The following is a 121895-nucleotide window of genomic DNA, read 5'->3' on the forward strand; positions in this document are numbered from 1 at the left end:
ATAGAATACATTTTCACCTGAAATGATTTATTTTATAAATATATAATATCCCTTCGATCATCAACTAAACCAACCGCCACTGTTTTAATGGTCCAACTCACTTCTCGTAAACAAACAAAGTTATGCTGCCTTCAATGTGAGGATGGAAAAGGCCTCTCTATTGTCTTTTGTTACTCTGAGTTTGAAATCCACCTTTCCCTTAATTCCCTGCCAACCTTCTATATTTTACTGTCTGACTTGGGTTTCAACTACGCCAGCGCCATCTGTTAATGAAATATATGATAAAACAACGTTTGTCCCCCAGTTTGTATATCACAGACTACAGATACAATCAGTATTCTGTGATCAATATTTATCAAACAATTGTTAAGACTACAACAATGATAACCTGTTGTCTGATAGGCCTTTTTACAGATCACTGTTGTCTTCATAATTGTGAACTGTCGAAAGACAATGCGTTTTGATTCTCTTTGGAAGATGATGATACAACAGAGCATATTCTTACTGCCTGTCCTTCTGCGGACCGAGATTTGCAGAGTTCCACAGTTGCCATCTGACCTAAAACATCAAGTAACGGCGGAATCAATCGGAAAAATAGTAATCGGCTTCGTTGAGAAGCTGAATTCATTTCGTTGAGTTTCAATATGTGTAAGCCACAACAAACCCTTGCGGGTTGCAGTAGATAGTCAAATAGACCCACTTGATTTGGATCTACCTAACTACTTGTAACCATTGTTCTGCAAAATAGAATATGGAACTAGGTTTTTCTTATGTCGTTTACTTAAAATATTTACGGCTTCATGTATTCATAGCAATCTCCATGAAATAAAACTGATTTTATCTTTTTAAGTAACGTTCATAATACCGTACGAATAAAATATATTTACAGACATTTGATAAATGAAAACTCTCGACTTACAAGTTTAAAAAAAAAAACAAACAGTCACAATACAAATTCTTCAAACGCTATTTCAGTAGTTTTGGTTGGCAAGTTTTTTAAAAAAATGTTCTATTTGAAGCTTCTCCATAAAAATATGCAGAGTATTGAGTATTGAAAAACAATATATCGTACGGAAAATTTACAATTTTCTAAAAATTGATAGAAACTGAAATAGAACTCGAATAAAACAACCTTGTAATTGAGAATACCTTTCACTTCACTTGAACTTTTTTAAATAACCTTTTTATGGTTGACTTGAAGCCAACTGTATTCAATGTGATTATCGAGCATTAACTTTTGAAAATATTCAAATTTCAATTGGAAAACGAATGTGAAAGCTCAATTGTTACACAGTCGAAAGACCACATAAACATTAGTAATAAAAATCCTTCAACTCTATATCAACTTTCCTAAGAAACATTGGCTGCTTATGATTGGGAAATTCGAACTCAAAATGTGTAGGAGAAATATATAAATTGTCAAAAGTGAAAATACTATTCATCTAATGAAAATTTTTTCAAAAATACTTTGCAAAAATATTTATTTCAATATATCATATTATATGCGTTCCTTGTGTAATGTATTGAACTTCTCATATACGTCAGTTACCCCCAACACTACCGTACTATCGGAAGTATGCACATATCTTCCCGTCACAACTCAAGAATGAAAAACAATACCCATACCAATACAGGATATATTCTAAGGGGCAAAAAATAATTTCAACAATAACAATTTTGGTAATTTTAAAAGTATAGCGTGCTAACCTGGTCCTACCAAGTAATAAAAAAGCATTTTATTATACTCCTCCAGTGGAAAATGTAAAATATTTGAGAAATCGAAAAATTGCTGGGTGTTACGCAATCATAAACGATCTTGGTGTTTTTGAAAGAGTTCAGGAGTCGATATCCATATTGAGAAATATAACTGAGACAGAACTGAATGTTTTTTATCAACACCACTAAGAAATACTTCATCTTTTTTACAATACAATACTTTATTTTTCCTGAGACTTTTTTACAAGCATGGAAATCGTCACATACACAGTAAAGATTAGAGTTGAAAAATATCAAGTGAAAAAATATGGAATATACAATAAAAAAATTAAATCAATAGAAGAAGAAACGTTGTATAAACAGTAGAATAATAAACAAGCAAATAATCGTGATGTCAAGCAGCCATATCAGTTTGAAAATATTCATCAAGTGAATAAAAGACATTTTTAATGCTCTTTTTGAAATTCATGGGATTTAAAATTTTTTCAATGAATGTTGGAAGTTTATTAAATATTTTTATAGACATAACATGAGGTCCGTTTGATACAGATGTTAATTTGTGTACAGGAGCTATCAGATTATAATTTTGCCTGAGACTATAACCTGCAGCTATGCGTATAGTATCTCTTTGCTGAAACTCATGGTAATGATTCTTAATGTGACACAATTTAAAATATACATGGATATCACAGTTGAAACTTGTGACTCAGTAAATAACTGTTTACAAGAATCACCATATTTTTTAAAACACATGGTTTTTAGTATCTTTTTTTGAGGCATCAACAGTTACCGTAGCAGACTAAGCAATAATTTAGACTTGAGTGAACGTAGGCATAGTAGTAGCTTAATAAAATAAAAATGGGGACAGTATTTCTGAGATTCCAAATAACGAAACAATGCTTGGATAATTAATAGAAATATAGTCAATATGATCATTCCAGGATAATTGGGAGCCAATATTCGACCCTAAGAATTTGACTGATTTTTTCTGCACAATGGATTTAGTATTAGCTCTAACCAATAAACTGCAGACCATTTCTCTAAGCGTGAAAACAATGGTATTAGATTTATTGCTATTCAGTACTAGGCCGTTTCTGGCGCAGTAATTAAGCACATTAGCAACTGCAATATCAGCCTGGTCAGATAACCTTTCACAAGAAGGGTAGAATATTGTAGTGTGATTATGAATATGTGAAAAACTTCATTGAAATTAAGGTTAAGAATTGTCAATTTACCTTCTGACAGATTAACTTAAAAAATTTGTTATGAGTTTGTTATAACTCCACGGAAGATGAATGATTTATTTAGAAAAACATCAAATCAATAATGACAACAGTTCAATTTTCAAATCCGGTCCTGTCACTAGTGCAATCAACATAAGTGAATTCATTGAATTGTGTCATGTTGTCTGAAGTTCAAAAAAATTACGACAAAATTATTTATCTCATCGGTAAACCAATATCTTGATATGGTCTCCAATATTTTATTTTTAGATTTGTGAAAGTAGGGCGGGAAATGATTGTCTTACACAAAAGTTCAACATGAAAGAAATAACAGAATCAAATAGAATAGAATGTACATGGAAATATCATTATTTTGACTGGTAATAAACGCACTTCAGAAAATATTACATGAAAAACACTTATATTTTCTTTATGAGTAGAACGTATAGAAAATAATATTCAAACGTGCGTTAGTACTACCATGAGAATGGAATAGAGGGTGGTCAAAGTGATGGTGGTGTTTGATCTGTTGCCGATGTTACGAAGGATAATTTTAGTTGCTTGCTCTAACAATATTTGAAATAGCCACATTATCAAACGATATGTATTATTAGTGATCATTTCAATTTTAAATTTTTACTAGTAACTAGTGATGACAAAGAATTGTAATGACGATTTACTCCATTTTCAATTTTTATAACAACATTTTTCATAACTAACCCTCGGCCGGCTCACTCTTTCGCCTTTCTGCGAACATCTACGGTACTTAAGCGATCATTTTAATTGTTCACAATTATGTGTTTCTGCTAAAGTTGGGCTGGAAATTCGTAGATTGAGTGAAAAAAAATGTTTTTGATGAAATTTGATCTCATTGTTCAATATAGTTGCCTTCGAGAACGACACAACGATTGTAGCGGTCATACAATTTCTCAATACCATTTTTATAGTAGGATTCGTCTTTAGCCTCAAAAAAAACTTCAGTTCCGAAGATAAAAACTTCATCGGCGCAATTTTTTTTAGAAAGCATTCTCTTGAAGTCTGAGAAGTCGCTGGGGGCCAGATCTGGAAAACACGGTAGATATGAAAGCAATTCATGTAACGTGACATCTTTTTGTGAAACGGTGCCATCTTTGTGAAACGGTGCATTGTCTTGTTGAAACAGCACTTTTTTCTCAAATGAGGCCGTGGATCCGAAATTTCGTCCTTCAAACGCTCCAATGACCCTATGTAATAGTCAGTGATGATGATTCAATTCCATTTTCAAGATAGTCTGCGCATCCCAAAATACCATCATCCCTTGTCACATATCGATGCATACATCCGGATTCTTATAATGGAACAACCTCAGCTTTGAACAGATCTTTCGCATACCCAAACGTTATAATAATAATACTTTATTTCCGTGTAGACAATATACATTGTATAGGAATAGTCAATAAAAGAAATAAAAATAAAAACATAGTATAAGAAACATACAAGTTGAAACAACACCTTAAAACTAAAATAATACCCTACTTATCTAATCTAAAAAATTCATTCAAAGAATAAAAACATTGTTCAATTAGAAAACTCTTTAAATTTCTCTTAAACATCACATAATTATGTTCTTCCCTTAAATGATCGGGCAGTTTGTTGAATATTTTTATTCCAATGTATTCTGGTACAAATGAAGTTATTCTTAGTCTTGCATATGGCACATGAAATCTATTTTTTGTTCTAGTGTCATAGTGATGAACATTTTTATTCATTTTGAATTGTGTTTTGTTTTTGAATATGTAGCTGCATATTTCAAATATATAAACAGATGTGAGTGTTATGATGTGATAATTTTTGAAAATTTGTCTGCAAGATTCTCTCCTTGAGACATTCGCAATACACCGTATAATGCGTTTTTGAGCAGTGAATACGGTATGAGTCATGGATGACCCACCCCAGAAGCAGACACCATACCTTAGTCTTGAATCAACTTGAGCATAATAAATGCTCATTAGTTGAGTGGTAGTTAAAACTGTCCGCAGATTCATAAATAAAAATTTCATTGAATTAAGCTTAGAAATTAGATGCTGGCAATGAGCATTCCAGTTCAAGTTTTCATCAAGAAGAATACCCAGGAATTTAACACTTTTATTCGATTTTGAGTATGTCACATTATCAGCACTGAAACTGAAGTCTTCCCTCCTATTTTGTACATTATGAAAACGAATAATATTTGTTTTATCCGAATTAAAAAATAAATCATGATAATTGAAAAATTCTGATATATGTTCAACTGCAGAAGCACATTTGTCTTTCAATATTTCATCATCTGATGCCGAGATGATCATAGAAATGTCGTCGGCATAAGCTGTATAATGAACTTCAGAAACAACAGAGTCTATATTGTTTACATATAGAATAAAAAGGATTGGGCCCAGAATGGACCCTTGAGGTACTCCCATATCTACACTGAAAGGCTCAGAATTTATTCTCTGGATTTCATTTTTGACCGTACACTGGAGAGATACATATTGTCTTCTACCTTCAAGGAATGAGGATATCCAGTTAAGAGATGCACCTCTTAGTCCATATCTTTCCAATTTCAGTAAAAGTTTTTGATGATTGACGCAGTCGATATCTCCAACACTTCCGTTTGATATCTTCAGATATCGAGGAACTCCACTTTCTAGTCATCCAAAATTATTTTGTAATTTTTTTTTTATGTTTTCGTCGGTAACAGCCTCTTTGGGTCGTCCTCTGCGTGCATCGTTCTCGGTACTTATTTCACGTCGTTTAAACTAAGCAAACCACTTTACAACGGTTGTTTTTCCTTGTGCAAAGTCCTAATAATATTTATCAAGCCAAGACTCAGCTTCAACAGTATTTTTTTCGCCAAAAAGCAATGTTCCAACACACGAAATTCCTTTTCATCCATTCTCTTCTAACAAAAGCTGCTTCACTCAAATGTTCTGTCACACGAACTTATAGTCCGATAGCTGTGAAATTTTGTACACGTGTCTTTTGAAGGTTAGGATTAATTAAAAATCATTGAATTTACTACTATAGCGCCATCTTTGTGTCAGCCTACGAACTTCTCAGCCCATCTAATATGGATTAGTACGTCAGCATACATAAATTGTTGTTGATTTACTTGAGGAGATAATATTTTCTCTTCTAAACACTATAAAACAAAACAGTACGATATTTTTAAACTACCGCTCTTTGGACATGGCGACCCGCTTGCGTTTGTCACATGATGAAAAGGTTTTTCGAGGATCCATAGGCGTAACAGTGTCACAAAATAGAGGTTAGTCACTGGCCCACATTTCTGTGTTTTCCTGAGGCAACAAACATCTTGACAATGTGATACTCTGACGTTAGTTTAGCGACAATACAGTGAATCAGATTCACGGAAAATCTAATAAATATAATCAGTGCAGGGGGAATAACTTCTGCTAGTCGACTTGATTGATTTTCACTCGATCTACAATCGGTCATGATAAGATAGAAACGACAAAGGCGCCGAGTAAAGTATTTTTCTATCAGTTTGTGTTTTGTTCCTTAAAGCAGTGGGTCAAGAGACCGTCAACGCATTGTCAATATGGAAAAAGGTATACAAAAATATAATTTAAATCTTTTTAGTATGAGTTCCGCATGAGGTTCACAATCTAAAATTTGGGCATGTTGAAAATAATACGATCATATGCATTATGTGACGAAAATGTCATCCAAGGAAGGGTGGGAGAATAATTATTTTCATACAGCTTTTCTACTTTCTTTTCCTCGCTACCAAAGCTGAAAAAGAATAAGATTCAGGTTTATTTTCCGAAAATTGGTGGATAATGATGCAATCAACTGATAAACATGTAGGTATATGTCAAAAACATTATGTCAAGAGAGTAATTTAGTTTCCAGAAAAAACCTTCAAATTTTTAAAAATTCTTCATTTACTTATATAAGAGAGACGATTCCATCAAACAATTTGAAACAGGTTTAGAGTAGATGAGGTGATGAACAATATTTCAATTTTCTAGCAATAATTCTCGTTGCATTTTTTCTGTAGGAACAGAATCAAAACAGTACCTCTTCAAAAATCCTTGCATACGCTGCCTGTCCCCTTCGATGTAGTCCCCTCAGATAAAATACACTTGTGCTAGCGTTTTTCCCAATCCTCGAAGCAGATCTGATATACACTTTCTGGAATGTCCTTGAGGTTTCTCAGCGAATTGATGTTTATCCCCTCAATATTCGCAAAACGCCGTTCCTTCCTGAGTCTCTTCAATCTTGGGAACAGAAAAAGTCGCTGGGGGAAATCTGGTAAATACAGTGGGTGAGGCATGATTACGGTATTGTTTTTGGTCAAAAAAATTACGAAAAGCAATGACGAATGAGCAGGTGCATTATAGTGATGCAGGAGCCATGAATTATTTTTCCTTAATAACATACGTTTTCTTCGTACTGCTTGTTGCAAGCGGCGCATAACTTCAAAACAATACTCCTTATTGTCTGTACGACCATGTGGCAAGAACCATATTTCCACAACTTGACCTCTATCTATTATATTCAAGAGTATATCTCAAATATATCAGCAATATATAACCGATTAAACTGAAAATCGTCGCAATAAGTCCTCAAGTGTAATAATAATTTTTTCAATTGTATGAGACAATAATATAATGATGATAAAAGTGCAAATTTATGAAATCGTAAAATGATTTACAACTGAGATTAGAAAAAAGAGGAGTATCTTTGATAATTTACTCATGATACGAATATTTGAAACACAACTGAGGATTTTGGAATAAAGATAAGAGAGCTCATATTCTCCTGTAGATGATTTGATGGTCCAACTGATTATAGGTACAAAGTTTTAGATAAGTTTCATATGCCTGTCCTGAATTCAGAAAGTAATAATAACACAACACAACAAAGTTTTTGTTTCGGGGTTGAAATTAGATGATTTTAATGTATTTCCACGTGTTAAAACCGAAAGTGACCATAAAAATTATATATTAGCTCTTGTTTTCAAGATATAGTATCATTATATTATATATATATATATATATATATATATATATATATATATATATATATATATATATATATATATATGTATATTGAGTTTTCAACAAATGAAATATTTCATCACCAACAGTTGGTACACATGTTTGTTTACATAACACCCCTCTCATCAGCTGTTCTTAAGTAGTAAACATAACCTATGTGAGTTTGTCAATTGTACGCACGTGGTTGCTATTGAAATTATCGTGTGGAGTTGATTTTTAAATTAATTCAAGTGCTGATCTGAAATGCCTCGAAAGTGTGTGAATTCTGTCGATAGCTTCTGCTATATATGTGGTGAAATAACATTTAAGGCTCAGAAACGTAAAATGACACCTATCGTTAAGACAGCCTATGAACATTATTTTGGTGTGAAAGTTGGGGACCAAGATAAATCATGGGCTCCTCATATATGTTGTAATTCTTGTTCCGTCATATTGCGAGAGTGGCTGAAAAATAAAAACCGGGCAATGGCTTTTCCAGTACCTATGGTTTGGCGTGAGCCTACCAATCATACAGACGATTGTTATTTCTGCTTAACTCCTCCCATTAAGCAAGGTTTATCTATGAAGAAAAAGGAACGGTTACATACCCTAATCTCCCATCTGCTCTTCGGCCTGTACCACACTCAGACAATTTGCCAGTCCCTTCTCCACCCCAAAACTATGAAATTTTAGAGGAAGGTGATGAAGACTGTTTAGAAAGAGCAACCCATCCTTCTACATCCTATGACCCTGATTTTGAGGTAAGCGATAGGTCTAGTGATCCGCACAGAATTAGTCAAGCAGAGTTGAGTGACCTTATAAGAGATCTTCGCTTGTCTAAGGAAAAGGCTGAGCTGTTAGGGTCAAGACTACAACAGTGGAATCCTCTAAAACATGATGTGAAAATATCTCGGTACAGACAGCGTCAAAAAGATTTGCTTCCTTAATTGAAATTTGGTGGTACAAACTTCTTTTATTTGTCAAAACACTAAGAATAATGTTTTTTTTTATTAATTTTGTACTTAAAATATTCTAAAAGAAACATAACAATATTGTTTTATGTATTTTCACTTTTCACGTATAGTATAACTACTCTTTAAGATTAAGTAGGTACTCTGTATCTCAAAAACCAGAGCTAATAAAAATTTTTCATTGTTATTTTCGTTTTTATCACCCCAAAATTAGTAGAAATTGACTAATTTAGTGTAGGAAACATTAAAAATTTTTTTTGTTGTGTTGTGTAATCTTATCTAATTTCCATGTAACAAACCTGCACCAAGAACGGTACATATACGCGACGAACTGACACTGCTCACCGTTTTGAGATTCATCTTAGTACACCTTGAACTCCACTTATTAACATGTTCGATTACTACTTTTGGTGAGTGGTCTTGCAAATCAGCTGACAAGAATGGAATTGAAACTGTATTTTAGTAGTGCATGCTGATTTTGCCAATATCTAATGAATCTCTCGTTCATTCCAAACCTCATATTATTTGTTGATGTTTTTACACATTCCGCCCCAAAACTCGCCTCTTTGGCTGAATTATCTCAGCGTTTGTCTCATTCACTCTCATTAATCTTCTGTGTCTTTTACCCAAGTGAAGATTTGTATACGTTATAGAAACACTACCTACTTCTGTATAGTACTATCAGAATTGAATGTAATTCTTATTTAGGCAACTGCAATGATTTTATTCCGTAGTTATCCCAACGTTATTCCTTCTATATTTGGATTATAAGCCTTTTCTCCATAAGTATGGAATATTTCAGAATAACATGATTATAAATCACTCATTCATCTCTGTTTCTTCGTACTGGTGAGTTCTAGGAAGCTAATGGAAAATATATGGGTGCTTTTTAGGTTCTAGATACGCCCTGATGAAGTATTTTCAAATATTCCATCTGGGACGTGGGTGTAAAAGAGGCACGGTTACATATGAAAATAACATTTTCATCACTATACGTACCGCTATATTTTCAGAAGCTGAACTTTTCTATGTAGGTTTATTTTTCTGTTGTAGATGTGCAATGAGAAACAATAATCTGTTGTGTTCTGTTTTGTTTTTTCCGTTAATCAGCTGTCGCCCCCATACGATCGACAACTCTCAGAAGTTGAGAAACTTGTGCGAGCTAAGGACTAACGAGGTCTTACCTTTTAACGTGTGATTCCTAATAATAACGTTTATTCACACTGGAAAAATATATATATGCATATTACGAAAGTTACATGAAATGTTGATGTAGAATGAACAAGTTACCCACAAAAATCATAGATTGCGCGTGGTTTCCAAATATAACAACTGGGGATAAAAGGAGCGCTTTACATATTATGGAACGCCGTTTTACTTTTCATTGTCAAAAATATTCATTCCTCAATTTATTCACCTAACAGTTTATTTGTTTGAATTCAATTGATTAATGCATTTGTTAGACACATTAAAAACGATTGTTCGCAAAATTTGTTCTATTTTAAATTACACTTGATTTAAAATATAACATGGATAAAATTGTTATTTGAATAAAAAAGACTAATGAAATAACTTGAATCTTTTATTGATTCCAAAGAAAAATATTGTTTCAAAGTATTGGAAAATGGAATGCCAATTTACTATATATTATGCTGGAAAATAATCTATTTACATATAGTTCAACTCAGCAATGAACAAACATTTTTATTCAACAGTCAATGGAATGTATTATTCGAGTAAATTCAACAAACGTTTCAATTCCGCATATATTTTTGACCTTTAAATAAAATGTTAGTTATTTATATGACGTTTGAATTATAATGAAACTTTAAATTCACTTTCTAAAAGTAAGTTTGAGAATAAAATTTCAATGAATATATTTGAATGACTGTCAAAGTTTTCCCATGAAACATTGTTGGTTATAAAAATATACTTTCGTTTGTCTGAAAATATAGCAAATTAACTTTCCATACTAAATATTTTTTTATGAATAATAAACATTGTTATATTTCAATTTCATTGAAAGTGTTGAATATTTCCAACATTCACTTTAACGCATTCAATTTAAAATTTGGTCACAACTTTTGTGCAAAACATTCTCAAGCAAGTATCATTTTATTTCATGAATCTTTTTAAAAAGCTAATTTCTGACATAGAATTTTCGATGATTCAAAAAGTTTGTTGTATTTGAAAGATACATTCAAAACGATTGTTGATAATTTTAATTCGGCACTGGTATCAAGCGGATTTATCAAGAACTTCAAGTGTTACATATGGCAACATGCTAGTTCATTTATAGTACGACAAAACGCCTTTCAACCGTGGCGCCGAATAAAAATGATCAACAATCAATTTAATTCATGTATCACTGAAATTCAACAAACAAAATAATTCAGCTCGTTTCAAAGGAATACTAATAATTCGTATTTTGTAAAAATGAATTGTTTTGACTGTTGCATTTAGGTGATACATGAATTAAATTGATTGTTGATAATTTTTATTCGACGCTGCGGTCGAACGGATTATTACCGTACTATGACCAACGCCATACATATATGCAGTTCCACAAAAATACGCCCGACGTCAGTGCCGAATAAAAATTATCAACAATCCATTTAATTCATGTATCACTGAAATTCAACAAATAAAATAATTCAATTCTTTTCAAAGGAATAATAATAAAAAGTAAAACGACATGGCACGCCGTTTTACTTTCTATTGGTATTTTATAAAAATGAATTGTTTTGATCGTTGATTTTAGGTGATACATGAATCAAATTGATTGTTGATAATTTTTATTCAGCCCTGCGGTCAGATGGAATATTGTGTTACTATCACTAGACTATCATGTTGCCAGATTTAAAAATTCAGCTTCTGCAATCCGCTCGACGCTAGCGCCGAATTAAAATTATCAACAATCGTTTTAATTCATGAAACTATAATTATGAACAAACAATTTTATTCATGTTTCACAGAAATTGTAGTGAATTATTCGATAGTTACAAAAAAAGTATATATGACAAACATTTACTTCCAAAAATTTCAAACAATAATGAATCTTATTATAACTGTTGGCAACTTATCATTGAACAAATTAATTCATGTAACATTTTAAATCAAGTGTCATCTAAAATAGAACAAATTTTGCGAACAATTGTTTCAAATGTGTCGAACAAATGCATGAATCAATTAAATTCAAACAAATAAATTGTTAGTTGAATAAATTGAGGAATTAATATTTGTGACGATAAAAAGTAAAACGGCGTTCCATACATATGAAATTTACCTTTTCATCACTGTTTCTCCGTACCGCTATATTTTCGTAGGCTGAAATTTTGTATGTAGGTTCGTTTCATGTTGTAGTTGTGCAATAAGAAAGGGTTTTCAAATATTCTAACTGGGGCTCGTGGGTGTGAAAGGGGAGCGTATACATATAAGAATCAAATAAATTGATGGATGTGGCCGTTACTACGTGGTAGGAAATCATAATGAAGAAAAGAGAATTGAAACATTTTATGTTTGATGTATAAGTTTAAAAATATCCTTATAGGACGAAACTGCAGTAACGTTAGTTATAAATAAAAGTGATAAAAAACATAGAAAGTTTCAATTCTCTTTTCTTCAATATGAACATTACATTTTCATCACTGTACCACTATATTATCGGAGACTGAAATTTTGTAAGTAGATTCGTTTTATGTTGTGCAATGAGAAATGATTTACAAATATTCCAACTGAGGCTTCCCGTGGGTATAAAAGGGGCACGTTTACATATGAATATTACCGTTTCATCACTATTTCTCTATACGGTATTTTCGGAAGCTGAAATTTTGTATGTGGGTTCGTTTTGTATTGTATATGTGCAATCAGAAGGGATTTTCAAATATTCCAACTAAGGGGCTAGCCTCGGGAGAAAAATTATCTTTTCATTATTAGGGTGAGTGAATTTATATTTAGTCACATTATCTTTGTATATTTTTATTAAAATGTGTTAAAACAACGATAAAAATAAAATAAATACAACAATAAAAATTAATTGGCGCTCCGGGGCGACTTCATTTATTCCAGTGGCGCATTTGCTTTTTCAGCTGCAGGAAAACCCTGAAAAACCTGCAGCACCACATCATCTGAAGATCTTGATCTAACAATGTTCTCTCTCTCATAAAACAAAATGTAGGGTGTCTCCAGAGGCTCCAATAAATTCAATGCATCGCCAGAACACTTCGTGACACGACTATCGTCAAACTTAAACCAGTCCGTTTCTTCTTTGACCAAGGCGTAATAATGACCGCATTCAATGCCAGAACCACAGTGAACAATGACTGCATGAATATTATAACAGTGGTCTGCTAGGTTGAAATGTTCATCTATTTCGAACCTTCCAAAGAGTTTCTTGCTTCCGTTAGAGGTTGAGTCTTGTTTGAAGATCATCAGTGTTATTATTAGATTGACTGGTGCCTCAGCTATACTTGTTTCCTTATAACAGTCAGTTAGTTTGGCGCATGTTTGACAATACAGTCGATCATCACCTGTTAAACATTCCATTATATTTAGTATCAGCATTGGAAAGTCAGACATGATGATATACCTTCAATCGTTTTGTTGAGTCTAGTTCGATCTGGATATCTGGATATTCATTCAATTCAATTGAAATAAGTAAAAGTAAACCTTTACACTGACTCAGTTTTCAAGATTTCGATTTAAAACTTCACATTAAGTTTTCTGTGTACTTAAGCTTAATAACTGCGTTGATATAAAAAGTAGTATTGATTACAAATTTATAGGACAGCTTATAATCTATTAAAAATAACCTACTTTTTTCTGGTGCTAATTTACTAGTTGAAAAATTTAAAAATCGAAGTTTTATTTCGACGGTTATAACATTTAGTTTTCGATAAAAAAATCACTGATATAAACCTACCCGCGATGCATTCAGGTCGTCAGTTTCAACTATACATTTTGTTCGTTGATTGAGAACATTCGTTATATCTCGCAAAATGTTTTTTGCTTTAAACTTTTTTCCAGAAAAGAGCTCGAAAACGAAACAAATTTCAGATCCATAGGTATGATTTTGGAAAATTCAAAATATTTTATATTTACGACATTTTAAATTTGTAATTGTTTATATCGAGCCCACTTCGCGAAATGACCGTTTGAAAAAGTTCTATAAAACCCTAACTTCTGCTAAGAGTAGGGTAGACTAGGGACAATTGAATCATTTTTGCTTCTTGAATTTTTTTCTCTGCGGTTATCGCAAATTTCTTAATCATGACATGGGTAAAAGGGAGCATATTCAATCGGGTTTCTATTTACATCATTTCGTTCGCCTAGAATGATAGATAAATAAGATATAAAACAAAAACTGTAGTTCATCAAACTGTTTCAATTGTCCCCTTGCCGGGAACGAATGAAATATATACATGAGACAATTGAAACAGCATTCAGATTAGAGAAATATTTATTCTAATACAAAATAAATTACATCAATAATTAAAAATATTCATTCTGACAAGCAATTGTGAAACATGTAAAGATCTTCTTGTCGAGTACATTCTTCGTGGGACCAGTGACGACATTCAATGCACCGCACCCATTTCTCTCCAGGGCGACTACTGCCATACGGTTCCAGGCAAACTAGACAGTAAGTTTCTTCCTCGTCGCTTTCACTCTGTTCCTGATTGTTTTGGCGTTGTTTGGTTTTCTTGAGCTGGCGAACTGCCTTCGGCATGTTTTTGAACTCCGTAACTTTTCTCTTAACCTTCCTTTTCTTTTTTGCGTCATACTCCTCTTGAATTGCATTTTTTTCAGGAGTGTCCGTATAGATAGCAAATTTTCTAGTTTTTCGTTTGTAACATGTTCTCCTAGGCGGAGCTTTCGGCAACGGTCTAACGATTTCTGGCAAGAATTCGGCCTTTGAAGTGCTTAGTTCTGCATCAGCACGTGAAAATACAGATTTTGAGGTGCTTGGTTCTGCGTCAGCTTGCGAAAATATTAGTTTTGAGATGCTTGGTGATGCTGGCGGAGTGCGATGAGTGCTTGGAGATGTTGATGGAGTGCAATGAGTACTTGGCGATGCTGGAGAAGTGTGATGAGTGCCTGGTGATGCTGGTCTATCCGTGACATACGAGGGAGCAAAATCTACTTCCGTGAATATATCTCTATCAAAGGGACATATGCCAGTGCTAATGAATCTAGCTACGATATTTGACTGTGTGAGGGCTAACGGCAGAGCTAGTTTGACTATGCTTGGGATATCGTAAATTGTCATTGTTTTGCCTGGGTTATTTCTCATCCAGGCATCGCAAATTGAATTTACGGCCTTTTTAAAAGGACCGTAGACAGATTGATCTAGCGGTTGCAATTTGTGGGAACAATGTGGGGGGAAAGACAAGATGACAATACCATTTTCTTTACAGAAGTCCAAGCATCGTATACCTATGTGTGACTGATGATTATCAAGTGAAAGCAATACTTTATTTTTAATTGAAGCATTGGTGTGGTTTTGAACATGGTTGAGGTATTTCAAGAACTCATCTTCTTGCATCCAGCCAATACACCCCACTGGACCGTCACGGACGAAGTGATCCTTTTATATCAACCGTGGGAATATAAAAATGGGGGGTACACTTTTACCGATAGCATTTACAGCTAAAGCTACGATTACCAGCGTTCCTCTTTCTCCTGATGTCAGTGCGCCTACCTGTTTGGTTCCCTTTTCGGCTACTACTTCAACAGGTTTTTGGACCGTCGTGACCCCTGTCTCGTCGACATTATATATATATATATATATATATATATATATATATATATATATATATATATATATATATCTTTCGGTTCAAATTTGTACCTGTCCATAACATTAGCTAGGTTGTCATAAAAAAGTTTTACGTTCGTAACGTTGAAACTAGTTGCTCTGGAATATTGTCCCCTGTTTCAATTGTCTCCGGTTTACCCTATCTACAAAGAAGCCAAAACAAACTGAAGAAATGTTTTTTTTTATAGTACCAAAAATGTTATCAATGTTTCATCAATGTTCTCAGTGTTTAAAATGGAAAGTATATGAACATTTGTTAGGATTTTACATACCGAACCCCATGGGTTGAATCCTGTTAGTGATTCATTTTTTGGATATCACACTTGAATTAGCAGTATCAAATAGTGTTATATTTTTCAACAGCTAACCTGGAAACTTTTCTCATTATCGTTGAAACGTTTTTTTGAAAAATAAAGTTCTTTGATACTTTCTTTTAAAATTTCTGTCACATAGCTATTTCTTTCGTTCTTGTTATTTGTTATCATCCGAATTCAAAATGACACAAGACTGGGTCAATAGATGATTACTCCTTAATTTTCCAAGAAACTTTTTCCAGAGTGACTGACCTACTTACTGATCCCAAATTGATTTCATAGCACTAATTCAAGATCAATGTCGCAAAACATCAAAACCGAATACACATACATACGAATGAAATTTGTTGTTATTGCATTAACATTACTGGTTCAAGATTTTGAACGCCGTAATTGAAATTCATTAAATTTTTATTTAACGATTTGTCCTCGTACTGTTTATTTAGGTCACTTGCTTGTTTATTCTTTAATCGAAATGGACACCTTCCGTCACTTGATTTTTAGCGGGACCTGCAATCCAAAAAATCATGTTTTGACATTGAAACAGCACTTGCAGTGTGCTGAGTTGAAAAAATATGTTTCTAAATGAAGACCTTAGGTGAGTTGTCGAACATGGAGAATCTGTTTAAAAATCTGTTTCTGTTTTTCCGTTAATCAGCTGTCGCCCCCATTCGAATGACAACTCTCAGAAGTTGAGAACTTGTGCGAGCGAAGGACTAACGAGGTCTTATCTTTTAACGTGTGATTCCTAACACGAATAATAACATACACATTTCGAATAAAGGTCAGTCAAAAATTCATTGGTATTCATAAATCCATCTTTTACAGGGACTCAATGAATATACAATGTTGACTATTGAATTCCTTTTTTTATTAGGTTCAGTACTAGGGATTACATGAAGATACATAGAATCCCTGGTGATTTACTCGATTCGCTTTCGTTTTGTCAAAAATTCTTTTTCAATGAAAATGACTTTATTGTTTTTCGAAATATTCCCCTTGATGATCAATACACTTACGCATTCGGTGAAATCATTTGTCGAAGCAGTTTTTCCATTCCTTTTGAGACACCTCCAAAACATGGTTTCGTAACGCTTCAACTGCTTCTTCCGCGCTCGTAAATCGTGGACCACGCAGTTTACCTTTGATATTCGGAAACAAGAAGAAGTCATTATGTGCCAAATCAGGACTGTCTGGAGGATGAGTCATCAATTCAATGTTTTGACTGCTCAAAAATGCACCAGATGTATGAGAATTCGCATTGTCATGACGGCGGTTAGTTTTATGAATTTCTCCGAAGAATTCCAGCCAACACATGGTCGTGTACCAATCAGAATTGACAGTTTTACGTTGCTCAAGCAGAATAGTGGCCACATGACTCATTCCGCTGAAGAAACAGGCGACCATTTGCTTCGCTGTGCTTTTTCCACGAACAACTTTTGTTGGATTTAGCTCCTCTGGGAATACCATGATATCCATGATCCCTCATCTGTCACAATTTTATATACGTCACTTGAATCACTACTTGACGCGAACCTTTTTTTTTTGAGCGATTGATAAATTATGGGGTATCCAACGAGAATAATTTTTCAACATGCAAAATCGAATGTATTGAATGTGAAAGACTTCAAAATTGAAGTGTCAACTTGACATGGTAGAGCTCTCAAGTGCAGCTTGTAATCAGCATCTGTATGACTGAAATGCTGAAATTGTTTTGGACACCTGGAAAATTTTTGACAAAATATTTCATATTGAAGAGAGATCTAAGTGATCAGATAATAATGTTTGTGCTACTTGGGATACGTTTGACTCGTCTGTTTCTTTCAAATATTCGAAAAACACTGCAGTATTGGGTATTTATCGGTGGTTATGGTCCATTATTAGATATTGGTCATACTCTTTGGAAAATAGATGGATTGTCCATAGATTGCTTGCAGTTTTTAATAATCTATTTCATCAAAGTGTGTTATACATACACGGTGTTCAGGTTCAGTAATTAGCACATTAGTTCTTCTTTCAGACGGTTCCTACATAAATGAAATCTTTATCAGATATTGGATGAGGAATTCATTATGAGCAAAGGTTTTTTAGGAGTTGACTACTGTGTTCTTTTGTCAGTAGTACCATAATGTTCACGCCGTTACCTATCCTATAAAAAAACTGAATTGGAAAATGAAAACAATGGAAACAACATTATCGTGATGCAGAAGCCATTAATGGTTTTTCCACAATACCAGACGTTTTATCAGAATTCAACAATTTCAAAATGAACTTCGCTGTCACACGCTTCATGCCCAAAATTTACGAAAAAATTGAATGGCATGAGTTAACTGCTATATAATCGACCATAACTGGCTGGATCTATACCATGCTGGTAAACAGAACTGCAACTACGACTCTTCAGGGTGAGACTATTAGATTCAGTAGTAGATCTACAAGCCTATGCAGATGACCTTGTCATCTCGGCAAAGTCCACGTCAAGAAGGTCAGCTTGTAATATTCTCCAAAGCACGATGGACCTTGTTCACAGTTGGTGCCTGAGAGAACAGATGTCTGTCAACCCCAGCAAAACTGTAATAATCCCCTCCACCAGGAGAAGAAAACTGGACGATCTAACACCACTGTCCCTCAATGGTGAGGTTATTCCATCTGCAACGGGTGTGAAATATATTGGCATTGTCCTTGATATGAAACTCACCTGGAACGGTCACCTGGAAAAAGTTTTACACAAAGCCAGACTGTCCCTATGAACATGTCGAACTATTTGTGGTAGAACTTGGGGTTTAGGTCCCAAACAAATCCATTGGATTTGTGTGATGATTGTCAGATCGATGATCACTTATGGTGTGATTACCTGGTGGCCGAAAGCTTCACAGAAAACGGCCCAAGCGATGCTCTCTATCTTACAAAGACAGGCTTGTCTGGCTATCGGTGGTGCCATCAGAACCACACCATCAGCGGCCATGGAGATCCTTCTAGATCTACCTCCTCTCCACATTTTTCTGGAGATTAAGGCTAGATAGACTGCATATAGACTTGTGCACATTGCCAATTGCACGAATCAATTCAATGCAGAGTACAACAGACTGTTGGTTGACACTGGAAGTCACAGCATTCTGTAAATTACCTCTGACTTTATGTCTCCAACTGTCAAATACGAACTGCCTTATAAAGTACTGTTCCCGAGTAGAGACAACTGGATTCTCCGGGAGAAGGAAATATCAAGAGCAGATAGTTGTTGGTTCACAGATGGATCAAAAACACCTTTCGGTTCCGGTGCACGTGTTTTCAGTCGCAGACCCAGGACAGAGATATCAACCTGCCTAGGAGCCTTTGCGACTATTTTTCAAGAGGAAATTCTCGCTATTGAATTGTGTGCGGAGAAATTAGAAGAATCCAACCTTATACACAAGTCAATGAAAATATTCTCGGACAGTCAAGTGGCGTTGGAAGCTCTTAGCTCCTATCGAGCAACGTCTGAAATGGTAGCAAATAGCCAAACACGACTCTCCTCGATAGGAAAACTTGACAGATTGTCTATGGTATGGATTCCTGGCCATACTGGCCTGGCAATGGAGCTGCTGACTCCTTTGTCAAGAAAGGTGCTGCAAGCAGCTTCATCGGACCAGAACCTGTCATTGGCATCACTTTAGGCTTTGCTAAACAAAGAATTGAACACCTGGATGACAAAAAGATTTATGGACTTCTGGCAGAATCTTCCAGGATTGGCTTACTCGAATGTAACTAAGTTCACCTCCTTCAGTTCAAATCTCCTCGTGAACCTAGGCATATTTTTTGTTTATTTGAGAATTCGTTTTTTCCGACTGTCAAGGCAGGAATCACATGAAACAACACTGTAGACTATTCAAGGTTTCATATAAGGTTTCTCAAATATTTTTTCATTTTTGAAATATGATTTGAATAGTAGTAACTGTTTTACACTTTGTAAAATCAACTACAAAATAAAAGAGCCCTAGGAAATATCGTTCATGATGAATATATCACATCTACCACATCCTGTACTTTCATGAGTAATTGAAATAAACAAACCACTGATCATCTTTCCAGATACGTGTTCTATTGTTTTGATGCGTTCATAACTCAGTGAAAATATGATTTGACAATGCAAAAATTTTCACTGGCAATTTTCTTTTGGAATTCTTTGGAGGTGGTGTCACTGATAGTGACGATGCTTCATTTGCTATGTGGAATTTAAGGGTTGATTTCTGTTTATTGAATCGTTCCTTCATTTTCAAAAGTTGTTAAAAATTAAATTTTCTACAATTTTAGTTACCATCAATTTTTTCGTAGGAACGATATTTTTCGATTTATACCCGAAAAGAGGGAGTGAATTTCATTTCAATGAACAACTCGTTTATTCAGTGTTACTATCTTCATTCGGGATTGAAGGCCGTCGTAGTTTGGAACTGCATTCTAACGTTTCGCCAGCACGAGTGGCTGGCTCCTTCAGAGATTTAATCATATTGATGATTCACCGGTGAATCTGAATGTTTACAATCTTGGTAGCCATACTATTTTATAGGATAGTTACTTTCCGATTTATATCCGAGAAAAGGAGGAGGTAAATTTTTATCACTGTATTATCACGTTTACTTTCAATTTTACGAGAAAAATTGTGAGGAACAAAGTTGCTTGAAATTCAATTTTCTACAATTGTTTACCAACAATTTTTTCTTAGGGTCGTTATTGTTCCATTTTTACCTGAGAAGAAGTGGGGGTAAACTCAAGTTTTCTATTATCCCATATATAATTGTTTTCGTTTTATTTTTTCTATTTGTTTTTTTTTCTTTGGAAATTAGATGTGTTGATGAAGTGAATAATCTCGAACAGTGTGACTTTTGAAATCGAAAATGAACGTGATACTACAATGATAATATTTTACCCTCGGGTATAAATCGAAAAATAACGATCCTACGAAACATTTGATAGGGACCAAAAATGTATGAAATTTAAATTTCTACAACTTTGTTCATAACAATTTTTCTCGTTAATTTAAAAGTAAACGTGATGATACGATGAAGTGTAAATCCGGTGTAAATCGAAAAATATTGATCCTACGAAAAAGTTGATGAGAACCAAAATTGTAGGAAAATTAGGTTTGATCAATCCTAGATAAGAACTCAATTTTAAATACCTTTTGTAATCAATTATTCTTGTGTGAAATGGAAAATAAACGAGTTATTCAATAAACCAAAATCAACCCTTGAACTCAAGATGGAGAATAACGCAATGGCTCTGGTACCTCGGGAACTTAAATTTAGACTGCCAGTGACCAACCCCAAAGATTTTCGAAAGAAAATTGCCAGTAAAAACTTTTGCATTGCTTGCCCCCTTTTGGCTAATTGGACTGGGTTATTATGACAGTCAAACGGGGATGACCCTGTCTATCACGCATTCATTGTCATGCCACATGTGGTGGTATTTAAAACAAAATGAGAACAAAACACAGGCACTGAAGGAAAATCCTTGAGGCGCTCAAAAGCGGTGCCTGTGCGAAAGTAATGATTCACGTTGAATTTAAATCACTGGAGATCAAAATCATTTGAAAAAACGTTCTCAGGAAGTTTATTCCACATGAACGCAGTTATGAAAGAGTTCTCAAACAGTGAAGTTCAAAGTGTACTGAATTGAACCTCAAAACGATGAAAAGCCACGATCTGTCGCGTATTTCTGATATATACTACTCCCGACGCATACCCACTTGAACACCTTCCGTGAATGTATCTATAAAAGAGAGACAAATCTCTAACCTTTCTTCGATGTTCCAGACTATTTAGGTTGCAAGTGATGTTTGCGTCTCCAATCAGGTGGATGGCTCTTTTCTGGATGGAATCCAGCAGCTTTAGGGTATGCTTAGGGGCAGAGCTCCGTGCAACAATACTCCAAAGAAGGTCCAATTTGAGCATCATATAGCGTTGAATGTTGCTGAGGTGTGTAAATTTTTCTGGTTCGGCACAGTGTTCCAAGCTATTGAGAAGCAGCCTTTGCAATTCCAGCGACATAATTGTGCCAAGACATGTCGGTATCCATTTTAACCCCCAACAAACTTATCGAAGCAGAAAGCGAAATTGTATGTCCTGACATCATTATATCCAGTTTTGGAGCTTTTTTTTTCAGGAAACCGATGCCTGGGTTTTCGAGGCATTGAATTGAGCCTGGTCAGTTTCACCTCAATTCGAAACCACCTCTAGATCCTCGTTAAAATATGCAACCTTCTGCTGCCGGTGAAGATGTGCCTCCGTAGCCGATGTCCTGGAATCCAAATGAAATGACAAGACAAGTGTGCTGTCGTCTGCAAAGCAATATATTGGATCCTTGGTTTTTTCCAATGAGTAGTTGATATACAATGAAAAGAGTGTTGGAGACAATATGGATCCCTGGGAAACACCAGCGTTGATGGTGAAAGTATTCGAGAGATATCCATCGACGGCCACTTGCAGGGAACGTTCTCTCAGGGAGCTGGAGAGCCATACACAGAAATGATCTGACAAGCCATAGTATTGAAGTTTGGCCAGCAAACCCTCGTGGTGAAAGGCCTTAGAAATATCAAGCGCAACATCTCTTGACTCTCCATGGTTCTGAATTGCTTTATTCTGAATATGGGTGACATACGATAGAAGGTCGACTGTTGATCTTTGTTTCCGAAAGCCATATTGATGATCGCTCAAGATGTTAAAGCCCTGCAAATACTCAAGGATATAGATGATACTATGAGTAATATTCCAGTTACGGTTCGAGACTACTGCGGGTCATTTATTTACTGGAAGCAGCGTTCACACTAGTACAACTTTTATCCAGTGCAGAAGATTAAAATACTTATTTCGAGTTTGAGAGGAGTTAAACGTATCATACCAATTGTAAAAATGATGCTCGAAATAATGCTAAGAATAACCTCATAGAAGATTGACTGTATTGTTTCCAATTCATCGCATGCGGTACCAACTCCAATCAGTCCCATCTGAGTTTTTATCTAGATACTTGAAACAATATTAATTATATTTCTCTATCATTTAGTATGATACTCCAATTTTTCTTATCGCATATAATTAAAGATATGATCATTTTCCAAACCTACATCATTATAATGTTAATGACGATGTTCACATGATCAATAATATTGGAGAAGTCGCACATTAGTAACGGTCGATACTTGCGTATTAAGCTTATCACAGTTTAAAAAAAACGCCACACGTTTTTCGCTATACAATAGCTTCTTGAAGCCTGTCTTTACTTTCAAAAAGGGAAAACAATACTACAATGAAAACTCTCTATAGAGTTATGTAGATCATGCATATAAGTTTCTTTGTGGAAGGAAACGTTTTTTTGACGCAACTATTTTCACACGAACATTTAATTACACGAAAGGAAAAGCTCATTCTACTTCGATATGAACATTGAATCAATTGTAATGCCGTAACGGAAATGAGGACATCGTATCATGATGTTATCAAAAATGGTGCTAATGAGGTGATGAATACCTTGTTCCGAAACTTCGAAGTTCACCATTAGTGAAAACAGTGTCCCATGTGAGTGGAATTTTTTACCAATACCCTACTTACTTCAACGCGAACAACTTGTATCTCATAACGGCTAGGCTTCTTTTTATTGCAATCCTTCATCTGGAGTCCCTTAGGGGTCGAATCTCGGACCACTTCTGTTCTTATTATTTATTAACGACCTCAGTAATGATGTCGATTGTAATTTGCCATTTTTTGCAGATGATTTGAAAATATATTCACCTGTCGAATCTGTAGACTGTAATATATTGCAACAACAGTTAGAAAATATAAGATTTGGTGTGAAGATAACAAGCTATATCTCAATGCATCCAAATGTTAAGTAGTGTCTTATAGTAGGAAAATGTCAATCATCAAGTAGATACAATTGACACTGTCACGAAGTAAGTCAATTAAAAGTGTATATTTTGATCAAAATTTGTCTTTTCCCAACCACATTAGATCTAAAGTAAGTGAAGCATTTAGAGTTTAAGGCTTCATAATTCACAACTGTAGATCTTTTTCAAACATATTTGCTCTATTTACAGTTTATGTAGCCTACGCAAGGTCAAAATTAGAATATGGCTCTGTTCTATAGTCTCCATTCTACAATTGCTATAATATATTAATTGAAAAAGTTCAACGTCGTTTCCTAAAGTTTATTTACTTCGAATCTTATGGTATCTATCTTGATAGAGGTGTCCCATAGGAATCTCGTACCATAACATTCAATATTGAAAGTCTTGAGTTACGCAGAAAACTTGCTGGAATAATTTTTCTGTATGAATTACTGCACAACAATGTGTATGCTATGGAGGTGTTGTCTTTTATAAATTTCTGTGTGCCTCATTTTAGAACTAGAAGTACAAAAACTTTTTGCAGCCTACTAGCCAGAACCAATTTGAATCTCGAGTCACCTATTTTTAGCATTTGCAATAATTTCAATTTAATTTCAAATTTGTGTGATATCAATTCTGATTCCCTAGAATATATTGTTGACACCGCATCTCAGTATTCCATGAAGAGTTTTTAATTTTCTGCTATAGTTTTTTTTTTCTATTTTTATTATATTATGATTCTGTTATTCATTTTCTCAAATAGTTATTTTGTAATTATAAGGATCTATATTACTTCTTTGACATACTCAGCCCTGTAAATAGTTTATAACTGTTGGGTAATGAAGGCTAATTATTATTATATATTATGTTGTGTTTGTTGCGTTTCTATGGACGATATCTTTTTCAATTCCATAACGGATGTTCAAAGTAGAAACTGAATGAGAAAAAGAGATTTTTAGGTGATTTGATGTTCATCTAAAAATATTTGTTTTGAAGGGAACTTTTTCTTTAGTGTAATTCAATTGTCAGGTGAAAGTAGTTATTTCATCTGTCCATCAGACCGATTTTTTTATACAAAAGAAATACTTGAACACTGTCTCAACTTGGACTGAACTATTTTTCTAGATGGAAATATGTTTCGATTGTGAATGAAATTTTCCAATAAAAAATACTTTCTCTACTTTCTTTGAATTCTAGCATCTACTTGAATTATTTTGTCGACCATCAAATCTCATAGGGTGATGATATCACCTGATCTCGTTAATGAAACTTCTCATAAAGGATATCTGTCAATTTTAATGAATATTCGCAACATTTCGAGATAACTTATCACATCTGTTTGAAGGTGGTTGTCACATCGATATACACAATCTCAAGATCCGAACATGGAGGTCTACTTAGCTGTAATCAAGTTCAAAACTAGATGATGCAATGTTCAGAGGATTTTTCAATAATGAAACGTTCCTTTAAAAAACTCGTTGAGAAGTTGAACAATTATTCGTCTGTCTTCTTGATTGTCATAGGTAGTCTAATCAACAAGTTCAAAAACATGAAAAATAGAGATAAAGGTCCTGAAAATATGAGCGATAGCTCATTCGATTCGGAACCTCTAGAAAAATGTTTTTGAAGGATTTTGGTGCAGGTAAAAAATTGCAATTGTTATTAACAAAATTAGATTTAAAAAAATGGTATTTACTTTTTCGTTAATAACTCAAAAAATATTAATATTTTAGCAATAATGAAAAAAGCTCGTTGAAGAGGAGGAAGTTTCCGATAAAAAAGGCACGACTTCCGAAACTCTATCTCCATTATTTATAATTTTAATTTGACGTTGAAAATAAGGTTCCGCGCGGCTGTTACGGCATGCGCCTCTAAAGAGAGTTTATCAAAAGAAATAATTTTTTATAACATAAATGTCATTTTAAAAATTTGAAAAAAAATCTTGTACCTTCTAAACACTTGAATGAATCGAGTCCCGTAGAAAAAAAAAGTTTTATCGCCATTTTTCAAAAAGTTATTCAATTGTTAACTAACAAATTTTTTCCCAATCTCCGTTGGCTTGAATAATGGGATAAAAGGTATAAATAATTGGCCTATAAATTTCAAACTTCGTGGAGCCGTTTTGATATACCGGGTGTCCCACATTTTATGTGACAGGCAATATCTGGTTTGTTGAAGGAGATACACAAAAATGTTCCATACAAAAGTTTTAGGAGTTCATGAGACCTATATTTTGATATAATTTTTAAATATACAAGGTGTTTGGTGTAGGTGCTACAGACCAAAATTCCATTTTTTAAAATAGAACGCCCTGTATATCATTACATATTCAGATGCTACGTTAAATTCTGATATCATTTCATGTTTGGTTTTTGAAATTCGGTTACGGCGTTGTTGAGTTATTGCACTTTTCCTTAAACATAAAGTTTCAAAAAAACTTCCAGTCTATATCTTTTATTAAATTGAACTAGACTACTACTGAATACAAACCATTATTCTCACCTCTACGATACGATATCGATATCAGTTGAATATAATATTGAAATTCTTGAGAATGTGACTAACTTGAGGGTGAATTACTTTATATTGCACAATTTCATCAAGTAGCTTATGCTTGTTGATGCCATAGTAACAAATGTTGTTGAATTGTATCTACTTGTCAGTTCGATTCAGTGACTCTTTGCAAAACAGTAACTGTGTTATTTGTGCGAAAACTCCAGTATGCCTTTCGCGTTTAGTCCAAGTGATTGCATTGATATGTTATTAATTTTTGGGGAATGTCAGAAAAACTGCCGTCAAGCACAACGTCTATACCAAGAACGTTTTCCAGACAGACCCATTCCGTCACGAATGCCTTTTTCGAGAGTTGTAGAAAAATTGCGAACTGGGTCATTTCCTTCTACTATAAAGCATCGTCATCATACGAGATCTGTTAGAACTGAAGATTTAGAGATCAATGTGTTGGCTTATATTATTATTCATTCACATGTTTCTATCCGTACTCTTGCAGAAGAAGTCGGTGTGAGTAAATCTAATGTACTGAGAATTCTGAAAGAAAATAAATACCACCCATTCAAAATTCAGTTGGTACAAGATTTGAAACCCAGGGACTTTGAACGACGACTTGAATTCATTGCTTGTATTCAGGTAATATTACATGAAAGTCCTAACATATTCAGTCAAATTTTGTGGAGCGATGAATCGCGATTCCACAATAATGGAGTTTCAAACTACTTGGGGTATTAATGTATGGTGTGGATTGTTCAATGGCCGCATCATAGGACCTTACTTTTTCGATGAAAATCTCAATGGATTGCGATATTTACATTTTCTAGAAAATGATTTGATCCAGTTGATGGAAGATATTCCCATAGCAGAACGACAAGGAATTTGGTGGCAACAAGATGGTGCTCCTCCTCACAATTCACAGGTTGTTACTGAATATCTGGATAGAACGTACCCACATAGATGGATTGGTAATAAGGGTCCAATTCGGTGGCCGGCTCGTTCCCCAGATTTGTCACCGCTTGATTTTTTCCTATGGGGTTATTCAAAAGATATTGTTTTCACTACTCCCCCTTTGAATGTGGATGATCTGAAAATGAAAATTCGACTAGCGTGCAGTGATATTACGCCTGATATTATAAGAGCGACTTGTACGAGAGAAGTGATTCGACGTTTCTAAGCCTGTATAATATCTAATGGGCATCACTTCGAACAATTTTTATGACTTATTTCTAGGTACCTACCATTCTTATGAAATGATTTATCAAGTTATATTATTTACATTGTTATCAATTAAAGATTTGTTTTCGAATACACCTCTTTCAATTTCGCAATTGTTTCATATTCAAAATGATTCCTGACTGAATTCCACAACTCAAAATTGAAACCATTACTTCAAACACCCAAAATTTTGACTAATTTTCATGTGATCTGATGCCGAGAGAATAATTGTATGATATATTTTAAAAAATGTCGTTCTACAGACTTTATTACATTTTAAGCAATAACTCAACAACGCCGTAACCGAATTTCAAAAACCAAACATGAAATGATATCAGAATTTAACGTATCATCTGAATATGTAATGATATACAGGGCGTTCTATTTTTAAAAATGGAATTTTGGTCTGTAGCACCTACACCAAACAACCTGTATATTTAAAAATTATATCAAAATATAGCTCTCATGAACTCCTAAAACTTTTGTATGAAACATTTTTGTGTATCTCCTTCAACGAACCAGATATTGCCTGTCACATAAAATGTGGGACACCTGGTATATACTTCATACGATCCTGCGATGAAAGTTCATAAAAATTTATTAATTTGTTAATTATGATTTTTTACTATTATATTAATGGAAAACTAAAAACCATTTTTTTAAATCTTATTCTGTTAATAGCAACGTCTCTCCAGCATCCAGACGTTGCAGGATGTTTTCATCAATAAGCTGTACATCTTCTCCTTGTCTTCTTTTGGGATGCACCATCATACATTTCTCTATTCCAAATTTCATATCAAAATGTACTCTTTCATCATCCTCAAGGACTAATGAAGATTCTCCTTTCCAGAGGCATAATGTTCAAGGTCACCCGTATGAATCAAATAGGTGACCTAATGCCTTTGGTTTTCGGTGGTGCCACAGGTATATCCTCAAGTATTCATTAGAGCAACGGATAATGGCAACACTGCGATGGAAAAAAATCACTGAAGGATTCGCCCTGAAAGTGATTCGCTTCGTTCGGACTCAAGCTTGTTCAGATGGTGGAGCGAGTTCGCCAGATTGGTATCAATTCTTCAAGTCATCTCACCATTTTGTAATATGATTAGCATTATTATTATTTTTCCCGAAGGCTGAGCTGGTCAAACCCTGTCCCCAAAGCCTCGACACATTCGAAAGAGCACACCAGCATCACCAACCAATGGCCACTCCCCACACTGTAGGGTAAGTGATCATTGAGTTCGGGAATCATGTGCCTTAAGCACCAAGGACTCCAATGACCATAACAACCATTTCAATAGAGTGTTCTGGATAGAATCCGCGGAGTTCAAAGAGATATTCCCTCATTTTTTCTCCTCTTTTCGAAAGATATTCATCTTTTTCGAAGCTGAAAACTCCACCACGAATATATATTTGCTCTGATGACCGAGAAGAACTACATCAGGCTTAAGAGCTCGTATGAGCCTGAGGGTGGGGAATTAATTAGACACTTCTCATTCCCCGCAACGAGGAAGGGTTTATGAATTTTGGATAGAGAGAATTTGAAATGCAAATTATTTCACAAAGCCAACAGCATAAGTTATAACAAATGTACTGGTAAAAATAAATGTGTTATGTATATTCTACGACTTCATTATAAGATGTTATCTATTATTGATCCAAACAATAAATAAAATGAATATCATTGTTTATAGTACAATAACATGTACCTACATTGGAGATTTTACTCGGTGGTCATCTGATAAAAGTTACAGATCTATTATATGGAAATATTCGAAAACGAATAGTCGAGCGTAAAACTTTGCAAACCCTGCGGAATAAAGGTCTTGACACGGTCGTGTCCGACAGCGAAACTTCACATAATTTGATCAAAATAATATACGCCGTCTGTTCAAAAAATGAGGTGAATTTTTATTTTTCTCGGAAAATATTCATTCATTCATCAATTTCTATTCTGTCCCCTCCAAATTAGTCCCCCTCAGATATGATACACTTGTGTGGGCTCTTTCATTGGAACGATTGGGGATTGGTTTCGAAGTCGTCATAACCATATACCCATGATTGCATGACATAAGTCAACCGATGTGCTGATATCCTCAGTTACTTGTCTAATAGTGTTTTTTCGCTTTCTCAATATTTTCATCGGTTTTTGATGTGTTGGATCGTACAGAGCGAGTGTTGCCATTCACATATACTCGACCTTCTGTGAAAAGCGTGGGCCACTTTCAAACATTTTTCTGACCCAGAGTATAATCATCGTATGCAACTGTCAACTGCCCTTAATTTTTTACACATAATTTGATGCAAATTCTTTGATCCACTGCTCTCGATAGCTAAAATCCAGAACACGCAAAACACTAGTAACTTTTATGCCTCTCACCAACAAACTAATCATGCTAAACAACTGAAACTATGAAGATATCTCCGAGACGAGTGTACCACTTTATTTTTCGAACAGTCCACGTATATTCACTGAAATGCATTCAAACCAGAAATTGAGGAAACAACAAAAATGAAGGAAAGACATTAATGGCTTGACAATGTCTAATCAAGTGGTATAGAAATGTTAAACACTATCTACCATTTCCTGATGATTGAAAGAAATTCTCAGCAAATACATTCTTCAAAACCACGATTATTCTCAGTTGTATCAAAATAATCTCGTGTGTTTTTCAACCTCTACTGAGACAACTCAATTGAATTGCAACACTTTACTGCGTTACATAACCTCGAGAGAACAAGACAATAATCCTTCCACTGAATTTTTTTCTTGGATTTGTATAATATGATATCCAGAAATCCCAAGATCATAATCGAAACTTATTCAATGAGACATGTTGAATTCGAATGGAAACGTATCTCCTCATATCGTATTAATTTCATTAGCTCTGACTTCCATTGTCTGATATATAAAATGATTTGAAATACCTTCATGATATGGAACCATGGGAATACTGAATTAGATGCCTTCTTGAAGTCCACAACGAAGTGCCATTCATAGACATATTGGTGAAGAGGTCCGACACTAAGAGAGAAACATCTGTATACCGAAAAACTACTCACACGGGACAGTATCTGAACCACGAATCCAACCATCACCAGTCGACTAGACGAGGAATCATCAAGACTCTAATAGACCGTGTTTTCGGGCTCTGTAATACGAAAAAAGGTCTCGAGAAGGAAGTAGACATCATCAAAAATAATCTTCACCAAAATGGCTACTCCCAAGCGATAATGGAAAAGACTTTGGCTAAAAGACAGCAGGAGCCTCGCAAGGAAAAAAAACCGTCACAACCAGTTCTTGCACTTTCCTACATCAGAGGATTATCGGAAAGGATAAGAAGAATTGGATCCAAGTACATCAGAACCTGCTTCAGATCCTAAAAAACTATCCGTAGCAGTCTCACGAAAACTAGGCCACCAAACGCGGTTTGCTATTCCAATAATTGCATTTACCGGATACCCTGCGAGTACGGAAAGTCCTATATCGGTGTAACTAAGAATTCTTTGAATGTTCGCATTGCCGATCACAAGAAACACACACAGCGAGGAAAAACCAGCAAATCTAGAACAGCAGAGCATGTTGGGACCCATCAACATACCATCGAATGGTCTCAAGCTGAGATCATACACAGAGAGGAACATTGGTTTAGGAGGAAATTCAAAGAAGTGGCATACATGTTGTCCAACAATGTATTCTGTCAAGCTAGCGTAGATATACGCAACATATAGAAATCCATAATCAAGCGAATAATGGCCAACTCCCGCCAAACAGTCATCTCACACTAAACCGTTGAAGCGGAAAAAGAAAAGCGAATATAAGTGACAGTACTCGAATAACCCATAAATAGTAATTTCTCTGAGGAATTAGTTCAGTCATCATCCGAAGGCGATAATGGATACTAACAATCGAAACGTAGTGAAGTAACTTGGCTTGGACTCTTTTAACTTTTTATTTTCACTTTATTCTTCAATTGTTTTATTTTCACTTGTATTTTATTTCCCTATTATTTCATTTCAGGTTTTTTGCTTAGTATAATAATTATTGTCAGCTATGCATTTTTGATTTTTTTATTAATTATTTCAGGGATTTCAAATCATTTTATATAATATCATACAATGGATGTCCAAACTAATTAAATTAATCATGAACCATTGTCCATCGCCTCCAAACTCACATCGTATTGCTAGGTAACAAAGTTTTAATCAAAAAATGGAAGGTAACCATGAAATTTTGAGGTCTTGCGATGTTACGTGCTATTAAATTTCACTTATTGTTACTGCTTCTTCTTCAGTTGAAGAAACAACTGTCTATGAAGTATGAGAGAATGGAAAACATAGAAACTTTTCAATAAACAACATGTGAATACCTAATATAAACTATCAATAGCTATTTATGATATGAGTGTTAAAAGTAAGGTTTTATTTTGTGAGTGAAAACGTTTTCACGAACACAAATATCACACTTTCACACTTTTAACACAAATATCATACAACTCTTTTTGTACAACTGTCCTGTTTTTATAATAAAATAGATTAATATAATATAAAAAATACTATAAAAATACCTTTTCACATCTCTTGTCGGTTAACTATTTTCATTTTATGGCATTTGCAGTGAAGTGGCCATTTCAAGTGAGGCCAAATCACCTGGTTAACAACAAACAATATTGTTTACAGCTCACGCGTTTATTTAAAGTCATATTTAAAGTTCTTGCAGGTGTTTAATTTCTTGCATAATGAAGAACAATAGTGAGGAATTGTGTGTTCCTGACGAAATTGAAGAGGCTGCAAAAAGAGCTTCAATTGAAATGTTACCAAAAAAATCGGCTCAGCCATACGACATCGCGGAAAATCAAAAACTCGTACGTTTGAACAAGTCCAGAGGCTTATAAATGAGGCGCCAGATGAAAAATATTTGATGATAAAAGTTGCTACTATTTTTGGAATATATGAACCCTGCCGGCGTGAAGAGCTGTGCCATTTATTGATAGAAGACATTGAATAATGGATAAATCATTGATTGTTCAAATTTCAAATACAAAAATGGAAATAGGTCGTTCTTTTTACATTGTTGAAAAAAACATTGACTATTTTAATAAATACGTTGCATTACGCCTTTCTGTTATCAATCATCAACGTTTTCTTCTGAAATACTCAAATTATAAATGCAGTGCCAACCCAGTTGGTATAAACACGTTTGGGAAAATGCCCTCTATCATTCTTGAGTTTCTGAACCTCCCGGAACCAAAGGAATATACAAGTCACTGTTTCAGAAGGTCTTCTGCTTCTTTGCTAGCAGAATCAGGAGCAAATATAACGGATATCAAGAAGCAAGAAGGATGGAATTCTACAACAGTACCTGAGGGTTACATCGATCAATCTATTTGTTATAAATAGGCTATTGTTGAAAGAATAATCCCAACAGCTAGCTCCACCGTTACAGCTTGTCCTCTTCACATCAAGAATCAAATGTTAATGCCCATGAAATTGTCAAATTGTCATGAAATTGTCAAATATATTACAAGGATCTTCAACATCGCAAGGTATTAATATCAGCAGTTGTTCTAATTGTACTTTCCATATTAATGTTCATGAATGATAATAATAATGTAATTAATGTATATAAAACATTTGTAACAGAATTTAATTGTTCATAATTATCTATTGTTCATAATGAAACTTCCTTGAACACTGAATAATTTTGTTCTGTTCATTGCTATTTGGTCGAAAAAATTCGTTCTAAAAATACTTTTAACACTAGTGTTAAAAATATTTTTAACACGCTACTTCGTAAACATCATCTTTTAATACTCTTAACAACCATTAAAAATGTCAATTTTAATGACATTAAATTGAACAAAAAAGTTATGTCAATCAATCTCAAAATTTAAAAAATTGTTGATGAATTACGAGTATGTTTGTGTACCTTAGCTATCTATCTTCAATCTACTTGGCTATAATCCAAACAAGAGCTGTCTTTGATCGGACGCAAAGTTAACCGTTTTGTTTTTCCTTTCCACCTGTGGAAGAAAATGATGCTACAAGAAAGTTTGTGTTTTATCGCTTATTTTATTGATGACGCATGTATATTCTTTCATCGTCGTGAGTTCCTTCACTGTTCGGCATTCTCGGTTATTACTTCTCATTCGCATATCAAATGACTCCAAAAAAACCCACTAACAACATCCACACGAAAAGAGGACTTCACCAACCTAATATTCTCACCCGGTAATTCTTCCGAGAAAAATGACTGGAGTTATAAAACATTGCAGTCCATTATCGCGATTTGATAGAATTTTTCGTCGGAAAATAAATATTGGATTCAATTGTTACCAAACACGATAGGTAGTAGCATGCGGACTGTGTCAGTGGGATCACGACTGTGTTGTGATGTCTCATTTGTCGCAGAAAAATAGTGAAAATCCAAACACGACGTTTAAATTGGTTTCCGTTGAAGGTAGGCAAGTTTTCATTAATGAAACTGATAAGCTGACGGGGCTGTGCAATAACTCACGATGATGCAATAGTAATTAATCACGACGTATTCGAAATTACATTTTCGCAGTGTGCTAATTAGTCCGATTAATTTAGACATTCGAAGCTACCTAAATTCCAACCAAGATGAAAATCAGTAAGATTGTTTAAAGTATGATTGAAAATAAAATTTGAAAGTTCCTCATCTTTCCCCTGTATGGAAAAATTTTATTCAAGGTCAAAGGTCAAAAAATGAGTTTTTAGCGATTTTCAGCACAACGGTAAGTTTTATCATAAAAATATTTCAGACAAAAATTGTAGATCATAATACCATCTACAAGAAATGTATTTTTCCTTTTTTTTTTTCTACGAGCCACCGTTTTTGAGACATAACGATTCAAAAAGTTGTGAAAGTTGTAATCGTCATAATATGCACACGTTTCCACACCACCTACAAGGTAGTGTACTCAGCGTGTTTTTTAACGTGTTTTTTTAACGTGGTTTTCCCAGTAGGCCTATTCCACGGGTTAGTTGTGATCCTGTTCAATTTGAAACTATTGCAAAATAATGGATATTAGCAGAGATTGAAAAGATAAAAGCAATTTAAGTTAATAAAAAAGTAGTGGAATTTAATCGTCCGAGTCGTAACTTTCAAATTTTTCTTCTTGTTCTTGTTCGTCTTGTGTTCTTCTTCTTCTTCTTGTTCTTTTTAATCTTCATCCTGAGTACATGTAAACTGCGTTAATAGTGATGTATCGCATGTCGCCTTGTTGGAATCAACCGGGTCCTCCACTGTTGGTGATTCAATAATAGAGCACGACCGGCCTTGACAATGTGTCCTTACTAGAGAACAAAACAGTCTGGATTTTTTGCAACCACATTTAGGACTACACCCCTTTTAGCAGTTGCAAAAAATGTTGTTCAGCAGTTTTTCCGGCGCGTAAAGTTTGGACTAGTTCTAATGAATTGTTGACTAACTTCCATCCCCAGTCTATAGGGTCTAGCTGATAACCAAGCCGGTAGTATACCCGAAAAAGATGTTGATGAGCAGAAACTGGGGTTGGAGGAAGACGAGGTAATTACCCTTGTTTTTTACTTTTGGCGTTTTTAACGGAACATGCATATCTATACCTATCTAAGCAGGTAGTTTCTTTAGGAGCTCCGTACATAGAAAGAAGAAAGCGAATGCCGTTAGTAATAATTCCTTGTCGAGTTGAATTACTATTTTTCAAAACTTCAGCAGATTGAACTGAATTTTGTTTTTCAAAAATTTTGAAAACTATTATTTTACCCCTCCTGTAAAATGCAGATGTCGTATCACAGCCAGTTATTGCGTGTAAAACTAGTACATGATTTTGACCCTTTGCAAAAGTAGATAAACTTTTTGATGAATTATTTCCGATTGATGTTGAGCTTTTCCTGGTTTTGAGAAGTAAATAATTTTTTCAGTTAGAGTTAGAGCAGTGAGTAATATTTCATTCGTTATAGCAGGTATAAGACCCTAGCCACTCACAGGGGACAGATGCATCAAGGTTACAATGGCGTATAAATTAAGGGACTGGGTTTCATTTTACCTAATATTCTTATATGTATAACTTATGTATATTTTATATTATAAGTGTAACATATATTACGACTACAGCCACCTCAAAAACGGTGGCTCGTAGGAAAAAAAGTAATGATACATTTTTTGTAGATAATTCTATAGTCTACAATTTTTGTCTGAAGTATTTTTGTAATAAATCTTAGCGTTTTGCTGAAAATCGCGAAAAACTCTTTTTGTTTTACTTTTGAAAGATGTGTAACCTTCAAATTTTATTTTTAATCACATTTTGAACAATCTTACCGATTTTCAGCTTGGTGGAAAGTTAGGTAGCTTTACTTTTATTTTTAGTCTAATTTGACAGGACTAAATGGTTTTGGTGAGGCTGAGTTGTCTGTCGCAATGAGAGTTTCCACATCATAGAAATGAGTATTTTAATAAAAATTTAATGGAAAAATCATCTGATTTTTAGTAAACACTGAGGTGCTCTTATGGTCCATGAATGCTAAGTACTACATATTATATAATATGTAGGTTATCATAGAAAAAAATTAATACAATTTGATTTTATTATCCTTCGCCTTCGAAGGCGTCACAATGATTATAGCAAACAAACAATTTTTCGATATAATTTTTGTAGTGTGATTTGTCTTAAGCCTCAAAATAGGCCTACAATCACCTATTCATCGGCGCTCAATTTCTCTCCTGTGAGCATTCCCTTGAGATCTGAGAAGGGGAATGTGTATTTGGGGGCTAGATCTGGAAAATACGGTGGATGCGGAAACAGTTCAAAGCCCAATTCGAGTAATTTTTCCCTCGTTTTCATTGATTTATGATACGGTTCATTACCTTGATGAAACAGCACTTTCTTTTTCTTCAAATGGGGACGTTTTCTCACGATTTCGTGCTTCAAACGCTCCGATAACGCTATGTAATAGTCGCTATTGATAGTTTTTCCTGTTCAAGATAGTCGATGAATATTATACCATGCGCATACCGTAATACTGATACCATAACATTGCCAGCATCTTTGCACGCTTTGGAGTCGGTTCACCACTTGTAGACCACTCTGATGGCGTTCGTTTCAATTCTGGTATGAAAAGATGGAGGCATGTTTCATCAACTGTCACATATTGACGAATAAATTTAGATTTTTCATGGTGGAACAGCTTCAAACACTGCTCAGATTCATCAATTCGTTGTTGCTTTTAGTCGATCGTGAGCTTGCGTGGCATTCACGTTGAACAGAGCTTCCACATACCCAAATATTCATCCAAGATATGTCCAACACATTCATTCGATATCTTTAGAGCTTCAACTGCCTCGATCATCCTCACTTAGCGGCCATCAAAAATTATACGTGGATTTTTTGACGTTTTTGTCGGTAACAGCCTCTTTGAGACGTGCATCGTCCTCGATGATCATTTCATCTCATTTAAACTCAGAAAACCACTTATCAACAGTTGATTTTCCTGTGACAAAGTCCGAATAATGTTTATCAAGCCAAGCCTTGACTTCAACAGTATTTTTTCGCCAAAGAGAAATGCTTCATTAGCACAGGAAGTTTCTTTTTATCCAATTTTTTCATAGCTGTGAAATTTATACACATATCTTTTGAAGGTTAGGGTTGACTGAAACTTTTCACGAACTTTTCATCCCATCTAAAGAAAATACTCGATTTATAGGCTTCATATCAGATCAATCAGTGTGCAATATCTCAGACGAATGAGTGATGTGAGTTGTACAGGTATCTACATTTGTATCTTCATTTGCATTATTAAAACACGGTATGTGGTCCTCCAGCGAATCGGAAATATCACTATCTATTCTAACTTCATTATTTTCCCAATGCCTCATACAATCACCCCTATATTTTTCTGAAAGTCTAATTTTTTTATCTGTCAGAATTACAGCACGAACAAATAGTGGATGAGAAGCCTATACATTGTTTTTGATGATCCAATTTAATATTCTACGATCAGATCTCCTCAGAGAATAATGCTCATTTTTGCTTGTCCACCCATAATTTTATCCCGTGCTTATCTGGATGAAATAAAAATTCCTGTTGTATCTGTTTGAAAAATCTGTTTTGCCACTTACCAGCTGGCACACCCCTATGAACTTTCAAAAGTAGAAACTTATTGACTAATGAGGTCTTACCTTTCAATGTGCGATTCCTAGCACTATGAAAACTAACAACTATGCCCCTCCACAAAGTTAAAAAAAACTAGTAATTTTTACTGAAGACTGATCAGTGTTTTGGGATGTCACAAATATCCTCAATATAGTTATTTTTGTGGTTTTCGAAATACTGTAATTTCATAACTTGATTTGGTAATATATAGGAAGGTAAATATTTTCTAATTCAAGTGAAATTGAATTTTACGAATTTAATCACATTTTTACTATGACAATATTATTACAGAGCACTTTCAAACAATGATGAGAGATTTTGTAAGATTCCAGGATAACCACTAATAAAATTTCTAAAATTCTTAGAAGGCGATGATTATTTTCAATGTCATTTACCGCAGGAGCAATTTTGTTTTGGTAGAAAAAAAGGTTTTCTTTCAACTCTAATGAATATCATCTTTTTTCTATATAAACTTGAAACATTTATTAATGGAAAGATGTGTAATGATACTAATACTTCGATGAGATTAATAAAGTTAGGGCAGCAATTCTGGGGTTGAGCAGAAGAACAAATGAAATGGAAATGAAATGAACTTCGCCCCTTTCTTCTGTTTCTTAGCTCATGGTCACAAATGTGAAGTGTACAAATTATGTGGGAAATACAGGCGATTATTATTATTGTTTTTTTTTTTCACCGTAGTGTGCGCTGGTCAGGCCCTATCCCCCGAAGCCCCGATACATTCGGGAGGGCGCACCAGCATAATCAACCAATGACCACTCCCCACACCATGGGGTAAGTGATCATTGGATCCGAGAATCATGTGCCCTGAGCAAACGCAGTGAGCCAAGAATGACAGCCTTCTGCATCTGTGCGGCTAAGATTTCTGCCTCAGTGCGGCAAGCCGGTATGATTTTGAGATTCGAGAGTAGAGAAGACATCATTCCACCAAGGACTCCAATAATCAGAACGACCATCTTGACAGAGTGATCTGGATAGAGAGATTGTTATCATTATCATTATTATTATTATCATATTTAAAAATCTATAGGATTCAATGTCGACCATTGAATGATTTCTCCTCGCTCTAATCATTGTTTAGACTGAAAAAAAGGTTTGATTCATGACTATTAGAAAATTATTTTTGTCATTTCACTTACAAACATTCATTCAAAATGATAACAATTTTATTATAACTTTTTTTTTCACCGTAGTATGCGCTGGTCAGGCCCTATCCCCTGAAGCCCCGATACATTCGGGAGGGCGCGCCAGCATTATCAACCAATGACCACTCCCCACACCGTGGGGTAAGTGATCATTGGATCCGAGAATCATGTGCCCTTAGCAAGCGCAGTGAGCCAAGAATGACAGCCTTTTGCATCTGTGCGGCTAAGATTTCTGACTTAGTGCGGCAAGCCGGTATGATTTTAAGATTCGAGAGTAGAGAGGACATCATTCCACCAAGGACTCCAATAATCAGAACAACTATCTTGACAGAGTGATCTGGATAGAGTCTGCGGAGTTCGAAGAGAAAATCTCGATATTTTATCCGTTTTTCCTCCTCTTTTCTGACGATATTCGTCTCGCCAGGAGCTGAAAACTCCACGACAAATATCGTTTTGCTCAGGTGGTCGAGAAGGACTACATCAGGCTTTCACTAGTTCGGACTTCCATTGTCTACTATATAAAATTATTTGAAATCCCTGAAACAAGTGAAAAAGAATAATGAAAAAAGAATAGTTGAAAATAACAATTATATTAAGCAACAGTAAACCTGAAATGAAATGATAGTGAAATAACCTACAAGTAAAAATATAATAATTGAATAAATAAAAATCAAAGGAATGAAAAAAGAAAATAAAAAAATAAAAAAATAATAAAAAAAACAAAAAAATAAAAAGTGTAGAGATTCCAAGTCACGTTAGTTCACGACGTTTCGATTGTTGGTATCTACAATCGTCTTCGGGTGATGACTGGACTGATTCCTCCGAGAGATGACTATTTTATAGGCCGTTGAAATACTTTCACTTTCTCTACTTTCCATTTTCCGCTTCAGTGATTCCGTGAGAGATGACCGTTTTGGCGGGAGTTGGTCATTTTTCGTTTGATGATGGGTTTCCATATGTTTCGTATATCTACGCTGGCCTGGCTGAATACGTTGTTGGACAACATGTATGCGGCTTCCTTAAATTTTCTCCTGAACCAATGTTCCTCTCTGTGCAAGATCTCAGCTTGGGACCACTCGATGTTGTGTTGATGGGTCCAAACATGGTCTGCTATTCCTGATTTGCTGGTTTCTCCTCGCTGTGTGTGCTTCTTGTGCTCGGCAATGCGAACATTCAATGGCCTCTTAGTTTCACCAATATAGGATTTTCCGCACTCACAGGGTATCCGGTAAATGATATTCTTGGAATCGCAGTCCGCGTTTGGGGGCCTGGTTTTCGTGAGGCTGCTACGGATAGTGTTACCGGATCTGAAACAGGTTCTAATGTTGTACTTGGAACCAATTCTTCTTATCCTCTCCGATAATCCTCTGATGTAGGGAAGTGCAAGCACTGGTTGTGACGGCTTCTCTTCCTTGCGAGGCTTCCTGCTGTCTTTCAGCCAAAGTATTTTCTACCATCGCTTTGGAGTATCCATTCCGCTGAAGATCATTTTTGATGATGTCTAGTTCCTTCTCGAGACCTTCCTTTGTATTACAGAGCCCAAAAGCACGATCTAATAGAGTCTTGATGATTCCTCTTTTTGTCGATTGATGGTGGTTGGATTCGTGGTTCAGATACTGTCCCGTATGAGTGGGTTTTCGGTATACAGATGTTTCCCACTTAGTGTCGGTCCTCTTCACCAAAACGTCTAAGAATGGCAATTCATTGTGGATTTCCTTCTCCAATGTGAAAGTGATGGAAGGTCTCACGCTGTTGATGTGTTTCAGAAAGGCGTCTAGTTCAGTATTCCAATGGTTCCATATTATGAAGGTGTCGTCAACAAATCTCAACCAGACTCGAGGTTTCTTGTGGGCTTCTTCAATGGCCGACCAAGGTCTCCAATGTTATTGAAGAAGACCCCATGCATTGGCTCATCCTTGTGTTTCTGCAGAAGTAAGTTGATCTCTGAGGCTTTTATCTGAGCTTTTTGCTAAATGGGTTCAACTCGGTGACAGTTGTGGTCACCTCGTTCAGTGTCGAAAACTATACCGAGTTCATCAGCTGCTAGGGCAGCTGCGCTTAAGAGAAATGCTCCAATTCCTGCTCTCTCATGGTGTATCCAGTACCATTCTGTCATGTAGAAACTCCAAACTCAAAAGTTCACGGCCTCCCTGTTGTCGGGGGATGTATAACCGTGAAACGGACGATTTGGGATGCAAACTCCTATAGAACTGCATTATTATTATTATTATTATATTTAAAATCTATAGGATTCAATGCCGACCATTGAATAATTTCTCTTCGCTCTGAGCATTGTTTAGGCTGAAAGAAAGGTTTGATTCATGACTATTAGAAAATTATTTTTGTCATTTCCCTTAGAAACATTCGTTAAGCGATAATATTCATTAAAAATATTTGTAGCCGCCAAAATGATTACGATTTTATTCACTCCACATGTTGTCTGCATCATTGTAACATTCATACATTTCTTTCTTTTGCAGAACCCAAGAACAGTTTCCAGGATACATCTAAAGACGAGGAAGCGATACAAAAAGTTAGTATGCTGTAGTGGCGTCTTGCATAAATACTCTCATGATTTATATCAAATAATTTTGGGAAATAAGAACGATAGATTCATTCTGATTGGGACTTAATAAATGATTTTCATTACTATAGTTACAATGGCGTGAAATGCTATATTGATAATATGTTATTTATTTTGACAAAAATAAGCCTCAAACTTTAATTTCTGACAATATTATGATCGATTTTTATATTCTCATTTAATTTTTGTTATTTATTTAACGAAACGTAAAAGTTTCGAAAAAGTCATAGTACTATTCATATGGTAAATAACAGGCTGTTATTGAAATATGTCGGGATTTCAATTCAATCTGCAAACATTTTTTTCTGAAATATAACTATGAGGCGTTTCTGAGAGAGAATCCATAGTTCTCTAAACTAGAGAACTACACATTTTTGGGAAAGAGAGGTTTTGGCTTTCTTCTTTTTCATCTTCTTAAAAAAATCCAAAGAAAGAAGTTCCCAACATTTCGTTCTATAAATGTAGGAAAATAGATCCATATTGTTTCCAACCCTCTCTTTACTGTATATTAACGACTTATTGGAAAAAACAAAGGATCCAATATGTTGCTTTGCTGACGATGGCACACTTGTCTCGTCATTCTTTTTGGATTTCAGGTCATCGGCCTCGGATGCACATCTTCCTCGGCAGCAGGTGGCTGTATATCTTAATGAGGATCTAGAAGTGATTTCGAATTGGGGTTAAAGCAACCAGGTTCAATTCAATGCCACAAAAATCCAGGCATCGGTTTTCTCCAGAAAGATAAATGTTTCCGAGCCGGATATAATGTTGTCAAGACAGACAATTCCGCTTTCTGCTTCGATAAGTTTGTTGGGGGTTAATATGGACACCAATATGTCTTGGCACAATCACCTCACTGGAATAACAAAGCCTACTTCCCAAAAGCTTGAAATACTGTTCTGAACCAGAAAACTGTAAACACTTCAGCAGCTTTTGATACTTTATGAAGCTCCATCAGACCTTCTTTGAAGTATTGTTCTCATGTATGGAGCTCCGCCTCTAAGCATACCCTAAAGCTGCTGGATTCCATCCGCCTGATTTATTTTATAGGTCATCATTTTTACAGTGTTTACAGTTTATACAGAGTGTAACTGATTAACTGTAAAACATTCAAGGAGGTGGTTCCTCATCAAAAAAAAGATAGGATCTTTCGTATAAAGAAACTTCATGGGAGCATCCCTTGTTAAAATACAGCCCCTTAAAAGGGGTACATAAAATTAGTATAACAATTTTTTTCACAAGCACTGAGAAAGTTGCAATATTGAAATCAACCTGACGTTTTGTACTACCAAAAATACAACCATGGTTTACCCCATGGTTGTAAGGAGTAGAAAACGCAACCCCTAAAATTTATTTCCAATGTAACTTTTTGTCTTATTATTTGTTTACCATTTAAAAATTTATTCCCGATAGCCTGTTCCATTCTAAACAAAAAATGTCTCTTGGGTTTTTGCCGAAAATAAACCAGTTCACGGCAAAAAGTTATTTTACGAACAACTACAGAGATACGTCGTCATAAAAGCGAACTGGATTTATTGTTATTTTGTAGTTAATACCTACATTGAACGATTGAAGGGTAATAAACAAAACTAATTTATAATTAACAAAACACACAACATGTAGAAATCATAGTAAAAGTTCAATATGTCTACCTTCAGACATCACGCATGCGTCTAGACGTCGGCGCATTGAGCCACGTATTCGCTCAAATATTCCTGGAGTCTCTCTGATTACCCTGCACGCATCAATGATGCGGTTTCTTAAGTCCTCTACATCGCGAACAGGAGTACGATAAACCAAATGCTGTAAATGGTCCCAAATAGAGAAATACTCTTGTCCCTAGAAAAACTACATTCGTTTATGAATTCTATTGTCTTCAGAAAGTCACAATTTCTTCTAATCATTTCCAGCATACAATTGCAAAATTCAAGACGATTCGGAAAGTCTCGCGGTAACAGTACCTGTACTCGTTGCAGATGGTAAGGGTTTAAGAGTTGTTTCTTTAAAATTCGAAATATCGTCATATGATCAATATTTAGCTGGAAAGCAATCTTTCTGGTACTGGTAGTAGGTTGTTCTTCAATCAAATTAAGTACTGCTTTCTCAAGCAAAATTGTTATACAAATGTTATGCACCCCCTTCAAGGGGCTGTATTTTAACAAGGGATGCTCCAATGAAATTTCTTTATATGAAAGATCCTATCTTTTTTTCGATGAGAAATGACCTTCTTAAATGTTTCACACTTATTTAGTTACACCCTGTATACAGTTTTATTACCATCAGTGTGAGGATGGATGCACCTAAGTAACTAAAGTACATGTGTTGCGCTTTCCATCTACCACTCAGGGTATTCTATTATATGTCACTAACTGTCTTATATTTATATCTATTATATACATAGATTTCGATTATTTAATTTATAGAATTGATGAACATTGGGAATGATGAAGAACTTGCTGAACATCGTTTATGTTGAGCCGAATAAATCGATTCGGTATTGAAATAATGAATGTTTTGATTGATTTTTTGAATGTATTGAGATTGGAATTGTTTCTTATGTTAACTGGCAGAAGATTGAATAATTTTGGACCGTGATTGAGAATACATCTCTGTGTGTGACTTTTATCAAATGTTGGTATGTTTATGAAAGAATTAGTAACGAATCTTGTTTGTTTTTCTTTGTCCATTGATTGAAGTTTAAGTTGGTTTGTGTACACCCAAGTTGAACAATGGTGGATATAGAGTTCTCTCGTTTTCAGTAACTGCGTTTTCTTATACAGACATTCGGTAGAGTACAGTTTAGGTTTTTTGAATAATATTTGCAAGATTGTATTCTGAGATATTTGGAGGGTATTGAGAGAATTGTTAAATGTACCACCCCAGGCAGCAATACAGTATAATTATTTTTTGTACAAAATCTAGTACTGCTTTTTCAGTATTGGAGTTCCTAAGGAAACCGAACTGTCTGTCTGTTAGGTTTATTTTTGCATTGAGGTGATTTTCAAGTCTACTTTTTAACGATTGTTCAAATATTTCAGCAAAATTATTGATTACCTGTTTCATATTGCTGATTAACGGAAAAACAGAATTTTTTTAAACAGATATATGGAGATAACGATTGACTCTTTGAATTGGTGTGGTAGTTTACCATTTTTATAGATGAAATGCATCATGTGAGTTAATGGAGTGAGATATAACGAATAAATGAATATTCTTTATGAGTTTCGAGGAAATGCCATCAGGACCAGATGAACAGTTGGTTTTAAGCTTGAATATAATTTCAATTAGTCCATTTTGTGTTACCTGGAATACCCAACAAATTGTAATGCTTCCAAATTGGATTTTCTTCAGAATATAAGTTACATATATGGGGCCCTAAACATTCCCTGAGTCTCATATATTTCATGCAGAAAAGGCCATCTGGCTCGTCAGTGATTCAAGTGATTCAACGTTGAAAATAGATCCTCTGATTACTGTGAAAGGCTCCTGATCCATTCAGTAGATTCACATTCATTCTCAACTACATATTACACTTTTTATCGTAATATTAGTTTTACTAATTCTTGTGCAAACTTTTCAATAAACTTTCATCATGAGGAGTGATAAAATAATTATCCTCAGTAAATGCCGACTTCATGATGTCATAGACAAAAAATACCCTCTTACAATAGGTGATTGCAGAACAAAATATTCCATTACTTCATCGACACGTGTTTCGATCACCAAGTGATCATCTTTAATAGGAAGATCAGTTTGATCTACACCTAGTGGCGAGGTGTTAAAATAACAGTTTGGTGTTGGGGAAAAAACTCTAGTAATAAAGTTGTTCGTAAAATAATTTTTTGCTGCGAACTGGTTTATTTTGGACAAAAAACTCAAGAGATATTTTTTGTTTAGAATGAAACAGACTATCGGAAATGAATTTTTAAATGGTAAACAATAATAAGACAAAAAGTTACATTGGAAATGAATTTTGGGGGTTGCGTTTTCCAACCCTCACAACCATGGGGTGGTAAACCAAATAAATTTCTGGCTAAGTGTCTTTTTGGTAGTACAAAACGTCAGGTTAATTTCCATATTGTAATTTTTTAGTGCTTGTGAAAAAAATTGTTATAAAAGTTTTATGTACCCCCTTTGAGGGGCTGTATCTTAACAAGGGATGCTCCAATGAAATTTCTTTATTTGAAAGATCCTTTTTTTTTCGATGAGAAATCACCTCCTTGAATGATTTACACTTATTTAGTTTCACCCTGTATAGGCTGAAAATTTTCCCCCCTAGAAATTTCTCGAACAGTCCAGAACATTCGAGAGCATTCCACATTCCAAAACATACCGATGATATGCTGGATAATGCTTGCGAACAACTTGCAACGTTCAGGAATATCCTGCATCATTGTGAAACAATCCAGTATAGTCTTTAATGACGTGAAATATTCTGGTAAGGCTACTCACTTATAAATATATACAGGTTGTTTATTAAAAATGCGGCAAAAATTCGAGTGACTATCCTTTGGAATATTCTAAGGATATTTTGTCCTCTGATGATTTTTGATATCGGCGCTTTGTTTCGAAGATACGGAGCGAAATAGAATTTCGACAAATTCAATTCATTAGCAAAAATTACATGTAATGTTTCTTAATCTACAAGGACTGTTGAAAATGACTACCCCCGTTTGGATGCAAGAATCCAATCTTTTCCTCATCGACTCCCGAACTCTTTCAAAAACACCAGGATCGTTTCTGATTGCGTTACACCCAGCATATTGAATGTCTGCAGCCGTTTGTTGTAATCGGAATGTTGTTGATAGGTACGAACGGAATTGTTAGATTTTTCATTACTAGATAGGTCCAGTGTGGTACGCTTTACTTTTATTTCGGCTACGTTAATAACTTTAAAATTACCAATATTGTTATTGGCGAAGCCTTTTTTTGCCTCGTATCTTCTTGCCTATCAAAAATCATCAAAAGACAAAATATCCTTAGAATAGTCCAAGAAATAGCCTCTTAATTTTTTGCCGCATGTTCAATTAACATTCTGTTCAAAGCAAGATCTGTCGACTTTTCATAATTTATAGTTCATCCTTTTATTCCAACTATCACACCATCTTATACCAAGTCCGTGAGTGGGGCCCTGTAAAGCAGTTAGTAACTAATAATAATTATTTTAGATAAAACTCACTCAAACAAAAGTGAGTTCACTATTATCAATTTTGATTTTGAAATGGGGAATTTCACTTTCCACAGGCTAATTGTGGTGAGTAGAAATCCCCAAAAAAGTCGATAAAAATACGGCTTTGTCGCAACAGTTTGTTAGGGGTTTCAATTTGGCGTTACAAGGGTTGGTAGTCCCAAAATTACACGGCCCAACAAAGAAAACACAAAAATTTTGGAAATAAATGTATTTATTTTTCAACATAAGCACCTTGCAGCACTATACACTTTTACCAGAGACGTTCAATAAATTTGATACCGTTTCAAAAATAAGAACTGTCTTGATCCCATAATAGCCAATAATTGTCAACATCACTTCTTCATCGTTAATAAGTCTTTGACAACTGGGTCATTTTTCAAGTTTGGGAACAAAAACCTAGGGTGCTAAATCTGGCAAATGGGGTGTATGATGCAGCAATTCAAACTTCAATTCGTTAATTTTGGTCATTGCGATAATGGATTTGTGAGTTGGTACATTGTTTTGATTAATCAACACTTGTTTATTAGCCAACTGCGGTTGTTTTTGCTTGATTTTTTCATTCAAATGTCGCAATAAGTTCGCATAATACTCGCCGTTGTTAGTGTTACGTTCATCCCCGGGATGGTTGACCAATAATTGACTACACTGAACAATCAAACTTAACTTAATTTCACTTCAAATGCAATAAACACTTCAACTAAAACTTTTAACTATTATTCGAATGTCTATCGTCTTACTAGATCGCGTAGCGTACCGCACTGTAACTTCCACTTGACTGTGTCGATATGCTCGTGGCTGGCGTTTATATATCGTAATCGAATGCGCTAGAAAATTTCGCCAAAATTCCATCGAAATCGGTAGAATTATTTTCGCTGCACCTAGAGCGGCAGCGAACATCGTACATTCGAACGCTCTCAGCTACATCACAATTGGTTCATGGCTACCAGAGGCAGTCATTGTTATTTTCTTCAGGGCATGATTCACAACAATAGTTTCAACTTTTTTAAGATAGTCAATGAAAAATATCCCACGCGCATCCCAAAAAACTGATGCCATGACCTTGCCTACAGATGAAACAGTCTTCGCCTTCTTTGAGAGCCGGTTCTCCCTTTTGAATCCACTGTTTCATAGGTTTCATCCAAGTTTATAAAACATGCAAAAATTCCGCTTTGTTGCTGTAAAACTTCGCTAAACACTCAATTGAAACATCTCCTCGACACTGTTTTTGCTCGAGTGTGAGCAAACGCGGCACCCATCTTGCACACAGCTTTCTCATGTCCAAATTTTCAGATAATGCATGATATACAGCACTTTCTGAAATGCCTACTGATTCTGCTAGCTCGCGCATTTCAGTCGACGATCATTCAGTATCGCCTTGTGGATTTTCTTCACCGTTTCTGAAGTCATCACCTCATTTGGTCGACCACTGTGATGCTTTGAGTTGGTCTGAGTACAAATAAAAGTATTGTACCACGTAACAATGACCATTTTCATAAATTCACCGTAAACATTCGTTATCGATGGCTGCCAAACAGATACTAAACAATGTAGCTTCTTCAAACTTGAAACATATGCTTAATAAATTGTGTACTTTCTGATACAGGTAGATTTTTTAAACAGCTACCACCATCTCTAGGTCAAGTCGGGTACTTGTACGACCACCCTCGTATTTTAAATTGTATGGTGCACTGTGAGAATGAAATGTGCATGAAATGTTCATTTGATAAGAAATGATATCATATCCGTCTAATTAGCTTTCCAATTATCACATTATATACGTTACCGTTATATATTTTTAATATTAAAATGAATACAGTCAACTATGCTTGAAAGATAGACATATGCCATCGGATTTTTTGCAAAAGAACAAGTTGCAGTGAATTGTTTTGTAGTATTTCAGAGTGATTCGTCAGTAATCTCCATGAAATGTTGCAGTGTATATAGTACCGCCATCCCGACTTATCACATTTCAACCAATTTACACAAAACATTGATAAACTATGCACAACTTTCTCTTGAAGCATTAAGTCCATTTGTAAAAACCGTATAAATCTTCATCCGGCATTTTTTAAGTTTGTCACGTTCAGATTGCAGACAGACATGACAGTGGAGTTTAATTCATGAAATTTATTGATTTCGAAAACAAATATTACCACACAAAATTGAACAAAAAGCCCTCAGATATCCAAAATGCGCAGAGTGAAACCACATCTACTATAAATAATTTTTCTATCTACAAATCAATTTACCCTGTATAAGTTTAGTGATTTTGTTGAACATGAATTCAAAATATTCATTCGTGAAATATGCAGTATTGTATTTCTTGAACTGAATACACAGAGTTGTTATGCTAGCAGACATCGCGTTTCGATAACAAGTAGTAAAGATACCTGGACAGTAATCTACGGTTATTTTTGTATTCGCAACATTGTTCAATCTCCAGCAATGATAATTTGCTTTTCCAACACTCAGTTGAGTGGAAAGCTTCTTTGATTCTACAAATATTTCAAAGGTATAAATTATCGACATTATAGTATATCTGAAAGGTTCGAAACGTCACTCAAAAGGACATCATTGTTACTTAATGAAAAATTCACGATGATATGCTATTCATTAGAAAAAGTATTAGGTTGTTTCAAACGTTTTGTCCGTTTCAAAACCATGTGTATTTGTAGCTCCATGTCCCAATGAATATTTATTGTACTCTGTCGAGATATATACTGGTCAAAAGAGAATTTTGCACCATATACATGATGATGTTAGGTTCAAAGTGAGTGGGTCTCTTCGACTCTTCACCGCAACCCGCAAGGGTTTATTGCAGCTCACACCTATTCACACTCGACCGAATAAACTCAGCTTCTTAACGAGGTCGATTAGTTTATGTGGTGAGTGGTCTTTCAGGTTATATGGTAAGAGTACAAAGAGCACAAAGTATGTGCTCTGCTGTTTCATCATTTACCAAACAGAGGCGACACACACTGTCTTCCGACAGTCCGAGTCTCCGAGACAGTGACCTGTAAGAAGGCCTGTTAGACATCGTAGTTCATCCCTACTGTAGTCCAACAACTGTTTGGTATCAAGCTTCGAAGGGTGAATGAACGCCTTGGAGTGAGCCAATCCTGGAAGATTCTGTCAGGTGTCCATAAATCTTTTTGCCACCCTGGTGTTCAATCTTTGTTTGGCAAAGCATGAAGCGATGCCACTGACAGCTTCTAGTCCAATGAAGCGCTTGCAGCACCTCCTTCGCAAGGGAGTCGGTAGTCCCATTGCCTTCCAGGCCAGTATAGTCGGAGAGCCAGTGACGCATGTTTTATGAAGTGTTTGATGCATCCTGAAATTTTGTAAGGCTAGTACCTATGGAATAAGAAGTACGAATACCTGTGTTTGCTTGACCCTGCCCGGGACACCAGGTACTGCGCATAATAGAAAGAGATGGGTTGCGCGTAGTTGGCGGCGTGAGTGAGAGCACCGATCACCATCGTAGCTTCGCTCCCCTTCTACGCTCTCATTGGTTGTTAATCTCGTGATCTTTACCAGCGGTACATTTTAAATAAAATTCATACTTATGAATAGATGTCATGTAAAGAGATTTAAGATTAATTAAATTTTATTGAATAAAAAAAATGGTAAGGTTATCATTGAAAATTCCATCATTGCAAGATATAGTTAATTTTGTAGGTTTATTGTCATAGAAAATATTTATTACAAACATATATTATTAAAAAAATTTTGAAAAAATATCTATAGTTTTCCTCTTCATCACTACTGTTCTCTGAAGAATTATCATCTTCTGAAGAATCATCACTCGAATAAATGTCCGGATCAGGAGAAGTTTCTTCGTTATCCGAAAAAATTAAAAACAATTAATGTTATTCCTAGAAAAATGAAAAAATTCAAATTATCAAGAAATACAAACCGTCATTGTTGACATTTTGTCCGATATTTAAACAAGTTTTGATCACATCATGAACAGATTGTGGTATACAATTACCTTCAAACCATTTAAATTCATATCAGTCGTCTTTTATTGTCCAACTATGGGATCCAGGCAAGAAATATGTTGGAGTACAAAGATGAGCGTTTCTCCAAATACTTGTTATGTACTGAGTCCGCAGTAGGTATTGGTGTCACTCAGTTTTACATGGTGGCAAATTCGAAGCATCATATTTAAGCAACGTCTTTTGAAAAGGTTCATTTGTGCTTTTACTTTTATAGGTTGAACAAAAGTTTTGAAAACGCGCATAATTATTATCTGCAACGTTCTTGTAGCCAAATTAATTTTTTTCACTCGACATTTTGTTCAGAAACTTACTGAAAAAACTGTAAAACACATGCTCACAATAACAATGGTCTACTGAAAACACACGATGTACTGCCGGCACAGCTGCTAAAGATCACGTGACTAACAACCAATGAGAGCGTAGAAAGGGAGCGTAACTACAATGGTAATCGGTGTTCTCACTCACGCCGCCAACTATGCGCAACCTATCTCTTTCTATTTGAAATAAAATTTATTTTCATGTTTGCCGGAAATTGAACCCCAACAAAACTGTCTGGCTTTTTGTAATTAACTTTCTGAATATTTGATTGAGTAGCTGTTAAAATTTCATAATGAATCAAACATTTCATTTTGTTAAAAAAATCTTTCAGGGAAATTAATTATATGTAAACCCTCTCCAAAGTGTCTGCCATCTTAAATTATAATTGAAAATTAACTAATCTTTCGATTAAAGTTTGTTGGCCTGTGAATCAAACACTTATTTTGGTTTATATTTTTTTACACCTTTCTATTATGCGCAGTACCTGGTGTCCCGGGCAGGGTCAGGCAAACACAGGTATTTGTACTTCTTATTCCATAGATACTAGCCTTACAAAATTTCAGGGTACATCAAACACTTCGTGAAACATGCGTCACTGGCTCTTGGACTAGTATGGCCAGGAATCCAGACCAGAGACAATATATTTAGTCTTCCTATCGAGGAGAGTCGTTTTTGGCAATGTGCTACGAATTTAGACGTTGCTCGGTAGGAGCCAAGAGCTTCCATCGCCGCTTGACTGGTTGCAAATTTCTTTCAAATATCAATTTTGTGCCTCTTCCAGCTCATTACAGTACGTATTGAGGTGCGTCTTGATAGAAAATGTGTCATTCAAAAATCTGCAGTAAAAAGCACAATCTCTGCCAATGACGATGAAAAGTGTCGACCAACATTTGTAAAACTTAAAATAATGACTCTACATTCAGTTATTTTTATGAAAATCTGCTTCTTGTTCAACAGAACTTGGTGAATATAGTTGCTCACAAGGATATACACCAACACGATACAAGAAATAAATCAAACCTCGTTCGTACAGCTAATAGGTTGAAAAGAACATATAATATAGGAATTGAGCTATACAATGCTTTATCTGTTGAATTTCGTAACTTGCCATTCAGAAGATTCAAAAACTTATTCAAATTCAAATTCTTCATTGGTGCTAGGACATAAGAGTGTTTACATACATACATTTCAAATTGTACATAAAACAATTAGAAAAAAAATAGACACAAAAGAGCTTGGAAAAGGAGATAAAAAGTCACATTAAAAGTCTGACAGTCATTAAAATTAGGTCAAAATTTGTATAACTGAGTTGTTCTGAAATGTAAGAGTACCGTTGAAAATTTCATTGACATCATAAGAGGCATATTGTGAAAAAAACATTTTTGAGTTTCAAATTCAAATTATCGAGTTCTATTGAACGTAACAACCAAACAACATCTATTATATGAAATTTATCATTTTTTCGAAGTTATTCAAGAAGAAAGAGGTCACCTCCTGAACTTGTACTCAACTCTATAAAAAGAAATAATATGTCAGTTATGTGATTTTTATTTGTAAAATATTCATGGCTTTACACTTTAGTAAATTTTTATAAGATTGGAATTTTATTTTATTAAGTTGAATTTTTTGTAAATCTAATGCAGCATTCTTCAGAAACTGTATTGACGAATCTTATCCTCTCAAACTTTTTCCAGAAATTTTATTGACGTGTCTAAAAACTGTGTGTTTCTGAAGACTAATAAAATGATCATTATCATTATATGATATTGTTGAGCGATTGTCAGCTAATTTTTATCTACGAATTCAAATTGAACCAAAGCGCTGCCAAAACACCCCGAAAAATCAACAGGCATTTGGCAATAACAGTGTATATTACTGGAGTTTTTTCCCAACACCAAATCGTTATTTTTAATAGGAAGTTTTAATTTTCCTAGTTTTAATCTTCCTCTTTGAAAATGATCACTTGGTGATCGAAACACGTGTCGAGGTGTTAAAAATAACGATTTGGTGTTGGGAAAAAACTCCAGTAATATTCATTACTACACCAAAGGTTCCAAACAGTGCATCATAATAACAGTGTAGATGAACGCACTGTTTGACTTTGATTTCCGAAATTTCATTCCAGAAATTTCAGCCTCGAAGAAGAGCCCCGAAGTGGTCGACCAGGACGAATATTTGGGGACCCTGGTGTAGACTGACCCATCACAAATGGTGGGTGGGATGACGGAAGAACTGGGCGTCAGCTCCCAAGCGGTTTTTGATGGTTCAAAACATATTGGAAAGGTCAAAGAGCTGGAAAAGTGGCTGTCCCATGATTTGAAAGATAGACAGAAATCGTTACGTTGGAAGGTCTGTTCTTCTTTGCTTTTGCTCAACCAAAACGATCTTTTTTTGGATGGACGTTCAGGACAGTTGTTGATGAGCCACCCAGGTACTTTCCGAAGGCGAAAACCCACCAAAAAAAGACCATGGTTACTTTATGGTGGTCAGCGGCTAATGTAATTCACTATAACTTTCTGCAGCCGGACCAAACCATCACAGCAGAGTACTTTTGTGAGGAAATAAACGGAATGTACCGAAAATTGCGTCAGCAGCAGCCGGCACTGGTCAATAAAAGGGGTTCAATTATACGGATTGAACGTCAAAGTTCAGCCTCACCCACCATATTCCCCAGACCTCTGGCCAAGCGACCACCATCTTTTCAAGTACTTCGAGGGAGTTTTTCACCGGTTAAACCTTCAACAATCAGGACCAGGAAAAAACGCCCTTCGTTGACTTCATCGAATCCCGAGCAGCAATTTTTATGCTGACGAAATTAATCGACTTGTGTTACGGCGCTTATTTCGATTGATTTAATTGAATTGAATAAGTATTCACTGGGATATTACAGTTTAAAGCAGACTCAGACAAAACTTTTGAAAAAACCTAATATTTCGAAACAGAACCACTTTGTCTGTAGTCTGTGAATTCGAGCAATTTTCACTAAAAATATGTTCAATGTTCAATAGTTCACGAACACAAGATATTTTCATTGAATTGAAATACGTATTTTTTAGGAGAACTCAGTTTTTGTGAAAAAATGTTTGGCTATCCCCATAATTTTTTGTATAGAGAAGTGGAAGCCGAAAAGTTTTCTTTCCAAATATATTTATTTCTTCTGAAACACCTTATTTTAATCAGGTTTTTATCATTTCTATAATCTTCCATGATTACAGAATCGCGTTTTCAGAGAGTTTTTCACATGCATAATGAATAGTTTGTTGTGTTCAGTTAAAACACGATAAAGCAAATCGATTTCGTCTTGTGAAAGCTTATTAACCCCAAGACGCCATTTCAACGAATGTTATTGAGATTTTATTCACATTTCACTATTAATCAGGCAAAAGTCGCCATTTTAACCATTTCTAATATTTTCATTGCAATATTCATTCGAATAAATAATTGCTTTCAGGTGTTCCTCAGTAATCACAATATAGTCTATATGACCCCTATGTCAATTGAAGATTCATAAAGTTTTTGAGTTCATGATTTTTCTCACGATTTTTTTCAACAATGATCTCTTCAGAACTTCAAATAAAAAATGCAACATAGTCATAATACTAACACCATAAAAATACATCTTATGGCCGGCCCTTCACTCTTCACAATTATTTCACCAGTTCACGCTTTCTTGGTAAAATGTTATTACGATATCTGTTGAAAAGTTCGTCCAAGTTACTTTAATCATAATAATTAATACTCAACTGAATTTATATGTAGGTTTTCATGGGCGGTGTCTAACAGACCACGGCTAAAAAACCTGAAACAGCAAATAATCTGTCAAACAAGTATTGTTTCATTATATTCAGTTATATTTCCTCCATTCAAAATTTCATACAATTTTCAATTAAAATCACACTAATATTCAAACATATGTTTGATCTCCTAATGAGACAGTTTTGTCATTAGTTCGAAATAAAAAAGTAAAAAAAAATATGTTTAAAAAAAATCTGTTCAAAATCTGTTTTTCCGTTAATTAGCTGTCGCCCCCATACGAACGACAACTCTCAGAAGTTGAGAAACTTGTGCGAGCTAAGGACCAACGAGGTCTTACCTTTTAACGTGTGATTCCTAACAAGGTTGCAGAATCATCCCAGCTTCAACCAGATAAATTCTCTCGAGAAAAATATCTGGTCGAGGTAGGAATCGAACCTATGGTCTTCCGATCGTGAGTCGAGCGCACTACCACCGCGGCCAATTCCACAACAATGTTAAACGGTTTTATTGAAAAAAAAGATGATAATGATTTAGATGATGTACTAGAAAAAAAAAAATGATTTGGAAGGTCCTAGGTAGCAGTCATCACACCATTATCCTCAGCAATTTACGGTATTGATCAGATAAAAAAAAAAAATAAAATCGTTGGGCGTAGCGTAACTACTACCTAGGACCCTCTAAACAATTTTTTTTATTTTTAGTACATAATATACGTCATTATCTTTTTTTTAATGAAACCGTTAAACATAAATCCTTTTTTTTTACTTATTTTATTTTCAAGTTTTTAGTTTCTAATTTTTATCCACTCTAATGCCATACAGTTCTTGGCACCTTTTACGATAACTTGGGTGTATCGCTAACGACGTAATTATTTTTGAATTTCACTAGTTCGGACTTCCATTGTCTACTATATAAAATGATTTGAAATCCCTGAAACAAGTAAAAAAGAATAATTAAAAAGAATAGTTGAAAATAACAATTATATTAAGCAACAATAAACCTGAAATGAAATGATAGTGAAATAACCTACAAGTAAAAATATAATAATTGAATAAATGAAAATTAAAGGAATGAAAAAAAAAAATAATAAAAAAATAAAAAAGTGTAGAGATTCCAAGTCACGTTAGTTCACGACGTTTCGATTGTTGGTATCTACAATCGTCTTCGGGTGATGACTGGACTGATTCCTCCGAGAGATGACTATTTTATAGGTCGTTGAAATACTTTCACTTTCTCTACTTTCCATTTTCCGCTTCACTGATTCTGTGAGAGATGACCGTTTTGGCGGGAGTTGGTCATTTTTCGTTTGATGATGGGTTTCCATATGTTTCGTATATCTACGCTGGCCTGGCTGAATACGTTGTTGGACAACATGTATGCGGCTTCCTTGAATTTTCTCCTGAACCAATGTTCCTCTCTGTGCAAGATCTCAGCTTGGGACCACTCGATGTTGTGTTGATGGGTCCAAACATAGTCTGCTATTCCTGATTTGCTGGTTTCTCCTCGCTGTGTGTGCTTCTTGTGCTCGGCAATGCGAACATTCAATGGCCTCTTAGTTTCACCAATATAGGATTTTCCGCACTCACAGGATATTCGGTAAATGCAATTCTTGGAATCGCAGCCTCACGAAAACCAGGCCCCCAAACGCGGACTGCGATTCCAAGAATTGCATTTACCGAATATCCTGTGAGTGCGGAAAATCCTATATTGGTGAAACTAAGAGGCCATTGAATGTTCGCATTGCCGAGCACAAGAAGCACACACAGCGAGGAGAAACCAGCAAATCAGGAATAGCAGACCATGTTTGGACCCATCAACACAACATCGAGTGGTCCCAAGCTGAGATCTTGCACAGAGAGGAACATTGGTTCAGAAGAAAATTCAAGGAAGCCGCATACATGTTGTCCAACAACGTATTCAGCCAGGCCAGCGTAGATATACGAAACATATGGAAACCCATCATCAAACGAAAAATGACCAACTCCCGCCAAAACGGTCATCTCTCACAGAATCAGTGAAGCGGAAAATGGAAAGTAGAGAAAGTGAAAGTATTTCAACGACCTATAAAATAGTCATCTCTCGGAGGAATCAGTCCAGTCATCACCCGAAGACGATTGTAGATACCAACAATCGAAACGTCGTGAACTAACGTGACTTGGAATCTCTACACTTTTTTATTTTTATTATTTTCTGTTTTCATTCCTTCAATTTTCATTTATTCAATTATTATATTTTTACTTGTAGGTTATTTCACTATCATTTCATTTCAGGTTTATTGTTGCTTAATATAATTGTTATTTTCAACTATTCTTTTTAATTCTTCTTTTTTAGTTGTTTCAGGGATTTCAAATCATTTTATATAGTAGACAATGGAAGTCCGAACTAGTGAAATTCATCACGAAACATTGTCAATCACCTTCAAACAAACGTAATTATTTTTAGCCACCCTAACGCCACACAGTCCTCGACACGATACAAAATCTTGACTTGGGTGGGAGATCAATGCTTGTATCCCGATTTTGAGTTGACCAAGTTCTTTGAATAGATTATTTTGGATTCACGTCTTTTTGATAGTGTACTACCATAGTAATAGTCAAACCCTATCATTTGATCCCCATATTGAGGTAATTGTGAAAAAATATGTAATCCGCCATTTTGTATTCGCAGCCATCTTGAATTCGTATCTTTTTCATGGTGTACCACTATATACTATATATTGATGCCCTCGATAGAAGAAAAGTAGATCTGCAAGCTTACGCAGATGTTCTTGTCATTTTGGCAAGGTCCACGTCGGGAAGGATAACTTCTAATATCCTTCAAAGCACGATTGACGTTTTTCACAGTTGGTGCCTGAGGGAGCAGATGTCTGTCAACCCCAGCAAAACTGTGATAATTCTCTTCACCAGGAGGAGAAAATTGGACAATCTAACGCCACTTTCCCCCAATGGTGAGGTCATTCCATTTGAAACGGAGGTGAAATATCTTGACATTGTCCTTGATAAAAAACTCACCTGGAACGCTCACTTGGAATAAGTTTTACACAAAGCCAGACTGTACCTATGAAGATATCGAAAGATTTGTGGTAAAACTTGGGCTTTAGGTCCCAAACAAATTCATTGGATTTATGTAATGATTTACAGACCAATGGTCACTTATGGTGCAACTGCCTGGTGGCCGAAAGCTTTACAGAAAACGGCCTCAGGCGAAGCTCTCTGGCTTACAGAGACAGGCTTGTCTGGCCATCAGTGGTGCCATCAGTACCACACCGTCAACGGCCATGGAGATCCTGGAGAAAAGGTAGATCTAGAAAATCTACCGGCTCTCCACATTCTTCTGGAGAGATAGGCTAGATGGACTGCATATAGACTTGTGCACATTGTCAATTGCACAAATCAATTTAATGCAAAGTACAACAGACGATCAGTTGACACTGGAAGTGACAGCATTCTGGAAATGACCTCGGACTTTATGCTTCCAATTGTCAACTACGAACTGCCTTATAAAGTTTGTGGTTCACAGATGGATCAAAAACACCTTCTTGTTCTGGTGCAGGTGTTTTTAGTATTAGACCCAGGACAGAGATATCAACCTGCCTACGAACCTATGCGACTGTATTTCAAGCGGAAATTCATGCTATTGAGAGAGATTGGAAGAATCCAACCTCATACACAAGTCAATAAAAATATTTTCGGACAGTCAATCGACGTTGGAAGCTCTTAGCTCCTACCAAGCAACGTCTAAATTGGTAGCAAATTGCCAAAAACGACTCTTCTAGAAAGGAAGACGTAACATATTGTCTCTCGTCTGGATTCCTGGTCATACTGACCTGAAAGGCAATGAGGCTGCTAACTTCCTTGCAAAGGAGGGTTCTGCAAGCAGCTTCATCAGACCAGAACCTGTCATTGACATCTCTTCAGACTCTCACAAATAAAAATTGAACACCAAGAAGATTTATGCACTTCTGGCAGAATCTTCAAGGATTGGCTCATTCAAAAGCGTTTATTCACCCTTCGAAGCCTGATACCAAACAGTTGATGGACTATAGTAGGGATGAACTACGATGTCTAACAGGCCTTCTTACAGGTCGCTTTCATTTGAATCATCATATGCAGAGACTCGGACTGTCGGAAAACAGTGTTTGTCACCTCTGTTTGGAAAATGATGAAACAGCAGAGCACATACTTTGTGCCTGCCGTGCTGGGGACCGAATCAGGTTTCTAGAGTTCGGCAGAGCCCTACTCTCAACATCTGACCAGAAAGACCACTCATCATACAAACTAATCGGCTTCGTTAAGAAGCAGGGTTTATTTGGTCGAGTGTGAATAGGTGTGAGCCACAATAAACTCTTGCGAGTTGCGGTGGAGGGTCAAATATACCTACTCACATTGGACCTACCCTAACTTAACTAACAAACTAGTCAAGCCCTGTCATTCGATACCCATATTGGAGTAGTTGTGAAAAAATATGTAAACCGCCATCTTTTTCATAGTATACTACTATTCTACTAGCAAGGCCTGTCATTTGATACCCATATTGAGGCACCTGTGAAAACATATGTAAACCGCCATTTTGTAGCTGCGGCCATCTTGGATTTACAATGATACAGAATTCATTGAATTGTATTGTCATCAAAACTGAATGTGTGTACCAAATATCAAATAAATCTGTAAATAGGAAAGGGGTCAAACTCCAATTACTGAATTTGACCCAAACAAACAAACAAACTGGGCTAGCTAAATAAAACCGTTGGATCGAAACGAAATCAGATGAAATCAACTTTAATAAGAGTTATCTGAGCGAAATACTTGCGTTTTTAATTATGTATGCTGGGTAATTAAACCAAGCATAAAATGCTATTTGCTTCAGTCCATATATATTTCATTATAGCATAAGAATATTCAGATATTTATTTCCATCACGAAAACTTTTATGAAATTTTGTATCATTGTCTGCTGTCTTACATAGCAGGATTTGGGAAATATATTCAGGAATTATTTCCTTCAGACTTTTGTGAAAGTTCTTAGTGTTGAAGAATGTTTTTCTTTCTTTGAAAGTAACTGTTTTCATAATAGAGTGTAGTTCATTCTATATATACATTGAGTATGTACAATCAGAATTTGAATACCACCAAAAGTAGGTGAATGTTAAACACTTCTATTAGATGGACTTAAAAATAATTAAGTCGAATATTATAGACATAATAGATGAAACATTTCGAATTCGTTCAAAATCATTCAATTTTCATTTCAAAAAATGCAACAAAAGCTCATTCAGAAACGTTATACTGGAGTTGTGAATTTTCATTCTAATTCATATTATTTTTTACATGTTTCGAATTTCTTCTGTATAATATATTTTTTTAGCATTCTGAAAGAAAGAATTAGAATAACAAATCTAACATTTCTTCAGTATAGAGTTATTGTCCTGTTGGAATGAAGTTACATGAAGAAATATTAATCTAATGAATTATATGATAATAATTCCAAATTTTCCTGGAAATATTATTAATTTATATGAAAGACTGAGACTCCGTATTCGAACATAACTATAATTTTTTAAACTGTTTGGGATTGCATTTCATTATACATATGTTTCGATCTAACTGTTTCACTTGTCATTTATTATATTTTTCGAAAAAGTTTTCATTGATATCTTTCGATTTTCTACCTATTTCTGGAGTCTATTATATAATTTTTCTAATAATTTTCATTTACTAAAGTTGGTAGAAACATATATTTTACAAGTAAAAATGCCAAAATATTATGAATAGGTATATATAAATAGGTTAGGAATAGATATAATGTACAAAGAAATAAAAATTACCAATTTTAGTTAAGCAAAATATATTGGGGAGTATATTGCATAGTTTTCCGAAATCTTTCATTTAAGCTAGTAAAACAATTTATTTCACAAGTAAAAGTGCCTAAACTGTGTCAATACATATTGGTCCAGATGAGATAAATAGTATAAAAACCTACTTTGAAGTAAATTTTATAATTACATGGCATTCTTCATTTATCAGAATTGATTGAAAAGTAGTTGAGTACCTAAATGTATAGCCATGGATGTGTTTCCCTAATAAATATAAGAGACAGTACGTTTAAATTGAAGGGTTATATTTTTAGGAGTGACTAATTTTTCGAAAATAATGTTTTCAAAAAAATTTGTCTGGGCAAAACTTTTCTTAGACCCTTTCATAAATAAATATTCAAAAATTCTCGAATTCTCTTGAGAGTCAAGCTACAATTTATCTATCTCTCTGGATGAAATATATGATGAAAATAATCCTTGAACAGTATCAAACAGCACCACATATGAGATTGAACTCCAAAATGATTTTTTATGTATTATACGTACTTGTTTTCATAAGATAAGTAATCATCAGTAAACCGAAAAAAATCCTTATCAAATGTAGTTTCCGATTGTTTATATCTGTTATATCGTGTCTATTAAATATCATTCAATAAGTTGAGTACGACGGAAAATCTTCATTTGACCCTGAACATTTGTATTGCTGTGGTTTAATAGATAGTTATTTGCCAAGTATAATATACAGTGTGAACCACCGAAGTGGAACATATTTATTACGCATATCTTACACTACTACTCACGACCAGTTGACTGACACATGACTTCAGACAGTTTGAAAATTTAAATTTGAATTTTGGCGAAACTTTCTTCTCAATTAGAGTATTTACTTCCAGGCGAGCACTGATGATGACGAATGTCTAAAGCAACTTCTATATAGAATACTTCGATTCATTTATTACAATAAGTGTATTCAGCTTCCCAAATTCATTCATTGTATAGTCGAAGTAAATGATATTTTGCACATTAAAAGTTGGCGGTACTCAAAGACCAAAAAACCAATACATAGAAATGAACCGGCTGCGAAATATTCTACGTGGACTGTAGAATTTGCGGTTCGTATTGGATAATTTTTACTAACCGAGTTTTATGATTGGCTGAAGAGTCATTAAATTAAATTTGAAGTCATGTTACGGTGACAAATAGAAATCGGGGAATGCGGTGATGGTTATCGCCGTCGTGTTCAGTTCAGGAACTGATCGTTGAAATTTTTTGCAGTTATAATTACTTATAATTTTTGTTATCTGTTTGAAATGTGGCGTCCCTGAACAAGTACTGATTGTAATAACGAGTGTGATAATAACGCAGACTTTTTCCAGTCTAGTGATTCCAATAAGGATGGTGAACAATACGAAAAAAATACCAGTGAATAAGATTCGGATGCGTTTGAATATTGAAACACAGAGAGTATGTTTCAATTTATATAAGAATCTACATCTCAAGTTTAGTTACGTGAAATAGTCGAAAATAAACCTTATGAACGCAAGATGTGATGTGATACAGGATTACCAAAACATTTAGATGTTCATGTAATAAAATCGATTAAAAAAACAATATACGACTGTTAAAAAGCTATGAGATTCCTACAACTGAAATCATAAGGAAGACATTGAATACTTCCGTTTTTAACGTGAGCTGCTGTGACGAAACTCTTCGGAATTGGATAAAGAAACTAGGATAAATCAGGATTTAGATTTGAAATAATAAATGAACGTCAAGCAGTTATGGAAAGCAGAAGAATAATGAAATTGGGTTACAAATACTCAGAACAAATAACTAAATATAGACAAGAACAACGGCAAATTTTTTATTTGGACGAAACTTGGTATGACACTCACGGCACAGTTACGAAATGGTGGACTAATGGTTCGATAATATGTACGCCTAACATACCTGCAAACAAAGGATCGCGACTAATCATTGTGCATTGCGGAGGATGTGAAGGATGGGTTTCGAATTCTTTGAAATTATATGGAAACCAAATTGAGGACTGCAATGTTGAGGACTGACAATGTTGAGAACATGGAAGCTAATATTTTCGAAGAATGGTTTGAAAACACATTGATCCCAAATATGGATGCGAATAGTGTAATAGTTCTTGACAACGCTTTCTATCATTCGCGACAGCTCATCAAAGTACCGAATAAAATTGCACAATGAAACCTGTTCCTTTTTCCATACTTTCCACAACTTAAGCAGGGACGATTCCTGTCCCTTATTATTAAGTTTTCTGATCTGTTAGTTTATCTCTCTTGACATCTCGGAATTAGGAAAATTGACCTCATGTAGTTCTTCTACATGGATAAATCGTTTATCCAAGAATGAAATCACTAAATGATATAATAAGTGGTGTCATCGACAGGTTCACTCAGTTCATCGTATGTAGTTTGTTTCACATTTGCTTAACAACTACATAATTACAACACAAATACCTGTAATTATCAATTATTCGTATATTTCTGTTCGTGAAAGTTCAATGTTTAAGAACTGATTTCATTAGGGTTTGCTTTCTTCGTAGATTATAGCTCTGTCTTTTTGAATTTGACTGTGGATGGCATGATGGCTGCCTTACACCCTCACGGTATTGACGAGACCCCAATTTTGAGTTATGCTCTGAAAACTAAACGCCTTGGGGCGCCCCTTTGATACTCGTGGATTGGGAGCTCTCTCGATCCCCTGGATGACGTCTTTGTGAAAGAAAATGTCGTGGGATAACATAGATTTTCTTTGATGAAATTTGATTTTATTAGTCAATATAGTTGTCTTCGAGGGCGATACAACGATTATAGCGCTAAATTTCTTTCCATCGAGCATTCTATCGAGGTCAGAGAACAGGAAAAAGTCGCTGAGAGTCAGGTCTGGAGAATACGGTGGATGTGGAAGCAATTCGAATCCCAACTCATACAAATAATCTGTGGCACGGTGCATTGTCTTATTGAAGCAGCACTTTCTTTTTGAACGCTCCAATAACACTTTGTTATAGTCGCTGATGGTGGTTTTTCGCCTTTCAATATAGTCTATGGATATTATACCATGTGCATCCCAAATTACTGATATCATAACCTTGCCAGTCGACTGTTGCGTCTTTGAACGCTTTGGAGTCTGTTTACCACGTGCAGTCGACTCAGATGACTTTCTGTTGATTCTGGTGTGGAATGATGAATCCATGTTTCATTTATTGTCACATGGTCCTAAAAGAAACCAATGAATCAGAAATCGAGCGAACCATACTGAACCTAAAAAATGAAAAATGTCCCGGAATCGGCAACCTCCGAGAAGAAACTATCAAATTAATAGCAGAAGAACCAGCAAAACAATTAACTTACCTGATAAACTAGTCCTTCATGATTGGGAAATGGCCAAACCCCTTCAAAATTGCTATTATAACACCAATATTTAAATCTGGAAATAGAACCAAATTGGAGAACAACCGTCCAATATCTGTTATTACAAATTTCGCGAAAATGTTTGAGACTATTCTGAAATTGCTAATCAGCGCATACCTAAATGAAAATAATATTTTATCTAAAAATCAGTACGGTTTTCAACAGGGCAAATCAACTGTAGACGTCATATCAATTCTCACGAATCATATTAGTAATTGTAATTGTGAGATTCTAGCAATTGATTGTGACTGACACTGTCAGTCACAATCAACTGCTAGAAGTACTGGACAGCATCGGATTTAGAGGTTTACCGTACTCACTGCAGTTATCTGAATCAAAGAAAACATTTTGTGAAAATTAAAAACACGAAGAGTGACCTCCACACTGAGGCTCACCTCAGGGAACCGTTTTGTGTCCGCTACTTTTTAACATCTACCTGTAAGATATTTTCTCACTGAATGTGGAAGGTGATATAATCAGTTTCGCTGACGACACTGCAATTATTTATCAATCGGAATCATGGAATTCTCTAAAACAAAAAGCAGAAAAAAATTTAAAACGATAATTGAATGGTTCGAAAGTAAATTATTGAGTATAAATATATCCGAAACATTTTACATTACCTTCACTTCGTATGCCAAGAATCTGCAACATTTCAAATCACTTTCAATAAAATACGATGCCGTAGAACTTTCCGTTTTATTAGTAGATAAATTGAAATACCTTGGTATATATATATATTGACGCTCATCTAAAATGGGATGCACATATTGATTACTTAGTAAAAAAAAACTACGATTCGAATGCCCAGATGCGAATGCTATACTATACATTGTTCGAAACCCACCTCACATACGGAATAATTGCTTGGGGAGCAGCAAAACAACTTTTCTGAAACACCTAGAACAATCACAAAAATCAGTATTGACAATTATCCACCAAAAAAAATAACTTACCCCACAGACTTATTATATAAAAAAACATCAATTCTAGACATCAGACAACTCTACTTTCTCAAAGCTTAGACATGAATTAAGGAAAATAGAACACCAATATGAAAGTAGACACAAAAATAATTCATATGTCCCGAATTCAAAGAAAAACATCCTTCAAAGGTCTTACTCTTCGATTATATAATATCGTCCCACATCATATAAAAAAATATCATGAGTAACAATTCATTCAAGAATAACAAACAAATTAATTAAAAACAAATTAATATTTCTTAAACGTCTTACCTTTTACTTATTTATTCACACTATTTTATATTTTAATTTTTGAAATTGTATTCATTAGTATTCCAATTTCTGCAGAACCTACGCACAGGTATATACTTCTGTGGGATTTATATATTTATTCGGAAATTGCCTCGTACAACTTGTGACATTGAAATATGTATATTTGCCAATAAATATTATTATTATTATCATTATATTGACGCTTAAATTTGGGTATTTTATGATGGAACAGCTTCAAACACGGCTCAGAATCATCAACTCGTTGTTGTTTTTGGTCGAATGTGAGCTCGAGCAGCACCTACTTTGAACAGAGCTTCCACATACGAAAATATTCATGCACGATAGATTTCACTTTACGGTCATCCAAAATCATTTTTTAGACTTTTATGATGTTCTTGTCGGTAACAGCCTCTTTAAAGCGTCTACTGCGTGCCTCGTTCTAACTCAGCAAACTACTTCTTAACGGTTGATTTCCCTGGTGCAAAGTCCGGCTTGGCTTCAACAGTTTTTTTGGCTTCACTCAAAATGTTCTATCCCACAAACTTATAGTCCGACAGCTGTGAAATTTGTACACGTGTCTTTTGGAGGTTAGGGTCAACTGAAAACCGCATAAATAATGTTCGAAAAGGAAAGTAAAATGGATCTTCTGACCACTTTGTTGAAATGACAGCTATGATAATGGAAGTCTCATTGGAATAATGATGTCTGCCGAAATAGCAGACGAAACGTTTGGTACTTCAAATTTCATTCGACAAGGCCTACTAGCCAGATTTTGTTCTCTCCAGTCTTCAATTGAAAGATGTATTTCTGATTTTTTGAATAATTTATGAGTATTTTAAAGCGATTTTGGTCATGTTATAATGTATTCATCTATATAGTATTTCAGTCAATGAAAACGATTATCATTATTAATATAATGTTCATGCAGTAATACACCTTCAACTGTACTCATCAAAAGTGAACATAATATTCTGATATGTTAAGTACTCATCTGATACACCTCTATCAATAAAACGAGCAAGTTTCATAAATTTTGAACCAGTTTATCGAAAGTAATACCACAAGACTTCGAAATTAAATCAGTAAATTTATATTTTTTTAATTAACACGCTTTTATTAGCTTCACCTGTATGTATGTATGTATGTTTGTTTGTTTGTTTGTAATTCTCAAGCTCGGGATCTGTATTTGACAAAATTATCGCCATTATTGCTTGATCTATTCAAGGATAGATGGCGCTTTACTCAACCCCTTTGATATATCGACATTATTGCTTGATCTATTCGCGCGCAGATGGCGCTGTACGTAACTCCTTGATATAATTCGAAATCACTTCACATGTATTTCTTCATTTGAAAAAAGTATATTTTTTATTGACACGTGCGCCTGCTGCCTTATTTGTAACCCTCCTTTGCGCTCCTGCTGCTTTGGGCTTGGTAGCTGGGTGTGGTAGGCTTCCTCTCCGAAATCAGCAAATATCAATGGTCATTTTTTTAAACATTATACGGCTGATTGATCTCAAAGTTTAGATAAAATAAATATAGTTTGAAAAGATTAAAAATCACGCTTTTATAGCATAAGAAACTAAAAATAAAAAATATATATAGTTTAACAAACTAAAAAACACGCTTTTGAAGAATATCGTGGGTGTTTTGTGTCATATTTTTTGTATATCAAGCGTCTGTCGCTTTTTTCACAATAATACTAGTATTTTTCATTCGTTATTGTTTTACGCTTATTTTAAAAAAATGCTTACAACTTCTCAGTTCGATGTTCTTTAAAAACGTGTTTTTCAGTTTTTTAAACTGTATTTATCAACGAAAACTTTGTAATACCATGAGAACAACCAATTTACTGAAATATTCGCAGCTGAATACATCGACATGAGAACAAAACATCAATTCTCAAATTGAATCGATTTCATTACCTGAATAACAAGAAATTTCAACAATAACATTCCTTCCAAAGCACAGCTATCAAAAAAACACAATATTTGAATATATGAACAAAATACATGAATGATTAAACTCGTAACTTTCAGCAATAGGATTTCATTGTCAAAATATATCGTGCCTAGACAGAGACCGCAGAGCTGGCACCCGAATCATCCGACATGATGCGGCTAGATGCATCAACTGTATGTCGCATATTCGATTTCGATAAAATTGTTACCATTCAGAAAAAAAAAAACTATTCGATTCAAAAGTGTCCCATTTTGTAAATTAGTTTCGATCAGGATATTAAGATTTTCGGAATATCGTACATAAATTCAGGGCGGAGTTTGAATTGAAGGATTGTTTCCTCAAGAAACACTTCATTGTGAGATTTTTACAAAATAGTTTTACGAAAACGCAACATTTGTTTCGCTATACAATAGCTTCTTCAGGTGTGTCTATACTGACTTAAATCTACATTTTCAATGCTTTTTGTATATTTTTACAATTTGAAGTACCTGAATTTCAAGTACCTGAGTGTACCTCAGTTTGAGAATAAATCAATAAACACTAACATTGAAAAAGGAATTATAATCATTCAAATTACCTGTGGTTATATATCGGTACATTACCAGTTTCCACATTTGAACAAATATTTAGTAACGGAGTTATTAAATTTTATTTGGTCATGCAGTAAATGACCCGAAATCTCAAATCTATTCATTTCCAAAACTCCAAAAGACAAACTTTTCTCTTAATTTAAGTCATAGTCGTGATTGAAGGCATGTCATACTACTGAAAAATGATTTGTAAATGTGGAATTGATATTTCCAGTCAAGAAACTACTTCTAAGCTCTTTAATTCGTTGGTAATGAGTTCTTCCCGTTCGACCAATATAAAGTCAACTTACATACTCCTGATCTAATAAGTATTAGTTATGTGAGCCACGTCCCAGCTTTCCTTTTTTTAAAAACGAGCGATATTAATGGTAGATTCACCAAAATATGACAATGTCCTATAACAGACGCTATCATTTCTTGCAGTTGGCTACACCTGGTCCATGGCTTGTTTTCGTAGTTTTTTGAAAGGATGAAGTCGATAATTATTCACCTTGTAACCGTTGTTGAAAGAGATTTTTTGATGAAACTCAGCTCTCTCTGAAAATGACTTTTCGATAGTGGAATATTCAATAGTCTGTTTAGCGTACTATTGATGCAGCTACTTTATACTGGTAGGGATGTGTGAATTAATTATTTATGTACTCGTATAAGGTGTGGAAAATTCCAAAATCATATTTATTATTAATGTTCGTATGGTTGAGTCTATTTGATTTACATATTCATTTGAGATGTCCCACTAGAATCAGGGTCTAGTCACAGTCATAATCATAACATTATAGATCAAACCTTTGAATTTCTGTAAAATAGTTTATGCAAAGTTTTAATATTTGGTCACAATCACTATTGAATATTTATTTCATTGATTCAATTTTATAAAGAGAGTGACAGAAATTTAAATTTTGAGAAATATACGAACCTGATATAATAATGTCAGGACATACGATTTCGCTTTCTGCTTCGATAAGTTTGTTGGGGGTTTAAATGAACACCAATATGTTTTGGCATAATCATGTCGCTGGAATATTCCACCTTCTTTGGAGTATTGTTCTCATGTATATGAGGTTGAGCCCTTAAGCATACCCTAAAGCTGCTGGATTCCATCCACAAAAGATCCATTTGTTTGAAGACACGAACATCACTTGTAACATTGATAGTCTGGAACATCGAAGAAAGGTTGGAGATTTGTCTCTCTCTCATAGATACTTTCACGGGAGGTGTTCTAGTGACTTGGCAGATTTGATTTCACCAAGAGCGATTCATATCAGAAATAGACGACTGTAGCTGTTCATTGTTTTGTGGTTCAACTCAGTTCATCTCGAACTTCACTGCTCGAGAACCCTTTCATTTGGAGACCTGCGTTTATGTGAAATGAACTTTCTAAGGATGTTTTTTTGAACGAATTTAATCTCCAGCGATTCAAATCCAACGCGAATCGTTATTTTCGCACAGGCACCGCTCTTAGAGCGCCTTGAGGATTTTTCTGTAGTACTTGTGTTTTTTCCTTGGGAAAATAGTCACGAGTGATTCATGAATAACAACAGCTAGTTATTAATTTCATGACTGTCAGTTTTTTTATTGTAAAACTCTGATTTGGTGGCCAAGTATTCAAGTTTTTCATCATTTGATCGTTTGAAAAAAATAATCAAATAAAAATTTCAATTCGTTCATTCCGCTCGTGATTTCTTCAGAATTAGGATATTTCAATAGCTGAAGTTTTTCCTTTGTCTCTGACTGAATATTTTTCCGAAAACATTTATTTGAAGAATCCCTGATTTCAAAAATCCTGTTTCTTGGTAAGTTTTCCGTATAGTCACTGCTCATATTTCGCTCATGTGTATATAAAATTAAGACTAGTCAATAAATTGGTTGAATATGGGTAAATATACATTACCGTTTTCAAGAATCATTTTCTACACTTTTGTTTCTTTTGACAATAATTTTATATCTAATTTTACTGGTCTAATAATCTACTGTGATACTTATTAAACAAAAAGAGAACGATAAAAACTGTTGCAGGAAACTGAAGTCCTTTTCTCATCGACTCGGTGGAGACAGAAACGGTGATCAGTGGGTCATGTTGACCCACTGATCAGTACTCTTAAAATTCACAAAAACATTCCGTCGACCGTAAAGAATAGTCTAGGTGACAAGATCCTTTTTTTGGAACTTCTGTCCAAAGGCACCGAAAATTATTATCCAGGGCTCATTCGATTCGGAATGACGTCTAGCAACTTTTTGAGAAATTTCAAGAGGGGCTCGAGAAAATTGCAAAAGTTATAAACGATTTAGTAAAAATTTTCATGAAAATTATACCAAACTGAAAACCTCAAATTTCGTTCACCTCTTGTAGCTTTTCTTGAAAGCCTTCAAAAAAAGATTCCCGTTGCAAAATTAAAAAATTTTGATTTTCCACTTTGTTATTAATAATCAAAGACGTTAAAAAGTGAAAAATTCAATTAAAGCAATGAAAACTTTTTTTTTCAATATCAAAATTTATTCGTATTTATTTTATATCATATATTTTGAATTACATAAAAATGATTCATAATTTTAAGGAGTATTTGTTTAAAAAATTGTTATAAACAAATGTGTTGTTTATGAGATATTTGAAATTTTTTCGGGAGATTTTCATCAGTAATGAATATTATGATTTTTGAAAACAAATCGTTTCTTGAAAAAAAATATGTATTGCTTAAAAACGCATTTGTTGATCAACAAATTTTTTGCTACTAAATATGAATATAAGGAACGATTTTTTCAAAACATAATTTCATAATTTTTAAATTTTTTTTCACAAAAAGTGACACATAGTTGTTCTTGTTTTTTGGTAGTATTTAGTATTTAAAAAATATATTTCAAAAATTAATCAGTTTAAAACAAATTGTTTATTTAATAAATGAAGAAAATTGAAAAAAAGTTTTAATTTCAGAATATTAAGGGAATGATTTTGAAAAATCGTTCCTCAATATTCACATTTAGTAGCAAAAAAATTGTTAATCAACAAATGCGTTTTTAAGCAATAAAAATTTTTTCAAGAAACGATTTTGTTTTTGAAATTCATAATATTCATCACTGATAAAAATAACCCCAAAAAATATCAAATATCTTATAAACAATACATTTGTTTATAACAATTTTTTAAACAAATAAAAAACTGAAAATCATGAAAAATAATTTTTATGTAATTTTGAATAATAAGAATACGTTTAGATTTGGATATTGAAAACTAAAATTCTCATTGCTTCAATTGAATTTTTCACTTTTTACCGTTTTTGATTACCAATAACAAAGTGGAAAATCAAATTTTTCAATTTTTCCGACGGGAATCTTTTTTGAAGGCTTTCAAGAAAAGCTCCAAGAAATGAACAAAATTTGAGGTTTTTAGTTTAAAAATTATCAGGGTTTTTAGGTAAATTCAAAACTTGTGAAAATTTGTTGATTAACTAAAGTATATCTAATAAAATAATCACGGGAACTTTTTTTTCCATGGATTTTCGTTTATTCAAGTGTTTAGAAGAAAGTATGTGATTTTTTTCAATAATGATGTTTAATGGGTTGAAATAATTTTTATTGTTCAAAGATCCATATCGGACCCCCCTTTTTTAATAAATGATTTATAATTTTTGCAATGTTTTCGAGCCCCTCTTGAAATTTTCCAAAAAGTTGCTAGAAGTCAGTCTGAATCGAATAAGGCCTGGATCATAATTTTTGGTGTCTTTGGACAGAAGTTCCAAAAAAAGGATCTTGTGGCCCAAACTTAAAGGCCTAGAGTAGAAATTCATCGTCGTCTAGGGATCCACCCAGAAGAAAGGTTACGTGACTAATTCTGAACCCAGTTTTCCCATTTTTCAATTTTTATTAGTTCAAATCGCGGTTGGTTTTAAGGGTTGAAACCCTTGAATCAATCAGTTGCGATTTATGGTAGTTATACAGTTTTACTATATATTACAAACAAATTTAATTTACGGTTATTCGAATCCAAAGTAAATTCTTATTTTCATACAGTTACTGCTCTACAATCGCCTCAAGAATTTTTCTGAAATATAGAATAACTACTTGCGTGTGATTTTCTTCTATCTTATATTCCCATTAATATCGCACAAAAGGTTTATTAGGTGAAATAACAACTTTTATATCCTTCCGTCGTGCAACAGGTGAATTATATATACTCGTAGGTACTTTACCTCCTCCTCGATACGAATTGTTGTGGTTATATTAACAATTTAAATCCACTGCCGCGCAGAGTGGTGTCACAATTTCATCCGGCAGTCTCATTATTAAACCTCTCGGCAGTGGATATTGACGAATTGTGACTGTTCGAAATCAAAACGTGACACAGTTAGTAGATTAGCGAATAAAATCGTAGATATGCCTAGAATTCGACATAAGTTTCCTGCAATTTTGCGAGTTTGTTTCAGTGGTTGACTGCAAAGACTGTGAAAGTGAATCGTACCTATCTGTGATATTCATTCATTTACTGTGATAATAAAACAATTCAAGTAGATATTTTCTGTACTTACGCGTGCAAACGATAAAATGGAACTAAAGAAGATGGAAGAGAACGCTGAAGATGAGGTAATTTTTTTTATTTTTCATCACATTCATTGAATGGTGGAAGTGAATGGGTATGTGGTATAATGCAATTTTCTTAGCTTTGGTCCGCGCAAAAATATCAATCATATACTTGCACGTAAATAAGTAAAAAAAAAAACTTTCTCTCGAACAATTTATATCCCGAATACTCAAAAAAATACGTGAAGCAATGACCACATTTGAGTAAACATCTCAAAGACCCCGTTAATGTAATACATTGCATATACAGTGCATTCCATTTGAAACGGGCCACCCTGAATAAGTTTTGGTACAATGATTTTCAGGAAAAATGAAAAAACACGTCACCAATATAGGGGACACATTATGACATATTCACATTTGATGTTACTTCCCCTATCGCACCCCCAGAGCATGTCATCAATTTTTTTTATGGATCACCCTATATTGTTTCGCATTATCAGATGTTCTATGATGAGCAGATTTCAACAAAGTATAAAACATATCTGTTAAAAAATCTGTTTTTCCGTTAATCAGCTGCCGCCCCCATACGAACGACAGCTCTCAGAAGTTGAGAAACTTGTGCGAGCTAAGGACTAACGAGGTCTTACCTTTTAACGTGTGATTCCTAACACGGTGAAGCATCAGATGCCTATGATTCGGGAGCCTACAAATTATTTGAGATGAAAACGAGCCACCCTGAATGACTTTTGAAACAATCATTTGCAGGAAAAATAAAAACGCAGGTCAACAATTATACAGGAGGCCATATTTTGAAGCATTCGTTCTAGAGACAAATATGGAAGCAAGAAATCAGAAAAAGAAATTTTTTATTAATTCTTGAATCAAAATCTGATGACTGGACAATAAGAAGAAAACAATTTTTTATAGTTAATGTTCAAAAACGTTCCTAACAACTTCTATACAATATTACCTCATACACTTCAGACTTCAAATACTCTCTTAGAAATAAATCTACAGGAGTGAGATCCGGAGCCCTTGGTGGCCATTCTGTAGGACCTCTTCTGCTAATCCAGCGACCAGGAAAATGATTATACAAGCATAATGCTGCATAATGCTGCATAATGCACCATCCTGCTGCACCATCCTGCTGAAAAATCATTTCGTTTTTGAATAAATTTATATCCTCCTCAATTGCCCTATTGATACACGGTATTATTCGATTCTCCAACATATCCAAATATTCATCACTAGTCAAATTATCATCGATAAGAAAAGGTCCTATGATGTGGTCACCTGAAATTCCTGCTCAAAAATTGAGTTTTTGAGGTCGTTGCATATGAACTTGACGGTATAAATGAGGATTTGTATCACTCCAATATCGACAATTTTACCGATTCACCTCTTCATTCAAACCAAATGTACATCCATCCGAAAAACAAATTTTATACATGAAATGCTGATGCAAGTTGATTCGTTCAGTGAGACTTTCACAAAACTCGATACGTCTATCGAAATCATCTCCGTTCAATTCATGAACTAGTCTAATCTTATATGGATGAACTTTGTACTTATGAAGGATCCTGGAAACATTTGTACGACTGATTCCTGATTCTCGAGATAACTTAGTGAGAGATTGTGAATTTCCCGTTAGTCCAACGTGTCCTAAAACTGCAGTACAAATAGCTTCATCGTTGACAATTCCTGAACGGTTATGATTTTTATTGTTAACAGATCCAGGTTCCAAACGTATTTGTGTCGTACATTTCTTCCTGGATGATTATCATAGAACATACGGGCAGCAGCTCCAGTACTATTTCCATTCTGATAGTACAAACTCACTATTTCACAAAAACAGAAACACCAATTGTAATTTCACCTGGTAGGTAATCGTTATTATAGAATGAGACAAATACCAAATGAAGAGAATATCGAATTCAAACTTAACTAGGCAAAATAAGACTTTTTCAAAGTATACTTCACAAAAACATCTATGAGACCAAGGTAACAGATTGTACCGAAGTTCATTCAGAGTGGCTCGTTTTCAACTCAAATAATTTTAGCTTCCAAACTATGAGCTTCAGACCATAATGTATTCTACTTTGTTGAAATATGTTCATCATGGAATATCTGATAATGCAGAACAATTGATCCTGGAAAAAAAAATGGTGACATGGTCTGTGGGTGCGATAGGGAAAGTTAGATCAAATGTGAATATGTCAAAATGTGTCCTCCTGTATACTATTATTGAGGTGTTTTTTTATCTTTCCTGCAAATCATTGTACCAAAAGTTATTCAGGGTAGTTCGTTTTAAATGGAATGCACTGTATTTTGTGCAGAGTGTACATCTTTATTATTAGTCAGTGGACTATGCTTAAAGACTGGCAGTGAACAAATCTGAAGAAATGAACCTTAAACGTTCAAGTTAGTCTCGAATATACCTACACAGTAGGTTGAATGGACTGATTTGTTTAGATTTGATACTGCCAGTCTTCAAGCATATCCCACTGACTAAAAAGAAAATTTTTCTTCCTTATTCAGAGGAATCGGGCAAATTTCGGATATGCAGTTGGTTAGTACCTCGTCCACTAGATGGAGTGACATTTTGTTGTTCGTTCCAACTTAGGAAGAGGAATGAAATACTCTGAAAGAATTCCGATTTTTAATTATGGAATATCATTGAATCTAGGTCGATGATGGCCACTATCTTGCACTGATGAGTGGCTAATGAGCCCGAAACCGGTCTGCAAGTGTGCCCGTTCCAAAATTGAAGGTCGACTCTTTCAGTTGTATTGCCAATTGCATATGCAGGAAATTTTCTGTGAAGATTCCTGCACTAACGTCTATCGGATATAATCCAACGCCCTTCGTGGTATTAGCCAGGGGAGTAGTTGTTTTCCGATAGACGTCAGTCCATTCAACCTACTGTGTAGGTATATTCGAGACTGGCTTGAACGTTTAAAGTTCATTTTTTAGATTTGTACACCTTTATGTGAATTTTTCAGTTGATAATGTAAATGAATACATTCGTTCCTTAATGTCTCTTCTAAATCATCAGGATAATTATTGACGAGTGCATTGGCAATATTTTTCAATTTGTTTTCACGTGCACTTTTATTCCTGGCCAATTGCACACTCAAATTATCTAAAATAGGGTAATGAAGCCTTTGATACAGTTAGTCACCAGAAGTTACTGAATAATGAAGAAAAGAGAAATGAAACTTTCTATGTTTTTTACCAGTGGTAAAAGTGGTAAAAAACATAGAAAATTTCATTTCTCTTTTCTTCATTATGATTTCCTACCACGTAGTATCGGCTACATTCATCAATTCAGTTACTGAATAAATTGAAACATTATGGGATAATATAATATTGAAAGATTATATGTTGGCACGAACGCAACAGGTGCGAATTGATGAGGTATGTAGCAGCCCTATAAAAATAATTTATGGTGTTCCGTAAGGGTCTGGTCTGGGACCGGTACTATTTATTCTATATATAAATATTTCATTCAACATAGATATTTTGGGGGAAATCATTAGTTTTGCAGATGATATCTACTGTTGGTACTTAGAAAGCAAACACTTGGAATGAACTTCAAAAAATATTGAGAATAATTTTCCCAAAATAGCTAAATGGTTTCAGTACAATGAACTTACACTCAACTTAAATGAGAGCTGTTATCTACCATTCTGTTCCTATTCATCAGGATTGCCACATTTGGGAGACATTGATATTGGTCTATATTTTAAAATTTCTGAAGCACAATCCATAAAATATCTTGGTATAATGTTAGATCGGCAAATGAAGCATCTGTCGCAAAAAATATGAGAAATACTTTCAAAATTCAAATTTTTTAAAGCATTTTTAGAATCTGAACATCTTGAAACAGTTCATTTCGCATTAGCACAATCACACTTGAATGCGTTTTTTTATTCCGCGAGGGTCTGTTCTGGGAACAGTACTATGCTACTCTTCCATATTTTTGGTACTCACTGTGATTTTGATATCGAATGTTATGTACAGTAACTTGAAAATGATTCATTATTCCGCTGCTTGAGCAAATAGGCCATAAAAATCATACATTGAAAGGTAAAATATCGTTAATCCTTAGCTTGTGCTAGTTTCGACTTCTTGAGATTCTCGTTCGTAAAAAGAAGGCAGCTGATGAACGGGAAAATATATTTTCAACATCTCAACATATTATTTCCTGCTTATTTCATTTTCAAGAAATGACAATTCAACTCATACCTCAGTTGATTGGACAATGAAATTATAACCGGAATGCGGAATAAGTTTCTCTCAATTATAACAATTTGTTCTAGTTGATGGCTTTGAGAAATTGTGCAATTAAATCTGTTCACGATATTTTCAATAAGTATCTGATCCACTCATTTGTTGTTGTTCGGAAATGATAAATGATTTCTTTCTCTTATCTAAAATCAAGTTCATAGGATATGAACAGTCACCTAGTTTTTTTTTTCGTAACAGTTGAAAAAACTGTACGAACTGGCTTCAACTTAGCTATAAACTTAGAGTATTTACAAATAGGGTATTTTGAAATCATATATTTTGTTGTTCAATAAACACACGTGACTAAAAAATGTTTCAAAAGTCCGAGTATATTATTCGAATTCCTTTCTGACTAGAAACAACTTCCGGAGACCATTTTTCCACAGTTTGGAAAAACCGCTAATTTCCAAAATAATGAAGGCTGTTATAAACATTGACATCGTTTCATATTTGTTATGATCTGATATGAACCAATTTAAAAGGCAACGTTTCGTACATTAGATTTCATCATCAACTTTCTTTTCTTAAAAACGAAACTCTAATTTTTTTAATCGATTTTTGTAGCAAATTTATTGATCTACTCGTATTTCAATACATGTGTTTCCCGACGTTGGTCTCCGAAAAAATATCATCAATATTTGTGTACTCTCAAGAAAGTGGAAAGTGGAAGTATCTTAGAACTCAATGAATAACCACCAGTACACTTACCAAACCGGCAAATCGACAGATTTAGCATTAAACAACCTTGTAGAGAAAATCTTCCAATCCCTTGACAACAAGGAGATTGCGGTTGCTGTTTTTCTCGATATTAAAGGAGCATTTGACAAAACAATACTCAAATCTATAGGATCGTCTCTGACTAGGAAAGGTATAGAATCGACCATAACTGGCTGGATCTATGCCATGCTGGTAAACAGAACTGCAACTACGACTCTTCAAGTCGTAGGGTCAGCAGAGGCTGCCCTCAAGGTGGGGCACCATCTCCCCTTCTGTGGTCGCCCCTAATGAATAGTCTGCTTGATGCCCTCGAGAGAAGGAAAGTAGAAACGAAATCTTATGCGGATGACCTTGTCATCTCAACAATGTCCACGTCGGGAAGGATAGCTAGTAATATCCTCCAAAGCACGATGGACGTTGTTCACAGTTGGTGCCTGAGGGAACAGATGTCTGTCAACCCCAGCAAAATTGTAATAATTCACTTCACCAGGAGGAGCAAATTAGACGATCTAACACCACGTTCACTCAATGGTGAGGTCACTCCATTTGGAACGGAGGTGCAATATCTTGGCCTTGTCCTTGATAAAAAACTCACCTGGAACGCTCACTTGAAAAAGATTCACACAAAGCCAGACTGTCCCTGTGGACATGTCGAAGGATTTGTGGTGAAATTTGGGGTTTATGTCCCAAATCCATTGGATTTATGTGATGATTGTCAGCCCAATGATCACTTATGGTGCAATTGTCTGGTGGCCGAAGGCTCTACAGAAAACGGCACAGGCGAAGCTCTCTGACTTACAGAGACAGGCCTGTTTGGCCATCAGTGGTTCCGTCAGTACCACACCGTTAGCGGCCATGGAGATCCTTCTAGTTTTACCACCTCTCCACATATTCCTGGAGAGAGGCTAGATGGACTACATATAGACTTGTACACATTGCCTATTGCACGAATCAATTCAATGCAGAGTGCAACGGACTGTTGGTTGACACAACATTTTGGAAATGACCTCTGACTTTATGCCTCCAACTGTCAACTACGAACTGTCTTATAAAGTACTGTTCCCGAGTAGAGGAGACTGGATCCTCCGGGAGAAGAAAATAGTAGGAGCAGATACTTGTTGGTTCACAAATGAATCAAAAACACCTTTCAGTTCTGGTGCAGGTGTTTTCAGTCGCAGACCCAGGACAGAGATATCAATCTGCCTCAGAACCTATGCGACTGTATTTCAAGCGGAAATTCACGTTATTGAATTGTGTGCTAAAGAATCCAACCTCATACACAAGTCAATAAAAATATTCTCGGATAGTCAAACGCCGTTGAAAATTCTTGGCTCCTACCGAGCCAAATCTAAATTGGTAGCAAATTGTCAAAAAGACTCTTCTCAAAAGGAAGTCGTAACGGATTGTCTCTGGTCTGGATTCCTGGCCATACTGGCCTGGAAGGCAATGAGGCTACCAACTTCCTTGCAAAGGAGGGTTCTGCAAGCAGCTTCATCGGACCAGAACCTGTCATTGGCATTGCTTTGGGCTTTGCTAAACAAACATTGAACACCTGGATGACAAGAAGATGTATGGACTTCTGGCAGAATCTCACAGGATTGGCTTACTCCAAGGCGTGGATTCACCCTTCGAAGCCTAATACCAAGCAGTTGTTAGACTACAGTGGGGATGAACTACGATGTCTACTAGACCTTCTCACAGGTCACTGTCATTTGAATCATTTTATGCAGAGACTTGAACTGTCGGAAGACAGTGAGTGTCGCCTCTGTTTGGAAAATGATGAAACAGCAGAGCACATACTTTGTGCCTACCCCGCTGGGGACCGAATCAGATTTTTAGAGTTCGGTAGAGGCATACTCTTACCATCTGATCTGACCACTCACCATTCAAACTAATCGGCTTCGTTATTGGGTTTATTTGGTCGAGTGTGAATATCACACTCACATCTTTTGGAAATTTTCAATTTGAAAGAAACGATAAGGAGGTCTAGCATAGTTATAACTTAAAAAATGCAGGAAAATTGGCATAAAAACGCATACAAATTTTTAATGAGATATTGTGAACGACGTAGAGATATAGTTGAGAGTATTTTGACATTATTTTTTTCCTGTTGGTATATAGCATGTTCTTCCTATATATCCTATATATTTCTATATATTCACCTTGATAATCTAAAATTATCTCTGGTATGAAAAATGTGTAATGTTGATCACCTAAAATATTTGTTTTCATGGAAAAACATCTTTTCAATAATTTTTTCGTTTATCTTCTGAAAAATTTGTTTTACAAGTAAGTATCCTAATTTGGACCCGAAATCCTTCAGTTCTACTGTGGAGTGACCTGAAAGTAAATTTGGACAGACTAATGATTAACATAATTAGACTAACGATTAACATAATCCGACATGGTTTCGCTAAACTTTCCTAGTCCATTACTGAATACGTTTTATAACACCGGACGATATCCAAAGTAGTACAAAACAACTTTCTTTTCAACAATGGATTCATGCCGCCATATACTCGTATGTTGTATACCTACACATGATGCAGACAGACTTCATATAGCGGATCGGTTTTTCAAAAGTACCATTAGTGGAATACCAAAAAAGTCGTGAGACCAAAAGGTTGCTTGTTCTGTGAATTATGATGGGTATATATTCGATTGGGAAAAATCATTATTTTGAGCAAATGCGAAATGGTTGGTGACTTTGACGCGGCCTTCAAACGAGCCTAGAGAGCAAGTGGAAGTTTATATTTATTTATTTTCATTTCGAATAAACCGATTTTTGTTTTATAAAATAGTTATCATTTCGGCACTGTAAATTTTTATTCTCTATGACAGGACGAAACTAACTAGAACTGACCATACATCTCGATTACTGAAAGTTAGTTGGGGAGTACCCTAAGGATCTGTTTCAGGCCCATATCTATTTCTTCTGTATATAAATGATATTTACCTCTTAGATATATCTGGTTCCTTCACTTTATTTACCGCCGACACAACCTTCTTTGGCACTCTGAAGGTGTTAATTTGCTTCGAAACAATGTTACAAGAGACCTAAAAAAAATCAAGTCATGGTGCGATGTAAATTTTCTATGTTTAAATTTGAATAGTTAACATTTCGGCAATGTGAATTTTCATTCTCTATGATCAAATTGGAGGTGTTTCATCGAAAATAATAAATGGGAGCCCCAAATAGCAGTTTCAAATAAAATATTGATTATTTGCTTGTAGTTTTAAAAGCTCAGAAAGTCGTGAGTGTGAAAGGTTGATTGTTCTGCAAATTATGATGTATATGTATTCGATTGAGATAAATCAGTATTTTGAGCAAATGCGAAACGGTTGATGACTTTGACACGGCCTTCAAAATAGCCTAGAGACTAAGTGAAAGTTTATATTTATTCATTTTCATTTCGAATTAAACTATTTCTGTTTTATAAAATAGTTAACATTTCGGCAATGTCAATTTTTATTCTCTGTGACAGAACAAAACCAACTAGTTAAAACGAATCATACATCCGGATTAATAAAAGTTAGTTCGGGAGTACCCCAAGGATCAGTTCCAGGTCCATATCTATTTCTTCTGTACATAAATGATCTTTTCCTCTTAGATATATATGGTTCCTTCACTTTATTTGCCGACAACACTACCATTCTATGGCACTCTGAAGATGTGAATTTGCTTCGAGAAAATGTTACCAGAGGCCTACAAAAATCAAGTCGTGGTGCCATGCAAATTTTCTATGTTTAAATGTAAATAGTTAACATTTCAGCAATGTGAATTTTTATTTTCTATGATCGAACTGGAGGTGTTTCATTGAAAATAATAAATAGGGGCCACCATATAGCAGTTCCAAATGAAATATTGATTATTCATTTGTGGTTTTTGAAGCTCAAAAAGTCGTGAAACCAAAAGGTTGATTATTCTGTAAATCATGATGAAAATGTGTTCGATTGGGATATATCACTATTTTAAGCAAATGCGAAATGGTTGGTAACTTTGACTCAGACTTCAAAATAGTCTAGAGAGCGAGTGTAAGGTTATATTTATTCATTTCCATTTCGAATGAAACTATTTTTGTTTTATAAAATAGTTAACATTTCGGCAATGTAATTTTTATTTCCTATTTATTTATTTATTTGTAATACAATACTTTAAAGGACATAGCCCAATCACATAGCAGGAAATAACAGAGTATAATAAATACATCACGAACAAGTGACTGTAAAGTCTACAAACACTACAAACAATACAAACAAGTGACTATAGAGATTACACATTTTATATTCATTATAGGTGACAAAACAATTATTTTAGGAAGTTGGATTTTAAATTTGACAAGTTGCAACTGAATATATCAGAATTATCGCTAACGGAATTTGTCACTTTACACATGGTATGGATCGAAGAATTCTCCAGAACATTTTTGCGAGATGTTTTTATATAGAAAGTACTCGGGTGTCTGGAACAGATTCTAGGAATGCAAATTTTAAACTTTTCCAGTAATGTTGGGCATTCAACTATGCTTTTGATAATTTTATAGGTTAGTGCAACACTATAATATTCACGCCTTTTTTCGAGACTGCAAAAGTTATGCTTTTGTAGCAATTCAGAGTGGGTTGTTCCTATTGGAGGATAAGTGCCATCGGTTTTTAGGCTTAGCAGTTTCAAAAATCGTCGTTGAATTGTTTCTATTCTATCAATGTGATATTGATTAAAGGGACTCCACACAACTGACGCGTATTCTAACTTTGATCTTAAACTACAGGAGGAGGTTACAACATTATCGATATGCCTATTAAATGATAGTGCAATGTCAAATGTGACGCCAAGATCAGTAAATGTTCGAACTAGGAGTGTTTTATTAAAAACAATGAGTGGGGGCCACCACATAGCGGTTTTAAATTAAATATTTATTATTATTTGCTTGTGCTCAAAGCTCAAAACTCACCTTTAGAAAGTTGTTGTTTCTGCGAATTATTTTAGCTTATTAATCAAAGACATCGCTAAGTACGAGCCACTGTCATATCAACTGTACTTTTTCATTAGGTTGTTTCAAAAGTTTTGTCCCTTTTCATAAGTTTCCTTCAATCTGTCATTTCTCTGTGATAAGATCCATTTGAATCGGTGCTCTTCTGCCGACTTAACATAATTCGAATAATTCCATCAGCATAACGAAGGCAGTTTTGTATCTGGACCTGATTGGCGAAAGTTCTACCGCTGAGAAAGTTATCGTAGTATTTGAAAAAAATAATAGTCGATTGGCGAGAGATCTGGGAAGTATGGAGGGTGTGGTAGAACTTCTACGCTCAATTCGTTCGATTTTCGGACGGTGATTTGTGAAACGTGCGTACATTTCGTCTCGGTTTCCTCAAAATAGGACTCTGATGGTTTGACCCGGTTGCTGGAAGTTTTAGCCATTGACCACCACACAGTAATAATGGTCTTTTTCGGTGAGTTTTTACCTTTGGGAAATGCCTAGGTGGCTCGTTGGTGCCCAACCACTGTCCTGAACGTCTCTTGTTATCGTAGAGGATACACTTGTCATCAGAGATGACATTCCGATCCAAAAAAGTATTTTTTTGTTTGCTCAAAAGCAAAGTATTGCAGACCTCGAAACTTGACAATTTCTGTCGATCGTTCAAATCGTGAGACACCCACTTTTCGAGCTTGTTTACCTTTCCAATACGTTTTGAACCATCAGAAACCGCATGGGAGCCGGCGCCCAGTTATTCCGTTTGTGATTGGTCAGTTTCCACTAAGGTCCTCAAATTCCCGTTTTGGATTACTGTATGTCGACCACTTTGGGGCTCATCTTCGGGGCTAAAATCTCCGGAAGGAAATTCCGCAAACCAACGTCAAACAGTGCGTTCATCAGCACTATCATTGCCAAATTCTTGTTGATTTTTCGGGCTGCTTTGGCATGGCTTTGGTTCAATTCGAATTCGTAGAGAAAAATTGTACAAAAATCGCTCAACGACATCATATAGTAATGAGCTGAAAAGAGGCAAAAAAATCAAAATTTGGAAAAAAATTAACAGTATCAATGTACAAAATTCTCTATCGGTCAGTTTCGTAACATACTTTGACCTGTACACACTGTAAATATACTTTAGCCAATTGATTCCAATGCCATCGTCGGACCGAAACAAGTTGTACGGTTCGCGGGAATTCCCCACCCATCGAATAATGAAATAATTGGGACGAGAGAAAATTTACACGCAACAACAATAATTTATCAATATCAAAAGATTCGACTGGAGTGTGTCAAAGTCACTCTTATATCCGAAATAGTTATCCTAAATTTTTTGTCAGTTTTTTAATATTTCATTCATCGAAAGATTAGATCCAGATAGAGCAGAAACAGAGATTGAACTTTATCGATAATTTCACTTAATGTCTACTTTTTGAGACTGTAAAATTAATTTGTTCTATTATTGAATATCACTGGAGTTTTTTTCCCAACACCAAACCGTTATCTTAACACCTCGACACATGTTTCGATCACCAAGTGATCATCATCAAGAGGAAGATCAAACCATCGCCATTTTGATCTTTCTCTTGAAGATGATCATTTGGTGATCGAAACACGTGTCGAGGTGTTAAAATAACGGTTTGGTGTTGGGAGAAACTCCAGTAATATTCTATCATTATTAATTTATCGAATAATGAACTTGTTAGGATCTAATAAATTCAAGATTATTAATGTGTGTGTGTTTAAAATGTTTCGGTTCCGTTAACCAGCTGTCGCACCTCTACGAACGACAACCCTCAGAAGGCAAAACTTGTGTGAGCCAAAGACTGACGAGGTCTTACCTTTCAACGTGTGATTCTTAATATTTGTTTGGACCTCCAGACTGCAAGAAAACAATAAACACAATAAAAGCAAATACTGAATCTGAAAATCTTTTTGTTTATTATTTGGTATATTCACCTTATAATAGGCGCATTGTTGTCTGCCGCGTTCCGATATATAATCTTGTTTCTGTTATCAAGAAAAAAATAATGAAAATCGTATTTTCCAAACATAATTTCTGCATGCAATATCTAATACTTTAATCTCATCACATTACATGTTTTTGTTTACGAGAGAGTCTGAGCTCGTATCTTATGAATTTTGAAATAACAGAATATTTTGTCCAAAAGTTCAGTTGGACATTTATTGATATACCACAGTCGAGATGTAAATTCGTTTAAACTGATTGAACTAAATGATGCTAAATTTTGTGTTGTCTTCAAAAGAGAAATTAACTTGGGAAAAAAGGGATTTGGCTTTCTACCTTTCCAGCTTTACACAAAAATGTGGAAAGCTTCCGAAGAAAAGGAAGAAATGTTATCCAAATTGATGCTGAAGAGGCAATAAGGCATTCTAAAACATCGACGTTACTATTGAGAATGACATGTAACTGAAATTTTACCTTCCATTTACTATATTGTGTAGCAATTCTGTGATTAATATCTTATTCAATTCCATAACGGAATGTTTGGAGCACATACTGAATGGAACAAGTGTTTTTTGTATATTTTAATATTCAAATAAGAGTTTCGAAAGTGTAATTCAAGGTGTATATGAAAGTAGTTGTTTCTAAATGACTTTTCCTTTCAGTTTGTGTCTGAAAATTACTTCTTTGAGTAATCTACAAAGTTCTGTAAGTTCATTTTGAAATTAATTACTTTTCTTACTTTCTCTGAACGTTTCCCACATTTTTTGTATGAGGATGCAGAAGTAGAAGGCCAAAACAATTTTTCCTCAAAAATCAATATCTCCAAAAATATACCCCTTTCGATTCAGAAACTAACTTATAATATAGCTATAATGAATTTGAGATAGATATTAACTGACAACAGAAACAAAAAAAAACACAAAAATTGAGTAGATTTACGCTCTTTGTACAGAAATGGATTCATGCTCTTCACAAATTATTTACTTTTCCGCGATTTCAAATTACCAAATTCATAAAGATGGTATGATTCTATGAACTGGGCAATAATTATAAGTTTATGAATTGATATTCTCGTTTTTTCGTTTTCCAACTACATCGATATTCGAGATGAAGTAATAAAACTCTATCCAACAAAAGAATCAGTGTATCTCAAGACTCCACACTAGACCTCACCTGAATAATTCATTGAATATTGTCATCTCTGGTGAAATGCATGAGTATTGACAAACAAAAGCAAAATTGTTATCGAATCTCCAAAAGATGATGTGACTCAAATTATCTTGCATTCAATCTCCTGAAAAACCGTGTATTACTCTTCTGTTATGAACTGATAATCTAAATAGCATTCAACGAGAATTTTGAAGCATTTGAATCTGCGCGAATATCAACTTTTTTGGGATATACGTCTCTTGTAGAGCACATTGGTTTGACAGAAAAGTGTTCTCGAGCAACAACCCAATTGAATATTTTGTCTCAACGTTCGTGTTATATTTTATAAGGGACTTTGTGGATACATAAAATTTCTTATATGGCTTCTTCGTAAGGGGATGTGTCGTCGACCTTCCTTATAAAGTTTCATGATAACCTTGACCCTTTATTTCAAATGAGTATTGCTGGATTGTTTCAAAATCAACTTGAAAAGTGTTATAAATACAAATGATCAATTTTCAGTATAATCGGAAAATAAAAAAGACGACTATTTAGATTGGTTCCACGTGTCAGTTTTGAAAGTAATAAGTGGAATACTATTTACCTTTATCATTGTGTTGATATGATGGCATCAAAACATCCGTGGAATTCACGATAAAAATAATTATTATAAACCACATTTATGTAGTGAATGATGATCCTAGTCATAATTTGAAAATAACAACAGTTCACAGATACATATATGTTTAATTTCAGTTTGGTCGGCTTAGGTTGAGGTTATATGAATTTTTGTTATTAATTATATACAGCACAAGTTTATAGAGACACAATCATTCTTGCTAATCCTAAATATTCATACCGATGAACTGATTCAAACCAAATTTCAAACCTTCATTCAGTAGATCAAGTTTTCCCTTGTCAAAATATGGTCTTGGAAGATCTTCAGCAATGCTCCGACTTTCTGGTTGTTTTTCGTTTCGTTAATTTACGTTTTTCAAGTGTTTTGTTCAAACAAGTCACTTTCGTAATGGATTTTGATCAAATGACAATGAACATTCGTCTCTGACGATTTATTTACAGTGTGGCACACTTAAGATGAAGGTACTCATGTATTTTAGTCATTTTTGAAAGTAGATATTTGATTTTTGGTACAGGCATGGACCTTAATGGGCTGCAATTTTCGCAATACTTAGCCCGAGTGACAGACTTTAACCCAGCCTACTGTGTTCCAGTGAAAAAGACAAATTCTCGATATTTTGTTTCGCGTTGATGATATCGAAATAAGTTACTTGAAAAAATTGTTCAGAAATCGATTTTGACCATACATACCGAATTTCAACGCAAAGTTCGAATTAATTTCATATTCATGTTCGATTTTCAATAAGTAATGGTTCTGAATAAGAAGTTACGAAAATAATAAATTTATTGTAATGTAGGAATACGAACCTGATATTCATTATGAATACATTTATTTCACTGATTTAGAGTATTTTTTCATTTTTATAGCTTCTTTCTCGAAACCATTAATCGAAAATTGGACTTGAAAATGTAAACTACAAAAAAAACAAATTTCGAATTTTGGATTGAAATTTCGTGTATGGTGTCAAAATCGATTTGTAAGCAAAGTTTCCAAATAACTTATTTCGGTACCTATCTCCAACGCAAAGCAAAATATCGAAAACTTGCTCTACTCGCGGAATCGCAGTAGTCTGGGTTCAGGCTGTTACAAGGGGCTGCGTATTGCAAAAAGTGTGACCCATGAAGGTCTACACCTGTGTCAACAATCAAATCTCTGCCTTCAAAAATGAAGGCAGAGATTTGGGTATGAATTTTGTAAATTCATACCCGAACCTTTAATCCAAGCATAAAGATTACTATTACTACTTCGTCTACTGTCCAATGATTTGATTTGTATATTTTCTTTTGGTAGCAAGGAATCATTTCTGCGCAACGGGGGAATACTAACTTGAACAAAATTTGAAAAACAGATTTTGGGACACATGTTTTGAAAATCCAAATATCTATCCTAATGTCGGTGGTGAATATAAGTTTTGTTCCGCTGAACTGGTAGCGGTCAGACTGAGCGAGCTATCAAAACACGTTTCAAAGAACACGCAACACATATTCAATTTTGACCCAAAAATCCTGTGTTCTGCATGCCCTGCGGAACAGCCATAGACGTCAACTTGGTTGGTGAAATGCGCGTCGAGAAGAGTATTGAAATTTTGATGTTTGAGAACAGTGCTTGTGTTGGATTTATCCGATGTCAGAGGTTCCGGCTCAAATTGTCTTGATTCATATTTATGAACTTGTTTGTGTTTTTGGTTATTTTATTAGTCATATTCACCGTCTTTCTGAATAAAATAATTGATATCAGAACGATGAATCATACAAAAAACATTTTTTCTACTCCTTTTGTATTCCAAATACTCGTAATGGAATCGAATCAGATATCATTCGCAGAATTCCTACACAGTGTAATTAATGGAAGATCCTACACAATATAATTGATGGAAGAATTAAAATTTCACTTACATGGAACACTGTTATCGTCACTGGTAGCCACCAGGATGTTTCGCCGTAAGTAACTTTGCCTTAGGGCTATTCAGTAAAGTATTTCCAATACCAATTGGAACATCACAGAGAAGAAAATCTCGCCTGGACATAGGCGTCGGCATATTATTTTTCAGTGGTAGTTTTTCAGTTACTTATTCTCACAATCATAGCAATTGATCACCCCATGAAAAAGTTATCTCAACTGAATTTTTCCATCATGGGTAATTATGAAAAACTTCGAAATTTAAGGTAGTTGATTTCCGAGTCGAAAATTCTAAAATACAATGAAAACACGAATAGTCACACCGAATTCTCGTCAAACATATATTTACAAAATAATAGAGGCCAACAAAATTGCTATAAAAATCAAAATTCTTCTTCGGTATATTCAGATGAGGTGGAATCATCATTGAGTTGAATAACGATCGGATTTATGGAACTTTGCACATAATATTTGTTCTCTTCTTTTATAACGTGGGCCACACAGTTCTTCCACAGATCACTATTACCTACTTCATTCACCACTCACCTTATATTGTCAAGCACTACAGCATTCAAAGTCGGTGACTGATTACATTTCCGCAAGCTTTCTTTCATTGTGGCCCAAACCATTTCAATTGGATTGAACACACAATAGTATGGAGGCAAACGTAAGAGAATATGACCACGTGTTTCACACAACGAATCAATAATATACTCTTTTTCGAAATTACGTTGTTTTATGGTCGCCAGTTATATCTTTTTCGTTGGAATCTTTTCGGGTATTTCCATGTCATGATTTCGCATGAAATCAACAATATCTGTTTTTTGTGTTATTGTTTGGTATTGTAGTCAATAACCGAGAATGATACGGAGCGTTATCCATAACAATAACCGAGTTTGGAGGAATATTTGGGAGAAGCTGTTCACTGAACCAGGTTTCGAATAAAGCCGCAGTCATATCTTCGTGGTAATCAGCATACGAATCTTTTATATTTTTGTCCGACAGAAGCAAAGCGTTAGGTACGAAACCACTTTCATTCCCGCATGCAAAATTATAACACGTTTTCCCCTTGAAGAAGGTGTGTTCAAAGCACAATACTTGGTTTCGTCTACCCAGCCATATTTGACATGGGTGTCAAACCAAGTTTCGTCGAGGTAGATTATATGTCTGCTGGATTCTCGGTAGCTTTTCATTCGCCTCAAATATTCTTGTCGGAGTTGAACAATGCGTGTCGATTCCATTATGACCATCCGATTGTTCATTTTTTTTTATATTTGAAACCACAAGACAATAAGACACCTCGTACAGTTTCTAAAGATTTGTAATTGTAATCGGGATAGTCGAGTAATTTATACCAAATCATTTCCAAGGTTGGTACTTAATTTTTTTGGTATATACCATAAATTGTTCGCCGAATCACATCTTTTGTAGCACCATCAACGTTTGCGAATTTTGTATGCCTTTGTTTTCGTTTCATTGCATGGTCAATGACATCCCCTATTTCAATGACTCGAAGACCTGTCGAACGAGATGGTTTCGTTAACTCGCATATTCTATTCACAATAGCATTCTGTGAAGTGTGACAGTTGTCCTTCTTCAAGCATTCATGAATATTCAAAATTACTTGCTGAACTTGAACATGTAAGTCCTTATTTTCAAATTCCGGATCCCTGTCGATTGACACAGATTCCTCACACGTAATATTATCATGAGATTCAAAAGGTCTCCAGAAATCCATATTGATGAAAGTACCCAAAAACACTAAGATTTTCACAATAATCGGTTTAAACGATGAGATTGGAACCTTTGGTGTAAAAGTTGGAAAAATTTTCTAGAGATCAATTACCCTAACACCTAAATGATATTTTTGCACTCGACGCGCGTTTCGCTAACAAGGTTAGCATCTTCAGGATAAGCAAATTGATACTGAATCTAAAGACAAGGGTTAGCTGTTTATAGACCTAAAGTTTTTGGTCCGATGTGGACTGTTTTTGTTAAATGATGATTATCCTAATTGATTTCTCGGTAATTAACTAGTGGAACCACTACCTGAAAATATTAGGATAATCATCATTCAACAAACAGAGTCCACATCGGATCAAAAAACTTCAGGTATATAAACAGCTAACCCTTGTCTTTAGATTCAGTATCAATTTGCTTCTCCTGAAGATGCTAACCTTGTTAGCGAAACGCGCGTCGAATGCAAAAATATTAGTTTGGTGTTAGGGTAATTGATCTCTAGAAAAAGTTTTCAAAAATCGGTTTGCAAAACCACTCACTACCTCACCTATGCCCACGAACACACCACACTGATAAATATTCTGAAACAGACAAAAAATTAGTATTCAGCCAGTCCAGCTAGCCGAGCCTTCATTCCTCAACTACATTTGATAGCACGTTTACTAACTATCTGGGCGACTATGGGCCACAGGCAAGAAATGTTTATGACTGTACTCTTATTTTTATTGCCGTTCCAATTGGGAATGGATAGACTATACCAATCTGGATAATATTATAAGAAAAAACACTCAATTCGTTCATAAAACCAAGACTTTTTGTCACGAAATGAGTCAAAGGCACCCATGTCATTGATGGCACACGTGAATAACATTCATTCGCTTATTTGATCAAATCCCAGCCACAGAAATCTTGTTTGAATTGAAAGGGGTACATTATTTTGGAGAGAATTATTTTTTGGGAAAAAAAGGTTTGGATTTCTACTTTTCATTCTTTCGACAAAAAAATGTGAAAATCTTGCAAAGAAAGGAAGCAAACAATCAACTTAAAAGAATTAACTCTATACAAAATTGTGTAGATCATGCGAAGAAGTAGCTTTCAGATATTTTGTATAAAGATTGAGAGATATAAAGACAGATCCTTTCTTTCTCAAAAATTGAACTGATAATTTCTACTTCATGTCAAATATTTTCTCATCTTATCTATGTTCTCTTATTTTCAGAAATTGCCCTACCCGAAGTCGGTATTCTTCATCATTTGCAATGAGTTCTGTGAAAGGTTCAATTATTATGGAATGCGCAGTGAGTATCATATTCGTAGCCTTCAAAGTTTAGAAACCAAGCATACTGAGTGGTCATATCTACAGATCCAAAAAATTGTACAATCTCAGATTCAGTGTTATATAATTACTCATTACGAATTTTCAAAAGTGATATATTTTTATCTTGTATATATTATCTTTTTCATTCATGATGTAATGAAAAGTATTCATCATGAAAGAAAATGAAAACGTTGGAACATATTGATACAGTTTGTTTGAAGGTAATTGACAATGTAACATGATGAATTTCACTAGTTCGGACTTCCATTGTCTAATATATAAAATGATTTGAAATCCCTGAAACAACTGAAAAAGAAGAATTAAAAATGAATAGCCGAAAATAACAATTATATTAAGCAAATATAACCTGAAATGAAATAATAGTAAAAAAAATACAAGTAAAAATAGAACGTTTGAACAAAAAAAAATTAAAGAAATAAAAATGAAAATAAAAATAAAAAGTTAAGAGATTCCAAGTCACGTTAGTTCACGACGTTTCGATTGTTAGTATCTACAATCGTCTTCGGGTGATGACTGGACTCATTCCTCCGAGAGATGACTATTTATGGGTCGTTCAAGTACTTTCACTTATCCCCGCTTTCCATTTTTCCGCTTCACTGGTTCAGTGGGAGATGACCGTTTGGCAGGAGTTAGCCATTATTCGCTTGATGATGGGTTTCCATATGTTACGTATCTCCACGCTAGCTTGGCTGAATACGGTGTTGGACAGCATGTATGCGGCTTCCTTGAATTTTCTCCTAAATCAATGTTCCTCTCTGTGTATGATCTCAGCTTGGGATCACTCAATGTTGTGTTGATGGGTCCAAACATGGTCTGCTATTCCTGATTTGCTGGTTTCCCCTCTCTGTGTGTGTTTCTTGTGCTCGACAATGCAAACATTCTGTTGAATTAGATTTCATTAAGTGATTATGTTTTGTCCTTGTTTATTTATGTTCTATTGATTAAAAAAAAAGATGTATAGTTGCTATAAATAAAGTTAATCTTTTTGCTGTAGTTGAAATTCGCCCACAACTTTATCTTTCATATAAAAAGTACTCTGTGTTGAATTAGTTTCTACAACATCTGAACTTCAGGTGGCTGATATTATGACAAAACCTTTATCAAGAGACAGGATTAAGTTTCTGCGTTCCGAACTGAATATTTTAGATCTTAATGAAATAGGGAGAGTATTGAATTAGATTTCATTAAGTGATTATGTTTTGTCCTTGTTTATTCATGTTCTATTGATTAAAAAAAAAGATATAAAAAGTACTCTGTGTTGAATTAGTTTCTACAACACATTCAGTGGCCTCTTAGTTTCACCAATATAGGATTTTCCGCACTCACAGGGAATACGGTAAATGCAATTCTTGTAATCGCAGTTCGCGTTTGGTGGCCTGGTTTTCGTGAGGCTGCTACGGATAGTGTTACCAGATCTGAAGCAGGTTCTGATATTGTACTTGGAACCAATTCTTTGTATCCTCTCCGATAACCCTCTTATGTAGGGAAGTGCAAGCACTGGTGTGTCGGCATCCCTTCCTTGCGAGGCTCCTGCTGTCTTTTAGACAAACTCTTTCCTACCATCGCTTTGGAGTAGCCATTCCGTTGAAGATCATTTTTGATGATGTCTAGTTCCTTCTCGAGACCTTCCTGCATATTACAGAGCCCGAAAGCACGGTCTAATAGAGTCCTGATGATTTTTCTTTTAGTTGATTGATGGTGGTTGGATTCGTGGTTCAGATACTGTCCCGTGTGAGTGTGTTTTCGGAATACAGATGTTTCCCACTTAGTGGCGGTCCTCTTCACCAAAACGTATACCGTATATTGACCTATTTTATCTCGAATTGAAATATAATTTGCTCAACTATAATACCAAATTCACAAAATTAATAAAATGTTTTGTAGTTTCTACTCCATGAAGGCCATACATATTTTTTGACAAATATTCATGTACTCACATATTCTTTATAACTTCTTGCGAAACAAGAGCTCTGCTCTTATCGCCAAACCACTTTGTTCACAAATTTTGTTTTAATTGTACTCTAATCTGTATACGTTGTGAATAAAGTTATTATTATTATACCGTATATCCACACACACAGCGAGGGGAAACCAGCAAATCAGGAATAGCAGACCATGTTTGGACCCATCAACACAACATCGAGTGGCCCCAAGCTGAGATCACTCACAGAGAGAAACATTGGTTTAGGAGAAAATTCAAGGAAGCCGGGCATACATGCTGACCAACAACGTATTCAGCCAAGCTAGCGTAGAGATACGCAACATATGGAAACCCATCATCAAGCGAAAAATAGCCAGATCCCGTCAAACGGTCATCTCCCACTGAACCAGTGAAGCGGAAAATATGGAAAGCGGGGATAAGTGAAAGTTCCCGAACGACCCATAAATAGTAATCTCTCGGAGAAATCAGTCCAGTCATCACTCGAAAACAATTCTAGTTACTAACAATCGAAACGTCGATTGGAATCTCTTTACTTTTTATTTTATTTTCATTTGTATTTCTTTATTTTTGTTCAACCATTCTATTTTTACTTGTATTTTATTTTACTATTATTTCATTCCAGGTTATTTTTGCTTAATATAATTATCATTTTCAGCTATTCATTTTTATTTCTTCTTTTTCAGTTTTTTTGGGGATTTCAAATCATTTTATATATTAGACAATGGAAGTTCGAACTATAGTGAAATTCATATTGATACAGTGTATTGTATCATTTTCACTGCAGAGCGTTTTACAAAAACCGCGATACATGTTTCGGTATAAAATAGCTTTCTCAAACGTAATTATTATTATTTTACGCAAACATATGTCGCGGTTTTTGTCTCAGTATATTCAACAAGTTCTCAAATTCAGAAGATTCGATTAGAAAAAATCGCAGCCCATTATCTGTTTAAAATCTGTTTAAAATATGTTTTTCTGTCAATCAGCTGTCCCCCCCATAATAACGACAACTCTCAGAAGTTGAGAAACTTGTGTGAGCTAAGGACTAACAAGGTCTCACCTTTTAACGTGTAATTCCTATTATAAAACAAAAGTTTTCATCTTGCCTTCGATAGAAAACATTTCACAACAAAACACGCGACTCATGCGAATTTCTGTCGGTTTGATGGAATTCGAGTTAGTTTTCAAAACTAACACAAATTCTTTGTTTTAGTTTTTGAGACCAAAAGCGAGTCCGTTTGGTGGAAATCCGTCCTTATGCAACATTATCAGCGCTTCGTTGTCTTAAATTTGCAATGCAAATTTAAGACAACTTCTTTGTTCGATATTTTTATCCATCGTAAAAATCGCAAAACAAGTTCAAGGTTGATTGAAAAATTGAGTACTGTAAACAAACTAAATGACAAATGGCCACTTGGATATGAACGACAGGTGTGCCAACCTGTGGCAACCTAACCTAACCTAACCTATGTACAAAAATAATTTCGACAAAACCTACCACGGTCTTTTAAATAATCGATGGCCGGCTGGTTTATATGGTTTATATTCATAATACGAAATATAGTTTTTTTAAATACGTATTAGTAGTCCTGTTTCATGTTCTTAAACAAAAAACTTATTTTACATTTTTCATTTGATCATTCAATAAAAAAAATATTAAAAATAAATTAATTTTGCGAAATATTTTTTTTGTATTTATTTTGGTGCCCAACGTGGGGCGCCAATATAAATAGTTGACTTTAACAGATAAATATGTGAGTGAGTATAAAGACATTAATCTTGATAAAATATTTCACATGAGAACGGAACGTTAAAAACATTTTAATATAAAATCGTTAGCGAATTGTTTTTCATACTGCCTGTTGATCTTTCTCGCTTCACGCAGGTATTCTCCAGACGAAAAGGGAAAGGGTCAATCAAGGCTGGCGTCGAGAATATTTGTTACAATGCAGTGTTTCATGATGTGAATATGGAAAAATTCACATATTAAGGAAAAAAAATGTCTAGTTTAATTTAAATGTTTCATTGTTCATATCTCAGATTATTCATAAAAATGTTTCATTTTCAACAATGAACTCAAGAGGGGAAAAAAGTTTGCGGTCTCCAGGTTAAAAAAGTCACGGTTTTTACATAATAAAGGAATAACTGGTAAACAATTTGCAAGTTTTCTTTAACTTAACATCGCTCAATCACGCATCTGAATTATAACTGAATTATACATTACTCAATATTTATATTTTATGAGTTCAACATATATTTTTTCACTATCCATTTTCAGCCCTATTTTCTCCTCTAAATCAAAATAATGAATATTGATGGTGGAGTTTCGAAAGTCCAGACTTTTCTCTGGAAGACTATTTTTAATTCCTTGGATTTTTGCATTACTTTTCAAAATATTTGTTGAAAATGTAACTCATTTTTTTTTAGTGAATATCATGTATATTTGTGTATTCATTATAACATTAAGAACAACAGTACAAAAATAATATTTCAAAACGCTCAAAGGTGCGAACTTGTTTCCTGTTTTTCATAAAAGAGGATGTATGCATCTCCACTCACAAGCGATTTTGGTGAAATTGGTGACACGTGTGAATCATTGTATTCGTGCCACGTGCCAGTATAAGGATGTCTGCAGAATGCTGTATAATGTTCGATGTAGGTAGATCCAGTGTGATTCGAAAGTGCATATAGATTATAACGACAAGGAGTCACATTTTCTGCTGCATTATTGTTCATGTCTAATCCATCTAGAGGAAATTCGATGGCAACATTTAACTTGCCTCTAAGTCTTTCTGTTTGTTAAAATGAATGACTTAAATACGGGGAAACTTATGGATCGATAGAGACTTTGTGCATTTTCTTCTTTCTTTGCAACTTGAACACGCCATTTTTCACTTTCCACTAGTGTGTTTAGACATTGTTTCATTTCGGTTAAAAATTGAGAAAACCTTTATGTTCTGTTGCCTGAGAATGTTTCGTTCCGTTCTGCCATAGAAAATTGTATTTTTCCTTAACGCACACATTGAACTATTATATTAATTTCTTTCTATAATTTCCTCTTTTTTTTTCAGCCATCCTCGTGCTCTACCTCACAGACATCCTACTTTACTCAAACGCTGACGCCAAGATCATCTACCACTCGTTTACAATGTTCGCCTACTTTTTTCCCGTTCTGGGCGCTATCTTATCGGACAGTTACTTAGGAAAATTCAGGACTATACTATACGTGTCGATGATATACGCCGTTGGGAGTATTCTTCTGGCTCTCACCGCCATAAAACCGCTAAATATGCCCCAGAAAGGAATGTCCATTTTGGGACTTTTGCTCATCGCTGTTGGAACCGGAGGAATCAAGCCCTGCGTTTCCGCTTTTGGAGGAGATCAGTTTATTCTACCACAGCAAGAAACGCAGCTAGCTTTGTTTTTCTCGTTTTTCTACTTCTCCATCAACGCTGGGAGTTTGATCTCTACTTCTGTGACTCCGATTTTGAGGCAAAACGTCCACTGCTTCGGCGAAAATAGCTGTTTTTCACTTGCCTTCGCATTACCCGGAGTTTTGATGGTAGTGTCAATAGGTAAGTTGGTGAGCATAGTTAGCTATATGATAAGCTGTGAAATTTTATAAATATTCATAAGAAAATGAATATATAGAAATGAAATTTCGTAACATATCAACTACCTACAGAGTGGGTTCTAGTAAATACTTGCTGGAAAACAACTACTTCTACGGCTACTACCACGTTGGATATTGAATTATTTCCGACAGATAGCTTAGGTTAGGTTAAGTTAGGTCCAAAGTAAGTAAGTCTATTTGACTCGCCACCGCCACCCGCAAGAGTTTATTGTGGCTCACACCTATTTCACACTCAACCAAATAAACCCAGCTTCTTAACAAAGCTGATTATATAGTCCATATGGTGAGCGATCTTTCGCTCACCATATGGACAGGCATTTATCAGAACCTACTGTGAAGGTGGTTGGGAGAGATGAATTTTTCGAAATTTTATTTCATAACATTTATTTCCTTATAGGTGTCTTATATGTGTCTCTCCTCGATACAGTCTTCAGACACGTTTTGATCTCTGTATGAATATTTGTTTACGAATTTCAACAGTGGGTTCAAAAGTCTGATAGACTCTGAAGATATCAAAGATAGGGGCGCAGAATTAGTATATTACTCACCTAGGGAGAAAAGTAGGACATTCTGCCGTACCGCACCCGTGGTGCGTATACGATTTTTTGTCACTGCGGGATAAAAAGTTCGATCCTTTCGTTGATTTAGAATTTTTCAATCACAGATAAAAATGTTTATTGTCGTCATGTATTTCAAGTTGTCACATTTAGCTTGATAGCTTGATAAACAATTCGTCGCTAGGTTACCGAGAGGAAAAGTAAGTTATAAGTATGGGCGTTAGTTTTAACTAACGGGAGAGAACGAGGCATTTTTGTCCCGCATATAGGCGACGGAAAGCGAACTTTTCATCCCTCTGTGAGAAAAAATTAAGATATGTTCTAAAAATATCCACTTTCTAAACTGAATATTGGTTACATTTGAAGCAAGATGGTTGTCTCAAGTGTGTCTTCGAAACAAGTCAATAGTTACATTATTTTCTTAGTGGAAACTGGAAATGATACACCATTCAATATTTCAAAATATTTATAGAAAGTTCTGTAACCTAGAAAGTTCAATTCTGAACTTCAAATAAAAACTCAAATAAAAAAATCAATGATATCCATTCCATGCATTGAAAACAATAATCCACAATTCAGTTGAATATTCAGTTAAATAATCAGTTCAATTCAATTGAATAATTGCATTACATGAATGACCATAAATTTTTCAATTAATATATCTTGTAATTGAAAAAAATATTGAAGTTGACCACTCATTTTGAAGACTTACTTTCGAATTCTATTTTTTTTCCTTTGTTCTTTCTTAATTGGACCCTGTTATGCAATAAGGAACCAACTGACAAGAACATAAATTTGGAGTAAAATTAAAAGAAAGTAGTCTGGTGATTATTGAAAATAATATTGTATCCAAAAGAGGATATTTAAAATTGTTCGATTGTTTTTTATTGAATTATAACCTTAGGAAACATGCTCTAAACAAATTGAATACGAACTCCAAGAAGAACGTAAAAAAAAAATCACTTGGGTCTTTTTTGCAAAAATTAATTTTAAAAATTCATTCGTCTTCCACTTGAAAATCCAAGTTTGTATTGTAACCTTCTACGTCTTCCTCGATTGTTTTATCGCCTATAAGGTTGAGATAAAACGGATGGTTCGCAGAAGGAATCAAATGCAAATACCTTTTGATGTCTTGAAGTTTCGCTTCTGCTACTGGTTTACCATTGGGCCATAGCGGAGTCAGATGTCTAGAAAATAATGTTCCTGGTTGCCTTCCTTTTCCTTTTTTGATATTGATCTCTGTATCTCATCGCCATCATCGTATTTCGTTTTTGTAAATATACTGTAGGGTTTTTCTTTCGAAATATTTATTTCTTTCATTTTCAGCCAGTTAATCTTTTTTTTTCGCAGCTTATTTTTCTATTTGTTACTTGCTTTTCCAGTATTTCCGTGCTTACAAAGTCTTCACTCTTCATAGAAATTACTTTGATTGGATTTTTTTTTCGGCAGGTTTCCATTACCTCCACGGAGTCTTGGGGAGAGAATAATTTGGGTAGTTTCTTGAGGGCACATTCTACGTCGCCAAAATCGCTATCGTTTGGCAAGAAACTATGCCCCGAAACTAAAAAACGCCATCTGATGGTTTCTAAATGTGTGGAACGTTCGAGTATGCATTCCAGTATTAGAACCATTTTTATGTTACGGTTTTGGCCGCCGCATGAATCATTCCACAATATAAGATTTTTCACTGTTTTCGCAATATTGTTCTCAATGTAAAGCATCAAACAAGAACCAACTTCTTGTGACCCACGACCTGGCTGTCCTTCCAGCCACAAGTTGAAAACTGACTTTGATTCCTTTCCCCCATAAATTCCGCAGTTGTAGAGCCACAACTGTCTTTTATAAAATATTATGTTAGTAGTTAGCCGTGGTAAAGGAAGGGTTTTTTCCATGCCATAAGTCAGTGTTTCTGTGGCGTCGTTTTCACTTGCATTTTGTAGGTCAATGTTCATCGCGTTCCTAGCTTGTTCTGCTTCTTCTAGATGCATATTGTGCTCTAAACTAACTATCTTTTTCTCATCTCCTTCGGATGAATTTTTAATTTTGGCGTCATATGCGTCGCACTTGTTACAAGTATCTTTTTTTGGTTTCTTCAATTTTGAATTGAATTTGCTTAAAAATTTTTTTATATGAAGCAAAGCTCACTGTGTTCGTATTTTCATTTTTATAAAGTCTATACATTTGTGTAAGTGTTGTTCCTGCAGCCAAAAACTCTTGTTTGTCTTTTTTTCCCTGCAGTAATGAGATATATATCTAGGAAACTTACTGATATGACTAACAACGCCATTTTTGTGGTACATTGACATTTTGTTGTGACCTCCAGATATACCTCGTCGATCAAGTGTGTTCCTAATGTTCTTACTTTACGCAGTGCAGTATTAACACGCTTGGTAGAAATCCCCAGCGTTTTGATGAACATTTCTCTACAGGTTACGACTTTATTGATCGAATATACTCTGGATTTTTTGCCGCTGTATTTTTCCTCATTGATTTTGCTTCTTTTACGTATGCACATAAGAATGAAGTCTGAACATTATAGTTCCCTAAATGCCAATAGTGTTCATAAAACTTTCTTCTTTCTTCAACAGAAATTCTCTCATGACACTTAATCACACATGAACAAAACCAGTCAACAAACTCTTTCGGTTCCACTAATTTTCCTTCAGCTGAATAATATTGCTGATTATTGTTTTTACGTATCTTCCTCTGGTTTCTATTTTGTTGTTCATATTTCCTTTTCCTTCTTTTTTCGAACGGCCTTTACGGTCAAGGGTGATATTATTATCAATATTTTCTGTCATTTCTGATGAGCGTATGATATTGTTCTGTTGCATATTGAAATCAGCATCCGAGGATGCATCACTTGAATGAGGCTCATAATCTCTGTCCTTCACAGAATCATCGGAATCTTCAAACTCTTGTGAAGAATTTCCTTCAATATTACTATTCAAACGTTCAATAGTAGTAGGGCTTACCTGTTTATAATCTGTTTTATTTTTCACATCAGTAACAGGTTCAGAATTTGTGTCCATGAAAAAATTCTCAACATCTTCAAATTCCTGGAAATCGTTATTTTCAAAATGTTCACTTGAACTTTCAATACTTTTACATTTCTGAAAAGATTCTACCGTTTCTACACTAGGACATTTTTCAATAGGCTTTTTTCCAGTAGTTTCAGTCGTAGTCTCAATATGAGTAGTTATATACTCATTATTGTCATTCGTTACATCTTGTTCTGAGATCTATAAGAACAGAACATTTCAGTAAGGAACGAACTGTGTCACAAAAAAATAGACTTAATAATAGGTATCTGATATGTAACGGAACTCAAGAATAATATTAAATAACATGCAACTCTCGTTTTCTTCACAGGTTAACAGTAAAAGGCTCGGAAATAAGCCAAGTTGTAGCAAAGTTTTTTTTAAATTTGAGGTTAGAATGATATAAAATTATATAAACATCATTTTAGTATGTATTACCGTATGTGTATTATCCTCTGGCGAAATAGCTAATGCTTTTCCTCTCTCTGCCATGAATATTGTTCTTTGGGAGGACATTTTAATTGAAAAACGAATATTTTCCGTCACTAGTTGTCAACAAACAACAAAATGATTTCGATAAAATCTGACAATTGTATTATGCAAAAGAGTTCCAAGCAACGTTGGATCCATTTCGACACAATAGTTCTGTTCAGTATTCCGCAACAAGGTACCAAGTTTACCTGGTTCTGTATTGAAAAATGTGATAAGGACTTCTTACAATTTTCAGTTGGTTCAGACTATAGAACTACAGGTGCCGATACACTCCTAACAGTTGGTTCTCTATTGCAAAACCTTAAGAACGATATTTGAGTTCTAAAACACGGCATATCTCATTTTACCTAAAAATGTCAGTTGGTTCCTTATTGCATAACGGGGTCCAATTGACAATCGTAAAAATTACATTGAAAGTTGTCATAGCACCAAACCAATAAAAATATTTAAAAATACATAATACATAAACCTACTTGAAAAATTCAACAATTCATAACGATTACATACATTCATTCAATTCAGTTCAATAATATTTAAAAAACATGTAAACTTTCCTTTCCTTTTATTTGAGGTGGAAGGTTATTGAATAATCTAGCTCCCATGCTATTTGAAGATTGATTACTCAGCTTCAAACGGGCCGTCTGAGAATGTATATCTTTTTCCTTCCTCGTATGATAATTGTGCAAGTTATCATTATGTGTGAATTTATTTTTGTTTCGGAAAACATACATACATGCTTTATTTATATAAACACATGGTGTTGTTAATATACCTGAGTTTGGAAACCATTTTCTACATGAATGAGAGCTAGACACTCCTGCCATGCGGCGAACAATTTTTTTTTGTGCTATAAACACCTCAGCACACCTAGTTGACATACCCCACAATAAAATGCCATATCTAAGTTGGGAGTCTATTTGAGCGGAATAAAGAGTTAACAGTTTTCTGGTTAAAAGATTACGCATGTTCCTGATTAAGTAATTCATTGAGTGAAGCTTGGCAATAATATGTCCACATTGTGCCTTCCAGTCAAGGTGCTCATCAATATAAAGCCCTAGAAATTTCATTGTTCCTTTATTAGAGCTTGATAAGGGCCTGTCATTCACTTCGATTTCTATTGTGTTATATGCTTTCTGTTTATTATGAAATCTATATAACGTTGTCTTATCAACATTCAAATACAAGTCGTTTTCATTGAAATAGTTAGTATTTTTTTTCATTACATCAATGCCCACCTTTTCTATTTCCGATGTTGTAGGAGCTGATATTGTCAGTGAAAAATCATCTGCATATGCAGTGTACTTGCCTGAGTTGATATTCTGATCTATATCTGTCACATAGCACAGGCCCTAATATTGACCCCTGAGGAACACCTCTCTCAACAGTCCTCAGTTGTGAGTTGACCTTCTGAGTCTTGCTGCCATTGTTTTGGTCTATAGTAACATACTGTGGACGATTTTCTATAGATGTTGATATCCAAGTATTCCCTACAAGAAAACTAAAGTTGTTATCGTCGACCTTGATTCTCGGAAACCATGTTGGTTTTCGGTTATAATTTTAAATTTTTCAATAAATGTTATAAAACGGTCCAGAAAAGAGTATTCGAATACTTTTTGAAAACTGAAAGGTACCATTACTGGTCTGTAATTTTCCAAATTATTTCTTTTTTTTTTTGTGAACTGGAATCACTTTCCCGCATTTTAGTTCTTTTGGGAAAGCGCCATTAGCTGAGTCAGAATAGGATTAAAATCAATTGGCGATATATTATTTGTTATCGCAAAAGTTTTGTCAATTTTAATGTCATGTGTTTTTGTAGTTCCATATCCCACTGAATAAGTATTCTACTGTGTTGGTGGTATATAATAATAATAAAAATTATAATAATAATAATAAATGGGCTTTATTCATTGACATACATTGTTTATAAAGAAGAAGTAGATAAAAAAATCAATGAAAGGGCGAAGTTCAGCCGAAGCTGTTTGACAACTTAACCTAGAAGATATCATATATTATATAGAAATATAAAAATAATTACCAAGTATACATTGGTAAGTGAGTAGTTCATGAATCTTTGTGAAAGTAAGAAAAAAATAAAGGTTATAAATTTAGAAGTGAATATTAAAAATCTATTTAGCTTAAATAAGGTAAAATATATAGCAAAACATACACAAAAGTGAGACAAAGGAAAAAGCATATGAGCAAGGCATAACATGAATATATTATCTATCCAGAAGACTTCAAATATGTTTTCAACTATATACTGATCGACAGAGAATTTTGAACTATTCAGTTAATGTTGTTCTTTTGGCACTGTTAATTTTTTCCAAATTTTAAGTTTTTGCCTTTTTTCACCTTATATGATGTCGTTGAATGATGTTTGGACAATTTACTCCACGAATTCAAATTGAACCAAAGTGCTACAGAAACAGCCCGAAAAATTATCGAGGCATTTGGCAATGATAGTAATGAATGGATTGAATCAATGATAGTAATATTGAACGCACTTTTCGGCTTGCGAAATTTTGTTCCGGAGATCTTAGCTTCGAAGATGAGCTCCGAAGTGGTCGACCTTCAGTAATCCAGGACGAAGAGGACCCTGGTGAAGACTGACGGAAAAACTGCGCGTCAGCTCCCTTGCGGTTTTTGATGGTTTGAAACGTATTGGAAAGGTCAAAAACTAGAATAGTGGGTGCCCCACGATTTGAACGATCGACAGAAATTGTTTCGTTTCGAGGTATGTTCTTCTTTGCTTTTGTGCAACCAAAACAATACTTTTTTGGATGGAATCGTCACGTGTAATGCAAAATGGATCTTCTACGATAACAGGAGACGTTCAGGATAGTAATTGGACACCGATGAGCCACTCAAGAACACTCCAAAAGTGAAAAATCACCAAAAAAAAGACCATGGTTTCTGTATGGTGGTAAGCGGCTGGTGTGGTTTACTATAACATCCTGCAACCGGGCCAAACCATCACAGCAGAGTCATATTGTGAGGAAATTGACGAAATATACCGAAAATTGAGCGGAAATATACCGGAAATTGAGGAAAGTTGAGCGTCGAAGTTCTGCCTCATCAAGACCTCTCGCCAACCGACTACCATCTTTTCAAGCACTTCGATACCTGTCTCACCGGCAGAACCTTCGCCAATCAGGGCCAGGCAAAAACTGCTTCCGTCGACTTCATCAAATCCCGAGTACACAATTTTTATACAGACGGAATTAGTCGACTTGTGTTACGTTGGCAGAAGTGAACTGATTCAAATGATATTTATTTCGAATAAATTGAATAAGTATTCACTGATATATAACAGTTTGAAATAGACCTATGAAAACGGACAAAAGTTTTAAAATAAACTATTACTATCGGAAGTTCAACAAATTGTATTATGTGTAGGTCCTTAATAATCATGGAATTAAATTCTTTTCATTCTTTAGAACTAATCATCTTTTTCATAAAAATCGGCCTACAATTCATCAGAAGTACTGGTACTGGTGGTATATTTCATATGTTGCGCAGGCAGACGATTTTTCTCGGAGATGTTCTAAAGATTTTTATCTAACAAATCTGACGAGTTGTCTCCAGGCATCAAAAGCCAAGACATCACTAGGTAAGGCTAGGTCCAAAGTGAGTGGGTCTAGTCGACCCTTCACCACAAACCTCAAGGGTTTATTGTGGCTCACACCTATTCACACTCGACCAAATAAATCCAGCTTCTCAACGAAGCCGATTAGTTTGTATAGTGAGTGGTTTTTCAGGTCATATGGTAAGAGTACGGCTCTGCCAAACTCTAAAAACCTGATTCGGTCCCCAGCGGGTCAGGCACAAAATATGTGCTTTGCTGTTTCATCATTTTCCAAACAGAGGCGACACACACTGTCTTCCGACAGTCCGAGTCTCTGCATACGATGATTCAAATGACTGTGACCTGTAAGAAGGCCTGTTAGACATCGTAGTTCATCCCTACTACTGTAGTCCAACAACTGTTTGGTATCAAGCTGACCGATTTAGACGTTGCTCGGTAGGAGCCAAGAGCTTTCAACGCCGCTTAACTGTCCGAGAATATTTTTATTGACCTGTGTATGTGGTTGGATTCTTCCAATCTCTCCGCACACAATTCAATAGCGTAAATTTCCGCTTAAAATACAGTCGCATAGGTTCCTAGGCAGGTTGATATCTCTGTCCTGGGTCTGCGACTGAAAACACCTGCACCAAAACCGGAAGGTGTTTTTGATCCATCTGTGAACCAACAACTATCTGCTCACTGACATCACTAAGTACAATCGCCAAGTAATGATTTATAGTTGAATTTAAAAAATGGACAATTACAAGGGGAGATTTTATATAAGATCTAACTGATTTTATTCTAATTGATTTTATGCTAATCGATTAATTGATTTCAGTCCTCTTTGGTCTTGGAAAACCTCTGTACAAAGTTAAGAAGCCAGGAGGAAATGTTATAGTGGATGTTACCAAATGCATAACAGTGAGTATCAAATCTTCAAATAATTTTGTTAGAAATTAGTTTCGAGACTTTATGTTCAACCCCTCGGTGGCGTGCGAGCTGACCTCAAATCTTAAAGGAAATTGAGAGTCAAGTACCTAATTCTCGTCATCGGTTTTTATTTTGTTTTGCTTTTGGTCAACTACTGTCCATCAGTCCAACTGATGAAGCTATCATGTAGCGAAAAGCGTCTAAAATAAAATCAGTTGTGGATCCTGTATCATTTTTATCGTGGATAGTTTAATTATTTCATCAAGTGTATTCATCAAGTGTATTCATAACTTCCTAATTGTATCATTTACTATGTTTGAAGGATACCCGTTACTTTCAACTATCTTCTTGATAACTTTTTCATCGAATCATATATTTTTTCGCTCGAAGACAACGCCACCAGCCTACAGACAAAAAATGTAGTTCCGGCATTTTTGTTGTAGACAATGGTGGCAATCCGCGAGACAACCCATAATAACCATTCTTTATCCTTTACTTTTTACGAGAAATCATGGCTTATTTACGCAGTGATTTTAAGCAGTATAGTCTATCCTTCCCAATTGGAACGGTAAGAAAAATAAGAGTACAGTCATAAACATTTCTTGTCGCCCAGATAGTTAGTAAACGTGCTATCAAATCTAGTTGAGGAATAAAGGCTCGGCTAGCTGGACTGGCTGAATACTAATTTTTTGTCCGTTTCACAATATTTCTTTATCAGTGCCGTGTGTTCGTGGGGTTAGGTGAGGTGTGGTTTTGCAAACCGATTTTTGAAAACTTTTTCTAGAGATCAATTACCCTAGCACCAAACTGATATGTTTGCACTCGACGCGCGTTTCGCTAACAAGGTCAGCATCTTCAGGAGAAGCAAATTGATACTGAATCTAAAGACAAGGGTTAGCTGTTTATATACCTAAAACTTTTGGTCCGATGTGGACTTTGTCTGTTAAATGATGATTATCCTAATTGATTGTTCGGTAATTAACTAGTGGAACCACTACCTCGACGAAACTTGGTTTGACACCCATGATGTTGTCAAATATGGCTGGATAGACGAAACCAAGTATTGTGCTTTGAACATACCTTCTTCAAGGGGAAAACGTGTTATAATTTTGCATGCCGGGAATGAAAGTGGTTATGTACCTAACGCTTTGCTTCTGTCGGCCAAAAATGTAAAAGATTCGTCTGCTGATTACCACGAAGATATGACTGCGGCTTTATTCGAAACCTGGTTCAGTGAGCAGCTTCTCCCAAATATTCCTCCAAACTCGGTTATTGTTATGGATAACGCTTCGTATCATTCTCGGTTATTGACTACAATACCAAACAATAACACAAAAAAAGCAGATATTGTTGATTTCATGTGAAATTATGACATGGAAATACCAGAAAAGACAACCTGCTAATACGTGTCCATTTGATTTCGTAAAAAAGTAAGAATTATTCGTTTATTATGAGGAGATTTTTTCGGGGGATAGGGTTGGTTACCACCCTTACATTTTAGGTAAATTGAGTAGCACCTCCTTATAAAGGTTGCCTTTTGACATGGATATTTTATGCTTCTGATAAAAAAGTGAATCATACTAAAAACTTACCTACACAACGAATACAACCTGCTGATTTCCTTGACTGATGATGACACAGAAAAGTTTAAAAAACTGTTTTAGTGTTAAAAAATCCCAATAATTGTTTTTAAAGCACACACAAAAAAAGTAACACCTAATAAGGGTAACTCACATAAGAAATTTACAGTAAATGTTCAAAATGTGCGCCATTTTGCTCCATGCAACAATGAAGATTTTGTTCGAATTTTGCTCTTACATTATTCAACATCTCAGGAGTTATAGCTCGGCATTCATAAATAATTCTACGACGTAATTCATCCAAATTGGCTGGCTGTGTAGCATAAACTTTAGACTTTGAATATCCCCACAAAAAGTAGTCCAGTGGTGTTAAATCTGGTGATCGTGTTGGCCATTCAATTGGACCTCTTCTGCCAGTCCATTGTATTTCAAAATGATTATTCAAAAAATTTCGAACCTGCTGGGCATAATGGGGTGGTGCACCGTCTTGTTAAAAATAGATGAATTCATCTTGGATCCTGTTCAATTATTTCAACTATACGAGGTTGTATTGCCTCTTCAAGAAGTTGTAAATAAGAATCACCGGTTGAATTTCCATCAATGAAAAATGGACCTATAATATGATTGCCTAATATTCCGGCCCAGACATTCAACTTTTGGAGATGTTGGGTATGTATTTCTGCGTATTGTCTTGGGTTTTCATCCGACCAATAACGGCAATTGTGATGGTTCACGCAACCATTTAAATGAAATGAACTTTCGTCCGGAAAACGGATGTTATAAAGCAGCTCGGGATTTTGCATTTTTCTCTCACTCATGCCCTCACAACTCCTGTCTTCGGTCAAAATCATCCTCATTGAGTTCATGAACAAGTTTAATTTTGTAAGGATGGAATTTGTGGTTTTTAAGGATTCTCCATGCGCTCATATGGATTATTCCGGCCATTGCTGATAAACCTCTGGTACTTAACCTGGGATTGGCGATGACTTGACCAATCACTCCAATCGCATTATCGTCATTCACTACCCTTCTCTGAACATTTCTTTTCTTATTTAACCGAACCTGTCTCCCTGAATTTTGTGACCAATTTTGTGTTTACCAGGGCTTTGCTCGTTAAATAAAATTGATGTTCTATTAGCATTTTGATCGTTGCCACAAAGTAAAGCAGTAACTGAAACCCTTTAAGCATTAGTGTAAGGCATTTTTAATCAAATAACAATACACGACCCGTTTAAACAGAACAATCGAACGAAGTAGTAATGAAAAGTGGAAGAAGAGGACTGGGTATTGATTTTAAAAAAGGGATTTTATTTAACAAAAAACTGATAAGAAGAACTGCTCGAAAAATTTTTTATTTAGGCATACAAGTTACCGAGTGGTCTGTCTAATGATTTTCAACATGGCAATTTTAACTTCAAGTTATCTCGAAAACTAATCGTTACAAAACCCTCCGAGGGGGTGCGTACTAAAAAAAATCTGATTAGTCTGAAGGGTGTCCCCCTTTAATTAAAAATCGACGTGTCCGAGCTTTTTTTAAAAATCTTACTTTTTATATTCAAAAACGGCTCTGTTAAGTTTTCGTTGTTACACACTGTATAATAATGCACCTACACTTACATCAAAAATTTATCTGAAGAATAAAATACGTTTCCTTCCAAGTATTTGTGAAGAGCGTTCCTGAAGCAGTTTAGATTTGTCAATTCGTGAGTTGAACCAAACAGTTCCTTAAAACGAATAAAACACCTTATATCGTGATAAATATAACAGTTTTGCCCAATCGTTAGTCTGTAGAAAGGTTGACGTATATTTTCACGCTTTCTAGTTGAATATTTGTGAATACAACTATTTGATAACATTTAAGCCTCTTGTTTTTTTATATTTACAGTAATTTGCATTATATAAAGTAAAGGCAGTGTAAGAATTTGAAACTGTGAAAATAACTGTTGGTAAATACATCATCTACGTATTGAAACCAAATTCATAAAAAATGATCCTATTGTCTAGGTTCAATTTCGAATTTTTTCATGAACTGATGAGCAATAAAAATAGACAACGGGTTATCAGGTAGCATTAGATAACAAAATACTGAGAATCAATTTAATGACCCTCATTATGCAAGGTAATGATTGGTCCAAATACATTTTAAAATATTAACTTAGCTTGTAAGAAGTAGCGTACTCGGAAAAGTGTTTCGATAGATAGAAGAAGTAAATCCAAATATTTCTTTTGCAGTACGCAATCGGGAAAAAAATCAAGTCCAAAGAGAAGAAGGAGCACTGGCTGGATTTCGCAGAAGACAAATATGGCGTCCAATTGGTCACAGACATCAAATCCACTCTTAACGTTCTGGTACTTTACATTCCTCTACCCATATTTTGGGCACTCTATGACCAACAGGGATCCGGCTGGACTTTCCAAGCGGTTCGAATGGATGGTGACATTGGGTTTTACACTATCCTTCCAGATCAGTTTCAAGTAGTGAATCCTTTGCTCATTCTAGCTTTCATTCCAATTTTCTCTTACTGGGTTTATCCTCTCCTGTCGAAGTGCAACTTGTTGAAGACTCCACTCCAAAGAATGGCTGCTGGAGGATTGTTAGCAGCTGTGGCATTTGCAGTTTCTGCTTTGGTGTCCATTGCTTTGGAAAATACTGACCCGGTATTGCCATCTGCAGGAAATATTCAGCTTCGAATATATAATCCGTCCCCATGCAGTGCATCTTTTTATGTGAAAGAACTCAACTTGGAGTCTCCTCCAATGGAAAGTATGGATTATTACGAGAAGAAGGATATTGATCTCATGGGAAATACGAGTTTAACATTCCAATTAACTCTGAACTGTTTAAACGGAGAAACGATTCACAAGGAATCCAAAGAAAATGTAGAAGGAGGAAATTCATATGGTATTTATTTTGGAAAAGATGCAATTCATTGCTATCTGGATGAGATTGCGAAAAGCGAGGATGGTTTTCCGAGAGTAAGGTGAGTTATCAATGATACTATAAGTATAACGAAATTAATCATATTATCAAAAATCTGTTCACATAATTTGAGAAAACTAGTTATATCAAGATTACTAATGCGACTGTATTTCAAGAGGAAATTTACGCTATTGAATTGTGTGCGGAGAGATTAGAAGAATCCAACCTCATACACAAGTCAGTAAGAATATTATCGGACAGTCAAACGGCATTGAAAGCTTTCGGCTCCTACCGATCAACGTCTAAATTGGTAGCAAATTGTCAAAAACAACTCTCCTCAATAGGAAGACTTAACAGATTGTCTCTGGTCTGGATTCCTGGCCATATTAGCCAAAAAGGCAATGAGGCTGCTGACTCCCTTGCAAAGGAGGGTGCTGCAAGAAGCTTCATTGGACCAGAATATGCCATTGGCATCGCTTGAGGCTTTGCCAAACAAAGATTGAACACCTGCATGCCAAGAAGATTCATGGACTTCTGATAGAATCTTCCAGGATTGGCTCACTCCAAGACGTTTATTCACCCTTCGAAGCTTGATACAAAACAGTCATTGGTTTACAGTAGGGATGAACTACGATGTCGTTGGGTTTGGGTTCATTTGGTCGAGTGTGTATAGGTGTGAGCCGCAATCAACCCTTGCGGGTTGCAGTGGAGGATCGAATAGACCCTCTCACTTTTCACCTAATCTAACCTAGTTCACTGTTTGAAATATTATAAGTATTTTCTACTCCTTCAAGTGGCAAAGGTGGATAGAGCAAGGTATCAACAGCATATGAATGAACATAACACTGGTTCAAAGATTGGCTCCTGTGAAAATATAAGTGATACAATATTTACATATGAATGTACACTTCAACTTTTCCCTCATCAAACATTTTTTAAGGGCATACAAAGATTTTCTGAATGTCTTATATATCTATCCCAAAAGAGCAATGAGAAGCTTCAATGTGATTCAAGGTATCAAAATCTCCACTGAAATGAAGTCGACCTAAAATGGTACAAAAATATTCAATGGTACCTTCTACTATATCATCAACGATGTATAGAAGTGCAGTTGTTAAACTGAAGCAGTGTACTAAATGCACGCACATCTTTGAAGATGTCTGCGAAACTGGTTTATTCCTGTTCTCTTCCATACATTTTCTTCAGAAAAGCAATTCACAATATACCTTAGGTACTACATAAAATACTAGTTTGTTCCATTTAGATTCCACAGGCCTATAGGAATCTTACAATTTTTGAGTTGAACAATCTTACTATCTTTTTAGAAGTATCTACGTTTTTTAGAATGTTTTAGAATTTATTTCTCATAAAAAATAAATGACTTTCCACTTCAGCACCAAATACTCTATTAGAATAATGCAGCGATCTCAAATCCGATTTTATATCTTTTCTTCAGGACGCTAGATTACTCAGCTGATGAAAACATAACCTACATAATGGACAGTTATTCATATACCGCTGCAGCTGGAAATAACGAACTCTTAACTATAGACGAACCGGGAGATTATAAATATGGAAGACAAAATGGGTCTAGATTCTCGTCTAAGTTTTTGTTGGGAGGAATTTATACAGTCATGTTGAGTGATGTAAGTACCATATCTCATAAACATTTAGGAGTCGTCATATATATGGTCGTTTGAATTGAGTATTAGCTCTACGTTTTTCAATTCTTTGAATTGAAATAGTGGAATTTGGTGGTTTCATATTAAACAAGAAGTCAGCTGTATTTCTGTTACGTTTCTAATATCACAAAAGGCTTTTCAAGTGATTAGAAAACAGATGTCAAAAATGGAGGACTTTTTCGTATTTCACACTCTATGTGCCTAATATCAGAGAATTTCAAAAATGAATTGTCCAAAAACAAAACTTTGAATAACATGTCGAATGAGCCATAATTCGGACTTCCATTGTCTAATATTATATGAAATGATTTGAAATCCCTGAAAGAACTAATAAAAAATTAAAAATAAATAGCTGAAAATGATAATTGTATTGAGCAAAAAACCCTGAAATAAAACAAGAGTGAAATAAAATACAAGTAAAAATAGAACAATAGAATAAAAATTAAAAAGTTGAGAGATTGCAAGTCAAGTTACTTCACGACGTTTTGATTGTTAGTATCCACAATCGTCTTCAAGTGATAACTAGACTAATTCCTCTGAGAGATGACTATTTATAGGTCATTCGAGTACTTTCACTTATCTTCGCTTTCTTTTTTTTCTGCTTCACCGGTTCAGTGATTCGCTTGATTATGGTTTTCCATATGTTGCATATCTCTACGCCAGCTTGACTGAATACATTGTTGGACAATATGTATGCCACTTCTTTGAATTTTTTCCTAAATCAATGTTCCTCTCTGTGTATGATCTCAGATGTTACGTTGATGGGTCCAAACATGCTCTGCTATTCCTGATGTGTTGGTTTCCCCTCGCTGTGTGTGTTTCTTCTCGGCAATGTGAACATTCAATGGCCTCTTACTTTCACCAATATAGGATTTTCCGCACTCACAGGTATCCGGTAAATACAATTCTTGGAATCGCAGTCCGCGTTTGGTAGCCTGGTTTTCGTTAGGCTGCTACGGATTTTTTATTAGTTCTTGCAGGGATTTCAAATCATTTTATATAATATCAGATAATGGAAGTCCGAACTAATGACATTCATTAGGGAAAATAACTTCATTTTCAGAAGTTATGAGATCCAATGACCATAAATATTAAGTTACACCGAAAAATCATTTTTTGTTGAACATTTGGATCAACCCTGGTACCCTATTTTCAGGCTCACATGTTTGCACATGCACACATTCGTAACTACATATTAATCAATCTATTTATTATTAGTTTGTCGACTACGGGATTTAGGACTATAGGATAACGATCAATATAACGTTCAGTAATAGATAGCAAGCCTAACTAACAAATCCTCATTCACTGCAATCATTTCGCAATCAAATAAATGAATTCTCATGACTGGAATTGGGTTCATCTCAAAATACCGAAACAGCGGATTGTTTTTTAGTCTACATTTCACATAATTATATCTTCGTTCTATCACCTACCACAATGTTTATTACTGGATTTTTTTTCCAACACCAAACCGTTATTTCAACACCTAGACACGTGTTTCGATCACCAAGTGATCATCTTCAAGAGAAAGATTAGTCTGTTTAATCTGGACACAGACACAGACACAATGTTGTCTGCGGATTTGGCATTTCTCATTTTGAATTTTTTCAACATTGCCTCACACAAATTCACATGAGTGTTGATCATATTGTGTGTAGAATAAAGATAGAATTTTGCAAATATCGGTACGCCATATTTTTAGAAGCTTCATATAATGGTCAATCGAAAATATATGTAGCACACGATGACCATCTCAAACATCAGAGACTGTAGGAATTGACCTTGCGATGGTCTTTCTGATACCGTTGAAACTATTGATCGTTATACTCAAATCGAATTTTTTGGCTGACCATAACATATGGTTGAGTTCTCCTGTGCATTCAATGTTTTGTACATATCTTCCTTGACCAGTTCGTTGATCTTACCCAACTCGTTTTCGAGTTCTCTTATAGCGGGTTTATGCAACACATCTCGTAGGACTTAGACTAACAACTAAGAGTTCGACCGTAACAAATCAACGAGAGCTATATTTTTAATACTGATCATCTTTACAGAATCATTCGAAGGTAATCACCGTTACCGAACCTAATAGTGTTCACATGCTGTGGCTACTTCCTCAATATTTCATCATCACCGGTGCTGAAATTATGTTTTCCATCACCGGCTTGGAATTTTCATACTCGCAAGCACCAAGTTCTATGAAATCCTTGATGCAAGCCTGCTGGCTCCTGACGACTGCATTCGGAAACTTGATCATTGTGATAATTGAGTCTGCAAAAATATTCGACAAACAGGTAAGAATTTTACGTTATCTACGATATAATTATTTTACATCTATTCCCAAAAATGAAGTGCCAAGTGGACTGTATCTCAACTAACTAGACCTCTAGTACTTGTGATGCACTGTTTGAAATCTTTGGTTTAGTAATGAATATTTTTCCCAATACCAAACCGTTATTTTACCACTTCGACACGTGTTTCGATCACCAAGTGATCATCTGCAAGAGGAAGATCAAACTTTGAATAAGATCAAAGTTCAACCTTCCCCTTGAGGATGATCACTTGATGATCAAAACACGTGTCGAGATGTTAAAAAACGATTTAGTGTTGAGAAAATACTCCGGTAATATTTAGACCTCCAGTGTCAAATTGAAAAATAACCACGGAATCCACATCTTGGAGATCTAAATAATATAATTCGCCGAGAAAACCGAGTATTAGAGTATATGTGGAGATTTATCAACAATGTCCAACCGTCTGGAATATTTACTGTCTATCTTTTAGTCTGATACTCGTATATCTCTTCGATTGTCAACCTATTGAATTAATTATTTTTTTGATAATATTTTTTTTCATATTTTATCAAATTATCCAAAGTAACAATTCGTTCAGGCCAGTCTTTCCTCACCTACACAGTAGGTTAAAGGACTGACACTTATCAGGAAACAACTACTCTCCTGGCTAATACCACAAAATGCGTTAGATTATATCCGACAGGTGTCAGTGCAGGATTCCTCACTGGAGTTATTCGTGCATATGATGTTAATTTCAGATTTTTACTGAGCTTTGGTATGGAGAAGGCAAGACGTTGTTTCCCATTTTTATTACTAAAATGTGGAATGAAACCATAATCATCACAAAATTGAGGTACTTTCAATATTACAACTACTTCAAAACTTGGATAGACTTTCCAATCTAAAATGTTTGTGGTGGAAAGCCAATTTATTTTAAAAAAATAAAGACGAATCTTCAGAGATAGATCAGGAGTATATTGGTAACTTCAATTTGGACAGACGGGAAGAATATTTTTCCGAAGGATGAAAAAACATATAAATTATTACATTTGGAAGAGAAAGGCTTGAAACTCAATCTTTTGGAGTGCTTAGAGATTAATAGATTTAAGAATTCTGATAATTCACTGAATGACCGAATAGAGTGGAAATTGGTGGTTGATTCATTATATGTTCATCTAAATTTTCAATCAGTTTTGACCTGAACACAGGTCCATGTCAATTTGATGAGTTGGAATAATTGTCGCTCATGATATTATAAACTAAACCTTCAATTAGTTTTCACCTAAACTCAAGTAATATTATGAATCGTAAATAAATATAGAGATAATTCTCTAGTAACTATATTTCCTACTTTTTGTATACAGGTCTTCAACTCTTCTCTACTTTATCAACAACCATCTACTAGGATACATGTGAGATTCTTGAATGAATTTGCGTTTGATATCTTCGAGACTTACGACACAATTTTCATAGTTGCAAAAATATTTCAAAAAAATTGATTTATTCAGGGTAATAAGAACTGTGTTTTGGTATCTGTGTCACGGCAAGTTACATGTTGAAATAATCGTGGAATGCATAAATTATGCAGGTATGGATTGGTGTAGGTGTAAAAACCCGTCGGTTAATTTTAAAATATATAAAATCTTCATAATGATTGAAACTAACATAATGTTCAACTGGCAATCGCATGGTCAACGCTAAAACAGTCAAATACCTATTGGGTTAATTTTAATCGGCGAGGTATGACCCTCAAAATGTTGACGCAATCATAGATCAAATTCTGATGTAGTCATAGATTATTTTTCCCCAAACATCGTCATCCATCCATCCCCTTCTCAACCACCAGAAGTGGTTGTTTTCTGCCTCTCACTGGATGACACAAACTTTATATGAAAAATATATCACGACATGTTTCGCTAACACAATGGCTTTATCAAGTGATTTAAATGCTTCAAGTTGTTTCTTACACTAATATTTATGTACTACAGGTAACCATAATTGAGACTACCTCAAAAAAATTACCTAAATTTCTACCTTAGGTACCTCTTCAATTATGATCACCTGGAGCATATATCCTCACATCTAAATCAATAATAATTCTTTCTCGGTTTGGAAGAAAACAAAATCAATAATGGTGATCTATTCAAATCCAGTTGGTCATTCATTAGAATGTTTGAATTTTTGAGTTTCAAACCTTTATTTTCTATGTGCAAAATTTCAAACTCTTCGTTGAAGATATGATTTTTTTCTAGGAGATGATTTGAATATGTTGCACTTGTTTTCTTATTTACATAGCTCATATGTAGTTTCTAGATTCAATTCCTAAATGTTCTATCAGTTTAACCAATATATACCTCAGGACACGTTCCACACTTTATATACTCCTAATTCTCGAATTTGGATGTTTATTGTTTGGATTTATTATTTTTAGGTAACTTTCCCAACGTATTACTTGTTCTATATGTAATTTTAATATCTCCTTTCTTGAAAAATGAAGCCACTTTTTCTGTTGATTGTACAAAATACGTTAAAGCTCTATAATTTTGATTATCTAGCTTATCAATAGGAAAAACGTCTCGAATCGCCTTTGCGTAAACTTTTTTGGAAAGTATTATGTTTATTAGTTCGGCTTCAAATCCATCGTTTGTTGCAATTTGCTCACTTACTTACTTTCCCAACGTAATGTATAACAACAAGAACAAGTAATACGTTGGGAAAGTTAGTTAAAAATAATGAAGTGTGAAACGTGTCCTGAGTTATATATTGGTCAAACTAGCCAAACATTAAGGAATCGAATCTAGGAACATAATATGAGCTATGTGAATAAGAAAACAAATTCAACATATTCAAATCATCTACTAGAAGAAAACCATATCTTTGACAAAGAGGTGCTCCAGGTGATCATAATTGAAGAGGTACCTTAGGTAGAAGTTTAGGTAATTTTTTTGAGGTAGTCTCAATTATGGTTACCTGTAGTATATAAATATTAGTGTAAGAAGCAACTTGAAGTATTCAAATCACTTGATAAAGCTACTGTATTAGCGAAACATGTTGTCATATATATTTTTCAAATAAAGTTTGTGGAGATCAAATGGTGAGATGTAGTTTTTGAAACCTCAACAGCATTTTGACAGAACAACAACTATTATTTTCATTATATCACGCGCAAGTTGCGACAAGGTTACGATATGGCATATGTTTATTGAGTAACTCAACACTAGCTTCAGATGTGTTTGTTGTACAGAAAATAAATATTCGAATAGTAGCAAGAGTTCCTAGTACATTTTCTTGTAGGAATATATTTCAAATATTTAGAATTTAAACCCTATCCTGTATGTACATCTTTGAACTGTCGATCTATGTTTTTAAAAACAAGAATAGATTTCCTTTTCAATGTGAACACTAGACAAAAACGTGATCTCCATGTTCCGTTTCGTCAATATAAAACAACATTGAATTGTCCATCAGTGGTAGGTCTTACAATTTTGAATAAGCTCCCTAGGTGTTTAAAAGATATAACAAACCTCAACTTGCTGAAGAATTATTTGATTGAGAATTGTTCTTATAATTTGCAAGAATTTTACGATTCGTAATATGTAAGTGTATCTGTGCTGTATTTTATTTTAATTTAATTTTGTTGTTGTTGTTTCAATAACAACGGTGTGGCTCACACTGTGAATTTTATGTCATGTGTACTTTGACGATTCCAATACTTGTTGTTTATGTCTAATGGAAAATAAATATTATTATTATTATTATCTCCTGAAGACGCGAGCAAAACGCGAGTCGAGAAGCCGTAATTTTTGTTCTGGTGTTGGCAAAGTGTCTTCAATATATTTATTTCACACCAGAGGTTCCAGTACGAACTATCAAATCTCAAACAGTATTTGAGATTTGCAAAAAACGAGTAAATTTTCCATACAATTTTTCATAACTCTTGCAATTTTCACCGACTCTTCAAAAATTTCGTTTGATTATTAGATTTCACTCCGAAGCAAATGACACTTTTATCATAATTTTCGGTTTTGGAAGTCACGTTTTAAGACCTGATTTGCCTGAATCACTTTTTTACACGCTTTATATTAGCTTCACCTGTATGTATGTATGTACGTATGTATGTATGTTTGTTTGTATGTATGTTTGTTTGTAACTCTCAAGCTCGGGATCTGTATTGACAGAATTATCGGCATTATTTCTTGATCTATTCGCGGGCAGATGGCGCTGTACGTAACTATCAATTATTGCTTGATCTGTTTGCGGGCAGATGGCGCTGCACGTAACTATCAATTATTACTTGAGTTATTCGCGGGCAGATGCCGCTATATGTAACCTCCTTGATAGCTTGTTCAAAAGAAAATCAAAATAAAAAATATATTTTAAGAATTATAAGTGTTAGCGAAATTGTGTACTAAAGATGAAATATTCAAATATTTACAATTACCCGTGATTCAGTACAGAAAAAAGTTTTGAACGAAACGGAAGATACATTTTAAAATCTAATTCGATTATTTGAAAGCAAACCAGAATATGGATTTCAACAATGAAAACTTTATCGTAAATTGTACACCTAAAAATATATAGTTACCTAATTATTTCAAAAAATCGAAAAATTAGAATTAAAGTGCTTGACATACATATCAAATCGAAAGATTGATTTGAAAAATAAAATTATTCACAGAAAAAATATTTTTAGCCCATTAATATTTTGAATGAAACATCAAAACATCAAGACTGAATTGTTTTTTGAAATTATTACTGCAAATTTTCTCTTTACTTCGAAACAAATTTTACAATTGCCCGCCCTCTGTTGGACAATATATTTAAAAACGAATAACATTTCATTACTAAATATATATTTATAATATTTATTCTACAATAATAAATATATTTATTTAGCCTTTTTAACTTCGGAATAATTAATTAAATAATTTATTTTAATAAACCCTGATACACAAGGTACAAAAAATTAATTTTTCTTCAATTTTATCTAATTTTATCTCAGTATTACTATAGAAATTTGAGATCTCAAACTTTATTATATTTTTTGAGAGGAATTTTACATTCGTGCGTCGTCTGTTAAAGATTTATAATACTAGCTTAAAAAAAATATTTTTGCCAATAAATCGGCCTAAAAAGTGAAAAATAAATACAGTTTAAAAAAAACTAAAAAACACGCTTTCAAAGAACATCGAACTAAAAAGTTAAAAATATTTTTTTAAACAATAACGAACGAAAAATACTAGTAGGTATTATTGTGAACAAATCGTGGGCGTTTTGTGCCATATTTTTGTATATCAGGCGCCCGTCGCTTTTTTTACAATAATACTAGTATTTTTCGTTCGTTATTGTTTCAAGCTTATTTAAAAAAACTATTTTTAACTTTTCAGTTCGATGTTCTTTAAAAGCGTGTTTTTTAATTTTTCTAAACTATATTTATTTCTTATTGTCTTGAAAGTAGTAAATGTATCCGTATGTTATTTCAATCAGGCTTTCACCGCAATCCAATTTAAAATATTTTTTGTTTCAGTCGAATGATTTCTTCCTTTACACTGGTTTGATGGTCGTAGACATAATTCTATTCGCTTTCTTGGCAATGAAGTACAAGTACGTACAATCGGAGACCAGTGAACTAGAAGAACTCAAGGACACAAATGGAGATGACCATGATGAGAAAATAAAAAATGGGTTAGACAATCCAACGTATAAAGAAAAATAAAATGCTTGGTGTGAAAACATATTTGAAGGAACAAACTGATACTTAATTTTTGTGTTCAATTACTTGCCGAAGTTTCTGCATAAGGCTGCTTGCTAGCGACAACTTTTCCATTATATGATTAAATATGTCACAGGAAGAAAAAGAAATATCCCTGAGACAAAAAGTGTTTTTTTTCATCACTTGGATTCATTCAGTTGGACTCATATTTTTCAAAAAATATCAAGCACTTTAATGAAATGCCTAGTAGCCTTAACGCTGAAAATTTCCCCTCTTCAGAACAACTTGATACTTGAAAAGTTAATTTATTTATGCTTTATTGTATCCAATTATTTTTATAAAATGTACATATTTCATGTGTAAATATACCATTCGATAGGAATAAGTGTATCTTTGTTTTTTATTCTTGTCACATTTATTCATTGTAGTTTTTAGACACTTTAGAAAGGATTGAGGTAGGTGAGATACCATTCCATTAGAAAAATATTCATAAGTTGTGATTCCTGAAAAAATAACAAGGAATATTCCATTGGGTATTTTTTATGCCGAGCAAATTTGATCGCTATTTCTTGTTATGTTCCAGTCATGAATATTATTGAGATGAACATGGCAAATAGCTCGTTCACCCGTCCTCACTATGCATACACATAATCACTGGATGGCGATAATAACTTTATTGTGAATGAATTACACACAATGGGGAATGTTCCTCAATTTGGGTTATTACAGCAAATGCAGGTTTGAATAAAATAAAGTTGAGTTTAATTCATGAGTTTTTCAAATTCATTTCTAAAAGTATTCAAATTGATGTTTCGAATGTTGGGTTTTAATTTTTAAAGGGATTTCTTTCTAATTCACATATTGGCAACAGCGCCTAGAATAATTTATACGTACCTAGATATTCTACTTTAAAAAAGGAAAATCATCTTTATAAATCAACAATTAAGGCAAAATATAAATTATAGTTCAATACCACCTCCACATGCCACATAAACAACAGTTGTTTTGTTATTTATTTATATAGAGGAAGATAGGTTAGGTGCACAAAATGTCATAAGTCACAGAATGTCTCGGAACTCGGAACATAAGTAAACAGAACAGCACGCCTCTGAAATATGTCATCTTTGTTTGTCTCATACAGGTAACAGATTCATTGTCCTTTATTAGCTATAACCGATGTTGCCAAATGGTGAAATAGAAACGAATCCCTTTAAATGTTGAATGCATCATTTCATTCCTCTTTTTTAAGTATTTAAATAATTTTTTAAAGAAAAAGGTTGAAATGATAAGTTCAAAATGCGTTGTTTCAGAGCTCTTTTATGAAAACTACTTGATTTTCGTCAGGAAGAACATTTCCCATTACACATAGGGGTTAGCCTATGGCTATCTTTCACCCCTCCTGCTTAATGAAACAATTAACATTTTCGAGTGATAAAATATTGGCATAATATAATTCAATTTTCTTCAAGCATACATGATTTACAAGGCGGAATGTGATGAATACATCTCTAACTGCAGAAAAGCAAAGAAAAACGCTACATCACTACATACTGTACATACTGCAAATTTGATTTCAAATGATGTTTCACTTCATATAAAAACGAATTCAGGAAAAGAATTATCCTTGTTTGAACGTGATTGACAATGTTCCATGATGAATTTCATTAGTTCACAGTTCCATTGTCTAATATTATATAAAATGATTCGAAATTCCTAAAAGAACCAATACAAATGAACCGAATCGAAACTGGTTTTTACGACCGAAACCGAAACCGAATTTCGGCAACGGTCTCAATTTCGGCTGAAACCGAAACTTCCTTACAAGGATTATGTTTCGATGGAGAAATAAAGAAAACGTTATTATAATCAGCCAGTCTTTATTTTATCTTTAAATCGCAACGTTATGAAATCTTCGACATTTTTTCTTTTTGATAATCAACAAATCAACATATCAACCCCTTATTTAAAAAAAAATATTAATTGCACCTTAAAAATACTTGAAATATGTGAGGTGTTTATTTGAGTAGGTGTAGGTTCTTCTGTTGAATATTATTAATGGTTTTTTTTTTAACTGAGGTTTTAAAATAACGGTTTGATATTGGGAAAAAACTCCATAATATTTAAGTTGTTACCTAATATCACACTAGGTACTTAATATTTATGTAATAAACAAAGTAAATCACAAAGTAAGTTACGTGTCATGACTTAATTAGGCACGTGGACACGGCAACATTTCTTCGTCACTTGTATGAAATTCAACGCGCCGAACATGACCGATCACAGCGCGAGAACTCCCGAATGCAGTTTCGGTTTCGGTCGTAGTTTCGGCAGGTTTGCCGCCCAAACCGAAACCCGTTTTTTGCCGAAACTCGACCGAAACCGAAACCGAACTTTCGGTCGGACACTAGTTTAATTGTTCTATTTTTTACTTATATTTTATTTCACTGTAATTTC

At 34.7% G+C, this 121895-nt stretch overlaps 1 protein-coding gene across 4 annotated transcripts; it reads left to right on the forward strand.

The window, feature by feature from the left end:
* The first annotated feature begins 6378 nt into the window (after positions 1–6378).
* On the forward strand, positions 6379–119831 carry LOC111508674 (peptide transporter family 1). 4 transcript variants are annotated; one of them, XM_074176263.1, is made up of 9 exons: positions 6379–6526; positions 41441–41493; positions 90969–91047; positions 96102–96605; positions 105158–105240; positions 109062–109810; positions 111206–111395; positions 113489–113728; positions 119256–119831. In XM_074176263.1, exons 1-9 carry the CDS (start codon positions 6517–6519, stop codon positions 119442–119444), a joined length of 2097 nt encoding a protein of 698 aa, XP_074032364.1. In that variant the 5' UTR covers positions 6379–6516; the 3' UTR covers positions 119445–119831. The 4 variants fall into 4 exon arrangements, with proteins under 4 accessions (XP_074032364.1, XP_074032363.1, XP_074032362.1 ...); XM_074176262.1 differs by lacking the exon at positions 6379–6526 and adding an exon at positions 32994–33189; XM_074176261.1 differs by lacking the exon at positions 6379–6526 and adding an exon at positions 33976–34103.
* Positions 119832–121895: the final 2064 nt, after the last annotated feature.

The sequence above is a fragment of the Leptinotarsa decemlineata genome, unplaced genomic scaffold (assembly GCF_025532065.1).
Source record: "Leptinotarsa decemlineata unplaced genomic scaffold, Ldec_3_MD MMD2_tig00001719_RagTag_RagTag, whole genome shotgun sequence".
Classification (NCBI taxonomy): Eukaryota; Metazoa; Arthropoda; class Insecta; order Coleoptera; family Chrysomelidae; genus Leptinotarsa; species Leptinotarsa decemlineata.

Excerpts from the sequence above, each read along its gene's own strand:
- LOC111508674 (XM_074176261.1), top strand. The coding sequence starts at position 34,037 with ATGTCTCATTTGTCGCAGAAAAATAGTGAAAATCCAAACACGACGTTT. Across the intron at positions 109,811-111,205 it reads GATGGTTTTCCGAGAGTAAG|GACGCTAGATTACTCAGCTG; the intron begins GTGAGTTATCAA and ends TCTTTTCTTCAG. Across the intron at positions 113,729-119,255 it reads CAAAAATATTCGACAAACAG|TCGAATGATTTCTTCCTTTA; the intron begins GTAAGAATTTTA and ends TTTTTGTTTCAG.